The sequence below is a fragment of the Homo sapiens genome, chromosome 2, assembly GCF_000001405.40.
Source record: "Homo sapiens chromosome 2, GRCh38.p14 Primary Assembly".
In the NCBI taxonomy this organism is placed as follows: Eukaryota; Metazoa; Chordata; class Mammalia; order Primates; family Hominidae; genus Homo; species Homo sapiens.
In genome coordinates, this window is record NC_000002.12 from 221,635,354 (window position 1) to 221,779,532 (window position 144,179).

The 144,179-nt window shown below is 37.8% G+C and overlaps 2 long non-coding RNA genes across 4 annotated transcripts, besides 1 other annotated feature; one reads left to right on the forward strand and one right to left on the reverse strand.

Annotated features, from left to right (window-relative positions):
- Nucleotides 1-2,175: 2,175 nt before the first annotated feature.
- On the forward strand, nt 2,176-103,333 carry LOC105373899 (uncharacterized). Of its 3 annotated transcripts, XR_001739234.1 has the most exons (9): nt 2,182-2,244; nt 2,922-2,964; nt 6,255-6,359; nt 48,082-48,227; nt 64,735-64,917; nt 65,021-65,199; nt 97,266-97,400; nt 101,321-101,502; nt 103,168-103,333. It is a non-coding gene; the product is annotated as an uncharacterized LOC105373899 (long non-coding RNA). The 3 variants fall into 3 exon arrangements; XR_923942.1 differs by lacking the exon at nt 2,922-2,964 and having other exon boundaries at nt 2,176-2,244; XR_001739235.1 differs by lacking the exons at nt 2,922-2,964; nt 97,266-97,400 and having other exon boundaries at nt 2,176-2,244.
- Nucleotides 20,442-35,134, reverse strand: LOC105373898 (uncharacterized). The gene is made up of 3 exons (XR_923940.1): nt 35,053-35,134; nt 21,599-21,735; nt 20,442-20,536 (listed from the first exon to the last, which is right to left on the reverse strand). It is a non-coding gene; the product is annotated as an uncharacterized LOC105373898 (long non-coding RNA).
- Nucleotides 42,020-42,832: an enhancer, noted in NCBI's record as "NANOG-H3K4me1 hESC enhancer chr2:222542093-222542905 (GRCh37/hg19 assembly coordinates)". NCBI's record gives its function as "activates a minimal SCP1, AML or CMV promoter by ChIP-STARR-seq in primed H9 embryonic stem cells {active_cell/tissue: H9 hESC(primed)}" and the evidence as "EXISTENCE:reporter gene assay evidence [ECO:0000049][PMID:30033119]".
- Nucleotides 103,334-144,179: the final 40,846 nt, after the last annotated feature.

A 144,179-nucleotide genomic window follows, 5' to 3' on the forward strand; every position in this document is an offset into this window, starting at 1 on the left:
GTCAGAGTGCAATGGTGCGATCTCAGCTCACTGCAACCTCCGCTTCCTGGGCTCAAGCAATTCTCCTGCCTCAGCCTCTCGAGTAGCTGGGATTACAGGCACCTGCCACCACGCCCGGCTAATTGTGTTTTTGTTTGTTTGGTTCTTTTTTTTTTTTTTTTTGTATTTTTAGTAGAGACGGGGTTTCACCATATTGGCCAGGCTGGTCTCGAACTCCTGACCTCGTGATCCGCCTACCTCGGCCTCCCAAAGTGCTGGTACAACAGGCACGAGCCACCACACCCAGCCACATTATTCGTATTATTTGACCTGGTCGTTGTACTTCTGGGAATCTACCCTAAAAATTATCTTTGATACAGAAAAAGCTTTATGTACAGAGATATTAATCAAAGCATCACTTATGATAATTCAGAATTGGAGGCAATAGTCACTAAAGAAAGTTTGGAAATGCCATTTAATGGAACATTAAGGAGTAAAAGATAATGTATACCCAGGATTTGTAATAACATGGAAAATTGCTGATGAGTGAGTAAAAAAATCATAACTAGGGAAAAGTTGCTTTTTATAATGAAAAATTATATAAGTTATATAAACTACATATTTAAGAAGGTAAAAATACAAGCAAGTGGAAACAAAGCTTTTCCTCCCCCCTCTTGATGAGATTTGATTATAAATGTTCTTTTCTGTGGGGAAATCAGATCAACCTTGGGTTACTTAATAACAGACCCAGACCTAGTTCAAGTGTTTGTACAGGGACTCAGAGCCTCTTGGCAAACACCAATCCTGCAATGCCAAGTTCAGCCACTTTTGACTGGTGGGAGCTATTATACCTGTTTGTGCCCAGTACTCTCTGGGAATGGAAAAGAGAGGATGATGGGTAGAAAGAAAGTAAAGCCTCCTAGAGACAAAAAGCACACTGTCATCCCTTTGTCTCACTTAGTGTAAGAGCAGGTTGTACCAAGCCATAGTGGGGTTGGAAAGACAAAGCTTTGACACCTCTCCTTGGCTCTGAGTTTGTCCCAATGCACCACCTTGCTCCAAGGGCCAAGAATGCCACCTGAAGAGAAGGTACGGCTCATGTGGGGTGAAGAAAGGAGTGGCAGCTTATTTAACTGGTTTTCTCTGCAATGTTTTCCCCAGGTATACTTGTATTCCTGTGTCCAGTTCAGCTCATATTTATTAAACAACTGTTCATTTAGTCAGTCACTTATTCAGCTATATTTATTATCAACTATGTGGCATGCACTGTGTCAGGCTGATTGTCCCTGTTCTCAGTGTGGTGGGAAGTCGGACTTAAAATCTCACACAGTATTTGAACACTGACAAGACATTCAATAATTTTAAAATACTCATTAGTTTTTGGAAGTGTGATCATGTGAAAATATTTTGGGAATTTTTTTTTAAAGAAATAGTCCTTATTGTTTAGAGATACAGACTAAAGTATTTAAGGGTAAAATATAATATTGGGAGGAAGTGAGGTAGTATAAAGATACAAAGATAAAATACCCATATGTTGTGGATTATTAAAACAAGAAGAAATGGGACTTTGTTATAGTCTCTGTACTTTGTGCATGTTTGGAAATTTCTGTAATAAATTATTTTGTGAACACCCAACAACTAGATACTGTTGAATAAAAATAATTGCCCAGAAACGTGAAACACTATGAACTGAGGAACTGAGATGAGTATTTTGAAGGAAGACACTCATAGGAATGTAGAACTAGGAAAACGAATAGCAGGAGACTTGACCTGGATTGAGATATCATGGAGGCTGCACCTAGCAGCTTTTGGACTGACATGAAGAGCAAGAGATGTTAATCCAGTGAAATGATGGAGGGCCTGAAGCATTCTAAGCAGTGGGACCTACCTGTGTCCAGACCCTTAGGTGGGGAACTTGCATGGGGTCTTCTAGAATGAAATGAAAGGATGGCTAGAATATAAACAATGGCTCACATCTAGTGAGATTAGCTCTAGAGGTCCGACACAGTCAGACCTTTAAGAGGGGCTTTAGACCATCTTTAAAGTTTGATTTCTTGTCCCAAGTACAATAAGAAGTGGTTATGGGTTGGTGGTGACATAATAATAGTTACACTTTGCGAAGATTACCATGGCTACAATGAAGTAGACAAATGGAGATGGTGGGTTGGGTGGGGGAATAGAATTTGGAAGGCCTGGTAAGAGGCTATTGTAATATTGCAGGTAGGAGATCATGAGCCTCGGTGGCTTGAGTGGACATGGAAAGAGGTGGGTGGCTTTGACAAGCATTTAGAGGGTAACAGCCACATGAGTGAAGAGTTAGATATGGGAGACTAGAGAGAGAGGGCTTAAAGGATGCCTGGCCTAGCTTTTTATACTACAAAGATGAAAAACAAAAGACCACATTTTAATAAATGTTATGGTCAAGGAGATAAGCAGTTTCCACCTAATATGATGAATACTAAGGTAGAAATAAGCCCAGAGCTCCTACTGAAGCACGAAACATGTGAGTGAACTTATATCAGCCTGGGGGTCAGGAATTGCTTCCTAGGAAATACACAGTTAAGCCAAATCTACACTATGTGAATTAGAATTAGCAGGAAAAGGGAGTAAAAAAGCAAGGGCAACAGTATGAGCAAACTAGTGGAAGACATAAAAGAGCATGAAGCATGAAAACCAGAGTGAGAGAAGCCGGGTGCATAAGGAATGCAATTTAAGGAGGCACACATTCTCAGGTGTGCTCTGTATAAACTAAAGAGTGAATACCGCTTTAAATTTTGCACCCTGCACACCTTGCTTGCTTTGCTCTAATCCCTGCCCTGATGAAGTGACTACTTACTGGTGCATGGGTTTGAAGCAGAGTTTAGTAGGAGATGAGGTAGCAAGGGTGAGATAATGGAAGGTCTTGCTTTGTGTACTAAGAAGATTGGACTTTTATTTTACAGAAATAGGAAGACATCAAAGGGCATCATGCACGAAGAATTAAGGGTCAGTTTTATATTTTGGATAAATCTTTGTGATGTAGAATGAACAGAGAGAGAAAGAGAAGACCTAGAGAAGACCCAGAGATCTGTTAAGATCCTATTGCCTCATATTGCAGGGAGGAAATGGTGATGACTTGGGTAGGATGACAGTATGACAGAGAAGGAGATATATATAGATATAGATATAGATATTCAAGATATATATAGGAAAATTTCATAAAAGATGAGTCAAAGATAACTCATATTTTTCTCAGTTGGGTAACTGAGTCCATGATGCCGTTTAGTGATATTTCCTATATGCATACGTGTGTACCCAGAAAAAGACACACACACGCACGTGTTCATTTGCTTAAAAAGCCACTGTGCTATTTGCAATACTCGGCCACCATATTTTCTATTTATACTGTTCTGCCTTGAAATAAACACACACAACAAACAAAAAGCAAAAACTCAACTCATTGTCTAGTTGCTACACCATAGCTTTGTTCTTGAAATATTGCACAGAATTAAACATTCATGTGACCAGGAATATTTTTTAAGAATTTAAAATTTAAAATCAGTAGATGTTGGGGGGTGGTGTAATGACTGGCTGTATAAAAGAATCCTTTCTCTTTTTAACATGAATGACAGACTCGTGACTGTAAGCTCTGTTAGATCACATGGCATGTCCATTTTATTTATGATCATACCTCCAGCAGATAACACAGTTCCAGGTATGGAGTAGGTACTCAAGTTTTTATGAAATAAAATAATAATATTTTAGGTTGGGAAGATCTTTCTATGAAACAAGCTGGCCCCAAATTCAATAGCTTAACAATCATTTATTCTTGCTCATGTTTCTGTAGTCAGCAGAGTCAGCTGATTAAGGCTCCAAAGCTGGGGTTGGCTCCAGGCCATGGCCAGCATTCAGGTGATTGTTGTAAACATATTTCAGGCCTCTGTATTATATTTGCTAATATCCCATTGGCCAAAGTAAGCCCTATGGTAGAGGCTAAAGACAAGGGGCAAGAGGAAACATTTGACAGTAGCGGAAAGAGCTACTAGGTCACATGGCAAAGGATGTGATTGCAGAGAATAGTGAAGAGCTAGGGACAATTATTTAATATACTACTGTCCACACTCTTAGGAACAATTATTCAACTCCCTTCTACATGAAAAATAAACTTACCCCCATCCTAAGATCTCCAAAGTCTTATCTAATCATGGTATCAAATTCGAAGCCCAGGATCTCAATATCTAAAGCAGTCTAGATTTGGTTTATCTTTTTAAAAAAATGTTTTTAATTTAATTAATTAATTTTTATTGATGCAGACTATAATAAATGTACATAGTTTTGGAGGTGCATGAGATAATTTAATACATTCATATAATTTGTAAAGATCAGATAATTTCTTGGGATATTGCAGTTCTTAGGATATCTATCACCTTAAATATTTGTCTTTTCTTTCTGCAATAACCATCAAAATTTTTCTATTCTAGCTATTTTGAAATATACATTATTATCAACAATAGTCACCCTGCTAATCTGTCTAGCACTAGGTCTTATTTTTTTCTACCAAACCATATCTTTGTGCCCATTAATCAACTTCTCTTCATCCCCTTCTACTGCCTATCCTTCCCAGCCTCTTGTAACCACCAGTCTACTCATTCTTCATTAGATCCATTTTTTAGTTCCCACTTGTGAGTGAGAACGTGCGATATTGTCTTTCTGTGCTGGGCTTATTGCACTTAACATAATGATCTCCAGGTCCATCCATGTTCCTACAAATGACAGGATTTCATTCATTTTTATGGTTGAATAATATTCCATTGTGTATATATACCACATTTTATTTATCCATTTGTCCATTGATGGGCACTCAGGTGGATTCCATGTCTTGGCTTTTGTGAACAGTGCTGCAATAAAAATGGAAGTGGAGGTGTCTTTTCAATCTATTGATTTGCTTTCTTTCGTGTATATACCCAGTAGTGGAACTGGTGGATCATACGGTAGTTCTAGTTTTTGTTTCTTGAAGAACCTCCATACTGTTCTCCATAGTGGTTCTACTAACTTAGATTTCCAGGAGCAGTGTACCAGGGTTCCCCTTTCTCCATATCCTCATCAGCATTTGTTATTGCCTGCTTTTTCTGTAAAAGCCATTTTAACTGGGGTGAGAAAAAATATGCTACAATAGTAACCAAATCAGCATGATACTGACATAAAAACAGACACATAGACCAATGAAACAATAGAAAACCCAGATGTAAACCTAGATTTGGGTTCTCTCAATCTAGAGATGTATTTTTTTCACTTTCAAAAAAACTAAACCTTTTTCTGAGATATTTTGATGTATTTCATTACTTATGTATTTATTTACTTAATTTTGAGGTTATGATGGTTAATCTTATTTGTCAGTCTCACTGGGCTACAGAATGCCCACATCTTTTTTCAAACCTTATTTTGGGTGTTTCTTTGAGGGTACTTCATTCTATTTCTCTGGAGAACTCTGACTAATACAGAGATATTTTGTGATACAGTTCTAAGTATTAGTACAGGTAGATCCCATGCACCTTGTCTTAGTCTATTTGTGCTGATGTCACAAAATTCCACAGACTAAGTAAGTCATAAACAGTAAAAATTTATTTCTCATGGTCATGGAGACTGGGAAGTCCTAGATCAAGGCACTGTCTGATAATGGTCCTGGTCTTTGCTTCCAAGATGGTGCCAGTTGCTGCATCCTCCAGGGGGGATGAAAGCTGTGTCCTCACGTGGTGGGAGGAATGGAAGGGCATGGAAGACTCTCTTCAACCTCAAGCTCTGTTAGAGGAGCACTAATCATATTCACAAGAAGGAGCCCTCATGACTTACTCACCCCCCAAAGACCACGTGTCTTAATACTGTTGCATCAGGGATTAAGTTTCAAAATAACTTTTGGAGGAGATACCACCATAGCATATCTCTATTCCGTTTCCTGTAGTGGTAAGGTCTTAAAAGCCTTACCCAACCCATACATCATCCCAACCAGGATATTGACGTTAACACAATCCACTGATCTCATTCAGATTTTCCCCATTTGTCTTGCACTCACTTATGTGTGTGTTTGCACATGTTTAGTTCTACGCAACGTACAAGTTTGAGTCTCTGCCACCACAGTCAAGATACAGAAGAGTTTCATTATCAGAAAGATCAGAGATGTACTTTTGAATGGATGAATAGTGCTTAAAAGAGAAATGAGTTTTGTGGTTAGCTACTTAAGTCTCACCCTTTAACATTGTGGAATTTATCACTGAGAACTTCCTTTCTTCTCAAATCAGGAAATGTGTAATGTGAAGTTAACCTCAATGTGATGTGCCAAGGGCATGTGAAATCACAAGGAGAAAGTGCAGTATTTACTGAGTGAGCAGCTATTCCAGTCAATGGTAAGTGATTTTTTTTTTTTTTTTTTTTGACGGAATCCGGCTCTGTCGCCCAGGCTGGAATGCAGTGGCGCAATCTCGGCTCACTACAACCTCCGCCTCCCGAGTTCAAGTGATTAGTAGCTGGGACTACAGGCATCCGCCACCATGCCCGGGTAATTTTTTTGTACTTTTAATAGAGATGGGGTTTCACCATGTTGGCCAGGATGGTCTCTATCTCTTGACCTCGTGATCCACCCGCCTTGGCCTCCCAAAGTGCTGGCATTACAGGCGTGAGCCACCGCGCCCTGCCGGTAGGTGATTTTAAAATTTACTTTTACATGAGAACGGCATGGGTAGGTCAGGCGCAGTGACTCATGCCTGTAATCCCAGCACTTTGAAAGACCAAGGCAGGAGGATGGATTGAGCCCAGGAGTTTGAGACAAGCATGGCAACATAATGAGACGCCATCTCTACCAAAAATTAAAATAAAAATTAGCCAGGCACAGTGGCTCTCACCTGTAGTCCCAGTTACTCTGGAGACTGAGGTGGAAGGATCACTTGAGCCCAGGAAGTTGGTGGCTGCAGTGAGCCAAGACGGCACCACTGCACCCCAGCCTGGGTGACAGAGTGAGACCCTGTCTCAAGAATAACAAACAGATAAACAAAAAATCCAGCATGAGTGTATTATGGAGTAGAATGCAACATTTCTTTTTATCGAAAACAAGACTTCAAAGATAGGCCCTGCACATTGCAGTCATTTGCGGCCACACTTGTAGATCCTTCAAATTACGGAATCATCTTTACTGTCCTAAGAGGTACTTTGATAAAAACTTTGAGAAACACTTCTAGTTAGCTTTTCATCTGCTATTTTCCACCTCCTTATTCAGGGTATGCCTTAAGGCCAGGGACTTGGCAGTTGCCACTTTGTTATTCCTGGCAGCAGCCAGCACAAGGCACACCACGGGAGAAGCATTCAACTGATGTTGCTTGAATGGCTTTGTGCCTTGCCTATTAGGGATATAGATGATCCTCTATCTAGATCCCTGATAAGAGGGTAGAGAAACCTCAGATTCAGTCTAGACTTTGATCTACATTGCCATGTGGCCTTGTGCAAACTACTGAATGTCTCTGAGTTTCCTTGTCTGAAAAATCCAGAATACCCATTACATGAGGTTATTTTAAGACTTAAAGGAAATACTGTGCCAAGTATTCATCACAATGATACAAAGTAGGTACTCAAGAAATGAGAGCTGTTACGACAGTGATATGGTTTGGGTCTGTGTCCCTACCCAAATCTCATGTCAAATTGTAATCCCAATGTTGGATGTGGGGCCTGGCGGGAGGTGATTAGATCATGGGGGTGGATTTCCCCTTTGATGATGTTCTCACAATACTGTGAGAGTGAGTGAGTTATTGTGAGATCTGATTGCTAACAAGTGTGTGGCGCCTCCCCACTCTCTCTTCCTTCTGCTCTAGCCATGTGAAGGCTCCTGCTCCCACTTTGCCTTCTGCTATGAGTAAAAGTTTCCTGAGGCATCCTTAGAAGCTAAGCAGATGCCAGCATTGTGATTCCTGTACAGCCTGCAGAATCATGAGCCAATTAAGCATATTTTCTTTATAAATTTCCTATTCTCAGGTATTTCTTTATAGCAGTGTAAGAATGGACTAATACATACACTGATGATGATGCTGGGATGTTGATGATATTAGCTTAATCTTAATAACTAACATAAATCATGAAAGAATTGTAAAATTAATTAACAAATAAATGAGGAAAGACATTTTCAAAAATAAATTTTTTCTTGCTCAACATCAAATATCAATTTTACTCCAGCTAGTAAAGAAGATAAAACTGAAGTCTATTCTAAGTCTACTAAGACATCGTAACATAAACAAACAAAATTATCAGTATTCTCTTCCCTGGATCTAAGCACTACATGAAAATCCCAAGTCTTACTCATATTTTCTAAGTTAATGAGGAATCAGATATAATCGATGATGTTATAGAGAAAACACTAAAAATAAAACAAATATATCTTGGAGAAAGCGTTTAAACATAGCTTTGAGAAATAAAAGCCTCTAGCATCATTTTTCTCTGTCAATTTTGGTAAAAGCATTTTAGGAAGATGCTTTTTACAAGACTTATCATTATGGAAGAGTGATAATATGAAAAGATCTTCTCTCAGACCTAGAGCATCTAATGAAAATGTATAATCTTCCATTCTCAGTTCGGCAAGGAGGTCTGGGTGCCACAACCTAAAAAGGGATTTTTTTTTTTTTTTGCCACTTTCTGTATTTATTCAGCCTGACAACATCACATTTTCCATAGCCTGTGATTGGGTGCCACACTGTCCATATTATCACACCTAGGTCAGTCTTTAATCAGAAGTCTTCATTTTCAAAGTGTCTCATGTCTATGAATCCACTGTCACATTAGTGGTGGCTGGATGGTGACTTCAAGGATATCTTTAGGTCCCATAAGTCCTAATAATTTAGAGGCATTTTCCTGAAATCATGAGTACATGCTTGCATATCCATCCAGGCAGGACCTGCTCCTAGAAGTGACTATCTGCTCCGAAGAAATCCAGAACTCTCTGGGGTGAGAGCACGGGGTGTTCCTAATGAAATAAATTCACAGGTCTCAATGAATGTCAGGCATGGCCTATAAGGGGGCCTGGGTGTCCGTTAATGGCACTTATTTTCTCCACCTGAATTCTGAACCATGCAAGAGGTTTATCGTATGCCTTAGCTGTGGAGAAACAATGGCCTTCCTAATGCTGAGCTACCAAATTATAGACTTATCTGGTCACTCTCAGGAAAGATGAGGTCTCTTTGTGTCTCCCTGGAGCCTGAACTGTAAGGCATGTGGTATGGAGTAATAGAGCAGAAGCCTGTGGGATGCTCAAGACTACAAAGAAAGGGATGAGGCTGGTCTTCATGTTCCCAGGTTCTCATCCAGGTCTCACCAATCTGAGGAATCACCTCTCTCCTGTGTGAAGCTACAGAAAGAGGCCCTGGGTGTTAAGATGATGGGGCTATCTCCAGTGGAAAGAAAACCTAGGAAATGAGGGACATGTGTTCCCTCTAATAGCTTATGGCAGGGTTCATCAAGCTCAGCACTATTGACAATTTGGACCAGATAGTTCTTTGCTGTGGGGGCCATCCTGAGCATTATACCACATGTAGTAGCCTCCTTAGCCTCTCCCCACTAGACATTAATAGCACACGCCCCCGAGTCATGACAACTGAAAATGTTTCCAGACATTGCCAAATGTCCCTCTGTGGGTGGGGGTAAAATTTTCGTAGGTTGAAAACCACTGGCCTAGACTCCAGTCTTCTTTGCTGTAAACTGGTTCATTCAGAACACTTCCATTGAGCGCTTACTATGTGCCAGGCTGGCGGGGAAATGTATTAGTTTATTCTCATGCTGCTAGTAAAGACATACCAGAGACTGGGTAATTGATAAAGGAAAGAGCTTTAATGGACTCACAGTTCCACATGGCTGAGGAGGCCTCACAATCATGATGGAAGATGAAGAAAGAGAAAAAGAATATCTTATATGGCGGCAGGCAAGTGAACTTGTGTAGGGGAACTCCCCTTTATAAAATCGTCAGATCTTGTGAGACTTATTCACTATCATGAGAACAGCATGGGAATGACCCGTCCCCATGATTCAATTACCTACTGCTGGGTCCCTCCCATGACACATGGGAATTATGGGAGCTACAATTCAAGATGAGATTTGGGTGGGGACACAGCCAAATCATATCAGGAAATGTAAAAAAGATCTAGTTTTGGCCTTAAATAGCTTGCATCTAGTGGACTCACAGAGATGCGTCAAAGGAGATACTTGGTGCTACACGTGAACCCTAATGGTTCCCCAGCAGTGGCCTTGAATCACAAAAATCCTGTTTGACCATATGGAGATAGATCTGTTGTTCCTTCCGTGACAAACTGCCTCTTAGGGAAACAGATATTTTTCTACAGATCTTTCAATTTCTGTTTGGAGAATGACTACTGTATCCAGGCTTGACGTTCAGAATGTATGCCTGCAGCCCATGAAATTTGTTTTCTCTCTGAGTAATGGGGCTTTTCCACCCGGTGTCTCCATGGCATCTGTGAGATCAAAGTCATTTATTTCACAACAAATATTAAGGCCCAAACAGCTTAAACTTGACAGAAGTCAGAATCTCTAGGGAAAATGCAGAGTTTAAACAAAAATAACTCACTAAGGCCCTTATCCAGTACTTCTGAATTTTATATACCAAATATATTGAGCCATTCACGGATACGATTATTATACTTTGGATATATGTCAAATAGTCATTTTTAAAGAAGTAGCCTTCTGTTTTCACTATCTAAATTTTACGGCAGATTGTGGTGGCCTAAATGTAACGCCCTCACAGGGAAACGTTTTCTATGGAACCTTTTCCACAAAGGTGTCAGATATCTGGGGTACAAATGATAGTGAAATTTGGGATTGACTTTTTAAAAAATTATTTTAGCAGAATAGAAAGGAAAATAATGTATTTTTATAATAGTAGATCTCACATTTTCTAGGGCATAGGCCATTTTCATGAAGGATGTACTTTGAGCTTTCCTACTTTTCAAAACATAGAAACAGCACCAAGACAAATGGGAATACAGCTCTTCTTTTTAATAGGATGGTGAATTAGAGAGGGGAGAAGAATCAGAAACTTAACAGGGGTCAGTATACCTGAGTTCTAGACCCAGGTCTACTTTGTCTGTGAGATGATCTTTTATGTCATTTTCCTTTTATTACATTAAGGTTAAGAAATGAGATTCATTCTCTGAGTTTTCTGATATTAAAATAAAGGGTAAGGTAAATGATATTATTACTAATATTGAACAACTTTATTTATTTAACATTTGTTGATAGCATACTCTGCACTAAGCTCCATTCCAGGCACTGGGGCTGTGATATGATTTGGCTCACCTTAAATTGTAAAAATCCCCATGTGTCAAGGGTGGAGCCAGGTGGAGATAATTGAATCAAGAGGTCGGTTTTCCTCATACTGTTCTTGAGGTAGTGAATAGGTCTTATGAGATCTGATGGTTTTATAAAGGGGAGTTCCCCTACACAAGCTCTCTTGCTTGCCACCATAGAAGATGTGCCTTTGCAGCCAGGCGCGGTGGCTCATGCCTGTAATCCCAGCACTTTGGGAGGCCGAGATGGGCAGATCACGAGGTCAGGAGATCAAGAGCATCCTGGCTAACACGGTGAAACCCCGTCTCTACTAAAAATACAAAAAATTAGCCAGGCGTGGTGGCGGGCGCCTATAGTCCCAGCTACTGGGAAGGCTGAGGCAGGAGAATGGCGTGAACCTGGGAGGCGGAGCTTGCAGTAAGCTGAGATCACGCCACTGCACTCCAGCCTGGGGGACAGAGTGAGACTCCGTCTCAAAAAAAAAAAAAAAAAAAAAAAAAGATGTGCCTTTGCTCCCTCTTCACCTTCCCCACCATGATTATGAGGCCTCCCCAGCCATGTGAAACTGTGAGTCCATTAAACCTCTTTTTCTTTATAAATCACCCAGTCTCAGGTATGTCTTTATTAGCAGGGTGAGAACAGACTAATACAGGCCACCACTAAAGGGGTTGCTAATTTAGACAAGAAAAATACATATTCTCATGACAAATATCAAAGTTTAAAAGACTTCATAATTGTGTCAGCATTATGTGTTAAGAATCTCATATTTAAAGGAAAGTTTAGAAACCTATCCACAACCTTTAGGCATCTTGAAAAATGGAAATAGATCTCCTCCCCACCCTTAAAAGCAGAGCCACTAGAATGAGGGAGAATGAAGTCTGGACAGGTAAAGGGATGGAGCATGTACTGGTCTAGGATGCCCCAGCATTCACTTCCTCATCTTCACGCCCTCTTCTCCCAATGCTTATTCTGTGCCTCTGGGGAATACTGACATTTACTCCACCAAAGGTACAGAAGCGTGCACACACACATACCCACACACACACACAAAAGCACATACACGCTCAACATACATATACACACATGGGCCTGAGCTCCTCAAAATGGCTAGCTAAATTCATGCAGCACACTAAAGAGAGCTAAATCCATGCAACACTAAAGAGAGAGCATCACTTTTCTGAATTCAAAAGACTGGATTGCACTGAATATAATGGGTAAACAACTGAAATTTCAAACTCCAACAGCCTTAATAGACAGAGAAAGCATGGTGCACTTACTATAAAAAATAGTAACAATTATTCCCAGTCAATGATAGTGAATCTTTCCAGGATATTTTGGTTGATATTTTGGCTGATTGGACAATCCTGGAATTTAAAATGTTATTCAGTATTGAGCACAACATTTTCGGGTAATGACGGAAGCTGATCTTCCGTCTTCACTGTTTAAAGACAGGAGATTGGTGGTTAAGACTGCAGAAAAGTTATTAGGGCTGTAGTTTCACTTGTGATATAAATGAATCTCCTTTGAATGTTGAGATCCTTGAAAGTCCTCCTAAGTGGCATTTATTAATGTGCTTTATCATGTCCAGGAAATAGTAGTAGTCAGTGTGGGTGTTTCTTTTCAGGGGAATGAGAGTGTAAGAGGGGGAAAAAAGAGTTGCTCTTTCATGAATGTCTAAGAAGGGATTCTGAGAAATGCCACAATACTGGACTAACCCATTTATTTTGTAATAAAGACTAGGTATAACTCATCTTTTGGGGTTTTGTTTAATTTCGAACCCCTAACTCTATTGTTAATCCCTGTCAGTTTCCCCTGTAATTACAATCTGTTAACATTTCAAACAGACAGGAGGTTGTAAACTTTGAAATTCCGTCGGTAGGTAGAGTTGATATTATTCAGACAGGATGAATTCCACCAAGGGGGAGAAATGTGGAGGAGAGGAAACAGATGAGATACTGGGAGTGAGAATGTAATGGGAATAAATCCACAGGCCCCGAATGGCACACCTGGAACATCCCTGCTACTGCTCCAGCTTGTTCCCAGGTGATCCTCAGCACAGCCTTAGAACCTTTGGAAACCCAGGCAGCCATGACCACTCAATTATCCTGGGCACTAGAGATGAAACCTATTTCTTATTTTTGGATAGGATTTGTGAGATAAAAAGACAAGGAATCATGGTCAACTGAATCAAAAAAAAAATCTCTGGATACTCACCAGGGTAGAAGAGCCTAAAGAGCCTGACCTGAAAAACACCTTAGACATAAATTTTACAAATGAGGAAGCTGAGTTTCAAAAGGCTGTTCCTTGACAAACACCAAAATAATTGATGACAACCACAAATAGCATGTTTCAATGGCATCACCATGTATGCTGTCCCACCCATCAATCAGAAGCATGCATCTGCATTTTAATATATGCCTATAATTGCTTATTATTCAAGTTTTCTATTCAAAAAGCATTCTTGGTCATATATACTGTGAGTAATTGAGTCTCTACTATATATTGGTAAATGATTTGCATGATCTGGACCCCACAGTCCTAGCATGACATTTCCCTCTTTTCCTATTACTAGCCATTCACAGCATCCAAAGACAACAGAGTTGCTGGATCACTGCCAGGCCCCAGGCATTGAAGCCTTGCTTGCTGCAATTCTCTTTGGCTAAGTTAGGCACATACTAAAATGGATACAAGGATCCCATAGCAATTGCCTTGTAAGACACTTAAAGGCAACTGATCACAAGGTGGACAAGGGAAAGCTTTCAAGAACCCTGAAATTGAATTTGGAGTCACTAATACAGCTAGGGAATGATAGCGTGGAATGTCTCAAGGTCGCTTGCAACAGAGAAAGGGGGCCTTATTTCAAAGAAATTGCCCTGTCTGCCAGGATAAAAATGAGACACACACAGCAAAGAGAAAAGAGCAGCTGCTACAGAGCATTACCAAGGGAGAGACTGCAAAACAAATCATCAGTGGGAAGGAGAATGAGGAACACCACGAATTTCTTCCATCACTGGACAAGAAGCGCTCTCTCCTCTAATTCATAGGATAAAAAGAAAGCTGGCTCCAAATGGCCATTTAAGCCCAGTAGGGCCCTTTGCAAGAATGCGAAAGAGAGAAGATAACATGATTTTCTCCACTGTGTCAAGATGCAATGGCTACATATACCTCCTGCAGCTGAATTATAAAGGCTGGAGCGTGCTTGCGACCATTTGGACCACATGGTTCCCGCTGTCAAAAGGTACCCCCCAGAGACATCATTTTCCACTGCCTATGGATCAGACGTCCAACAGATTCCAGGAGGCACAATGTTAATAGACTGAAATTGTCTTTGCTTCTGGAGGCAAAAGTGAAGATAGGCAGGGCAAAGATTTTCTCTTGTGCTTTCTTCTAGAACTTTTATAGTTTCAGGTTTCACATTGTGTATGATCCCCTTTGAGTTAATTTTTTTATGTGATGCAAGATATGGATCAAGATTTGGATTTGAATATGGATAACCAATTGTTCCAGCACCATTTGCTGAAAAGACTATCTTTTCTTCACTAAATTGCTTTTTTAACTTTGAAAAGAATCAATTAACCCATATATGTGTGTATCTATTTCTGGACTTTCTATTCTGCTTCATTGATTTATATTGTCTATTCTTTTGCCATTACCACACGGGCTTGATTACTGTAGCTTCATAGGAACTCTTGAAATTAGGTAGTGTGATTCCTCCAACTTTGTTCTTTTTCAAAATTATGCTGGCTATTACAGTTCCTTTGTCTTACCATATATATTTTAGAATCAGCTTGCTGATTTTTACACACACACACACACACACACACACACAAACCTGCTAGATTTTTCACTAGAACTGTACTGAATTCATACATCTATATTATTTTTTTTTTAAGATAAATTGCTTCATAAATTTATTCTGATGCTTCTGGTTCAAACTCAGGGATACAGAGGTTTCTACTTTAACCTCTTCTCTGTTAAACTTGTGTCTCTTTCCTTCCACACCAAATATCCTAGTTCTCTAGGACACTGAAAGTGATAGAATTGGAACATTTCATAATTGTTCATCTAGTTTATCCCATATTACAAACATAGTCTCTGAATAATACTCATATTATAACAATATAATTACTAATATTAATTAAAAACTTTTTTGCATATGCCTTTTTTCTCCCATTTTTATAATTGTACTATATCTACATTTTCTGAACATATAGTCATCCCATTACTATAAAAAATCTGCCTTGATATTTTTTCTAAAAGACACACTCATCTATTTATTTAACTGAGTTATTCTCTGCCTCCTTCAAAAATGATTTTAAACTCCCTTAAAAAGAGGAAAATACAGTTGGGTAAAAAGGAGGAAGCAAATATGTTAACCATAATTTAAATATGCGTTATGATTAAGTGCAATATTTGGCTCAATGCATCCTAACAGCCAAATTAAAGGTAAAAATGTGACAAGTTACATAAAGTGGTATTTTTCAAATACAATTGTTATTTTTTTTAAGATTAAAGGCAGACTTTTTTTTTACATTACATTACTAGGAGACAAAAATTGAGATGTGTAATAACATCCTCAATTAGAGTTTCACAGAAATGTAAAAAAAAATTGACGTGAAAAAAGTTCAACATAATATTAAAGTGCAAATCAGTAAAACCGAGAGATCTTTCAGAGAAAGACCTTTATCTTAAACTGTTTTTTAATACTTTTAATGTACATCATGTAGCTGTTTGTCTCTTTTTATTATAGTATATATTATTACAGAAATATTTTAAATATTTATATTTAAATATATTTATACATATATATGGTACATATGTATATATTTTTGCTTTTCTAATTAGAAAGAATTTCCCACTATCAACATTATCACTAAGAACTTTAGCTGACTCTTTGAGTCAAGAAAACACTTTGAAAGTTCTACTCAGCCACAGCTTAGAAACTGCCCAACGTGCTTCACCACCAAGCTTAGGCTATGTTAAAGCAAACGTGGCATCAGCTTCAAGGGCAAGGCAGGGGAAGAAGACATTAGTTGCAGATATAATAATATGGGAAAAGGGGGTCAAAGAATGGACATTTGACTAATGGGGTGAACAGCAGGAGAAGAGTGTTAGTGACTATGAGACAGTGGATGTGGAAGGAAAGATCACAGTACCATTGACTGTCCATTGTAAAAGTCCAGCAAGACCTAAAGGAAATGAGCATGTCCTAGAGAAGTCTGAATTTGTTAACAGGAGACTAGCTTAATGGACAGTGAATAATAGTATTACTGGAAAAGGTAATCTGGATAGGAATAAGATATAGATAAATCAAAGATTGAAGTTTCCTGAATTCTCCCACACAGAGTTATATACAAATTCTAACACCACAGTATTTTCCACCTTGAATCATGCTTCATGAGTTTGCTTTATGAAAGAGCATTTCATTTACTTGATGGTGACAGCTTGCCCATTTTCAGGTGACTACATCCTTATCACCACTTGAGAGCCAGTGGGCTCCTCTCAGAAAATCGGGCTTACACAGACAAGATAGTCCACGGTTTTATGCCAAATTTCTCTATCTATCTCTTGCTACTCTCTGAGGGCATTCTGACCTCTTAATTCCTTGAGGGCCATAATTGACCAGAAACACTCTTGACTGCATCAGGAATTGAGTGGGAACTCTTGATAGGTCTTTGGTCAATCACTTAAGAAAATCCATTTCATTTAAGTCATTCCTGGAAATTTTTTCTTTTACTTAATTATGTTGTGCACCCTTTTGCTTCCCTCTCATGATATCAGGACACACAGGTTAATGTGAAAGAAGCATATGCAGTTACTAAAGAAATGAAGTTTTTCCACTGATAGGTATATGGGTTAGATTGAATATTAACACTGATTCCTCGTGCTCTTTCCTTATGACGCCTAAGTAATAAGTTATTTGCTTTCATAAATTTTTGAAATTGTATGTGATTAGTAATAAAAGGTCTGCATCAGAAAATAATATCCTTACCAACAGGAAACAGGGGTTTCAGTTGAAAAGCATGAAACATATATTTTCTTGATAAAGCTGATATGGTTTGGCTGTCCCCACCCAAATCTCATCTTGAACTATAGCTCCAACAATTCCCACGTGTGGTGAGAGGTAATTGAATCATGGGGGCGGGTCTTTCTCATGCTGTTCTCATGATAGTGAATAAGTCTCATGAAATCTGATGGTTTTATAAGGGGGAGTTTCCCTGCACAAATTTTCTCTTGTCTGTCACCATGTAAGACCTGCCTTTCACCTTCCACTATTATTATGAGCCTCCCCAGACATGTGAAACTGTGAGTCCATTAAACTTCTTTTTCTTTATAAATTACCTAGTTTTAGGTATGTCTTTATCAGCAGTGTGAAATAAAGTATAGAAAGTCTATTATATTGGAAAGAACACTGGGGCTCAGGCATTAGCTCAACCCTTAGGTCCATACCTTATGGTCACATAATATTGGATAAGTCACTCAATATCTTTGAGCCTTGTTTAACATAGAAATAATAATAATGACCTCACTGGATTAGTCGCGGTCAGATTAAATAACATGTGAAAAAGTTCTTGGTAAATGCTAATGTATTCTGTAACTGTAGTCTATCAGTATGTGTGGCTTTTTATAAAAGTCTAGGTCTGCTTTGTGATCCCAGAAATCCCCTTCATCCTATTCTGGTGTGGGGCCTGCATTCATGCTGCCTTATCTCCACAAACAGCTGGAATGAATCATTAGGAGCTGTCATTCTTCCCACCTGGGAAGAGTAACTGGCTTGTGTCTGATCCCCCAATAAGCTGTCAAGGGAGGAGGAGTCAGGAAGCCGGATGGAGAGTGAGTGACATTGGACCCACAGTCAGCACATCACATACCCCATCCCAGGCCATGATAGCTTCTAACTATGAAGAATGACAGCAAGCCAATGAGTCCTTTCATCTTCAGGGCAAGACGTTGGTTGCTTTAAGATGACGAATGTTATTTATTTGGTTGAGAGCAGAAATGATCATACACATTAATATAATTTCATCAGTTTCTGAAAGAGACCCCTGCATCCACACCCTTCCCTCCCACCACTTAAACCCGCTGGTTATGTACCAAACGTGACATTAAATAATACGTTTTTCTTTTTGCTGACAAACAAAATCAGATGCTAATCAATAGGAATTCAGTTGGCAGAGATGTCTTGCTCATCAGTGAAATTACATCTGGGTCTTGTTGGCTTGATGGTAGGAAATCCTTTTGATGAGAAAATGAAATGAAAAAAAAATGCTCTCTCTTATCATAAGAAACTATAAACAACCACAACACTCAACAATCAATCAAGCAAACAAACAGAAAACCCCTCAGTTGTTGGGGTGTTGGAAACTAATTTTATCACACTGTTGCCCCTCTCCCACAATTTAATACAAGCTATTGAGAAATAATTATACGATTTGCTTATTCAAAATTTAAATATGCTTTCTAGACGATTACTCTAAAAAAACAGCGGGAGCTCAAAGAAGGATGTCCTATTGTTTTGGGGCCACCTTGACAAGGCTGTGTCCATCAAAACTGACCCTTTCACTCATATTCAATGAGGCTACTAACCTAGCTCCATAGCTATTGTTTACCCTTTCAAGGAAACACACGAAACATCAGCATTTCCTAATAATAAGTCTCCCCAGGTGTTCTTGTTTAGGTAGAACCCCTTCATCCATCAGTGAAGGTCCATTGCCAACCTGTAGATCTAGGATAGTGTTGATGCTTTTGTTATTAATCAAGCTCTTAGTACATCAAAAGAAAGTGGCTCATCCCCTTTTTTTCTCCCCACCAAATATTGTGAAGACAATAGAATAAGGGGGAAAACACTCACTGAAAACATAAGCACAGTGTATAATTTGGAATGGCCATTAACCAGAATATAATAATTCTGTCAGAGATATTTCTCACAACGCTGAAGAGTGTTTTGAATTGGTGAAACCTTTAAAATAGAATATTGAATATCATAGTCTCTCCTTCCTTCCTTCCTTCGTTCCTTCCTTCCTTCCTTCATTCCTCCCTCCCTCCCTACCTCTCTTTCCTCCCTCTTCTTTCTTTTCTTTCCTCTTCTTTCTTTCTTTTTTCTTTCTTTTCTTTCTTTTTTCTTTCTTTCCTTCTTTCTTTCTTTTTTCTTTGTTTCTTCTTTCTCTTTCTTCTTTCTTTCTTTCTTTCTTTCTTTCTTTCTTTCTTTCTTTCTTTCTTTCTTTCTTTCTTTTCTTTCTTCCTTTCTTTCCCTCTTCCCACCACCCTGCTCCTCTTCTTTTTAGCTATAGGGCCTCCAAATGCTTTCACATATATTAGTTTACTTACACATACATTAGTTTACTTTATCTTCATAGAAATCCTAAAAACTAGTTAGGACCACTAGAATGATGTTTGGGTATTAAAAATAAGATTAGCAACTTTTTTAAGGTCAATCAAATGAGAGATTATACATCGGAGATTCAAATCCAGGTTTCCAAACACCTGAGGTAGGGCTTTTTTCAATATTTCTAACTACTCTATTCCTATTCAATTTAGGTACTGAATGCCTGGTGGTCAATCCACATTTTAAGGTTGCATTCACTAGAATCAGATGTAAGTATAAAGTCCAAGTAAGCAAAAAAGCATATTGAAAACAATTTCAAAATTTCTGGGAGAACTGCTAAAAATATCAATAAGAATAAGCATTTTCTAGCTTAATCCTTTACATAAATAGATGCTACTGCTGACAGTGTTTTTTCCAGAGCTGGACTTCCCACTGTCAGCAAGAGGCATGCTGAGATATTTACGGTGATCATGTTTTACATCACTCCATCTCTATCCTCCCTGGCTTTCTCAGCATTCTCTGAGCAGGGTGGGATAAAAGGCTGGTATCATGTAGCGATGACCTCAAAAGCCCCACACTGGGCACTGTCAATATGGCATGTTCTCCCCAGCTTCCCGTTCTTTGAATCCCTTCCCTGACAACCAGATGGATTGTTATGTATTTGCTTGCATAATGTGGCCCCCAATACTAACCTGGCTGTCTCATTTCTGATAGACAAGGATGTGGGACTCACATTAAAGCTGAGTTTCCAGCTGCACTCACTCTGTGCATACTCAGTGTTGATTATCTACTTGCCTGGAATAAAACAGGAGGGGCCACCACCATGGCTCATCCAAATGCTCCAGTAATTTAGATTCGCTATGATACCACGTGGTTGGGTCCATGCAGATTGGGGTGGAGTAACAATACTTCCAAGAACCTCAACTGTAAACATACAAAAACCAAATCTTAGGAAGAAGTAGTGAAAAGTAAAGGAAAGCAAATGGGTCTATCAGAATGAGCAGAGATAATGGTTTAGCACAGGGTTAGGAAATCAGAGAAAGTAGAGTCCTATAATATCTGACATTCCCTCTTGGATCCTTTCCTTCCCTTTTGTTCTTCCCTGCACTTGCTTTGTTCAGTTCCTCTGCAGAAACACTTACCTCTTCAGTCTTGCAGAAGCCTTCCCTTAGTAATAATGGTACTGAAATTCATCTTCCATGGTAAGTCAAACCAGGAGCCAGAGGCTCCCTTTCTGAACTCCAGACTGATGCAGAGACAAATTTATCTTTTTGCTTTGTATTGAGCACAAGCTCTGCTCACCAAATCTTGATGGCTCCTTCTGTGCCTCCAGAGCCCGAGTTCATGCTTCTTTTGGAGCATTCATTTACTTTGAACATATCTTACAGGAACTTGCTTTCATAACTGTTTGCATCCTTAGTTCAAAAATGTCTGTGAGGCAGGGACAGTGTCCTCTTAGAAAATTGTTACCAGTACATCAGGACAGTGACGTGGACATAATATATCTCTGAAACATCTAATAGAGAGATTTTGCCCCCATGGCTTAGGGCAAGGGTGGGCATTTGACCATCTCTAGAAATATTTTTGATTGTCAAAACTTGGCAGGAGGCTGTTACTAGATAGAGGCCAGGGATGGGGCTAAACGTCCTACAGCACCCAGGATATCACTCTACTACAAAGAAGTTTCCAACCCAAAATATCAATAGCGCTGAGGGCAAAAAACCCTGTTAATGGAACAAACTACCATCCCCAGGTAAATCTATACATATCTCCCCAAATAGGCAATTTTTCTGAGATGAACCTGACTAACGTGTCTGTCCAGGACAGTGTCTCAGCTTAAACAATGTTTCCAGCATAGAATACCTTCTCTTCTCAACATTAGCTCATTTATAACCCTTTGTGAAGCTTATTAAATAGACTTTATTATCCCCATTATACAATTAAGGAAATTGAGACTGAGGAAAGTGATCTGTGAAGGTTTCATACCTATGAAGGTGGCAGCAGACCTTGAATTTGAGACTTCTGGCTCCATGATCAAGAAAAAAAAAAATCAGTCAAGACATGAAGGCATACAAATCCAGGGCATGTTGAGAGAAGAGCCAAGAGTGACATGCCACTGAATCCTAGGGTGCAAAACAGAAAGAGAAAGTGGCTTGGGGTCAGATGGTTAGGCCTCCAAACGCCCTTTTAGGCAATTTGAACTTAGGAGAAGTGGAGGGCTGAGGGTAGATCACAGAATAGATGATTAGACATTTTCTTTGGAAGGAAGGGTGATTTGGCAGTGGATAGGCTGCTTGGAGAAGGAAAGATCATCCAGGAGGTGGCTGCAGTTCTTCAAGTCCGACTTCTAACCACTAAAGTAGGGTGACAGATAGAGGAACACATCAATCCCTAGAGCAGCCAAACTTACTAGAAGCTGCATAGTTTGCTCCAGATAATGTCAAAGTTTTGGGAAAAGTAAGTAACTACTCTGTGGAGGTCGCTGTATACACTCTGTGTCTGTGCTGCCATACACTGAACTAAAGACACAAATCCTTAAATTTTACATTTCAGATCGATAACCTAGATGTATATAATCTGTAGGCCTATAGTTTAGATCTATGCTTTCCTGACACATGGTGAATAAACAACTAGTTTCCAGGACTCCAAAGCAACATTCCAAGACTTCTTTCTCCCCTTAAAATACTTGTACTTTAATGGCCTTTATTAACCAAGTAACCCACCTCTATCTTTTAGGGTATGAGGATTTAGTAAACATATAGATGAGGAATGTGGTGAAGTTTCTTCTAAAAAATATGAGCCTGATTTGAGCTTTGAGATTTAAAAAAATCTCTAAGCAGCTAGAGGGAATGTAGAATTTCAGGGAGTGTATACATGTTCTCAAAAGAATAATATGCAAACAGCCTAGAAGCCTCCCACCAGTTATACCTGGAGTGAAGCTTATTCTTCTGTGAATGCGATTTCTTCTTAACCTCCCACAGATGAAACAGAATCCAGCATCACTTGTGATCTATTTCTAATGTAACTAGTGGTGGCAGCTTGTTTTGCATTTTTTTAACCTTCTTTTTAAACATCAGACTAATCCATCATGAACAGTGACTGCTTTCATTGTATAGGCCTTTGAATTTCAGAATGCCTAATTTGTTTATTTAAATGAAAAAGAGTTTCTAAAAGAAAGTGGAAAAGCTAAGGAGAGGTTTGGGTTCTTGCTTGCAGGCAAATATTAATTTTGCCTCTAGGGTCACCATTTTTTGGGAGCTATCAGACACAAATATTCTGTAAAAGCCTCATTACAGGGAGTTTCTACTTTGAGATGGTCAAGAGAGTTGCCTCCAGGCCACAGCCACTCTGACCTTCTAGGCTTTTGGCCATCTTCAGAGCACAGCCGATTTAATGATTTTATGAGGAGTCTTCCCCACCCAATCCTCTTAATAATTGGGCAAGTATTTACCCCATGCATTGGTGTTTTGGTTCAGTGATATCTAGGGGAGAATTGGAAACAACCTTGGATAAAAGAGATGATATTTCTCAAGGCGTATGATTTTCCCTTTGGATTTGAGTTATAGAAGATCTCAACCCTATTGTTCTTACCCTTCAATGTTGGCCTAGAAGGGAGAAAATTTCCCTAAGCAAGATATACCTTTTTGGATGTGTCAGAATATACTAGAACACTGGGCAGCAGAATTTCTGTCCACAAAGTCTTCTTTCCAGGACAGTTTTCTTTCTGTTTCAATGCAAACCTTCAGAAAGTTTTCTATCAGGGTATATCTAACATTGAGGATCATCAATTGCATTAGTTCAAATCATGGACATGAGGATTGTGTGTTAAGCAAAAAGAATTTACTGAGTTTCTACTATATGTTGTTTCCTAGGAAGGTTAAAATTGAAGAGTGACATACAATTATACTTCTTTGAGGAAGTTAAAATCTATTTGGATGGCAATCCTAATTTACCCAAAGAAACGGCAGAGAGAGAAACAATAGCTTCTGATCACAGGAGAAGGGTCATTTGAAATAGACCTTCAGTGTGCCCTTAGAATTTATAGAAGAAGATAAATGAGAGTTGGTATGCTCAGAGGATACTTCCTTGAAGAGGTAACCCTTGAACTGGATTTTAAATCTTAGACAGCATTTAAATACATCAAGATGAAGGAAACAAAATTTCAAATCTGGAGAGCAACATAAATAAAAATTTGGGGCCCGGTGCAGTGGCTCACACCTGTAACCCCAGCACTTTGGGAGGCCGAGGCAGGTGGATCATAAAGTCAGGAGTTTGAGACCAGCCTGGTCAATATGGTGAAACCCAGTCTCTACTAAAAATACAAAAATTAGCCAGGTGCAGTGGAGCGTGCCTGTAATCCCAGCTACTCGGGAGGTTGAGGCAGAAGAATCACTTGAACCCAGGAGGCAGAGGTTGTAGTGAGCCAAGATTTGCCAGCACACTCCAGCCTGCATGACAGAGTGAGACTCCATCTCAAAATACAAATAAATACATAAACAAATAAAATAAAATAACAATAAAAATTTGGCAGGACACAGTAGGACTGGGGACAGAAAATTGGTTATGTGGATAGGCAGACTTTCAGACAAAAACTAGGTGTTATATGCAGAGGAGTAGACAATAAAATATGAGAAGTATCATGGTAGCAGATTGAAGGTCTTTGAAAACGTAACAGAAGAATTTGAACTTGATGGCACATGCAATAGTCATTGTAGGTTCTAGAAACAGAGGCCCATGTTGAAATCAGCATTGCAGTGCAAAAGGTTTGATGACCAATGAGGGATGGAGGAGAGGCCATCACTGAAGGTGACTCCAAGGCTGAAGGCAGGACTGTTATCACCTACAGAAAGAAGCCTTCCACAGGTTTCGGAAGGAGCACCTGTTTTTTTCCCCAGGAGAAGAGATTCCATTAGGCTTTCCCTAAAGAGAATCTGTAATGAGAAAAGAAACAAAACAAAAGCAAAAACTAGCTATCATTTTCTCGAAGTGAGTGGAAAATTAAATGGTATTTCTGAGAATAAGTCCTTTCAAATATGAAAAGTTATTCCTATGATGAAGTACTTGATTTAGTCAACTTTTTATTCATTATGATGGTGTCAGTATATATAGAGAGAGAATAAAATCAATAGAGAGGAAAAACCTAGAGCTTCTTCTTTGTTGCTTTGTGTTCTCATAATACAAGCTCCTATCTCTCCACCTTGGCCTATGCTAATGTAGCCTTCTTTTATCCAGGTTTACCTCTTATACTGTCATCATTCCTGACCACTAATATGAAACCTTCTTCCACATAGTGTACTGAGAATCAAACAGATTTTCTCTTCTTTTTCAGTCATAACTCTCAGCTCTCCACTTTTCTACCAAGAAATCTTCCCCTCTATACTCAATCCCATCAGGACAAACCAGTTAAGTAGAAATGAAGCTGACATATAATCAGAGTCTTGCTGTGCTTTATCCCAATTCTTTTAGCTCTAAACCAAGGAAGCCATCTTGGTGAGACAAAAGGAGTGAGAACACAGTGCTTAGAACCCATGCTACTGTGGCTTCTCACGCAATGTAAAGCAGTGGGGAAATACTTTGGAAATAAACATAGCTTTATACCTACAACAGGTCATATTTAAGTATTTACATGCTTCTACTTATTATTTTAATGTTATGCCGAAATTGCATGTCTATCATGTTGTTTAAACGATCTCATAGAAAGCCTTTTAAAGGAATATCTTGACTGCAGTGAGCTCTAATTTTTGTCTTTCAAATCAAATGAATGACTTTTCCAAATAGGAGAAGAAGAAGAGCAGGAGTGAATAGTATAAAGCAAGAGACTTGGGTTTGGCACAGAAATTAATCGTAAGAGAAGCTGGAAAGTACTTAAGAGAATTCTGAGTTGCACTGATGATGCTCTCACCAGCATCTCTGGCCTGAACAATGGTCTCTGCTCTGATTTAGTCAAAGAGAAAACTGTCCCTCGATTTGTTGACAAAATCTAGCCTATAGACATGGTTTGTTTCTTTCCTGTGCAAGTGTCATTAAGCTCAAATGGACCTAATCTTCAACTGCTGAATGCCAAGGTGCCAGCCATAGCAGAGAAGTTCAGAACATGAACTTTGGAGCGAGTTGGGAAGACAACTGATGTTTAAATTCTACCTCTGCCATTTACCAGGTTTGAGACCTTAATAAAGTCATTTAATATTCTGAATCTTGATTTTTCTGTAAAGTCAAAATAATAATTATTAATTGGTTATTGTGATAATTAAATAAGAATGTATTGACAGGGCTTAGCAAGCACCTGATAAAATATTTAGCACCTAATAAATATTTAGCACTGAATAAAATATTATTTGCTATGACCTCTCTATGAGCCTGAGGGACACCTTTATAATGATGAAGTACAAGCATCTTAAGTTTGTTCTGTAGAAAAAAGAACTTGTAATAGTTTCAAACAAAGCTTTTCTTATCAGTGTCCTTCTCTTGATTAAAAATGTCATTACCCTCTGAACAACTCAGGCTGGAAACTACTGGACTTTTTATTATTATGATGATTATTTTTCAAATCCCTTAACTCCCTCATCCCCTAACCTAGCGAATCTTCCATCACTGCTAGTTTTTTTTCTTGAAAACAATGGTTTTCCAACTTTTTGTGGTTTATAGACTAATTTTAGAATATTGTGAAGCCAGGAAATAGTCTCCATAGAATAATGCACTCAGGTGTACAAAATTTTATAGACTATTTTTAGGCTAAACAGACCCTCCAAAGCCCACATAAGTACCTCCTAGGTGTCTAGGGAGGAAATTTTGAGAACCCCAGCTCTAAAATAGTTCTTCAAACTAGATGAGCCTTTTCATGTCTTTGACATCTACTCTAGTTCCAAATCCTTTTCATCTCTTGCCTAAATTCAACTTGGTCTCTTTGATTCCAGCAAGCTCTTTCTCCTACCGAGAATCCACCCTTTTCCCAATGTCTTTTTCACCTAAAGTAACATTTTCTTCCTCAAATTCTTCGGAAATTTGTTGTTGATTAACACTGGTCCTCAAATGCTACCTTATATCATGAGATAGAGAGATTTTGAATGTAGACAAGAGATGGGTTCCAGAGACCTAGATACTTTTTAAAAACTTTGGAGATGATTCTGACCCTAGTAGGCCCAGACCACACTTTGAGAAACATTATCCCAAGATGATCTCTTCAAGCTAACTTTCTCGGTCATCATTTTGTTCAACTTAGCCTCTGTCCTTTCATAAACTGGGTATGTTTTGAACTTTGTTTTTATTTGCCCTTCAATTTAGAAAACTCTCTTCACTCTCACAATTTGGTTGAAAAACTTTCTTTTCTTACATTGAAAAAGAAATTTAGAGACAGGGTCTCACTGTATCACCGAGGCTGGAGTACAGTGGCACCATCATAGCTCACTGCAGCCTCAAACTCCTGGGCTCAAGCCATCCTCTTGCTTCAGCCTCCTGGGTCCCTGAGATTACAGGTGTGAGCCATTGTGCCTGACCTCAAAACTACTTATTCTTTATCACTCAGTACAACCACTGACTCTTCTATGGATTCTTCCTTCACCAGCTGCCCTAATAAGAAGGCAATATACCTTCTTCTAATGTCCTACCATTGCCCTCTGCAAGCACTGCCATTATAGCACATGGGAGACTTTCCCTTGAATTACTTTTGCTTGTGTGCATGTCTGGCACCTCCACTAGATTGTACAGTCTTTGAAGGTAGATCAGATTCTACTTACTCCATATGTTGTAGATATTCCTAAAATGTTTGCTGAATTATAAAATTTGCTATCATTCACATATGTGCCACATTTTAAAATTATTTTGTCTGTCCTCAGAACAGCAGAACTCAAAGTTATGGTACAGAGGAGGCTCGTTTGTTACAATGCAGGGCCATGCTATTGTACTGGGGCCAGCTTGTACTGGCTCGGAAGAACTGTCTGTGTGCATTTCTTCCCAATTCTGAATTCAATGATGTCCTTTTGGTAAGCTTGAAATCAGTCATAGTGATAATATTTACCCCACAGAAATCAGCAAATGCTATAAATCAGGGTTTTTTCTTTTAAATAATTTTTTCTTTTTTTGAGAATGATTTACCAGCACAGCACTGCCAGTAACCAAAATAGTCATATAATTTCTGTGTGCCTTCATAGAATCCAATCTAATAAGAAAAACTCATTTAGCAATCTTGAAAGCCACCGTTTGCAAGTAAAAGAGCTACATATAAATCAAAGCCCTGGAACTTCACTGCTCAGAATGACATGGAGTAGAATATACCAAGGCACCAAGATGTAGGATTTTCCTTGATCTTCCATTTGTAAACTATGAGACATTAAGCAAATTGCTTGAATCTCTTGTAGGCTTTAATGTTATCACCTTCACACTGAAAACATTAATGCCTTCCCCTGTTTCAAAAACCTAATTTAAGAGTAAATGAGGGAAGCCATGTGTGCAGAAGCATTTTAAAAATTGCTATCAAAATGTGTTCTTTCTGCCTCTGAGCTTCTAGATTCAGTTTTACAAAGGAGATTCCAGTCAATAAGAGAGTGACAGTTCTTTATCCTCACTAATCAATCTAAATCTACGAACAGTTAGTGCATGCTTTAAATGCTGTATGTATCATCCATTTCCTTCCTCAAAAGGCAAACCTGCAGAAACATCAACCAGACTAGGCATTTTGCCTCTTCTCCTAGAAATTTTCCCTTTATTTGCACGGAATTCCCCTTCCCTTAAAATGGTAAACACTAGAACTATCTGATCTTTATCACAGATTTTAGTGAAATACAGACATACCATTTAACTATCCTCCCTGCTCTCCATAATATAAAAATAAATGGCATTGATTAGTGATTGACTTCAAAGTGAATAATTGAGCTTTAATGAGTTTATAAAAGGGATTGAAATCAAGGCAATAAATTAAAAGCAAAATAAAAGAGTAAACAAGAAAGGATGTTTTACAACTTGGTTCCATTACAGTCTATGCTAACCAGATTAAAAAGTAATTGCCATGTCAAGAAAAATTATAGTGGCCTCTGCAAAATGGAAGAGCAGTAGGCTCTCTTTGTGTGTGGGTGTAAAATGAAGAAATTAGAAAGTAAATAATTACAGAGAAGGAGGGAGAGGGCAAAATTTTTTCCTGGCAGTCATTACGCTTTTAATATCAGAGATTTCTTCATAGAAATAGACATTATCATCAACACATGCTAATGAGCTGCCTGATTTAAACTAAAATCTTTAATGTCCTCCATTATCTTTGTATAAGTGAAGTTTCATGCTTTGTAAAGATATAAAGATATCTAATATCTTTTGTATAACATATCAGGAGTATATTTATGACTGCATGGTTTAATAATTTTAAATGTCCCTAAATTAATGACATTAAAAAGACATAATAGTCTCAATATTTTAGGGGACCTTTTAAAAATAGGCTTTAAAAAAATAAAAAATTGATGACATTTAGACAAATGATCTAAAATAAGAAGCAATTGTGATTGGAGAACCAAAAGCCACCATAAAATAGGGAGATTACGTAAAATAAATTGGATGTAGCTATCATCTCTATGAGCCCTGATAATATGTCACAGGGCACTTATGGAATTGAATGCAGCCCTCAGAGACCCACAGCTCATTATCACTGAGAATTCATGGGCAGCTGGTGAGAAGCCTAAATAGTGGTAAAGGGCAGATGTAGCAGCAATTTTTAAAATAACTATCTCTAGAATCTTCACAGCCTGAGAATCCGCTCTAAGAAAACAACCAAAAAGATGCAAGCATCAAAATTCAAGATGGTATCTGTTGATAAATCTAATAAGCAAGATAATTGTGACTTAACATGTATACAGGGAACTGTGGTGGGTACAGTGTTGATGGCAGTGAATTGAAATTAACCAAATGTCCCCACAGACACATCTATCTATTGGGACTTCCAAGTTAGACTGGGAGCACTTGTACAGAATGCCTGGGAGAGTCGAGGTAGCCAAATGAGGAACCTGTTTTGAGATAATAGGAATGTTTTCCAGGAGTGTTAAGACCAGCCCTTCAGTAGTTGGAGTATCTTGACCTCTGTGTTAGTCCATTTTCATGCTGCTGATAAAGACATACCCGAGACTGGGCAATTTACAAAAGAAAGAGGTTTAACGGACTTATAGTTCTACGTGTCTGGAGAGGCCTCACAATCATGGCAGAAGGCAAGGAGGAGCAAGTCATGTCTTACGTGGATGGCAGCAGGCAAAGAGAGAGCTTGTGCAGGGAAACTCCCCTTTATCAAACCATTAGATCTTGTGAGGCTTATTCACTATCAAAAGAAAAGCACAGGAAACACCTGCCCCCATGATTCAATTACCTCCCACTGGGTCCCTCCCACAACATGTGGGAATTCAAGATGAGATTTGGGCAGGGACACAGCCAAACCATATCAACCTGTAACAAAGGCTTAGGTATCACAAATAAAGAGAACAGACCTGTTTATACTTTCATCACACCCTAAGTGAGGACTAACACTGACTTTTATTGTGCATTTACTTTAAGAATCTGTAGTCCTGGCTAGATTGAGGTCAAAAACATAAATAAGTAGATGTTCAGATAAATACACAATTGTATGTGAAAGATTATTTGAAAGATAATCACCCCCTTAAAGATTCATCATTCACTTAATACTATTGACAGTTAATATCCTTTGTACAAATTCTTTTTTGAGTTGGTCTGAGATGGAGATCATATGTTGATTAAATTCAGAAATTCAACTGTTACTCTAAGCTATGTGATAGAGATTGAGTAAAAAAAGTTTCTCTCCTTTATTTTCTAGTTTTCCCATTAAAAGAAAATTCTTAAATGCATTTAAGATGTTCCTCTCTTTACAGGACATAAACTCGTTCATAGCAGTGCTTTTAAAAAAAATCCATGACCACAAAAGAAGAAGCACGATTCAAATTGATTTAAAAACTTGGAAAGAATTTTATCTCAAATGGAAGAATTGTTTTTTCATTTCCATAATGTTCTTGGTTTTAGTTGAATTATTTCAAGGAAGTTTGCTCAGGCAAGTTAGGTAATTTGCGTGGAGCTATCACAGGCTACAAAAATACAAAAACATACAGACTTCTTAATTTCACAAATATTACAAAACAAAACATTGATCAGAAAAACCTGAAAATTTAATTTAAAATGGGATGTGATACCACCAGGCAGAAAAAAAATTGCAAATGGTCTTTAGACATACTAAGATGCCCAAATTAATTAACGATAAAATAAAAGCAAAATAAAAATGCACTAGATATCATTTTTTCACATATCATGAAAATGAAAATCCAAACAGTTAATAGCATACTTAGTTGGAAAGTTGTGGGGAAACAGGAATACAGAGATATTTGACAATATCTTTTTTTTTTTTTTTTTTTTGAGACGGAGTCTCGCTCAAAGTGCATATACCTTATAGAGTGGATACTATAGCTAATGCTTAGACATGAGCAATAGAGATTTTCAAAGTAATTCATTGCATCATGGTTGTAAGGGCCAAAAAACTGAAACAATGTTAATGTCTACAAAGAGAGTACTGATAAAATAAATTATGGCAGGCTAGGCACAGTAGCTCACACCTTCAATCCCAGCACTCTGGGAGGCCAACGCAAGAGGATCACTTGAGCATAGGAGTTCAAGATCAGCCTGGGTAACATAGTTAGACCCCGTCTCTACAAAAAATAAAAAATAAAAATCATCTGGGCATGAGGGCACACGCCTGTGGTCCCAACTACTTAGGATGCTGAGGCGGGAGGATAGCTTGAGACTAGGAGGTCAAGGCTACAGTGAGCTGTGATTGCACCACTGTACTCCACTTTGGGTGATAGAGTTAAACCTTGTCTCAAAAAAAAATATGGCAGATCCGTATGATGACTACTATATAGCTGTGGAAAAGAGTGAAAAGAGTCAAAGATTATAATTGCTCTCCAAGATAAAGCAAAAAAACAAGGTGCAGAACAGTTTGTATAGTAAGATATATTTTGTGTACCAAAAAAACCAAGAATAAAACTATGTATTTATATTTGCTTGAATATACCCAGAAACTCTGAAAAACTGCACATACATTAATAGCAGTAATTGGCTGGGTGCAGTAGCTCACTCCTATAGTCCCAGCACTTTGGGAGGCCAAGGCGTGTGGATGGCATGAGATAAGGAATTCAAGACCAGCCTGGCCAACATGATGAAACCCAGTCTTTACTAAAAATACAGAAATTAGCTGGGCATGGTGGTGTGTGCCTGTATTCCCAATTACTCGGGAGGTTGAGGCAAGAGAATAACTTGAACCCAGGAGGGCGAGGTTGCAGTGAACTGAGATGGCCCCACTGTACTCCAGCTTGGGTGACAAAGTGAGACTCTGTCTCAAAATAATAATAATAATAATAATAGTAATTATCAGGACAGGCAGAAGATACAGGGTAGGTGAGCATACTTGACAGTTCTAGAAGCATATTTTAAATGACAGCCATAAATCACTTTGCTATTTTTCTATGATAATTGAAAGACAGTGACTCTAGGGAGTTTTGAATGAATATTGACTTCTTCTTAATTCTAAAGCTCTTGGGATTTGGTACATAGCTAAATTCAAACTTAATTTGTTTCAAAGTATTTTTACATCGACTTTCTATTACAGATTCTAAGATGCTCTAAAGAGCTAAATTTCAGTCCTTTATTAGTCTTTCATGAAGTAAATGGGATGTTCTTTATAGACCCATTTACTATAGTATTATATATGATAGATATGCACCATTTTTGTAAGGGTGTGAAGAAGAGGCCATATTGAATTCCTGCAAATATAGAGTGTCTGCATCAGTTTGGGACTTTCTCCTGAGTCACATTTCCATTAGATGTCGCCTATATGTTACACATATCCTTACACTACAAAATAATCACCTTTTCAACTTCTGATAAAGCTTGATCTATCTCATGATGATCGTGTCTCAGTTTAAATTAGTTCCTACAATATATCTCCTCATAGCGCTATCTACTTTCCTAACACTTGCACTTTTAAAGTTATTTCTATAATGATTTGCTTAATGCAAATCTCTGACACCCAAATGTAAATACAATGGGGGCAGAGAATGTGTCTGTTTTTGTCTGTGCTGTGCTCTCTAGGCCTAACACAGTGTAAGTCAATCAATATGTGTAAAATTAGTGAAATTCTGTTCTAAATAAGCCCTATTTTAATTTTATTATTAATTTTAAATAAATCTATTATTTTAATCATTAGCTAGTATATAGTGCAGAGAGGACAGTAAAACACAGAATAAGCTTCTGTTTCAGACATACCTGAGTTAGTCTTATTAGCATTGACACTATCTAGTGTGTGCCCTTAGACAATGTCTTGGTTCATTCAAGCAGCCATAACAATAACAACAACAACAACAACAAACAAACAACAACAACAACAAAAACCCATAAACTAAGTGGTATATTAACAACAGAAATCTATTTCTCACAGTTCTGGAGGCTGGGAAGTCCAAAATCAAGGCACCAGATGATTTGATTTCTGGCAAGGACCTGTTTTCTGATTCACAAACAGCACCTTCTCACTATGTTGTCACAGAATGAAAGGGTTTAGCTAACTCTCTAGGGGCTCACTATGTCATCACTGTGTGGGAGGGTCTAGCTAACTCTCTGGGGACTCTTTTATAAGGGTGCTAATACAAATCATGGAGGCCTCACCCTCATGACTTATTCATCTCCCAGAGGTCCCACCTTTTAACACCATCATCTTGGAGTTAGGATTTCGACATATGAATTTTGAGGAGATACAAACATTCAAGCCATAGCAAACACTTTATTTGACTTTTCTAATCCTTGGCTGTTTTATCTATAAAATAGAAGAAAATATATTGTTTCTAATCCATAGGGTTATATTTTGTGGATTAAGTGAAATCAAGAATGCAAAGGACTTAACACAATATCTGGCTCAGGACGAGAACTCAGTAACAGCCAATTAGGCTTATTGTCATTGCCCCTGGGCTGCAGAGTTAGGCAGTTAGCTATGCCAACTTAGTAGCTATATCCTCTCTCCCAAACGTTGTCACTAAGTTCATGCTATTTATGACACAGCAAAATGACAAATTCCTTTTGCCTTTAACCCCTCACCCAAATTATTAAAACCAAGAGTATTGAGTCTGTATGTACAAAGGGTTGACTGCCACTCTCCTAGCTTCACAGGGTTACCTAGTACTTGATTGGTGATTGTATGTTAAGATCTGTGATTCCAAATAAATATTTTGAACATCTGGATGAGAATTTTTTGTTGGGGACAGGGGGAATCATTTCTCTACAAGGGATAGATTGCATGTATTTCCTTTAATAAAGTTTAATTCTAGTATTTCAGAAATAAATATTTGATATAATTTTCCATTAAAGTAAATAAAATTGACTTATTTTACTATTAATATTTGCATTGGCTTTTTACAGAAAATCATAAGAAATGTCTCAATAGAACCCAGTCTTATGTTTTTGTGAGTCTGTGACTTTTGCACACATCTTCTTTTTATGATTTTTCAGAAAATCATAAAAAAGTGTCAATAAACACAGTCCTATGTTTTTGTGCATCTGTGAGTTTTCTTTTGCACACATTCTTGCTTACAAAGCAAGACTTAACCATAGCTGCTAATGCATTAAAGTTTAAAGTAGTGGTTAAAATCAGAGACTGTGGATTCAGACTATTTAATCCCAGCTCTGCTACTCCCCACTTTCTAGCTGCATGGCCTTGAGCAAGTGTTTTTTAAAACCTCTCTGTGCCTCAGTTCCTTTATCTGTAAAGTTGAGCTAATAGGGAGCTCATCAGATTGTTGATGAAATGATGCAAAGCATTTAGAAGATGCTTGATGTAGAAATGCTATATGCAGGCTCCTACTATTTCATATGAGGAAAGTATTATTATCCTTCTTTCTCTAGACCAGATAATGAAGCTAGGTTTACACATACCACAGTTGCAATCAAGACCTAAACCCAGTTCTTTCAACTTCAAAGCTCACATTTATTTTTTTTTTTTTTTTGGTTATCAATTGTTCCTCAGTTTAAGGCCTGCATTCTCAATAGGGCAAAAATTGAGGTTTTGGTAGAACCAAAAATTCTTATTTATTATTACAATGGCTTGTGGTCTTCCAGTGTGTCATTGTACCTAAACAAATACACAGCATATATGTGGTATTAAAATTTCATGGACAGGAGGTGATTAGGGGAAAAACATCTAAAAAGTCTGTTGAAGGGGACAGTCATGAACACAGGTTGAGAAACACTGCTCTAAGTATAGAATGAGGTCATCTATATCAGAGTCTTCTCCCATGCCAACTGAAAACACAAATTTAAGTCCCACTCCTTGCAGGTCTACCACTCTTCCCCTCACCTCTGTTAGAATTTCTAGGGCTGGTGCCTGGGAGCCTGCATGAACACCAAACTCCTCAGATGACACTTACTCAGGTTTAACTTTGAGATCCCCTGGTCTGTCGGTGAGCTTCTGAACTCCATCAGCTCCCAACGACACACAGAACTGGGCTGTCCTTCTCACTGCCCCTGTTAGTTGCTCTTGCTCTTCCTCCAGCTGATGTCAGAATGAGGGCCACACACATGGGAACATGATGAAACGACAATGGACTTTAACATTACCATTCAGTAAATGTGGAGGATTTCATCATCTTCAAAAGGGTAAAAGATGAGATACTGAGGAATGTGTAGCACCCCTGGAATAGCAGAGGAGAGAGGTAAACAATAAAAATTGCTACTCTCATCTCCCCATTTGTTCTGCACCCAGCTTGAGCTAATTTTTTTTTTTTTTTTTGTGACAGAGTCTCACTCTGTTGCCCAGGCTGGAGTGTGGTGAGCGATCTCACTCTGTTGCTCGGCTCACTGCAACCTCCACCTCCCAAGTAGTATCTGGGATTACAGTCGTGTGCCACTGTGCCCGGCAAATTTTTGTATTTTTTTCATAGAGATAGGGTTCTGCCATGTTGCTCGTGGATCTCGAACTTCTGACCTCAACTGATCTGCTTGTCTCGGCCTCCCAACGTGCTGGGATTACAGGCGTGAGCCACTGCGCTCAGCCCTAAAACTGTTTTTATATCCACATTTCAAACTGTTTATTTGAAACTGTTTACGAAAGTTAAGTTCCGTGAGAAAGAATATGGCCTATTTAAAAGAGGAGCATGCATGTTGCAGTGCCAGGGAGTAAAACCTGGAGGAAACCAGCAAGCAGTGACAAGGAACTGGCTGTTTTCTCCCAGGGACAAGGTGGTTTGGTGCAACTAGCCCAAGCTTGGGACCTGGGAGACTGGGTCTAAGTCATGGCTGTGCCATAACTAGCTGGGGCTAGTTATGCTGGACCTCAGCTTCCTTATCTGTGAAGGGAAGGAATTGCACTAGAGAGTTTCTAAAGTCCCAAATCGATCTAAATTCTGTGTCCTTTCAAATTAATCATTAAAGGCTATGAGGCAAGTAAATTTCTGATGGAGAAAGGAAGATCAGAGCAATTAATCAAAGAGAGAGAAGTTATTCCTTTTAGCAAGCTACCAAATTATTTTGACTATTTTTCTTCTTTTGAGTTTTCCCAGATTCAGAGAACAGACGAATAGAGGATTGCAGAGGCCACTGGGGCAACAGAAAGAAAAAGCTATCCCTCTTAATCACTGAAAGCCAGGCGGGGCCCCAAGTGGGTAGCAAGGAGGTGGGACACAGTGTTGGCCAGAGGGCTGGAAGGGGTCCAGGTCCAATCATATTTCATGGCTGTGCATGTGCTGTAAACGTTTGGGTTTAGTTTTTCTCCATCCACTCTTGCTGAAGGGTTCAGAATGTTTATCTAGTGACTAAACCCGTTCTCAGCATCCCTGAGGCAATTGCCTATGCTTAAAATTTATACATATATATGCATTTTCAGTCCTATGTGTTAGGAAAATCTTTGCTTCCCCTAGAGACCAGAAGTATTTTTCCCCTTATATACAATGCAAAATTATATAACTGATTATTTTTTCTTCTAGGCCTTATCCACCAGGAAGATAGGAGCCATTATTACATCTGATATGGTTTGGCTGTGTCCCCACCCAAATCTCATCTTGAACTGTAGCTCCCATAATGCCCATATGTCATGGGAGGGACCTGATGAAAGATAATTGAATCATGACAGCAGTTACCTCCAAGCTGTTCTCGTGATAGTGAGTGAGTTCTTATAAGATCTAATGGCTGTATAAGGAGCTTTCCCCTACCCCTTCACTTTACACTTCTCCTTGCTGCTGCCATGTGCAGAAGGATGTGTTTGCTTTCCCTTCCATCATGATTGTAAGTTTCCTGAGGTCTCCCCAGCCATGGTGAACTGTGAATCAATTAAATCTCTTTCCTTTATAAATTACCCAGTCTCAGGTATGTCTTTATTAACAGCATGAGGATAGACTAATACAATTCCTAACTTCAATAATGTAGGACACTAGGCCCTGCACATCTGCATTCTGATTCTACCCTCACAGTCCTCCCACCCTCCCCCGCCCCACCCTTCCTCTGTGGCTCTGTCCTGAGTCACACAGCACAGCCATCCTTCTATTTGCCAGCTGTAAAGAGCACATACAAGCTATTCACCTGTAACCACTTTCAGGTATTTGTTTGTCCTCTTGATTTTTCACATAACCCATTTTCCATAGCTGCATCTTCCTGCCACTTATAGCCACAATTGTCTACCCAATTCCGTTTCTTGACCTTCTCTTTGGTTTTAGTGATCCTTAGTTTTCTCAGTGAAGGTTCACCACCCTCACTGGCCAGGTGGCAGTCAGCCCATGACCCCTTCCCAGAAGAGGTAGATGTGAAAATGTTTTAACTATATTGTCCCCAATAATGATTTTTATCTGCCTGAGCTTTCCCATTTTATAATAACTATTCTTATGTGCCACCAAAAATGTTTGGTGAAATAAGATGAAAATTAAATAAACAGGATTTTAAAATATATGTTAATTTTTTCATGAAGGAAAATTTTAAACATATATAAAAGTAAAATCCTCATGTACCTAAATCCAGATTCAACAATTAGGAACTCACAGCCAATTTGTTTTACCTATACCCTGACCACTAAATGGCATTTCCCTACTCCATGTTATTTTTAAGTAAATCCCATTTATCATACAACTTAATTTGTAAATATTTCAGTACATAACTCTTTAGAAAAACTCTCTAGAAACAATTTCATACACAGGCAGTTGTAGAAAAACTCTCTAAAAACAATTTCTTACACAGGCAGCTGAAAATTACTGGTTTGAAGGAAAATTATAAGTGAAGTTTTGGTTCAAGACTAACTAGTAATCCCAGAAGCATGAACAAGAACACTGATCTCTTCCAGAGAAAAAGAAAGTTTCAGGGTGAATTCCTTGCTCACAAAACTGGAGAATAATGGGATTATACTAAGCAGTGATTAATAACATTTGATTTTGTAACAAAGTAGAGAAAATGTATCTTACTCATCAGCATTGAAATTTTTCCTCAAGGCACAATGAGACACCATGACGCACCCACTAGAATGATTAACATTAAAGAAATTGACAATGCCAAGTGCTGACAAGGATATGTAACAATTAGACATCTCTTAGATTTCTGATATGGATGTAAAATGGTACAAACTACTTTGCAAATCTATTTGGCAGTTTCTTATAAAGTTAAACATGGATCTACACTTCCAGATCAGCTTTTCCTCTCTAACCCAAACTTACAAACAACTTAAATGCCCATCAACTAGAAACTATCCATTCCTGGAATGTTACTCAGTAATTAAAGATCAGGAGCAAACCTCTGAGACATGTTGAGTAACCATGTGATTCTTACACCTAAATTTGCAAAATCATCAACTATATGCTGAAGATATATGCAATCTACAGATGGTAAAATATCCCTCAATAAAAAATTATCTTCAAGAGAAAACTGGCTTTTCTGGAGAGACGCCCTGATGAAGTCTTAATGTAGAAAGTGAAGCCTTGCCCTTCGCTCTCAGTCCACTCCCTGCCCCATGTGAGACATTGGTGCCAGTGTGCCAAGGCTTAAGAAAGGAGAGCAAAATTGCTCCACTTAAAAAGTGAGCATCCTTGGGGGAGGCAGGGAGAGAGGGAAACAGAAGAGAAAAGAAGAGATGGAGCAAGAAGAGGGGGAGGTTTCATGGGCTGAAAATATCCCTTCCCAGTACCTCTTAGAATGTTTAGTAAAATTAGATAAACAGAAAAAATATTGCTGTGGTTCTGTTACTGTTGGTGTAGAAACCATAGATGAGGCTAGGTTTCACTTAGAGGAAAATATAATGAGGAAGAAAAACAGCTCAAGAGGAAAGCGGAATCCTAGGGGCAGAGAAGAGCATGTGCAGAATTAATGCACGATTTTTTTTGTTTGTTTTTTGAAACAAGGTCTTGCTCTGTCGCCCAGGCTGGAGTGCAGTGGCATGATCATGGCTCACTACAGCCTCGACCTCTCAGCTTCAAGCAACTCTCCTGCCTCAGCCTCCTACGTAGTTGGGACAACAGGTGCACATCACCATGTTTGGCTAATTTTTGTATTTTTTGTGAAGATGGGGTTTTGCCATGGTGCCCAGGCTATTCTCAAACTTCTGACCTAAAGTGATTTGCCCGCCTCAGCCTCCCAAAGTGCTGGGACCACAGGTATGAGTCACCATGCTCAGCCTAGTTTGGGGTTTTGGACTTTTATGGGCAGTGCAATTGCTGGGTCTAAGCAATTTGAGGTGGAACTCGAATAGCATGGAGGTTTCCCAGAAGGGACGTGGGTTAATGTAGAATGCTTAATTGCACCTCATGTTTCTCATTCCTTTGAATCACACTTTTCTGTGGTCTTAAACTAAGATCTTCAAGGGTTTTGCTCAATTATTTTAATAAAGAGGTTTTTTTTTGTGGGAGCGAAGAATCATGATTGCTGAGGATTGTGCATACATTGTATTCTCTAAATTAATTCTCTGTTATAGCATCAAATATCTTAACCAAAGCTGAACTTCTCATAAGCAGGAAGCTTACACTAATTAAAAACTAAGTGCCTAGAAAAACCGGACATTTTCTATTAGCAACATAAATCAAAATCAATAAAGTAATACTATATAAACTGTGAAACACCCCATCTTTAGACTCTATGACCCGAATAAGCTTGAATGAAGAGGTAGATATTCAATAGAGTAAGTACCTAAGCAATAGTGAGGGAAGGGGCCTCCATAATTCATGGGGCCAAACCAACGTGGCTTTAACATGTGTCTTAACTTCATGTGAAGAGGATAGAATTTGAATTCCTTGTGATGTCTTTAAAATCACCTCCCTTTTATTTCTCCTGATCTCCTTTTATTTCTGGTTTCTTATAGTCTGATCTCATGAGACTGCCTGGCTTGGTTCTGAATCTCCCACTTGAAGGCATTTGCACTCGTTTAATTAATTGACCCAGTGAGTGCTGCTCAAAAAACAGAGCGACTCTCTCTTTCCTATTAGATAATTGCATGGTGCCACAATGACACTGCGGAGTTCATCATTTGCAAGATTATATATTAAGGGATGGAAACTCACAGTGAATGGTAACATATACTCTTATAACCCACTTATCTTTATATCACTCAATCACTGGAAAACACAAAGAACTGCAAAAAAGAAAAAAAAAAGTCTTTTCATGACCGTTGTTGCCATTCTCTGACCCGTTGGTTAGTTCCTCCTATAAAGGAGTCATTTATGGCAGTGAGTCCAGGAACTGACTGGAGTTTTATGTCTGAGAGAGCCTCCTAAGCCTTTCATACTTGGATTTAGCATTACTAAAGGGCATATTAACATCAGTAAATCTTGGCCCCAGTGACTTCATGGCATCTCAATAAAACAGTGTAAAGGACTTTTTCAGAATGCAAGTAAAAACTTATCAGAAGCCATTAAAAGGAAATTCCACAGCCACCACTTTTTTTTATTATGTCTTAAGCTTTTTTCTTGGCATGTTAACCATGAACTCATTGAATGCATTTCAAATATTAGACAATTCTGTTCACACCAAAGAGTCTATTTTTACATAAAACTTAAATTGAAATCATCTTATGTTTAATAGAAACAGACGTGTATTTAAAACGAGAAGTGGTGGGAGCAGAAAACCTATAAAAATGGATTTTATTTTTATAGGACGTAGAAGTAGTAGAAAGTCATTTTTGAAGAAATTGCCTAATTGATGGGATTCTGGGTGATTTTATTCACTTCTTTACACTTATCTGAATTGTCCAATTTTCCTTCAATGAATATTTTACTTTCATAATAAGAAACATGTCTAATAGTGGACAAATCATTAAAGTTTGTTTAATGAGCACAGAGTTGAAGCAATGGAGGTTTACTGTATCAGTCAGATCTCTTGTCCTCTGGTTAGGGGGAAGCCTAATACAAAACTTTTTTTTTTTTTTTTTTTTTTTTTTTTTTTTGAGACAGAGTCTCACTCTGTCGCCCAGGCTGGAGTGGAGTGGCGCGATCTCAGCTCACTGCAACCTCTGCCTCCCAGGTTCAAGGTTCAAGTGATTCTCCTTCTTCAGCATCCCGAGTAATACAAAACATTTCTAAAATACTCAGATACCGGTCAGCTATGCAATCTCTTTAAGCCTCAGTTGTCTCATATGTAAAATGAGGAAAGTGAGAGTACCCACCTGATAGGTTTGTAAGGATTAAGTGATGCTGTATGAAAAGTATTTAGTACATGGCCTGGCACGTAATCAACATCCACTATAGCTCAGTTACTATTAGTCATTCCACCAAATAGGCTAAGCTAAAGTCTGTTTACTCTTCCCGCTTTTGGCTGAGAAAACTTTCTATCTTAGAGTCAGTTGAGAAATAGCTAATCTCCTTGCTACTTAGGTCACAATATCCTTTGCTTAGAGTTGTATAAATCTGCTCTATATAAATACACACACACACACACATACACATATGCACACATACCAGATACTTCTGAGTAGAAGCTCAGTGATTTCACGGTGGAAGTCCGAGCCTGGAAGGGGACTGTTGGAGAGATGAAACACAAGTGACTAACCAACAACCACCAAAGGAGGCTGGCTAAGCCATGTATGAACGGCAGCTGCCTCTGCACTGGGGATGGTCCTGAGGCCACTGCAAGTCAGCAGGGCAGGCAATAAGGAGGAAAAGCCGATTTGAGGTGGATGAGAATTAGGACAAACTAGGACCCTCATCTTTAACCTCAGTGATGTGCATGACCTACAGAAGAGGCTGGAGCCCTTCGCCGGGGAGCTGCACACACATCTGGCCCCATACTCGAAGAAGCTGCATAACTAGGAAGACAGGGCAGCTGTAAGCTCAGCTGCTGGCCTCAGCCAGCAAGCAGGACCACAAAGCAGCCACGTAGGCAAGCTCTCCAACAGCACCTGACACCTACATCCACCTTCAGAGAGTGACAGCTGCCGCCTTATTTCCATCTTCCGAATTTTAGGCACATTTCTCTAATGGCCTGCCCTAACCCAGAACCATCCCGGAAAGGGAGATCTTGGATACGTGCCTCTCTTCTTGGATATGTGGTTCTAGATTTTAGCTAAGCTGACACTGTACAAAACCACTTGAGGTGGCCTTCTATTTAGGTCCAGGTCCTTGTGGGTACTGTGCTAATTCTGATCCAAGCTCAGCTGATTTCCAAACCTTTTGGCTCTGAATTTAATGGGAAGATAGAAGAGCGGCTTTTCTTCTTTTCAGGAGAATAACTTCAGACATACTGCAATCTACTTGAAATTTATCATGTCTATCTGAAGTCTCTTAAAGTCTCAGCAGAGAAGTTAAATGTATAGAGGGCCTACTGAAGGGCAGCCAATTTTACTCATTCTCCTATATCAGTGCTTCTCAAACAGAATCACTTGGAAATGATTGCTGTCCTCCCCTGCCCCCTCAGCAGAGTTTCCGAGCTCTAGATCTGGAGCAAGGACCAATAATTTGCATTCCTAACAAGTCTTATGTGATGCAGATGCTGCTAGAAGAGCTACTGCTCTGAATAATAGTTAAGAACCATGTCAGAATCACCTGGGGAACTTTCTAAAATTCAGGGAATGGTGCCCATGGCACATCATGGACTCAGTATCTTCATTTGGGGTGGAAGATGAATATTTTCTTTTTGAAAAAGTGTTACAAGTGATCGTGATTTGCACATCAATCTAAAACCTACAGTTTTATAAATTTCACGTACCTTATTTCCAGCATGTTAATAGATGTTATTGAAAAAAAGTGGTAGGGGCTGGAGTTGGGGGGCTTCTGTGATCAAATATGGTGTGAAAAACAGAATTCAATAATGTTAAGCTGGTTTCTATGCAGGACATATCTGTAAGTGATAGCAGATGCTGGTGTCAGGTATTGTACATGATGAATTAACCTAAACAGCAACCCTATAAAGAAAATACTATTCTTCTTCTTCTTCTCGTTTTGCAGATGAGGACACTGAGGTATGGAGAGGTTAGTAACATGTCCCAGATGTAAGTGCAACTAAGGCCTAACAACAAGAGCCAAGTGATATGGTTTGGCTGTGTCTCCACCTGAATTTCATCTTGAATTGCAGCTCCCATAATGCCCACGTGTTGGGGGAAGGACCCGGTGGGAGGTAATTGAATCATAGGGCAGTTACCGCCATGCTGTTCTTGTGATAGTGAGTTCTCACGAGATCTGATGGTTTTATAAGGGGTTTCCCCTGCTTTTGCTAATTCTTCTCCTTCCTGCTGCCGTTTGAAGAAGCACATGTTTGCTTCCCTTTCTGCCCTGATTGTATGTTTTCTGAGGTCTGGCCATGCTGAACTGTAAGTCAATTAAACCTCTTTCCTTTATAAATTACCCAGTCTTGGGTATGTCTTTATTAGCAGCATGAGTACTAACTAATACACCAAGATAAAGCCCAGACACTTGGGCTCCAGAGTCTGAGCTCTTGACCACAATGCTGTAGTGATTTACCCAAGTTCTTAGCAACATAATGGGTACACAGGACATCTCCAAGAATAATATGCAGCCTTTCCCAAACTTATTTGCTTATAGACAGCCATTAGGTTATAGTATGAACTGCAATGAAAACGTAACCCCATGGAAATAATCATTGTGCTTTTTGTAAGAACATGTGATGTTTTACATCTCACAGTGTCTTGATTGTATGGCTCCCATTTGGTATCAGAAATAAATGTGATTTTTTAATACTGAGCAACTAACTTTTTTTTTTTAATCTCAGGGACACCATGAATCATGTAATTAATCCTGTTTTACTCCTGGAGTTTGCTACTGGCAAACAAGCATGTTATTATTGGCATCATTTAGTACTAAAAAACCTTGTCATATTAAAGACCAAAATTTTCTAGTAAATGATCACAGTGACTGGGTAGGAGGTGAGGGTGGGGATAGAGAAGGTTGATAGAAATTTTATCGCAAAAGCAAAGTTTAAAAGAAGTTTATTTTCTTTTATAACATACGTAGAAGCTATGCACTGACTTATCAAACAAAACTCAAATTATGTTGATTATTTGAGTTTTTTTCCCCGATAAAATTATATGATAGCTTAGTAAGACATCTTTCACATTTGACTTTCATAGTAAGATATAGAAGGTCATTTCTGCAGAAATACTCAAGAGCTTCATTGATTTTCCCAAGGGCCTTTCTGATCCTTTGATATTCAAATCCTTTGCTTTTGAAGCACACACCAGTGATGTTCTCCTCATCCATTTTCCCTTATTTAGTTGTTAACCACCCTAACTCTGCCAGATCCTCATTTGCCACTGGCTTGTAATTCAAGCAGTTATCCAATCTGACTTTCATCTCCTTCATGAAGCCTTGCATCTTTTTCAGGGTTAGCAATTTCACCATGCAATGTACTATGTTTGCATTGTACAATTGCAATGACCAGGAAGAGATTGATAGAGGACTCAACTGGTGAAGACAGATGTTAGAGTTAAGCAAGGAGACCATTTTCAAAGTTGACATTCATTAGCAAAAATTTCGTGATGACTTTGCTTTCTTACAACCCTTGCAACTTCTCAGGCTCTGTTAATAAATTCAGATTATAACAACACTCTCTATGTAAAATTTCATGCTATGCATGTTTGTGAATGGACTTCATCCATGTCTTTATGACCCTACTCATATTCCCTTTGTTTTGTCTTTTCAATTCATTCTAATTTGTCATTTTTCTTTTCTTTCTTTCTTTCTTTTCTTTCTTTCTTTCTTTCCTTTTTGCATTTCTGTAAGCAAAAGCTTGGCACTGTTTGGAATGCATAAAAGTAGAATAAAAGGACTAAATACATAAATATTAATTATATTCTATAATCTTTCTTGACACTGCTGTTTAGTGCCACAGTGTCCGAGGACTTTGACTGACAGCCTTCACATTGCACTGCTTTTGAACCATGACGTATGAATCAGGCACTATTCAAGTTTTATGTCTCCAGTTAAGCCTCATGACACTTGGTTTAAAAGCATTTCTGAACTCCTATTTTTCAACTTCTGTTTTCCAAATATTTACATGGATCTTTATATTATTTAAATGCAAGATAGGTCCAGCTGTCAGCAATTGGGACATCCATATCGAGAGGAAATGAAGTATAAAATGATTTTCTCTAGCTCTTTGTCCAAAAGGCAAGTGAGAAACATTTTCACAAATATATGTAATCCTCACAGCTAATTATGATTTTTCTCATTTCAATTTTAATTATTTTTTTTAAATCCACACTTTCTTTTATCCCTCATGGCAGTTTCATTGTCATTAAAAGTACTGCTCTATTGTGTACATCCTCTATTCATATTCATGAGGTCAAGACCATTCAACCATGGTAATTGAGTGGTCTGATTGGCTGAATGTCCCACAGTGGTTTAAAGTGATACTGATGAACAAAAGGCACCAAAGCCTCTGCCATGATAGGAAGGATAATTATGTAGGATCTTAAATGGGGGCTCTAATCATTTGACAATGCCCATTGGACTTGCATAATATTAATACATTATCTATCATCTCACTATGATTAAGTAGTATTTAATTATTCTTTTTTATGGGGATTATCCCCACTAAGTATGTCTCATATCTACCAGCTTAGCACACCTGCTTTTCTGGATTTTCTAGGAAGGAATTTATTTTTGTGTAGTATGAAAGTCAGACATGAACATATGTAAAATTATTATCACCAAATTGGTAAGACATTTTCAAGAATATCCTGGAATATCATGATAGTGCTAAATTGGATATAGATTGTTTTGCTCCAGGATGGGTAAAGTAGGGCTACATTTTGTCTTGTGATTCCTTTCTTTGAGTTCCAAGGAAGTTTCTTGCTTGCACTTCTTCCACTGCTCTGGAGCCATGTAACCTCTGGCATGACATTTACACTCTCTGGGTTTCTGATTCCTAATCTATAAAATGAGGGATGTTAAGGAAAATGGCTTGGAAGCCATCATTCAGCTTGAGAATTCTGTAATCTCACATAAATGTCTATTTTGCTTCATTAGTGGGATTTTTGTCCTGCATGACAGTTTATACAGTGGTCTTTAAAGTCAAGTCTAAACACCATAGAAGGTGTACAAAGCCATTTCCTATAGTGTAGAAAGAACTCACTGGAACTTTGTTTATATTTATTTTAAAGTATCTTTAAAGACTTCCTATTATATATTTGTGTTTCATATTCACTATGATTTATGAGTATTTAATATGTGCTAGGCACTATTCTAAGTGCTTTAAAGTTAGTAATATTATTTAATCTTTACTGCAACTCTATGAAGTAGATACGCTTACCATACTCGTTTTTACTGCTGAGAAAACTTGAGATGTCAAAGTTATGGAAATTGCCCAAAATAACACAAAGTTAAAATGTTTTAATGGTGACAACCCAGGTATGAGTTCCACCTCTTAACTACTCACTATGCAATGCTTGTACAGTTATAGAATCTAAAATAAATAAGCACAAAGTAAATAGATAATGACAATATAGGATGTGTATTAGACATACTCGAAAGTGACCCCCCCATTCCCATGATCCCTGCCTCCTGATATTCATAGTTTTGTGCCATCATCTCTGCTTGAGTATGAACAGGACTTGTGAATTCTTTTTAATGAATAGAATATGGTCAAGGTGATAGATTATCACTCTCATGATTACCTTTGCTAACAGATTTTCTCTGACACAGTCTTACCTCTGATGGCTTTGAAGAAGCAATCTGTGAACTGCCTATGGAGAAGTCCACATGGCAAAGAGCTGTGGGCAGCACCTGGGAGCTGAGAGTGACTGCCAGCCAACAGCCAGTGAGAAACTGACACTGTCAGTCATTCCTACAACCACAGAAACCTAAATCCTGCCAATAGTTATGTGAGTGAGGAAGTGCATTCTTTCCCAGTCCAGCCTCTAACGAGACACCAGTCCCAGTCTACACCTCAATTACTGCCTTGCAGTGAACCCACCTAAACTGCACCCCAACTTCTGACCCACAGACACTGTGAGATAGGAAATAAGTGCTCTTTTCAGCCTTAAAGTTTGTGATAATTTGTTACACAGCAATAAAAATACAGGAGACAGCTACCTATTGTTTTAGCCCCAAAAGGTGAGCCATTTAAAAATATACCCCTTTAGTTTCTCTCTGTAACCAATCAAATGGAAATGAAGATTTCAGTTTTGATCTATTATGTTTTCGCCAATGACAGTGAAACTTTTTCATTAAAAAAAACTTTTACATAGGCATCAATTTATGCAATTAGGAAAATAACATAACATTTAAATCTGGGATTTTTCTTTTCCCCATACTTCACACATTTTTAAAGCATGTTATCCTATAAGAAAAAGTGGCGTAAGTGTCCTATTAGTTATTATATAATTTTTAACATTTACAAAGCTTTGTTACCTGAATTTCAGAAAGAACAGTCACAGATCATGAGAATCTCTTTTCTTCTCCTTCTCCCTTCCCTGCCACTGAAATCAAACATACAAACCAACAAACAAACAGTTGCCTTGGTAAATTTTCTCTAAAACACAGTGTATTAGTCCATTTTCATGCTGCTGATGAAAACATACCCAAGACTGGGTAATTTATAAAGAAAAAAAGTTTAATGGACTCACGTGTTTGGGGAGGCCTCACAATCATGGCAGAAGGTGAAAGGCACGTCTTACATGGTGACAGACAAGAGAGAATGAGAGCCAAGTGAAACTGGTTTATAAAACCACTGGATCTCGTAAGACTTATTCACTATCATGAGAACAGGATGGGGGAACCGCTCCCATGATTCAAGTATCCCCCACTGGGTCCCTCACACAAGACATGGGAATTATGGGAGCTATAATTGAGAATGAGATTTGGGTGGGGACACAGCCATATTGTATCACAGAGGTTCAATCGACTTTCAATCATATTTTATTTGCTTCCTCTGTGTTCATAATGCTGATAATACTTTTAATTATCACCACCATTGTACAAGATAACTGTCCCCAGACCAACATTTTTTATGTGAATATTAATTGATTGAATTACTGATTCCAGAGAAGGGAAATTACTTATCATCAAACTTAATGCATGAAGAGGCAGGGGATTCTAGGAAGATGGACGTTTCTGCATTCTTGCTACTCTCAACTCCATTCCAACTCATCTGTCTCTCCTCAGCCAGTGACTCCTGAGGGCAGTGTCAGGTAAGCTTGGAGAACATTAGTGAAGGAGCTATAGTTGTCCTTTGTGCTCTGGTCCTGAGGACCAGCCGGAGAGCACTTCAGAAGCAGATGACTGTAGAGATTTCCAGTCCTCAGCGAAGCTTACCTTCTGTACATGGGAATGTGGTGGGCCATCCTAGCCCACAAGGGCTTAGAAGTGAACAGGTGGGGAAGAGTCCTCTTCACCCATGAGGCTTAGAGATACAAGAAACAGAGATCACATCAGGGATTCTGAACACCTGTCTGCTGCTGCACCAATAGCCTGCAGGGACCACTGCCACTTAAAGTCCCCTTGCAACTGGAGTGCTGACACCTTAGGGACACAATGGAGAGGAAAGAAAAAAAAGCTATATATCTAGGCAGGGATCAAGGGACAGAAAAGGGTAAATAGAAGTCTCCTAAGAAAAGTAGTTGTTTAAGGAGACAGGTGTCAACTTGCACAATTAGATTGGATTTAAGATCAACACACAAAAAAGACTCTGGAATAGAAAACATTATTTTGAACTGAAAAATACATAATAAATGAGTTTAAAAACATGATGGTCGCAATTGACCTAAAAAATCACTAGAAGAAATCTTCTAAATCCTAAATCCTAGAACTAAAGTACAAAGAGATCCAAATTGTGAAAGAAAAGATGAAACTTTAGAGATGGACAGATGAGACCTCATGTATATATAATGATTACTATTGAAGGATAGAAACAAGAAACAGATGGGGGAGACGCCAAACATAAACTAGCAATAGAACATTTCCAGCCAGATTCAGTGGCTCATGCCTGCAATCCCAGTGCTTTGGGAGGCCAAGGTGGGAGGATTGCTTGAGCCCAGGTATTTGAGGCTGCAGTGAGCTATGATCACACCACTGCACTCCAGCCTGGGCAACAGAGTGTGACCCTGTCTCTTTTTTAAAAAGTAAAGAAAGAAAATTTCCTTGAACTAAAGAACCAAGTCTGTATTTTTAAAGGGTTTACTGCACAGGCTTCATAAGACATTTTCATAGGTATATGTTTATAAAATTACTGAACCTCAAAGATAAAGTGATAATCTTACCCTTATTTTGGAGAAAGGACAAGCTATTTAAAAAGATAAAAACTTAGACTGGCATCACAGTTTGTGAAGACCACGTTGGAGTCTGTAAGACTGACCAAAATTGCCACACCCAAGTACATGAGAGTCAGGCAATAAATGAGTATTGAGTGCCAACAATATCCACATATAAAATAAGTAACTAGGGCTGGGCATGGTGGCTCATGCCTGTAATTCCAGCACTTTGGGAGGCCAAGGCAGGCGGATCAAGGTCAGGAGTTCGAGACCAGCCTGGCCAACATGGCGAAACCCCGTCTCTACTAAAAGTGCAAAAATTAGCCGGGTGTGTGGTGGGTGCCTGTAATCCCAGCTACTCAGGAGGCTGAAGCAGAAGAATTGCTTGAACCTGGGAGGCGGAGGTTGCAGTGAGCCAAGATCACGCCACTACACTCCAGCCTGGGTGACAAGATCGAGACTCTGTCTCAAAAAACTAAAAAAAATAAATAAATAAATAATAAATAAAATAAGCAACTAGTACAATATCTTCAGAGAGACATGTTAAAGATTTCCTACCCTATGGCTGGGCTGGTCATTAGGGAAAAGGTTCAGGCATTGATTTATTTAAAAGTGTATTTATTTATTTATTGAGACAAGGTCTGACTCTATTGTCCAGGCTGGAATACAGTGGCACGATCTTGGCTCACTGCAACCTCTGCCTCCCAGATTCAAGCCATTGTCCCACCTCAGCCTCCTGAGTGTCTGAGACTTCAGGTGTGTACCACCATGCCTAGCTAATTTTTGTATTTTTTGTAGAGATGGGGTTTCAGCATGTTGCCCAGGCTGGTCTCGAACTCCTGGGCTCAAGGGATCTGCCTGCCTCGGCCTCACAAAGTGCTGGAATTACACGTGTGAGCCACTGCAACTGGCTTAAAAATATAATTAGAGAAGAATTAATTAATAAATGGTGCTAACCCAATTTATCATTTATATAGAAAAAAATGAATCGAAACCCTATCAAACACTGTAAAACAAGAAATTCCAGATATTTGTAAGACAGGAAAAATATATTGGGTTACACACCGTGCTTTTATAATTTGTAACTCCAAGGAGGCAGAAGTAAAGGAGGTGAGGTAAAGGAGATTGCCTCTGTATGTCTTTGTATAGCATGAAATAACTCATGAAAATAACTCATGGTGGATATAAGTCTATTGCAAATTTTAGTTTGAAATACATTTAATAAAAAATTAAAACTAAAAAATAGAACAAGGTTTATTTTACTTTCTGCGTGTAAATAATTGCTGAAAAGATATATACATGTTTCTATTCTTATTCTGTGTGAACAGTCTTTTATAAAAACATTTATATTAGGCTTAGAGGTACATGAGCAGGTTTGTTATATAGGTAAATTGCAAGTCAGGAGGTTTGGTGTAACAGATTATTTCATCACCTAGGTAATATGCGTAGTATCTGATAATATTTACTTCATTCAAATTTTCAAATTACGAAAACAGTGGTTGGTCATTGTAACAAGTGAATCTACGTAAAGGTGTTCTCTCCCTTTTTTCTTTTTAGTCTGCTTGCTGTCCAACTTTTCCATTCCATTATCATTGCAAACTCTTTGGTGGATAATTTTCCAACTTTCTCTATATCTGTGCAAACACAGACTATAGTGGGAGAAAAGGCATTTTGAAAACAAAGTCTAGGCATTCAATGTGCTCACAACTGAGGGGTGTCATTACTTCTCTGGCCCTTTTAGTGGACAGAGCTAGGACCTATCAGTTATAAATCATGGATTCATACTATGCCTTCACATCCTGCATTATAGGGCTCTTAACTTCTTGATTTTACATTTTATCTCCTCCCACAGTTAGGATGCCAATTTCTAACATTAATATATTTACTCATTTGTTGTGCAAAACATGCAAAATTATTTTATAGTGACTGCGCTACACCAATACCACTATAAAAAACAAATCTTCTAACTAAAGTTCAAGGTTTCTTTACAGTACCTTTTGACCATGGACTCTAACCCATTAATGATATACAGTTAGATTACTGTGTACAAAAAGTATTCAAATTAATTACTTTATTTGTTTAATTATGTTATCAATTTGATATACAGTTAGGTTCATTTGTTTCTGTATGTAAATATTAGAGTTGACTCGTCTTTTTCTATGTACTATGGTTTTTGAACATGTAAAACATTTGCATATTTCAAAGGTCAAAACTACATAAAATCATATACTCAAGATGTCTCCCTCTAATCTCTATACTCTACCTTCCTCTGATGACTCACCTCCTTAATTAAACAATTTTTAATTAGAATCTAAATTATCCTCCCCATGTTCTTCCTTGCAAAAATAAGTGCCTACATGCACACATACACATTTATTTACATATTTTAGTTTTTATTTTCTCTTCTTTCTGTCATAAAACATAGCATATACTTGTTTTTGCACTCTATTCTTTTATTTAACAACCTATTCTGAAAATCATTCCATATGAATTCATAATGACTTTGTCTGTGTTCTTTTCAGGGCTCAGACTACCATGTGGATACACCATAGATAATAAACATTCTTTTGTATGAATAGTTCAATTCACAATAAGTAAAGAGAAATATTAAAGTACCAGAAAGGAGGAGAAAAAGGAACACCAGGATGGTTAGCAAGTGTGGATCCACTACAGCTACATTGGGAACAGGCATGCTAGTGGGAATCACGGGATTGTGGCCTGGGCCATAAATTTTTATTTCCACAGTTCTCAGGTCTGTTTGAGGCAGAGAGTTAGAACTGAAATACCCCCATGTAAAGCCAAGATCCTAAAAGAACTGTATCATTCCTGAAAGGATAAACGAAAAGAAAAAAAGCTTCCCATTGGCTTAGGTAGACAACAAGCAAATTTGTTTATGTTTGCCTAGATATTATACACCCTCATGGTCTGGGAAGCCTTAAATTAAAGATTTAATTTAAATATTGTTTCTAAAACAATGATCCAGAATGAAGCAATATAAAACTCATTTCAAGATATAATCCCACAACCAGGTCACAAAGACTGTCTCTGGGGGATGAGGAAGGGCTCTGCTATACTAAAAATAATTACAAAACCAATTCAACAAATAGCAGAACTAGAATTTCATAAACCCAAGCTAATAGAACAATAATCAGAAAGGAGTATCAATAAGTATGTTCAAAATAATTAAAGCCATTAAAGAATAATTACACACCTAAAAATGGATGGAACACCATTAACAAAGAAACAGTAGAAAGGGAAGCAAATGGTATTTCTTGAAATTAAAAAAATGTTTTTAAAATTAGAAACTTAGTAAATAGCTTAAACACAAGGTTAAATACAACCAGTGAAAGTCTGGTAAATGAGAAAATAAGTTTGACAATTACACATAATGAAGTTTATAGAGATAAAGGAATGAAAATTATAAAGACATTAAGATATATGTGGGACCTAATAAAAAAAAGTTCAGTATCCATTAATAGAATTTCTCAAAGAAGAGAGTAGAGAGAATAAAAAAAGTAATTTTCAAACATAAGAATAAAATATTTCCAGAATTGACCAAAGAAATGAATTCTCAGATTACGAAAGCATGACAATTTACTTGACAAATAAATAGTAACCCATACCCAGACTTCACAGCAAAATTCCAAAATAACAAAGGTAACGTTAATCTTTAAAGTAATCTCAAAGAAGATAACTTGCCTTCAAATGAACAAGCTCATCGAAGCCAAGTTCAAATGAAAATGGCTTTAAAGAAAAAGTTGTATCATTTTAAAAAGCATTATCGAAAAATATAGAGGAGCAAAACACAATGCTAAAAAAAATTATCATAAGAAGATTTCCAACTTATAGATACTAACAACACAGATGGAAAAGCTATGGCAAAAACTAGGAAAACTACAAGGAGAAATTGATAGATCCACACTTACAGTGGGAGATTTTAACATACTTCTTTTAGTAATTGATCAACCTAACCCATACATTGGTATCATTTAATAACATAATTAATAAGCCTGTTAATAGACCTTTATAAATACTGCACCTAACAGAGAATACATATTTTTAAGCATACTTAAAACATATCTAAAAATGTAATACATATTACACCACAAAGGAAATCTCAAAAATATTGAGGAATTACTGCCTACACACCGTGTTCTCAATAAAATAAAGTCAAAGCAAATAACTAAGAAACAGAACCCAATAGGAGTTCTGTTTAAATAGTAGTTAACCAGAACAAAGAAGATGAGGTGAGGTTAGGGGGGTCAAGGAGACACTATCCTAGACCTAGAGAAGAGCATTAGTGGGTCTCCTTAAAGTGGGTGGGGGGCTTGTACATTTTACTGAAAGGGCAACGTGGCTGGAGTTCCCTAGTGAAGGAAGTTATGAAGTGGAGGAAGACAGAGTGATACAAAGCCGAAAACATAAGCAGAAGGTAGACGAGGTAGCTGTTTCTGAATTATGATTTTTTGTTTGTTATATTTTATTTTTTTTTTGTTTTTTTTATCGACCAAGATTTTGTTTTTTGTCTGAAAACAATGAGAAATCATTGAAAGGTTTAAGAAAAGAAGCAGACATGTCTAGACGTGGAAGAGGAAAACTTGCCCCTGAGTGCTGCCTATAGACTGGATCTAATCAGACAAGGGTGGAAGTCAGAGACGAGTTAGGGAGCAAATTTGTAATTCAGGGGTGACGTGATGGGACTTTGGACAGGACGGGAGCAGGAAGTGGGTGGAGATGATCATGAATGGACTAATGTGAGAAATGTTTAGCACGTAAAATTTACAGGATTCAGTAATGACTTAGCTGTGGGAGTAGAGAAAGAGGGGGAGAATGGGCTAATTTGCTGAAATTAATAGATGATAACACCAGTAGGAAGAGAATCGGGCATCATGTTTCACAAACAGGGCTGAATTCTTTCTTTCCTCTGGGTTCTGTTGTTTGGAAGGCTGAACTTCTTGCTTAAACAACAACAACAACAACAGACTGCATATATCCTGCAAGACCCAGAGGATGTCTATTTTTTTCTATTCTTGGTAGTTTATATTCATACAGCACTCTCTGCCCTTTACAATTTCACTTAATTATTACAAGAATAGACCCAGGTGGGCCTGAAGGCCTACTAGTGGGGCAGGATGCCCAGCAATGTGAACCTGGGAAATTGAATTTTGATTCACCTTCAACACTCAGGAATATACCAAAAGTACCAGGGATGTTTCCAGTTAGAGTCTAGCGAGAAGACATACATATACCCAGAGATTCTAGGAACACTGAGAAAGGACTGAAGACTACAAAAATCCCATTAAAATGGCAAAGAGCTGCTCAAAAAACCTCTAAGTTTCTTTTCCCAAGAGGCAGTAACAGCAGCTTCTGGCTGCCTTCAATTGGAAGCTGCCCTATCTCCAACTCCATGTAGCAGCCATCTGTGCATACTGAATTAACTTGTTTGCCCATATTAAAGGGGCTCATATCTTTTCCGTGTCTTTTGACATTTTAGAGCTTCAGCTGGTGTTACACACACACACACACACACACTCACACACACCCCTGAGGGATTTATTCATATGAAATCAAAACTTTGGAACTGCCTGCATCTTGAAACTATTTGGATCACTTTCTATTTACCTGATTAATAATTCTTTTTGTCCTTACATATCTATTCACTTTGATAGCCTATCATTTTTGTTTATCATAGCTACATTTATGTTGTTGTATTTTTGTGATAACAGGAGTGATTCACAAATTGTAACATCATCCCCAGTCTCAAGTCTCTGCCAGTGATTTCCCATCATACTTAGAATAATAATGATGGGCTATGAGATCCCACATAATCTGATCCTTGGCTTCTTCTACACCCCCTTCCCTTCTCCTCTTTCTATACTCTAGCCACATTGCCTTTCTTCATAGAATACAACAAGCTCATACACACCTCAGGGCCTTTGCAAATTCTGTCCCCTTTATTTGAAAACTCCCTCCAGATATTGATATGACTTATCCTTTATAGTAGACATCACAATGTTCACTAATATCTGCTTCTCTTTTACTTGCGGGTACACAGAGGATTACATTGATGATAGGCTGATGCCATGTGAAGAGAAGGGCATGTCACTTCCAAGTGAAAGGTTTAGCTGTGCTTAGTTGTGCTGTCTGACTCTCCAGCCTTCTCCTCCCTTGTTGTATCAGAAAGATCACAAGTTCCAGATGGCTGCCGCAAGATGGCAGAGCCAAAGTAGGCAGGGGTTACTGCATGAAGGCTGCAGAGCCCTCATCAACCTAAGCTGGACATTGATGTGGACAAGAAACAAATTATCTTTGTTGTTTTAAGCCACTGAGGTTTTGTGGTTGTTGATTACCCCAGCATAGCCAAGACTCTCCTGATGGAACACCTCATTTAGTCTCGGCTCAAACATCACCTCACCAAAAAAAGTCTTCCCTGACCACCCTATCCAAAATAGCAGCCCTCTCCCTGTCACTCTTCGTGCCCCAATTTGGCTTTATTTTGTTTCATTTGATCTATTTTCCTCATAGAACTTAGAATGGAAGCTCTGTGAAAGTATAATCTTTGATTTGTCCATTAACATACTAGTTAGCATCAAGAATAGTCCTTGGATATAGTAAATAATCAATAGCTATTAGTTGAAAAAATGAATATTCATCAAAAACTGAAATATAGATATATCAGTATAATTAAGAAGGTAAAGTTCCATGTAATTTCTTCTTCCAGAAATAATTACTAATGTTTACGTTAAAAAAATTGTATTCTATTGATATACTAGCTCATGTGTAAATACATTACTTTTTTTCTAAAATGGAATGTACTCTCCTAAATGAATTATTCTGCAACTTGTTATTTTATGTAACAATTACTCATGGATGGTTTTCATGTCAGTGTTTAAAGAATTCTCCCTCTTTTTAAACTGATTAGTATTTGCCTTCTTAATAATTGAAAGTATAAGTTTCCCAAGGTTTCTGAAATTTAGTATACATTGATTGCATCTAGTACTTATTGCATGCTTGCCATTCTAGGGTCTGGAGACTTGCCAATAAGCAAGAAGACAAGGTTCCTACACTTAATGAGTTTATGTTCAAGTTCTGACATATTATAAACCAAAATATTTTATATGGTGATAAGTATAGCAAAGAAAATAAAAATAAACATGGTAATGTGATGGAGAGTGGCTGGGGCTGGAAGTGATCAGAGCAGACTTCTCTTGGAGGGACTTTTGACATCATCTCAAAGATGAACAGGAAACAGATCTACATATATTTGGGAAAGCAGAGTTCTAGAGAGAAAGTGCTCATGGGCAACTTCGCCATAGCTGATGAGTAGAAAGGCCAGTGCAGCCAAAGTGTGATTTTGAAGAGAAGTGTGATATAGAATGCTATAAACAAGGAAGACTCTGATAATGTGGAATGGTAGGTGCTCAAAAAATGTAACTAATTAATTCCTTGTTTTACAGCAACAAGCAGAATTTCAGTGGTAAAATCTCAATAAATACAATGTGAAAAATTTATCATCTTAGTCTCTGCTTATAGCATTTCATAGGACATACTAAATCCGTAGGCTGGGAAGAATCCTGGTATGTTTCAGCTCTATTATAAGGCACCATTAGGATGGCCATAAAATGTTTAGCCCTTAAAAATACTTTCTCAGCAATATATCTGAGATAACCTTAAATGTTATTTCAATGAAATGTTTCCTAAGTCCACTGTTTTTAAGGGTGTTTATAGTTCAAGAAACTTCTCAAATGCCATCTCATAAAAAAGATCTAACTTTAAGATTAACTTAGACAGAAAAAAACATGTCACAGAAGACCTGGTATATTACTTAAATTCTATCATTATTGTCTTCTGAGAAGGAAGCAGGATTGATTCTGTAGTGGCCTCAAGTAAGTTCTTAAAGGACCTGTTTCTTTACAAATGAATATATATCATTGGAAATAAAATTCTTTATGGCCTATAATTCAGAAGTGAACTTTTATGAAACACTTTGGCATTATGGATATGTGTCCAATGGAATGACATATAACTTAAAGACCTAGATTGTTTAGTTCCTGGGGACTCATTAAGATAAATTTTGGGGCAGTAGAAACCATATTTCTTGACACATCCTGTTTACTTAATTTGAGACAGGTGAAGGGAATTAGAGCACTGTGTTCTTACAGGCACAATTTCTGTTTCTGTTAATTATTTTTTTAATGCGCTCTTTAATTCCCAGTGGTGACAACCTTCTGAAATCTAAAGAAACAGCTAGGGAAGAAGTTGCAGAAGTTGAGCCCAGGACATTAAAGCAAAGGGGCGTAGTAGCTATGGGGCGGTAAAATACACATACCTTAAATTTCTAAGAATCTTTCATTCATCGATGAGAAGTTCATGTAGATTTGAGGAGTTTCATGTGGATTTGCCCTGTTTAATTAACTTTCTTTGGTACGCTTTACATGTTTCACACTGGGAGATATGTGTGAGTTGAATCAGAGCAGCATGACAGTATTTTTGTCAGTGCTGGAAAAGCAAATTGCTCCTTTCAATTACCCAATTCCTTTCTCACTGAAGCAATACACAATCGAGTTATAAATGTCATTCCTCTTTCCCCAAAGGATATTCTGGCCAAGAACTTCTATGTCCTCTTTTGGTTTGGTTTGGTTTGGTTTTGCTACTACCACTGAAGTAATGAAGGCAACATTCATTGTCCCTTGCCATTTAATGGACATAATAATTTCCAGCCAGCACAGGTTGTGATGCTGAAACCAAGAAAAAGCCTTTTCAGTCATAGCCCCTGCATTTCAATCCAAGCCCCTGCTGTAGAACACTGGAGAACAAGGTGTGAATCAGTTTAAGAACACAGTTCTGCATTCACGGCATTGTGGTTTACAGCTCCCAAATGACCTCTATCTATCTTCCTTAGCTGTAGAGGTGTATAATTGAACCTAAAGAGAGTCTTGAGTAATGAGGTTGAGAGTGGCAGCTCCATTGCTGTGGCTTAATAGTGTAACTGCCGCATGCTTTTTTATCCCCTAAGATGTAACAAAATAGTCTAGTAGGCTCAATTCTTCAGGGTGACACTTGCTGAGAGTCTATATTTCAAAATAGAAATAGGATTTTATAAGCAAAAAACTATAAATCTCTCTCTACAAGACAGTTCCCAAAGTATAATTACGTAAGCCATTCTCTGCTGGAGCAGAAACTAATATGAATACATGCAATAACCCGTACTTCTTTTTGTTGGGAAATTATTTTTAAACTTTATTTTTCTTATGCAAGGAGCAGCTGCTTTTTCGGGCTGTCAAGGGGCTAGGGAGTCACAATATTCTCACGTTGTGCTCTGCTGGGAGCTATAGTCAGAGGACTCACATTATTGCCAGTTTTTTTATTTTTTATTTTTTTTTGGTTTGGTTTGGTTAGTGAAACTTGTGAAAATGTTGTTTTTAGAAAATTTATTTTTCCAAGGAGCAGTTCACTTACAAATAATTTTTTTTCTTTTAAGAATATATAGTTTATGTGCATTTATCAGCCCTTGACCACATGCCTATTGCTATGTGAGGACATTAGTAGAATATAAAAACTGAACAAAGATATAACCACCTGCTCATGGAACTCTCCGTCATTATAGTATTAGCTGACCATTAAGAATAAGCCTATTAAAGACAGTCACTTAATATGAGTAGTTTGATCCCATGGAGGGTTTCGGGGGCTCTGAATCTCCATTTTCCCCACAAACTAGACCCTAAAAATCAAAAACAAATATCCTGACTGCTGACTGTGCTTGAAATTCCATCGCTGAACATTCAATCCTATTGTACAAGATACTCCTTGTTAAAAGCTAAATCTCGCTACACGAAGAAACGTATTAAATAATAGTAATAACAAGAGCTAATGCTTAATGGGAGCTTACAACACTCAGAAGAGTTCTAAGCACTCTATATTATTTAACTCATTTCATTCTCGAAACAACATATTAGTTGTCCTCAGTTTACAGATGCAAAAACTGAAGCAAGGACAGAGGCTCCGATTCACGTACGTGGGAGCCAAGACGGTCTGATTTTGAGGCCCTTAGTCTCAACCGTTCTTTTAGTATGGATGAGTTGATCAAATCCATTAGGGGGAACAGAGGAGGAGGGCTGGAAAGGTTGAGAGAGAGGAAGTTTGCAGGATCAGGATCTTCTTTTCAGAACTCACATCTCAGCCTGGGACCAGCAGTGGGGGTTGTCTGTTTCGCAGATCTGGTGATATCACTGAATTCTCTTGAAAACCAATGTATCACTTACACTATGAGTGAGTCACAGAGGGTCATCGAGGTCAAACCTATCTTCATAATAATATATGCTATCTGCCATTTTCACTTTTTTGACATTTGCAACGATGATACAAAAGCAAACTCTGGGTAAAATGGCTGGCGACTCAGGATGAATTAAAGCAATGGCACCAAATGTTAAATTCTTCTCTGCCATACACTTGCAGTAAAAATGTGCCAGTTTTACTTAGGAATAACCTTGATGAAGTGGTAAAAATTTAAAATTATTAATTTTATTAAATTTTAACCCTGTGCACATGTGCTTTTTAATGTTCTGTGTAATGAAATAGGAAGAGTGCATAAAATACTTCTTCTGAGCACAAAAGAGTGATGGTTGCCTCAAGGAAAAGCACTCTTGAGATTGAGTTACTAGTTGAACTAGCCGCGCTTTTTGTGGAATACCATTTTTTTTATAGACAAACTTGGGTTTTGGGTAAATATGTTATCTAAAATGAGCCTTCCATTCCAAGGAAAACAACTGACAAGATTTGGTGCTAATGATAAAACTTGAGCTTCTAACCAAAAATTAGAATATTGGAAAACTTGGCCACCGTGAGCTTCAAAGCTTCCTAAAACTTTAAGACTTTCCTGATGGGGTTAGTGATGCTATTGAAAAATGTGACTTTAAAAATATTATATAATCAAACATGTCAACAATTAAAAGATCTGCACAACTCAGTGAACCAATATTTTCCAAGTGTAACATCAATGTATGATGTTACAAAATCATGCATGAGTAAAAGATCCATTGAATGTGCTAGGTAGGTAAATCAATGGATTTCAGTGTAAAAAGAGTATGAAAAGTTAATTGATATAATTTCAGATTCTACATTGCAACTAACCTTTAGAAAACTACCACCTGTTTAGTTTGACTAATGTATCAAAAAAGAAACGCAAAATTATATGAAAAAGACATTAAAATATTTCTCTCATTTCCAACTACACAGTAGCATGAAGCTAAATTTTCTTCATATACTTCTACCAAAATTACATATTACAACATATCACAGAAGCAGATATAAGAATTTAGCTATCTTCTATTGAGCCAGTATTAAATAATTTTTTTAAATGCAAAAAGTGTTCCTTTTTAGTTTGGGGAGAAAAACACAGTCTTTTTAATCTATATATAAATGCTTATGCTAACATGGAATGTGTTTATTATTGTTATTTTAAATGGATTAATAAGCAATTTTTGAAGGTTTTCTATTTAAATTTTGAACACAGTGACTATCAATAGATGTGACCTACATAAAAGTTCCTTGAAGTCTTTAATGTTTTTCAAAAATGTAAAGGATTCTGGTCTATGGACTGCACTTTGAGAACCACTGTATATCCTTTAGGGTAGACAAGGCATCTGACAATACAATGTCCTATGGAGGGCGGTTTAATGAATAGAATAAGTTACGCTGTGAGGAGTTTTCACCAACTGTGAGCATTAGAGGAAATAGTCCTCCACATAAGACTAACTTCACTTCTGCAATCAGTTGCAAGCTTAGGGGTCCCCAGAACCACTCTTAGATAATTCACTAGAAACATCCAAAGAACTTACTGTAAACAGTTACAGTTTATTACAGGGAAAAAATACAGATTAAAATCAAGGACAGAGTCCAGGTGGAATCTAACTGTTCAGTTTACAGTCATCCTCTCCCCATGGAGTCATGGACAGTGTTAACTCTTTAACTCCTTCTGGCCACAATGTGTGACACACACAGAGTATTGCAAGTGAAGCTGACCAAAGCCTCAGTGTCCAGAGATTTTATACAGCCTACATGGCTGACCTGTAGTCTCCAGACTTTTCAGAGGTCAGGCTGATACTTCTAGACTCCAGTTCATTCAAAGGCAAAACTGAAATGACTACTTCCACCAAAAGCCCCCATTGTAAATCACACTGTTAGACTATGTGGTGACTGAGGTCATCAAAGACATGCCTATCAGGTGTAATGTTTCAAGGATTCAGACATTACCTTCCAGTAGTTGAAGGCAAAGACCAGACCTCACTTTGGGTAAGGCTAGTTCTTTATTACACATTCTCTTAATGAGAACACTTGATGTGGGCACTATCGGGGCTGGATCAGCACCTCAACAATATCCTCAAAGACTCAGGCCCTAACCTTATACTCTGCCATCTCCATAGTGTTGGCGTTTTCTTCACTGTGTTGGCCTTTCCTCATTGTTGTTATGTGAATGCTAAATAGCAACCCAATTCCAGGGATTTTATGCTCTCTCAGGATTCAAGGGGAAGAAGCAAGGTGTATGGGAGGGCAGAGGGAGAGAAAAATGTTTCTGGAAGCCTCCCAAGTAACTTACCCTACATCCTTGGTCAGAATGATGTCACAGGACCACACTCCAGCTTCAGAATGTAGCTAGGAAAGTGAACTTCTGATGTCTACTTTCCCAGGGAAGCAGAAGGATAATGATTGGCTTAGCACAATTATGATTCACTGCGGCTCACAGGAATACCAGTAGTTAAAAGGGGAGGAGGATGACTATTGGGTAAAAGAACCCTTCTCAAACATTAATGTGCACACAAATCCCTTAGGGCCTGTGCTAAAAATGCAGCTTCTGATTAGGTAGTTTGGGGATAGGGCCTGTGTCTGCATTTCTTAAAAACTCTTCTGTGATTCTGATGCTGGTCTATGGATTGCATTTTGAGTGACAGGGAGTTAGGAAACAGTGTCGCGGTGAACTGGGTACAGATACAAATAGTGTGTATCCCATAAGACCAAATTTGCTCTCAGTACAACTGCTATGTGAAGTAAGCATGCCACAGGATTACAGATGGTAGAATTTCAGATCAGACAATATTAATTGTTACAGATGGAATTTATTGAGAGGTTATTATATACCAAGAACTTTACTTCATTTAACTTTCACGACAACTTTATAAAGTAGGTATTGTTTTCATCTCTATATGAGGAAACAAAGACTGGAAAAGGATAAGTAAATAGTCCTTATTCAGTAGTATTTGTTGGCAAAGCTTGAAAGCAAACCTGTTGGCCCCTAGAGCCTAAACTCTAAGACACTAGAATATTGACAAACGCCCTTATTACACAGAATGAACTTACTTGAGATTTCACAGTTGATGCCAAATCAGGAAGTTCCTTGGCCGGTCCCCAATCCCCACTGTACTTCCCTGTTCCTCCCTGTAACGAATGAGGTGTATAATGGGCAGTTGTCTCTCCCTCCTTCCCTCTCTGATACGCTGCCTCCAATTCATTAGCCTAATTCCTGCTACTACACACAAAAGGGTTCTAGTGGATTTTTCTTCTCTTTGAAATGAAACATTTATTTTCTAAATTGAGTGTCCTGTTATTTTCTAAATATGATATGACTTCTTTCTAAACCTTCCCATTATGTTTCTGATCCTGGTGGAAACGGTGCATTCTAGAAAACTGAACATGAATAAATACACATGTAATAGACTTTGGAGTTTTAAGTTGATTTGTTTGTATTTGTTCCCTTTTGTTTCTTCATTTATTTGTTCATTTTTGAAACAAAGATAAATTGAGCAACCTCTGAGTGTCAAGCATTGTTCTAGTTGTTGACAATATGGACACAGACTTAAAATTTTTTTTTTAAATAAAAATATTTTGTTGGAAAATGTGCTACTGTTCCTGGGATGCTTCCCAGGCCATTTAGACACAACCACATCTTTCACAGCCTTCCACTAAGGAATAACCTATATGTTTATACCAATTATAGGTCAACAATCTTTTCCCAGATGCCAATCCCAACAAATATGAGACTAAATGAGCAATAAAGAAGAAGAGGTAGTGATCTTACTCAAGGACACAACTATGTTGAAGCTGTTCATTGCAGAGTTTTTCTCTCAGAGCAAGATATGTCAAAAACGACTAGTAGCTTGTATATCTAACAATAGAGAAATGCTTAGGTAAATTATGGTACATCACTTTGATCAACTTGTATATCACAGAGCTATTACAAATAATAATTGTACATTTTGACAACATGAAAATTATTTAAAACATGATATGAATATGACAAGTAGTTAAGATGTATTAATCCTGAGTAGTAAGTGTTATATTATTTCCAATACTGCTAAATGTTTAATGTAGTTCAGAATTTTAAAAAGAAAAAGAGAAAAGGATAGCTAATGAGTTGAAAGGCAAATGCAGTCTTCTCCAGTTCTACTGTCTAGAGAATTCATCTGACAACTCCCATGCCCACTGTGACTGCCTTAATTCAGACCTTCCTATTTCTTGCCTAAATTTCTGCAGCAGTCCTTTTATTCAGTCATGTGTTCAACAAAAATTGGTTAGGCTCTGGAAACACAGAAATGAAAGATTTGTACCTGTCCTCAAATTGCTTAGTTTACATTTGAGACATTGCTTCTTAATTAGTCTCCCAGCCTCTGGACTCTGCACCGCCTCCAGGAGTGTTTTCTCTAAAATATGACTTTGATGATGTTTAAAATCATTCAGACGTTATCTGTTGCCTCTGATGATGTCCAAAGTCAGTGTAGTGTATAACATCCTTTTCTTGGGATGCTATTGGCTTTTCTAGTTGCTTCTGTTGCCATTGTTTTTTATCCCAACTGCCTTTTCTAAACCTTGTGCCATTCAATAAATGTACACCATCACCTTCTTGTCACTCATGGTGTTTGCCCTGTTGTTTTTTCCACTTGGCAGCCTTTGCAGCCCTTACAAACCTGGCCAACTATAGCTCAGTTTCAGGATTCACCTTGGGTTGGATTCTCTGGGAAGACTCCCTTCCATGCTGGGTCAGGTGCCTCCCCTAGAAATTCTCCTCATTAGTAAGCCAGTACTTACCAATGTTACAGTGCTTATCACTCCGTACTGCCCCATCTACTAGTCAATGATCTTTGGGACAAAGACAGTATCCTTTATTTCAGACAGTGTAGTGACTAATGCACAAGATTTTGGAGTCAGCCCAGGTTTGTATCCCAGCCACACCCTTTTGTTATTTAATTTATTATTAGCTCATTGAGCTACTGTGTGCAATTAAATGAGATAATTCAGGCTTTGCATATGGTGATCTTGCAACACATTTAAGCTGTTCTTATTTCTATTGATTTTCAATCTCTTCATCCCCACAGTGTTCAGTGAGCATTTGACAAATGAAAATAGAGATGAAAGAAATAGTGGCTTCTAAATTTAGGAATGATTGCTTTTGATCTAGACATTTCAGCTAGTGCCTCTGTACTCTGAAAAATACCTGGAAAGGACACACCAGAAAGAAGAAGCCACTGAACAGGAAAAGGCCATGAGAGATGAGAAGATGATCAACGGAAGAGGATATAGGATGAAGATACACAAGTTCGGGTGGGGAGGAGATGAAGAAAAAGAAGAGGATAATTGGAAGGTAAATTAGACTCTTGTAACTTGCTAATTATAGTGTGGCCATTTCCTATTTGCAGTAGAAATCTGTAGAACTACCTCTCAGGAGGTTCCCTTTCTTCTTCTAGGAAATATCTTTCTCTACCCCTGACCAAATTGACTGGTTTGAGTTTGTTGCCTGACGTAAGCAGCATCAATGGGCCCAAGGCTGTGGTACATAAAGCCCACAAACTATGTGGATCACGGTATTCATCCAGATTGGAGAAGAATAAGGCTGCCATTTTAGGCCAAAAGGGAGGAGAATAAGGTGACTATGATGTTCAAGAAACTATTTCTTATTGTTTCTGAGGCTCAGATGACTCCATGATCTCTGTTATTTGGGCAGTCCATGAAATAATCTAGTGTCCTTTCATTGATTTCCTTCTGCTTATACTAATTTAAGTTGGGTTTCTATTATGTGCATTCAAAAGTGTAACTAAACTTTATCTACGTGGCTCCATTTCCTACTGTATGCCTCTATGCACCTTCTGTTCTACTCACTCTGAACTATTTAACTGATATGGTTTGGCTGTGTCCCCACCCAAATCTCATCTTGAATTGTAGCTTCCATAATCCCCAGTTGTTGTAGGGGGGGAATGTTCATAATCATTATGTCCAAAGACAGAAACCACAACAAAACATGATGATATATTTGACTACATAAAATGTTAAATTTAAATATCAAAAACCCATCAATGAATAAATAAGGAATATTTAAAGTTTTGCACATAATAACACATTTAGAGAAATAACATATTTTATTTTCAATTGCATATATATAATATGTTATTTTATTATTATTATTATTATTGAGATGGAATCTCACTCTGTCGCCCAGGCTGGAATGCAGTGGAGCGATCTCGGCTCACTGCAACCTCTGCCTCCCAGGTTCAAGTGATTCTCCTTCCTCAGCCTCCTGAGTAGCCAGGATTACAGGTGCCCGCCACCATGCCTGGCTAAGTTTTTGGTGTTTTTTAAGTAGAGATGGGGTTTCACCATATTGGCCAGGCTGGTTTCAAACTTCTGACCTCAAGTGATCTGCCCGCCTTGGCCTCCCAAAGTGCTAGGATTAAAGGTGTGAGTCACCCACGTGGCTAATATGTTATTTTAGTTGCATAAATGTAATATATTTTAGTAGTCTTTTTAGTATTAAAATGACTAATTATGCAAGTTGATAATAGAAAGATGAATATCTGAATAGAGAAATAGGCAAATAACACAAGTAAAAAATTTTTTAAATTAAATATAAAAATAACAAACATTTGTACATTTTTAAATTGTACTAGAAATGGAGGAACAACTACTTAACTGTTTAGTCCCTGGTTTGCCCACCCACTCACACATCTCATAGCATATCCACAACATGTTGTGTATTTCTCTATTGCTTTTCTCATTCATCTCTGTATTGTGGTTATTTTACCACCTGTCTCTCTCACTAGACTTTAATTCCTTTTGGAAAACCCAATGTTCTGTTTCTCTTTCATGCATTAACTCGCAGCATTTAGTTGGGCTCCATGAAGGTTTATGGAATGAATGATTTGGGTGAGAGAGTGTCTTAAAATGGGCATGCTCCACTAAATAATTTGTCATTGTCTCTCTAAAGCTGCAAGGTAAATGTCTTTACTTCCTGTGATATTTGTTCCTGTAATTGAAAAATCTCTATTCTTTGTATTAATGCCTTATTTTTCTGATTTGTCTTCACTCTTATACAGTTATGGGCAAATTTTCTTCATTATAAAAATATTTTATCTCAGAACCAAATGCTCCGTTTACTAAAATGACACTTTATCTGGTTATTGTGATTTTTCCCCATCTCCTCTTTCTTTTGTTATTATTGGAACTTCCATTTACACCATGCAAGGTGAATTTTTTTAAAGAAGTGATCCATCCTGCAGAGTGTATTAATTTCAGCATAAATGTATGTAAAGTCAACATGTCAGCTATTTTGATTTGCATTAAACTCTATTCTTACTTTGTATTTTATGCCGCAAAAGCTGAGGATGGGGGCGGGGGTGTTGAGTGAAAAGGATAGACCAGCACAGTATTCATATCTTAGCTTGATAGAGCAGTTTACAATAAATAAATATATAATAATCTCACTATAATAAAGTTTCACTAAAGTGCAATCATAAATCTTAGGTCAAGGGAATCAAAAACATAATTCAGAAAGGCTTTTGGGGACTTTGAGAGTGGAAGGCACTTAGATATCAGTCAGAACTGAGTTCCAATCTCAGTTACCTCACTTACTAGTTGCATAGCCTCCTACAACTCAAAATAAATTTTTATAAATAAATTCAGTCCTGAAGCAAGATCGTAAAGGATATTCTAGGTAGCACCTGCATAAAAATGCAAATCAGTCTCAATCAGTCAAATAACCAGAAAGCTTTCATTGAAGCTTTGCTTTATGCTGAGCAAGGTGTAGTGCATCCAAAAACACACGCACAAAAAACAACAACAAAAGCAACAATGCAATAGCTTTAAAAAAACAATCCAGGTCCCCTTGTTTGCTCTGAGTTCTCTGTGTCAAGACTTGCTCTGTCATCCCTCATTTACCTCATGGCATATATGACTGTTGTTGATCCTTTTTAGAAACCTTCCAAAAACAAAAGCAGAAATATAAAAACAGTGGCAATCAAGTATATTTTATATGATATAATGTTAGCATTTTAAGTTAGTGGGAAAAGCTATATTTTTAATGTTAACTTTTTCTTTTTTTCCTTTTTCCTTTATTTTTTTAGATAGAGTATTTTTCGGTAGCCAGGCTGGAGTACAGTGGCGCGATCTCGGCTCACTGCAACCTCCGCCTCCTGGGTTTAAGCGATTCCCCTGCCTCAGCCTCCCAAGTACCTGGGACTACAGGTGCGTGCCACCACACCCAGCTAGTTTTTTGTATTTTAGTAGAGATGGGATTTCCCCATGTTAGCCAGGATGGTCTCGATCTCCTGAACTCGTGATCCACCCACCTTGGCCTTCAAAAGTGCTGGGATTACAGGCATGAGCCACTGTGCCTGGCCCTTTAATGTTAAATTTTTTAGGTAAATCATCAGCTATTTGGAGAAAAATAATAAAGTTTAATCTTGACCTTATGCCATATTGTAACATAAATTCCAGGTGTAGAACAAATATAGAAAATTAAACCACAAAGGACTATTAAAGTGTAGGTGAATTTTTATACTTTTGGGGAGAGGAAAATCTTCATAAGCATTATCTCCAAAGACAGAAATCACAAAACATAGTGATATCTTTGACTACATAAAATGTTAAATTTAAATATCAAAAAGCCCATTAATGAATAAATAAGGAAAATTTAAGGTTTGCATATGATAAAGTATTTAGAGATATATTTTATCTTCAATTGCATATGTATTATAAATTATTATAATTGCATAATTATAATATATTTTAGAAGTCTTTTTTAATATTAAAATGACTAATTACAAGTTAATACTAGAAACATGAAGACCTAAACAGAAAAATAGGCAAATAACACAAATAAAAAATTTATAAAATTAAATATACAAATTGTCAATAAACTTTTGAAAATTTTAAAAAGTTCACTAGAAATGGAGGAAGAAAAGTGAAAAATTAAGACAATACAAAAATTAATAATTATAAAATATAACTACATATTAAATTGCTAGAAGTTAGAAACAATAGTATCAAATGGAGACAGCATAATCATAATAATATCAAATAAAGACAGTTTTACACAATGATGGGAGATAGTTATAACTTTTCTGGAGGGCAATTAGGCACTAAAAGCCTTAGAAATGTGCATAACTTTGACATAGGAATCTCACTTCTAGGAGTTAATGTTAAAGGAATAATTGAACAAGTATACAACAAGTTAGTCTTCATTATTTTTAAATGATAGAAAATTAGGAACAATCTAAATGACCAACCACAAGAGATGAGAGATACTAGCACCTCTGTATAATGAAATACTGTTCAATCATTTAAAAGTTTCACAGAGGTGTATTTATTAACATGGAAATATATTGAAGATACAAAAATGGTTAATTATAAAAAAAGCTGTGAAATATGAAATTAAAAAATAAAATGCCTAGATAGAATGATGTTAGAACATTGGCCGGTAGTTCTCTGGATGGTATGATAATGGGCAATTTCTACTTAAAGCCAAACCTTTTTTTTTTTTTTTTTTTATTTTCCAAGTTTTTCTACGTTAGGTATTCATTCAGCCACCTCTTGCAACTCATCTCAAATTCTTTAACTTAAGCCCGTCCTGTGGCACTCGGCTTCCGGCACGGAGACCCCACCACACCTTGCTCCCTCTCCATAGATTTTCTGCTCTTTGACTGCAGGCGATTTACAGCATTCACACCCCACAAGGCAATCTTTAACCCACAGGGATAGAGTCATCAGATAAATACTCTATTGTAATGTAAAATGCATTTTTAGGCCCCTCAACAGGTCCCAGCAATTTATCCTTGGTTGTCCACAGCAGTGACCAGATCATTGTTGTGCCCAGAATACCAGCGCCATAACAAAGTTTTGCAATGGTCTTTCTCCCGTTTCACTCTTCCCAGTCTCTCCCTCCTCCTCCCAAATACACTTTCTACATGCACATAAACCTTATCTCAGGCTTTTCTTTGAGGGCACCCAGACTAAGACATGCATATATTAATTTCATCATAATGAAATTCAAGAATACTCAAAGCATTTGATATAATTTTAATGCAAATAAAGGCTCAGAGTTCTAAAGCACGTGAATAACAAAACAGATTTTTTTTTAATGTAGTAGTACTTCTGGAACCACAGGAGAACTCTGCTGCCCATTAGGCAAGCTTAATACTACAATACTACACAGTACATTGCCCTTAACTGTTTTCAGGCTATTACTTAGATTTTATAGGAAATAGATCTGCACCGCAGCTAGAAATGGTAAGAAATGGTTGAGCAAAGGACAGCTGTTTCCGGTTCCACTGGAGGAATCCCACTGCATGGATGATGGCAAAGATCCTAACATTGTTTACTACTAGAAGCAGCAGTCCCAAGATGTCAACGCTCTGCATGGTTTGCAGTTGCCAGGGTCACCAAGAAAGACACCATCCACACAGGCACTGAATGGACCAACACTTTATGCATATAGAGCAGAGACAAAGCAAGATCAGCGTCAACAATGAATGTTGGTGCCCACAGCCAGCAGGACTTGCCCTGCATCAGGGAGATGGTCTGCTCACACTCATAAGCCACTCTCTCCCCTCAAGGACCAGATACAGCGGTGGGATTGGCCAGGTGCCATGTGATACACACGCTGAAGCAAAGAAGTACACTTCAAGTCTGAAATAGGGAAAAAGACTCTCAAGAGTTCCGGTAAAGAACCTTTATAGCACAGGCTATAAAGTTTCTTTATTTCTCTGTAATGAAATGTTCTAGGACCATGGCACATTGCCACTAAGCAGGAGTCAAAAGACTACACACAGGAGACTGCCTTTCCCAACAGGGATTCAGTGGTTTAAGACATGACATTCATAGGAAGCAATCCCACAGCAGCTATAAGAATAAAAGTGGATTCTAGGCTCTATATTCTGTCTAGGTGAAACTTTTAGTATGGGTCAGAGGAGTTATTATTATTATTATTATTGTTGTTATTTTTACAGGACCACCTACCTTTATGGAATTAGAAAGGTCTTTTCTTTTTCTAATTACTTCCCACTTCCTGGCAAGCCTTGATAACCTAATTCAATGGTGCTCAGAAGAGCCACAGAAATCTACCATTAAAATTGATGGATGGCAGTCATTTCTCACATTGCAGGGAAAATTAAGTTTATAGATATCATCTTTTTCATTTTAAGTATTTCTTCTATAACTTTGGCCTAAACCTTTGGCATCCGGTCTCCATGGTCTCTGTTAGAAAGCAGTCTACAATGATATCTAATTTAGTACAGTGACATATTTATTTTGCAATATAAATTTGATTACCTCATAGTGTTTTTCAAAAATACCATTCCTTTGGGTGGCTGTGCCACCTGAATTGTTTGAAACATTATCCTAGTGGAGCATAGTTTAGCTGTTGTACTTTATTAGCTGCCTAAATAGTTGTGTGAGTACTTCACAGGAATTGCCCCAATGTTAAATGAGAATCAAAGAGGTGGAAAACTAGAATCTGGCCAAGATTTCCTTGAACATCGTCTGATTTTGAATCTATTCTGTTTCCTCTGATTGCCTCTCGCAGGAGCCCTTGAGGAAGCTTTAGAGAGCAACTGGCATTCTTCTCCTTCCAATGCAGCCCTTTGAACCTCCCACAACTGATACAGTTGCAATGGTCTTATTCATTACCAAGTAATCATTAGAAGTGATAATGTCACAATACAGTGCTAATTGAAAGGTTAATTCAGCCACAGAAATTTGCCTTAATTGATGAACTGATACCTCATGGGTGAGAAGCTGGGTGTCTTGTAAAGCATCAAACCATGCAGGCACAATGCATTACAGGACCCAAGAAATCCAAAGGAATTTTCAAGACAGAAACACCCCAGCTGAATGGGCTGCATGGAGTAGGGATTCTACAAGACAGCAAGATCAACATTGGTGTGTCTAGGGGGTTATTGAAACAAGCAAGGGCAAAAAATACTGTATGCCCTCTCCATGACTTGAGTTCTTGAAGTGTCCTGCAAACTTTTCAGTATAGCTGGAGCCCTTTCTTCAAGTCAAATCCCAGAGGAAGATCCAACCACAGCTGTCCTATTTGAAATGAGACGGTGAAGGTCTGTAGCCCCCCTAATCTCCCTACCAATTTCCTCCCCACCCAGCCCTTCCAGGAGCTGATATGGGAGTATTTAAGCAGATTTCAGAGTGGAGTCTTCAGCTGAAGAAATGTGATAAATTCCTAGAATATACACCAGTCCTTCATGTCAGAGCAGCCTCTGGCATGAAGATTACACTGAGATTTACTGAACTTGGCTCATCTATCTTCTTGGTTTTCACTGCCTGTCAACCCTGGAAATTATTTACCTTCCCAGAGTTTAGACTAATCCCTAGTTTTCTTCTTTTCATTGCCACCCTGCTTATTCACCTGTCAGATGGCAACTATATTTCTTTTCGCTCTGGAGAGTCTACTTGCTTTGAACTTACTTGGTAGATTATAGGGTCTGAGTACCTTAACTTTTGGGAATTCCACAGACTGCTTTGAACCATTAGAGAATCTGATTATAGCTTTTCAATTGTGTCTCTTTCTCCTATATTTTTTATTTATTTATTTTTGAAACGGAGTTTTGCTATTGTCGCCCAGGTTAGAATGCAATGGCACCATCTCAGCTCAGTGTAACCTCTGCCTCTGAGGTTCAAGTGATTGTCCTGCCTCAGTCTCCTGAGTAGCTGGGATTACAGGTGCCCACTACCATGCCTGGTTAATTTTTGTATTTTTAGTAGAGATGGGGTTTCACCATGTTGGCCAGTCTGGTCTCAAACTCCTGACCTCAGGTGATCCACCCGCCTTGGCCTCCCAAAGTACCGGGGTTACAGATGTGAGCCACCACGACTGGCCATGTTTTTCCCATTTCTTTAAATTGGAACCTATCACTGTATGAAGAGAAGGGGAGGAACATGAGTTTGCAGCATGACTTTCCCAACATCTCTCTCCAAGGATGAGCCCAGGTTGTCCCTATAAAATCCAGAACCCAAGGTGTAAAGGAGTAATCTCCCCCACTTTTTTGATGATGTTGGGGGAACTGGAAGGTAAAGCCTGGAAAATTCTGTCAAGTTAGAATCCTAGTTATCAATCTTGATGCCTCCTTACCTCTTACATCCCACATGCAAGCCCTCACCAGGTGATGTCAATTCTGCCTATTCAATCTCTCCAATCCCCTCCACTTTCCTATTCCCAGTGTCACTGCAGGAAAGTCATACCTTACTTCAAGATCAGGCTGTAAACCGTTGAGGCTAGGTGAAAGTCATGTATTGTTACAATTATCCGGAATGCCTCGGGAAGGTGCCCCAGTGCAGGCAGACTTACTCCTTCTCAGTAAATCCAACAGTTTTCTCTCTAGGGTTGGAACAAATTGCTGTTTCTTCAACTGAGCACTAGTTGAAGACATTAATATGTATTTAGGGACCATATTGGATGAAAATATATACATATTTAAACCCTGTTTTGACATTTAGCATGGTGAGATATCTATACGGTGGGATGCACAGAAATTGAAGAAACAAGAGTTTCGTATCTCACATTTTGGGCTTTCTCTGGAGCATACACTCCTTTCACCCAGTGAGGAAGTGTTGGCATTATCTAAAGTGTTATTTCTCTATGTCTGTTTTCTTTCTCCAATTCTCTCCCCTCTCTTTGTTGTTTAGAATGTATAATTGAATGCCAGTAATATGATGGGACTCTATTCTGTTTATTTTTAGGTACCAACATCTCTTGTCTGAATTACAATGAAAGTTCTCTAAAAAGACTCTTATCCCCCAATACTAATCTTCTTCAGTCCATTTACCATCTGAACGCAGGATGATAGCTCAAAAACAAATTTGATCATGCCTCTCCCTCCCTTTTCTTTTTAAAATCTTTCAACCGCTTCTCATTGTGACAAGTCCAAAGCCTTTGGCATGACATAGGAGCCCTTCGTAATCATCTCCCTGTTCTTTGCAAGTCTCTGCTCTCACCACACTTACACCCATCCCACTGCCATTTCCAGTGAAATCAAACTGCTTGCACTCTCTAAAAGGGCAATACTTCCCATATCTCAAGGCCTTTGCACACATCCTCCGTCATCATCCTTGTGTGACTAACTTCTCCTTGTCCTTAAGATTTCAATTTAAACATTAAGTCCTCTGGGACCTTCTTTGCATATCTGTAGCACTACCACTTCTCCTGCTGGCTAAACCTTTGCATTTCTATAACTGTAGAGTATTCAAGTCCCCAGTGAAGTCTTGAGCAATCACTCCATATTCTTAACACTCTAAGGAAAGTGAGAGACTTAGACACAATTTTGTTTCATAAGCCATGTTATTGATTTCTTTTCCTGTAACACCAGCTCATTTACAACTCAACAGCAATAATAATTATTATAATTACAACAATTTAAGAAGAAGAACTAACACATTTGCAGTGTATATGCCAGGTATTCTTCCAAGATATATAATCTATATATGATAAATATATTCATGTTTACTTACTTATACACACATATATTTGCTCTTTTTATCTACAGAATTGCTATTACACTCATATCACAGGTGAAGAACCTGAGTCATAGAGAGACACTAACTAACTTGCAAGGTGGACACAGAGAATACACACATACAGCTTTTCAGTAAGTTCAATCCAGCCAGTCTTTCCTTCAGTATAGGAACAAACTGGAAAAATCAGGATCCAAGCCCAGGAAGTCTGATCTAAGAACCTGCCTAGCCAGTGTGTCCTCAGCTTCTCTCATGTGTCTGGACTAACTTCTAGTATAGACTTTAGTTTGCCATTCTTTCCAGTTGACAGTTACCTACTTTTCATGCTAGCTGCTCAATGGGTGTTCATGCTGCATTGAACAGAAAAAAGTATTCTTCAAGAAGAGCCCACCCTTAGAAGGCTTACTATGCATGCATGAATAAATTTTTCCATATGCCCTCCCCATCACTGTTGTTTGCCATAACCAGAAGTCCTCTTACCTCAACAATATCTTTTTTTAGACAAATGGTTGAATTCCACTCACAGAACCACACTAAACATTTCCCTGGACTGCCCTGATCCAAGCATTATGCTATTTGTATTCATTAAAACTGATTAAGGTTTTCTTTATATTTATCACCAGTTTGACTTTCATAGCTGAGGCTTACTCTGCTATCAGCAGGATTCCTGGTCTCCCTTGGATGTTTTCAAAGTGAAAGTCCAAGAACACAAATGAATTCTGGCAGCCACAAGTCCCAATTTAGTGTATGAGTTCCAGTGAGATGAGAGGAGCTGTATTTTAGGATAAAACAATTAAATAACTCTGAATTAAACCTATGGTGTACTCATCACATTCTTTTCTTAGATTCATGTGCAATGATAATGTACTTGACATGATTCAATTATATCTTAAATTCCTGATAGCTAAAGCTAATCAAACAATAAAAGTAAAATATACCAGTCATATTTACAAGAGTTGTACAGAGCCATTGACCCTGCAAAGGGCATCTTACCTCTAATTGTGCATTATGGACAGTGTGGCCCCTATAAGCCATAAAAAATAATCATTAAAATGCTAAAATAAGATTATGAGTTCAACCAAAGGTAGGAGCTCTACATTAAGTTTTATTAATATTGAAAGAGGACGAGAAGCTCAAATGAGGACAAACTATAGCATCTTTTTCTAGTCTGCTATGTGGCTCCAAACCCAGGTCCCTTACTGTGACCACCAAATGCTTATAATCCCTTGCACACCTAGACAATCTCATTAGAGAAATAGATACTATAGATCCCTCTGGGGATTTTTCTGTTGAAGTAAGTAGAAGAGTTTAGCTTAAGGAGAATACTATATTCAATTTCACACCTCTGCAACCTGCTCACATTGATTGGCAACAATGCGGGTCATCTGGAGTTTGAGATGTGTCTCCTATTTGCAAGGACACACAGCTTCTGCAAGGATGTGTTGCTGGCTATTGCTTTTCAGCACTGCACCACCAAACATGCCGCAAGGAAAAGTGAAATCTGGCAGCAAACTCTCACCTTCTGGAGTCTGTCTAATGTTCTGCTTGGATTTGTGTATAAAGACACAGGCACTGTATTGCTTTTCTCAGATGTGCTGTCTGCCTTTGACTTGTACTTCTTCGATAGAAGGAACTTTCCTTTTCTCCCTGTTATTCTTCCTATGACCTTAGATTCAAGGAGAATAAAGGAATATAATTTGGAACAATAAATCCTTCTCATCTTTCAGGTTTGGTTGAAAAGCTTACCTCGCTATTCCCTAAACACCTAGCTATTATAAACTCTTATTGACCTGCTATTGTCTGTACCCTGTTAGATCCTTATTCACTTTTATGTGTTTGTATCTCATCTTTCCAACTAGACCATGAGCTCCTTGAAGGCAAAGACTGCCTCACACTGTTATGCACCTCCACCGTCCCTAATCTCAGCACCTTACACATAGTAGGCAGCTGGTATTTACCCTTTGATGGATTAATTTATCAGGAGGAGACACTGCTGATTACAAATATAATCTCCAAATGAGAGCCACTGTGTCTTAGATTGTGCTTGTCACACTTGAATGTGCATATCACTTATCTGGGGATTCTGGCAAAATGCGGCTTCTGCTTGCTAAAACTGCGGTGGTGCCTGGATTCTGCATGCCCAAATCCCAGGCGATGCCAATGATTCTGGTTTAGGGACCCCATTTTAAGAATCAAGACCTTAGACATGAAGAAAATTAGATGTGAATAAATCATTTAGAAGTCATTTCTTTGCTTTTTACATTTTACAGAGCCATACCTAGATCACACTTCTGGTTGATGTGAATCTAACCAGTTTAGAGACTTTCAGAAATATTCAATAACCAATTAAGGGTCTTCTACACAATAATAATAGCTAGTGTGGCAGGGTAATTCACTGAGGTGCTAATTTGCATGTATTCCCTCTTATTTCTCATGCATTTGTTCTGAGCAAGTAGTCAAGCCCATTCAAATGCTTTGCATCAGAAACTTCGAGACACGGGGTGGGAGGGCAAGAGCTGCTGGAAGACTCCCTTCTTGTCTCTTTTGAAATTTGAGTGATTGAAAAGATAAGATTAGGCATTCTTTAGTAAAGGGAGGAGAGAAAAAAAAGATACATAGGAAAAAAAATTGTCCCCAGGGCTGAGAAAAAGAGGAAAATCAGTGTATCTCCTAAATTTAAGCACCAGGCAGTCTGGGCACCAGGTATTAAGCTCTCATTCTGTTAATGTGCCTGTGCCATGGATGGCATGGAAGCCACAGATTTCTGGGAACATTTGAGCTCAGCAAATGGGTATAGTAATAGGAAGCAAGGTGGACTGATATATGGAAGTTTTTCCAATGCTTTAGCACTGCATGGCTACCCTCCTCCCACTACAACCATGCAAACACCCAATTAATTAATTTAAAATTTAGAAATGGAAAAAAGAAGGAAGAGGAATCATGATAATGTTTAGGAAGAAATGTCAACCTAGCAAGCAAGGTTTGGAACTGGGTTTAATCTGATTTTAAAGAAGTAAATCAAGGTGCTATTTCTTGTTTAACCACGCGTGTGAAGTATGATTCATACTTGATGAAACATCTATTGAGTGACGATTTAAAGATGAAATCAAATCATGTCATCCTCATCCTCCCCCCACCCACACACATACACCTTTCCCAACTCAAAACTTTCTAATGGCTTCCAAATCCTCTTAGAATAAAATGCAAATTCCTTTCCACGAGCTACAACACTCTGTACTCTACATTTGCACCATCCAGGATGGAAGCCGCTGACCACATGTGGCAACTAAGCACATGAAATGTGGCTGGTCTGAATTGAGATGTGCTGTAAGTGGAAAATGTACACCAAGTTTCAAAGATTTAGTGTCCCCCACCTCAATGCCCCCCAAAAAAAGAATATACATGTCAGGTAACATTTTTATAGTGATTGTGTGCTGAAATGATCTTTTGAATATATTGAGTTAAATTAAGCTCACTGCTTATTTCTTTTTTCTTTTAATGTAGCCACTAGAAAATTTAACATCACATGTATAGCTTGCATTTTACTGCATATAACTTTGCATTTTACATTTTCCAGCAGTACTGTTCCCCAGAACTGCCCTAACCAGACCTCACCTCACACCTCTCCCTTCTCACTCAGTGTCCCAACCTCACAGCACTCTGAGGTCCTCCAGGCAACAGAGTTCATGTTGACTTGAGAAGGCATGGTGCATCCGTAGTTGTCTCTCTCTGGAAGCTCTTCCCATTAGATAACTGCTTGGCTTCCTTCCTCATTTCATTCAGCTAAAACTACACTCAAATATCACCTTGCCAGAGAGGCATTCCCTTACCACCCTATCTAAGTCCACTTCCCTTCTTCTTTCTTCCCTTGACCTGCTTTACGTTGTTCACGTGGCATCAGATTACCCATTTGTTCATTGCCTGTCCAGCCCCACTTGGTCTCAAGTGGCACATCTGTTTCCTTCACTGACACGCCCTCAATAACTAGGAAAGTATCTGGCATATAGCAGGTACATGATAAATATTTATTGAGTGATTGGATTCGTTATTTAAAGTGACACTGGCATTAAACCAGTGATTTTGCGGAGAGCTTTGAATTTTTTTATATTTAATTCTGTTTGTCCTTAAGTAAATTTTTATAGTCTGTCCATAAGTAAAACCTAATTCTATACAAGAGAAAATAAAAATTTAGAAAAGTTAATAAAAATAACATAGTATGTCCCAAACCCTTTATATAGATGTGTTTACTTGATCCTAAGTGGTGAGCACTGTTATTGTCCTTTATTTTTTACAGGAGAGGAAACTGAGGCACGGGTAGTCAAGTAACTTGCCTAAGGTCATACAGTCAGTTAGTGGTAGAGCTGGAAGGTAGAGCTAGGAGAGTCTGACCCCAAAAATCAAGTTTTCTTGTTTCTGGGCCAGGTCCACACATTAGTGAGTGCAAAGAAGGTTTGGACCAGGTTTGACTTTTGTGACTCTTCTCAACTCCCCCAATAATGCCTTTACCAAGTCATCTATTCTCAATCAGAAAGGATCACCTCCTGGCACTTCTGATAATACTTACCTCCCTCCTGTACTCTATTTCCACCATACAAATTCACTTTCTAAAGAAACTGAAGACCCTGTTAGGATCTTCAAAATATGCTTGGTTTCCAGTACTTCCTCTTCCTCTTCAAAGAACACCACTAATGTGCTCAGTTCTCCAGAACTAAAGTCTCACTGGCATTTCTGTCTTGTTCCTCTCACTTGTTGCTCCTACCCAGACAATTCTCCCTCCCCAGTGTTTTGCTTTTCTTCTTTTCTTTCAAGTCCTATTGCTGGCGACCTGGTTCAAGACTTTATCAATGCAGGCCTGGACAGTGGGAATAAACTGTTAATAGTTTTGCTTGTTGTCATTGTCTATTCTTCCAACTCATGCTGATGAATGATGGCAATTTATTTTTAATATAAAATTTCAATCCATTACTGTCTTTCTTGAAAGTTTGGAACCTGCTCCCCATTGCCTGAAGGATATAGTTCTTTGAAGTTCTTTCAGTGTCATTCAATGCCATCCCTAATTAGGGCTAACCTATTTTTCAAGCCTTATCTCCCACCACCACATCTGACCTTCTGCTGCAATCAGGTTGTTTTACTGGTTGTCAGAAAAACATCCTTTGTATGTTCCCACCTTTGCACTATTACACTTTGCATCCTCAGCTGGATGTCCCTTTTACATCTCTTACTACATCCTAACTCATATCAAATTCTTCTGTAAAGCCTTTTCTGGGCATCATAGTCTGAAATGTTATTGTTCCCCAAGACTCCTATATCAAGTAATGTTTGTGTAATTAACTCATGAAATAGCTCCTTATATTACACTGAGATTCCTTGCAATATAGTATTAATTCCTGCTCAATTGCCAAATATCTTCTCTGGTGCTACACATCTACTAAAGGCTCCAATAAAAAATAATTTAGAAATTATGTATGTTAATAGAGATAATCTAATACTAGAAGAATTTTGGAATCAAAGACTGCATTTTAAGTCAGAGAAATGAGCTACAAAATTTGGTAGACTTCCCATAGACTATTCTTCAACCAGCAGTCTTTTATGCAAATGAAATGACTGAAAGCTGAATCTTACAACATTTTATTTACTTGCAGAAGCAGAGGAGAATTTAGAAATCAACGTAGCCAACTGCCTAATTTCACAGGAGAAAATAAGTAAAGCTCAGACTACTAAAAGCCATTGGCAAATTCTGAATTTGTATGAAGATCTGAATTTAAGAGTATCCCATATTCTACCTTAAGCCTCTAATCTGGAGGGAAGAAATACTACCGCATCTAACTGATATTTGATGAGTAATCTTAATTTAACTTTAATATTTTTATATACATATTCTGTTTTAAACTTTTGAATGTAATCCTACAGCATTAATCATTTGCAGTCAGTTTGCAGTTTACAATGAATTTACACGTATATTATCTAACGTGATGCTCACAACTACCCTGGGATGTTGGTGTCAACAAGTCTCAAGGCAAAAGTGAGACAGGCTGGGGGAACGTAGACACATCAGATGTAGCTGTCTAGGAATTCCTTGTCTTGACAAATTTGTCTCCTTACAATCCCTTGGTCAATAAATAAATCAAGTGTCTATTTTTCTGGAGATATATAAATATCTTCCCTCAGGGGTTGGAAAGAAAATAGCCATGCCTCGTGACAATTTATGCATGTGAAATGTCAAATCATGGTACTAAGGGCAGGAGAAGAGAGATTGGAGAGTGAGTGCTGGGACTCACTGTAAGCTTCTTAGCAGAGAGGAGAGTTGAACGGGACTGTGGAGTCCCAGCAGGATTTACATAACAATGATGCCAAAATCACACAAGTGCGTTCATTCTTATTTTTATATACAACCTACAGTTTTATGAAGTACAACTATGCATCATCCCACTTAATCTTTTCGAGTTCCTTAACCTTTTAAATGGACAGTTGTCTTGTGGTTTAGAGAACCAGTGTAATCTTTGAGTAAGTATTACCCATTCCCTGGAAATTTTTCTTGGATGCTAGCTCCCTCTATTAAGGTGAAAATTAAATTCTTGAGAAGTAGGGCGTGGGTTGGGGGAGGGAAAAAAAGGGATTCCATTGTGCAATGTAGTTCAGAGTCCCTTGTCTCTACTTTGTCATTCTAATGAGGCAACTGGCTTCTACAGGCAGTAGGTTTAAGCGATGTGGAGTTGAACTGTGCTAATTGTATATTAAACCAGTGTTAAATTACCAAAGTGCTGAGTCAACAATCAGAAATAGGTTCCTCCATTTTTTATCAGCATGAAACTTCTCTTGTCACTGGATAGAAATATCAGTATAAGGTGGCATTCCATGGGTCAATTCCATGACTTGGGTGTTTGTAAAAACTTCAAAAAGTTTATTGCAGAAGTAAGTATCCCTTCTCAAGCTGGAGGAGCTTCAGACTAGTCTGAAAATAGTTATATCCCATTTTTCACATTTGCTAGCTACAGGTTTTAGAACCTCACAATGTCAATGGAGTGTTAAAGAAAAAAAGTAGCAGGCTCTTTTTATTATATCTTAATTTTCCATGCTGAGCTTTTCGTAGAAATTCTATATTATCTTCGACCTTTATACTTCAATCTGACCCACAGGCTCTATGCACTTTCCTCCCCCACATTTCTGGAGCTGCTCCTGTTGACACAGCTATTAAATGACTAACTGGAACCAGTTAGTCATAAAAACTAGGGCTGGTTTCTATGGTTGCAGAATGAAAGATACGTTTTCTATTGTATTTTCAAGCACAATGTGGACAGCCAAGACTATTGGGGAAATGCTAAATCTAGATATAGAGCCAGAAATTGAGAATCAGTTAGGAATCAGAACCAGAAACCTAGACCTGAACAGATATGAGAATGGATTAGGTATCTGGTGGGCAGGCAGCCTGAGCTGGCGTGGATGTTTTGGAACTAACGGTTAGCACAGGGTCCAGCATGGAGAATAAGCTCAGGTACTTGCACTGGTGATGGACACATTAGCCAGGTTTGCAAGTGAGGCCTTGAATGCAAAATGAACACATCTCTGTCAGTTGATCCTTGGAAAATTCTCATGAAAAAGTTGGTTCGTGGTCACAGGAGGAATGAGTGGAAAAGAGAGGACAGACAATGAGCGAGATTACATCACTCACTCAATTTGTGCACGAGAAAAGCATTCTTTACCCTCACTGTAAAGTGGTTTCACTTCCAGCCTAAATTCCACCACATAGGTGTAGATTAATAGTGGTGACCCATCATGTTCAGAGAAACATCAGCTGTCTGGCCAGTCTTCGGTCACTCCATGTCAGGATGTCCCAACCAGTTAGTGGTATTTCCAGAATGCGGTGCCAATGGGAACTTTAAGGATCATACCACTTAGCATGTAGGAACAGTCATTTACCAAACAGGATATCAGTGCTTTGTAAGAGCTAGTGGAACTTCCCAAGTGCCTCACCTAGTTACACTGAAGTGATAGAGTGTCCTGTCCTTCCTTATAATTGATATGTTTAGATTATGATGTGCCCAGGACACCAAAACCCTACCGCCATCACTCCAATCATAGTTCGACTTCATTATTAGCATGGCTTTAAGACAAATGGAAGGAGATGGAATAATTAAGAAACGTTGTTGGACATGTTTAGGATTACTGTAAAATAACTAACAGATTTATATAATCTCAACAGTGTTAGGATTTTTATTACAAAAAAAGAGCAAATCATTTGGAAACAATACTATATAAATATAGAGAATTTTTTTATTATTCCATTTCTCATGCCTCAAATGCACGAAAAATACCCTTTAAGGTCAAACTATTGATTTAAGTTATAATTTAGTTCTAAAACCTCAGGGAGTTGTTTTTCGAGCAAGAAAAATCACAATGTTTCTCATTGCCCTTCTTGGTACACGAGCCAAATGAACTGAACACACACTGTGCACAAAGACTTGTGCTCAGAAGGCCCTTTCCCTCGTCTGGAAGCAAAGAAATAACCATAAATGAGAAAAGTATGACATTCATGGTAAGAAGCAGTACACAGGGCATGACTAAACCATGGTAGTTTCAGGGGATGGAGGCATAGGAAGATAGTTATGGAATGTCTATGCCATGTTGCTGCCATCTATGTGGCACCTAAAACTGATATATACACACTCTGCTTTGGACCACAGAAATGTCAGAGATAAAAAGGTCACAAGCTGTCCTTAACTATGAACAGCTGACCACAGATATGTCTGTTTCTCAGAATGTTGGTGTCCTCCACCAAAGCCTCTTTGTGTTTGTATTTTATGTCTGTCCTCCTGAAGGACCCAAGCACTTATTCTGTTCTCAAAGTGCCGCTGATTCTGTTCTTCACCCCTGCTATTGCAGTATATATGCAGCTATATGCAGTAGCCTGGGTGGCTACTGTCATACTTGGACTTTGTAAGAAAAGGAACTGTTATTTGCTGAGGGCCATCTAGGGAGACTATAGTGCACAGATTAGAGTAAATGGGTTAAAATCAAATGTTTATAGTCAAACTGATTTACTCAAAATCCCTGTTCCTCCATTTCTAACCTAGGGGACTTTGGGCAAGTTGCTTAATGCCTGTGTGTCTCTGCATTCTCATATGTAAAATGAAAACACGAATAGCATCTACCTCACAGGATCACTGTGAATATTGAATGAGGGGCTGCATTTATCAGGCTTAGTCTGGAATACATTGGATGATCATTCAAAAATAGCTATTATTCATTTTCTCTTTGTGAAAAAATGTGCTTGGAAGCCCCAGTCTTCAACCTAGAAATGAACTCACAGAAAATAGACTGTTTGCTGCTCCCATTAACTCATCATTTACATTAGGTATTTCTCCTAATGCTATCCCTCCCCCATCCCCCCACTCCATGATAGGCCCCAGTGTGTGATGTTCCCCACCCTGTGTTCAAGTGTTCTTGTTCAATTCCCATGGCACTGCACACGTATGCATATGTAACAAATCTGCATGTTTTGCACATGTACTGTAGAACTTAAAGTATAATTTAAAAAAGAAAATAGACCATTTTTGGTTGAAGAACAGAAAACCCTGAAAGCTGTATCTGAGAACCTGCATATACAAGCAGACAATGGCCAGATAACATATAAAAATAAAACTCTGACCTACAACCAGCAGCGATACAGCCCAGGAAGGCAACCTATCTACAGAAATGAATCTAAAAAAACAAACTACTATCTGCATCAACCAGCCCGGGAAACTGAACAATAACCCCTGTAGCAATCAGCTCCAAACAGCCAAAACTTAAATAATAATTGACAGCTTCTTTAATTTTTGCCCCAGCTTCCAATTTAGGACCAACTGGAAAAAATTGAATCCATATTCCCACCCAATCACATAAGATGCCCCACTTCTAGTTAGACCATCTACCGCTTCCCCATGCCAACAACCTCCAATCAGGGCACACCTGAAGCCCTCCCTTTTCTCCACTGCAATGCTTTCTCATTCTTCTGCCTGCCTGTGAGTCTCTACCAAATGCAAGTCTTGATGGTTTTCTCTTTGTGACAGCAAGCTCTGAATGATAGTCTTTGCTTGTTCTCATTTGGACAGGCTTCATTTATTTCCACACACCTCTCAAACCACAAAGCTAGGCTGTTACAGCAATGGGAGCAAGGACTCAATCTGCTCTTGGCTAACCATTATAACACCAGCACCTAACACAATGTCTGGTTCATAGAGACAGAATGAATAAATAAAAATTTCCCTTTTCTGTCAGACCAGCTTTAGCACACTAGTGAAGGAAATGGAAACTGTGACAAAAGAGAGATTTTTCTTGAGAGAAGAGGTCAGGTAGGTAAGAGATCTTGGGTAAGGTTCAGCTCTTCCACTGTTTGTGCAATCTTGCTTGGATCACCATTCTGGAAGCCATGCAGGCCTCTTCTCCACAATATTCACAATATTAGGACAACCGTAATGCTCACTTACAAGGTGTTTTTGAGGATTTAATAGGATCCTGTGAGTGAAAATAGGGAATGAAGGCGAACTATTTTCTTTGTATGTCCTACTGCTCTGTTTATATTCTTTACTACTATACACAACTTTTAAAATATGGAACATTAAAAAAAAAACAAGAAAAAACTTTGTTACAGTTTTATACACACATTGAGTATTACATTTTAAAAGAAATATGAAATAATTATACTTTTTCACATTTTTAAAATATTCTGTTGGACATATTTTATTGTTTCAACAATAAACAACAGTAAAATTACTGAAATGGACTTTTGACACATAAAGGGTAGAATCCTCTAAGTTGGATTTTAACATGATTTTTAACTTAGTACACACATATGTTGAACTTTTATTTGCAAGGTGTTATGTTAGGTATGCGGAAGTTTATAAAGATGTGCAAGAGATTGTCCCCTGCTTTCAGAGACTGGTCCATAGAGGGAAATTTTAAAAATCCTTCTCAACTAAAATTTAATGTTGAATAAGGAAAATGACAACTGATGTGTCCATGGATGCAAAGTGAAGAAAGGGTGCTTCTTATTGAACTAAGTAAGAAAGACAACATGCAGGAGGGACATCTGCCTTCGTGTGAGAAGCTGCTTGAGGATTTTAATAAAAATAAGAGAAAGATATTCTAGGCAGAGGGCAGGAGCAAGGGGTCAGAAAGAAATGTGCCACAAATTTTTCTGCTATATACCCAAATACCACTGTAAATTTCTCCTTCACAGTACTCATTACAACTGTAATTAATTAATCAGTTAAACAACTTTTTAAAAATATCTCCCATGTGAACTCTTGAGTGAGTTGTGACTTTTTTTTAGTTTTATTTTAATTGACACATACTAATTGGTTAATCATAAAATAAGGATATTTAGCATATCCATCACCTCAAATATTTATCATTTCTTTCTGGTGAGAACATTCCAAATCCTCTCTTCTAGCTATTTTGAAATATGCAATATAATACCGTTAACTATAGTCACCCAACTGTGTAATAGAAGATCAAAAGTTTTTCCTCCCTTTCACCTAACTGTAACTTTGTACCTGTTGACCAGTCTTGTCCCATCCCCTCTCCCTGCTCTCTTCTGATAATCACTATCTTACTCTCTACTTCTAAGAGATAAACTTTTTCTTTTTTAGAGCTGATGTCTCACCCTGTTGCCCAGGTTGGAGTGCAGTGGAGAGATCATAACTCACTGCAGCCTCAAACTCCTGGGCTCAAGCAATCCTCCCACCTCAGCCTCCCAAGTAGCTGAGACTATAGGCATATGCCAGTATACCCAGCTAATTTTAAAAGTTTTTTTGTAGAGACAGGGTCTTGCTATGTTGCTAGTCCGGTCACAAACTCTTGGCCTCAAATAACTCTTCCTCCTTGGCCTGCTAAAGTAATAGAATTACAGATATGAGCCACAGCACCCAGCCAGGATCTCACTCACATGGAGAATAATTTTAGATTCTATGTATGAGTGTGATCATGTGGTATTTGTTTTTCTGTGTGTCACTTATTTCATACTAATGTCCTACAGGTCCATCCATGTTGCAAATAACAATATATCATCCCCTTTTATGGCAGAATGATATGCCATTGTGTATACAACCACATATTTTAACCACATATTGATGGGCACAAGTTGATTCCATATCTTGGCTATTGTGAATAGCCCTGCAATAAACATGGGAGTGAAGATATCCCTTTAATACACTCATTATTTCCCTTGGGTAAATACCCAGTAGAGACATTTTTCATAATGGTTGTACTACTTTACATTCCCGCCAGTAGTATATGAGCATTCCAGTTTCTCTGCATTCTTACGAGCAATTGTTATTTTTGTGTCTTTTTTACAATAGCCATCTACTGGGATAAGATGATATTTCATTGTGGTTTTGATTTGCGTTTCCCTGATGATTAGTGATGTTGACTATTTTTTCATATACCTATTGGCCATTTGTATGCTTTCCTTTGAGAAATGTCTATTCAGATCCTTTGACCAATTATAATTGGATTATTATTATTATTATTTTGCTGTTGAGATGTTTGAGTTTTTGTATAGACAGAATATTCATCCTTTGTCAGATTAATATTTTGCAATTATTTTCCTCATTCTACAGGTTGTTTTTCACTCTGTTGATTGTTTCCTTTGCTGTCCAGAAGCTTTTTAGTTTGATATAGCCCTATTTGCCTGTTTTTGTTTATGTTACCTGTGCTTTTGAAGTCCTAGCCGTAAAATCTTTTCCTAGACCAATGTCATAAAGCATTTCCCCTGTTTTCTTTTAGTAGTTTTGTAGTTTTAGTTCTTACATTTAAGTATTTAATCCATATTAAGTTGGTTTCTGTAAATGGTGAGAGTTAGAGACATAGTTCCATTCTTCTGCAAATAGATATCTAGTCTTCCTAGAACCACTTGTTGAAGGGACTATCCTTCTCCCAATGAAAAGGGGCTTTTGTCAAAAATCTGACAGCCATAAATATGTGGTTTTATTTCTTGATTTTCTATTTGGTTTTATTGGTCTATGTGTCTGTTTTTATGCCAGTAGCATGTTGTTTTGATTACTATAGCTTTGTAGTATATTTTGAAATCTGGTAATGTAATGCCTGCAGGTTTGTTGTTTTTACTCAGGATTGCTTTTAGGTCTTTATGGTTTCATACGAATTTTAGGAAATTCACATGAACAATAATAGAAGATTTAGAAATTTTCTATTTCTGTGAAGAATGTCATTGGTGTTTTGACAGGGACTGCATTGACTCTGTAGATTGCTTTGGGTAGTATGATCATATTGAAAATATTATTTTTTTCCAATTCAAGAGCATGAGATGTCTTTTCATTTGTTTGTGTAATCTTCAGTTTCTTTTATTAATGTTTTGTAGTTTTCATTATCAAGGTCTTTCATCTTTTTTATTAAATTCATTCCTAGGTATTTCTTTGTAGCTATTATAAATGGAATTGCTATCTTGATTTCTTTTTCAGCTAGTTCATTATTGATATATAAAATTGTTACTGATTTTTGTTGTTGATGTTGTATCCTGCAACTTTATTGGATTCAGTTATCAATTATAAGGTTTTTTTGGTGGAATATTTAACTTTTTCTATATATAAGATTACATGATCTTAAATAAAGAAAAGACTATAGATGTAGTCTGCAAAGAGGCATAATTTGACTTTCTCTTTTCCAATTTGGATGTTTTTTATTTCTTTTTCTTGCCTAACTTTTTCTGGCTAAAACTGCCTGTACTGTGTTGAATAAAAGTAGTGAAAGTGGGCATGTCTATCTTGTTCCAATTCTTAAAGGAAAGGGCTCCCCCTCCCTGCAATTCAATATAATACTATCTCTGGGTTTGTTATGCATGGCCTTTTTTGTTGCTGTATATTCATTTGATGCATAATGATATGGTTTGGCTGCTTTCCCACCCAAATTTCATTGAGAATTGTAGTTTCCATAATTTCCACGTGTTGTGGGAGGGAACTGGTGGGAGATAATTCAATCATGGGGGTGGTTTTCCCCATACTGTTCTCATAGTAGTAAATAAGTCCCACAAGATCTGATGGTTTTATAAGGGGAGACCCATTTCACTTGGTTCTCATTTTCTTTTTGCCTGCCTCCATGTAAGATGTTCCTTTGCTCTTCCTTCATCTTCTGCCATGATTGTGAATACTCTCCAACCATGTGGAACTGGTAGTCAATTAAAACTCTTTTCTTTATAAATTACCCAGTCTTGGGTACATCTTTGTTAGTAACATAAGAACAGACTAATACAGTAAATTGGTACCTGTAGAGTGTGGCACTGCTGTAAAGATATCCAAAATTGGAAGTGACTTTGAAACTGGGTATCAGGCAGAGGTTGAAACAGTTTGGAAAGCTCAGAAGAAGACTGAAAAATGTGAGAAAGGTTGGAACTTCCTAGAGACTTGTTGAATGGCTTTGACCAAAATGCTGATAAAGATATGGACAATAAAATCCCGGCTGAGGTGGTCTCAGATGGAGATGAAGAACTTGTTTGGAACTGGTGTAAGGTGACTCTTGCTATGTTTTAGCAAAAAGATTGGTGGCATTTTGCCTCTGCCTTAGAGATTTGTGGAAATTTGAAATTGAGGGAGATGATTTAGGATATCTGGCAGAAGAAATTTCTAAGCAGCACAGCATTCAAGAGGTGACTTAGGTGCTGTTAAAAACATTCAGTTTTAAAAGAGAAGAAGAGCATAAAAGTTCAGAAAATTTCCAGCCTGATGATGTGATAGAAAAGAAAAACCCATTTTCCGAGAAGAAATTCAAGCTGGCTGCAGAAATTTGCATAAGTAATGAGGATCCACATGTTAATTGCCAAGACAATGGGGAAAATGACTTCAGGGCATGTCAGAGAACTTTGCAGCAGCTCCTCCCACCACAAGACTGGAGGCCTAGGAGGAAAAAATGGTTTCATGGGCCAGGCCCAGGGCCCCCCTGGTATGTGCAGCCTAGGAACTTGGTGTCCTGCATCCCAGCTGCTCTAGCCATGGCTAAAAATGGCCAAGGTGTACCTCAGGCTGTGGCTTCAGAGGGTGCAAGCCCCAAGCCTTGGCAGCTTCCATGTGGTTTTGAGCCTGCAGGTGCACAGAAGTCAAGAATTGAAGTTTGAGAAGCTTCTCCTAGATTTCAGAGAATGTATGGAAGTGCCTGCATGTCCAGACAGCAGTTTGCTGCAGGGGCGAGGCTCTTATCCTCTGCTAGGGCAGTGTGGAAGGGAAATGTGGGGTTGAAGCCCCCACATATAGTCCCCACTGGGGCACTGCCTAGTGGAGCTGTGAGAAGATGGCCACTATCCTCCAGACCCCAGCATGGCAGATCCACCAACAGCTTGCACTGTGTGCCTGGAAAAGCCACAGACACTCAACACCAGTCAGTGAAAGCAGTTGGGAGGGAGGCTGTACCTTACAAAGCGACAGAGGTGGAGCTCCCCAAGACCATGGGAACCCACCTCTTGCATCAGCAAACCTTGGATATGAGACATGGAGTCATTTCCTCCAGAAATAAAGAAGAAATAGTCTTTCCCAGACAAGCAAAAATTCATCACCAGTAGACAGACCTTATAAAAAATGCTAAAGAGAGTGTTTCACCTGTAAGTGAAAGGATGACAAATACTACCATGAAAACATATGAAAGTATAATTCTCACTGGTAGAGGTAAATTACTATCAAATTTCAAATACTCCATTACTGCAATGGTGGCATATAACCTTTCAAATCTCTAGTATGAAGACTGTAAGTCAAAATGGTCAAAGATAACTATAACAAGTTTCTAAGGGACACACAATATAAAAAGATGTACATTAAGGTAATAAAATTATAAACTGAGGGGGAGGGCAAAAATTTTTGATCACATATATGTGATCAAAGTTAGATTGTTATTAGCTTAAAACAGCTTAAGTTTTCTTTTTAATGTAAGCTCCATAATAATCACATGGAAAAAAATTGTAGCAGATACACACATGAGAAAGAGAAAGGAATAAAAACTTATCACTGCAGAAAACTGACAATACACAAAGGTAAACAATAAGAGAGGAAGAAAGGTAAAGGGTTTTATATATATATATAAAATATATATAAAATATATATTAATATATTATAAAATAATATATAAAAATAAAATAATATATAATTATATATCATTTTTATATAATAAAATTATATATTATTTTTATATAATAAAATTATGTAATAATAATTTATTTATTTATAATTTATTTATATATTTATTATTTAATAATAAATATAATTATTTATTTTAATAATAATTTTATAAAAATATAATTTATTTATATATAAATAAATATATAAATAAATTAATATAATTAATATAATTAATTTATTAATATAATATAATTAATTTTTAATTATAATTAAATATTTAATTAATTAAATAATTAAATTAATTTAATTGTTTTAAATAAATTTAAAAGAATGCATTATTTTAATATTATATATTATATATTAATATATATTTATTAATAATTAATAATTAAATTAATCTAATTATTTAAATTATTGATTAATTTAATTTATTAAATTAATTAATATAATTAATTTATTAATAAATTATTATATAAAATAGTAATAAATATATTTATATATACTTATATATAAATATATAAATTTATAATTTATATATTTGTAATAAATAAATATAATTTATTTTACAATAATTTTATAATAATAAATATAATTTATACATTTATTAATTATAATAAATATAATTTATACATTTATTAATTATAATAAATATTTATTTATTATATAATAAATTTTATAATAAAATAATATTATATAATAATAATATATATAAAAATAAAATAATATATATAAAAATAAAATTATATATTATATATATATAAATAAAACCCAGAAAACAACGAAATGGGAGGAGTAAGTCCTTACCTACCAAAAATAACCTTAAATATAACTTGCTTACATTTTCCAATTAAAAGATAGAGAGGGGCTGAAAAGATTATAAAAAAAAAGACCTAAGTATATGCTTCCTACAAGAAACTCAATTCACCTGTAAAGACACACATAGACTGAAAATGAAGGAAGGGAAAATGATATTCCATGCAAATGGAAACCAAAAGAGAACAAGAGTAGTTATACTTATGTCAGATAAAATAGAGTTTAAGTCAAAAATGTAAGAAGAGACAAAGAAAATCACTATATGATGATTAGAGGTAAATTCAGAAAGAAGATTAGCAATTGTAAACATATATGCATCCAACACCAAACAACAAGGTACTAATATATAAAGTAAATATAATTAGAACTAATGAGAGTGATAGACTGCAATAAAATAATAGGAGGGATTATCAGTTGAGGACAGATCATCAAGGGTGCTTTCAAGGTTATTTGATGGAGTACGACCCAAGGTCACTCCAGCTTCTGAATGAAGGAATATGATGTGCTTATACTTAGAATTATTCTTCCCTATGATGACTGCAGATGACTAAGTGCTGACTTTCTTAATCTTCAGGATGAGTTCTTTTTCACATTCTTAGGATGAGTTCATATATATATATATGTATGTATAAACAAACTTCAATAAGGATGAGTTCCCCATGTGTCTCCCAGGAATTCTCGGACACATCAGAATCCCAACAAGGATTACAACTTAGACCCAAACTGGCTTGCACAATACAGAGGTCCTCCATGTCCCATGGATAAGGCTAATTAGAGAAAGTGAAGACCTAGACTGGTTGGGAATACAAGAAGAGACAAGGCTAGATAACAGCGACAGAATAAGTAGGATATTGAGAGGTTAGTTGAAAGCATATGTTAATGGTCAGAAGCATAAAAATGCTGAATGGCCAGAGTTTAGTATCTGGAAAGGGATCAAGCATTGAGATGAAAGCCCCAATGTTCTTGCTGGAATGTTAGAGTGGTAGATGGTTCACATGGTGGATGCTGGCAGATAGTACAGACCACTGAATTTTACTTTCCTGGAGTAAAATTCTTATGGCTTGGCTGAGTTACATCACCTCCATTTCCAATTCAGTAAGTGGTAGCTTTTATTACTGAAAGTGCTCTATCTTGCAATGTTTAAGAGGTAAAACAGTATACATAATGCAAATAGATGGGTATAATTAATCTCATATGGTGTATGAAGAGAAAAAGATGCCAACACAAATCACTGCCCAGAAGTCTTGATGTTTCACTGCCCTTGGAATCAGTGACACAGATTTAGTTATAGGTGAAGCTGCATTATAATGAGATCCTTCTGGTGGATTTGTAACTAAGTCCTCTTGGATGAGGTCCATTCAGACCACATGATACTGAATTCTGCCATTTCACATGATAAGTAATCATCTGTGAATATAGTATATTTTAATGGTGTCTGTCAGTTTTTAAAAAGTCAATTTAAATGGATAAATATATAGTTATGCATTTGACTCTATTTTTCCAGTATATGCCAAAAATTTGACATATTAAAACTTTAAACAACATTGGTGTTCTTCCAATTTTTAGAGTAAAGTTTATGTAGTTGAGACAAGCTATTGACTATAGGTTAGTGCTAAAATGTGTTTAGTTATTCAGGTTGTAGTAATAATAAAAAGCATAATAATAGCTTACATTGTCGAGTGCTTACAATATGCAAGAAATGTAAGACAGCTTTCTAAATGCTCTATGTGCAGTACCTTTACTCCATCCTTTTAAAAACATGAGGTAGGTACTGTTTCTTCTTTCATTTTAAGAAAAGAAACTACATCTTCATTCTCCCAAGAATGTACAATTATAGAGTGTTGGAATAGGAATTGGAGTCCAAACCTATTAAATTCTAAATCCATGTTCTTGACCGCTACTCAATACTGCTACTTTTTCTTAACAACAAAATCAGAATAAATATATCTAATATATTTATTAGCATTGTGTCCTGACACTGAGAAAAGGAAACAGAGAAATTAAAAATCTGCTAGGTTTATGTATGACAAACCCACAATCAGCATAATACTGAATGGGGAAAAGTTGAAAGCATTCCCCCTGAGAACTGGAACAAGACAAGGATGCCCACTTTCTCCATTTCTATTCAACGTAGTGTCAGAAGTCCTAGCCAAAACAATCAGGCAAGAGAGAAGGAAATAAATGACATTTAAAGTGGAAAAGAGGAAGTTTTCCAATGATATGATCATATACCTAGAAAACCCTAAAGACGCCTCCAAAACACTCCTAGAATTGATAAACAAAATCCACAAAGTCTCAGGTTTTAAAATCAATATACACAAATTAGTAGCAATGCTATACACCAACAATGATCAAGCTGAGAATCAAACTGAGGACTTAATCTCATTTACAATAACTGCAAAAAATTAAAATACCTAGGAATATACTTAACCAAGGAGGGGAAAGATCTCTGTAAGTAGAACTACAAAACACTGCTGAAGGAAATCACAAATGACACAAACAAATGGAAATACATCCCATGCTCACGAATTCAAAGAATCAATATTGTGAAAATGACTATAATGCTCAAAGCAATCTATAGAGACAGTGTAATTCCCATCAAAATGCCAGCATCGTTTTTCACAGAATTACGAAAACAAATTTTAAGATTCATATGGAACCAAAAAAGATCCTGTATAGCAAAGCAATCCTAAGCAAACAAAACAAAACTGTAGGCATCACATTACTGGACTTCAAATTATACTACAAGGCTACAGTTACCAAAACAGCATGGTACTGATATAAAAGTAGACATATAGACTAATGGAACAGAATAGAGACCCTATAAATAAAGCCAAATACTTACAACCAACTAATCTTTGACAAAGCATACAAAATATAAATTGGGGAAAGTATACCTTATTTAATAAATGGTGCTGGGAAAAGTAGATAACCACATGCAGAAGAATGATATTGGATGCCTATCTCTCACCTTATACAAAAATCATCTCAAAATGGATCAAAGACTTAAATCTAAAACCTGAAACCATAACAATTCTAGAAGATAACCTAGGAAAACTGCTTCTTGACATTGTCTTAGGCAAAGAATTTATGACTAAAATCCCAAAAGCAAATGCAACTATAATAAAAATAAATAAATAGGGTCTAATTATTTAAAAAGCACAAGAATTAATCATCAGAGTAAACAGACAACCCACAGAATGAGAAAAAATATTTGCAAACTATGAATCTGACAAAAGACTAATAGCCAGAATCTACAAGAAACTCAAACAAATCAATAAGAGAAAACAAATGATCCTATAAAAAAATGGGCAAATGACAGGAATAGACATTTTTCAAAAGAAAATATACAAATGAACAACAAATATATTTTAAAAAACACTCAACATCACTAATCATCAGGGAAATGCAAATTAAAACCACAATGAGATACCAACTTACTCTTGCAAAAATAGCTGCTATTAAAAAGAAACAATAGATGCTGGCATAGATGTGGTGAGAAGGGAATGTTTATACACTGCTGGTGGGAATGTAAATTAGTGCAACCTCTATGGAAAACAGTATGGAGATTTGTTAAAGAACTAGTTCTGCCATTCAATCTAACAATTCCACTACTGGATATCTACCCAAAGGAAAAAAAGGTATTATATCAAAAAGACACCTACACACCTATGCTTACTACAGCACAATTCACAATTGCAAAGATATGGAATCAACCTAAGTGCCCATCAACCAATGAGTGGATAAAGAAAATTTGGTGTATATACACTAAAGAATACCACACAGCCACAACAAAGAATGAAATAATGTATTTTGGCAGGGCGTGGTGGCTCATGCCTGTAATCCCAGGACTTAGGCAGGCAGAGGCGGGTGGATCACCTGAGGTCAGGGGTTCGAGACCAGCCTGCTCAACATGGTGAGACCTCATCTCTACTAAAAATATAAAAAGTTAGCCAGGCGTGGTGGCAGGCACCTATAATCCCAGCTACTTGGGAGGCTGTGGCAGGAGAATCACTTGAACCCAGAAGGTGGAGTTTGCAGTGAGCCGAGATAGCACCATTGCACTCCAACCTGGGTAACAATAGCGAAACCCTGTCTCAAAATAATAACAACAATAATAATAATAATAATAATAATAATAATGTGTTTTTAGCAACTTGGATAGAGCTGGAGGCCATTATTCTAAGTGAAGTAACTCAGGAATGGAAAACCAAATACTGTATGTTCTTACTTATAAGTGGGAGCTAAGCTATGGGTACACAAAGGCATACAGAATGATATAATGAACTTTGGAGACCCAACTGTGGGGGATGGGAAGGGAGTGAGGGGTACAAACCTACCTACTGGGTACAATGTACACCACTCGGGTAACAGGTGCACTGAAATATCAGACTTCACTATACCACTATTCAATTCATCCATGTAACCAAACACCACGTATACCTCTAAAGATATTGAAACAAAAAAAAATTAAAAAAAATTAAAAATCTGCTAGGTTTAATCAAGAAGTATTTCTTGAATATCTAGAATGTGTTCAGCAAAGATGAAAAGCAGAAGGGATATGATCTCTGCTTTATAATTTATAATCTGTAATTGGGAAAAAAAAGAACCCTCAGAAAATAATAGCAAGCAGAAGAAGAATAAATAGAATTAATGGGGAAAGAAAAAGTAATAGAATTAACGGGGAAAGAAAAAGTATGTGGACAGACCTTTAATACCTGAGATGATGGGATCATTGGGGAATGAAGTGACCAGCAGATTTAGAACAAATGAGACTTGATAAGTCAGAAGGAAAAGGTAACATCTTTGTTACATCCTCTTTGTCTTAAAAGAAAGGTATTATACATTTACACACATACGTGAACCACACTTTTTTAAAACATGGAATAAACATATACACCTGAAGTATATAAAACATATATGTAGGTTCCAATGATTAATTATAAAGCAAATACAATATAACTCCCTCTCAGGTTAAGAAATTGAAAATAACTGATTTCCAAAATCTCCCCATGTGTCCTTCCCAATCCAAACTCCCTTGAAGCACATTTGATGAACTTGTATGACACAAAGAAAGAACTGTAAATAGAGCCCAACAATTGTATTCCTGGCAGCTTGTTGTTCTGAGTTAAAAATGGCATAGACAGAGTGAAATTTTAGTCATGTCCTGAAAAGCAGAAACCCTCACCAATAATTAAGCCAGTCTCTGCTTAACCAAACCTGTGTGTGTCTCACAATGAGTAACTGATCAACAAGAAGTTTCTCAAGTAACTTTCCAGATGTTGCTGATTGAGACATCCTTCAGCTACCATGACAAATAGGGCAGAATTAAGTGAATGGCAGGCATGCGACACGAAGGTAGCCAGGCCTATCTTGACGGGACTCTACCATTCAGCAGCAGGCCCTTGATGCTGAGTAATCTGGATAAACACAACTGAACAAAGGTTAAACCTACTCTTGTTTGAATTAACTCTAATCCTGCTCATCAGCCTTAAGGAATGGAGCAGTCATATTTTTTGGAACACACAGTAACAAGAAAAGCCTAATTAGAGAGCAAAGGGTAGATGTTTAGCAGCTCTAATAAATGTAATGTGCTGAATGCATTATCTATTTGGCAGAAAACAAATTATGGTGTAATCTGCAGCATTCAGGCAGTCTAATTTATGGCATCTCATTTAAGGAAATTCTTTAACCCAGCATTTTGAGATCATAAAGCACATTTTAACAAATGCAAGCATGATTTTCTGGAATTCAGAGAGACCTTTAAGAGATGGGAATTTTCTGGAATATACCAGGACCATTTGAATGTGTTTTTTTTAAAATAAATTAGTTCATAAATACTATCCTAGCAGCTTGATATTACCAAATGATGGGAAAAATTTTTTTAAATATTTTTTTCTGAAATAAATGGAAAATTTTTCACTGCACAATTGTTTTGTAGGACTCACTCAATATTTGATCATTGTTGCTTGTAACCTTTCAATTGCCTTTGGTTGTGCTTAGAAACCCAGTTTCCAGCCTTCCTACTCCACACCTCCCCCAGCTCTCCTAGCCAACTAAGCTTCAGCCATGGTGGCCTACTTTCTGCTACTCTATAAGGCTACTTCTGGCCTCAGGATCTTAGCACTGGCTCCTTGCCTCTGCCTGAAAAGCTCTTCTGCAGATTCTTGTGTGGCTGGTATCTTCTTATGATTTTTTTACAGTGCCTCTTCTACAGAGATATCTTCTCAGATCACTTTCTATTCAAGGTTCTCCAAACACTCTCCTGTTACTCTGATTTTCTTCACAGTACCTACAACTACCTGAAGTTAACTCAGTTGTTTATTTACTGCCTGTCTCACCTATTAGAATATACATTCCACTGAGCAGTGACTTCATCCTGTTCAATCACCTTTGATCTTCACTGCCAAGAATAAAACTGAAGGTATGGTAGGTGCCCACCATATTAATGCCAATATGAATAAATGAGTGAATATAATGGAGAGAAACTTAGGTAAATCTCAGTGCCAGAATTCCTACCAGTCTGGAAAATTTAATATCACAAGTTGTATTTTAAATGTTCTTCATTAACCTAGAAAAAAAATACCTAATAGCACCAATATCAGAAGTACTTTGTGTTTGTGTGTATAACTGTAACAACCTTCCTATGATTGGCTAAAAAATATATTGCGTATACAAAATGTCTTTTTCTTGCCAGTGGGAAAACTAATGTTCAGAATGGCTCATCTACTTATTCAAGTTAGAAAGTATCAGAGACAAAATCAAAGTTAATATTCAATGATTTCATTTATAAACTGTGAATTGATCTTCCCACAATTTTCTTCTGGCTGGAAATATACAAAATAGGTGATAAATGAAGAACTAGTCATACAATATGTCAATGGCTTTGTAATAAGAATAATTGGTAAATTTGCCTTGAATTATTCATTTTTTTCTTACTTTTCTCTTTCTTATAGGCAAAGTGAACACTCTTTTTCCTTTTATTATAATATATGCAAATTTTAAAAATGAGTTCTATTTTAACATTTTTTTGTCAATCTACATTATCAAAATGACGTTCCATGCCTGAAAGGTAGTCACCTGTCTACATTGAACTATAGTTACTGTGCAGTTCATTATTTACACAAATGCTATAAATCGAGGTATTGCACTAATAGTGGGCTTGATATGCAGATATCACTTGTCTAAGTCATATGAAATATAGTATTTCTCATTATTATATTATGCCATCCTAGTGGTCTTGAGGAGAGTCAAATGAAGACCTATTTCTCAAACGACTAAAACCAACTCAAGGTGCCTATTCCAAATGGTAGGTTGTTACTTTCCCTCAGATTTCTCACAATGTTACAGTTATGTAGGTGCTGAGAAGGAAGCACTCTACCAATAAACCCAAGAAGGCTCTGGAATATTTATCCCAAATTATGGCCAACCCAATAAACTAAAATAAGAATGGACATTTTCATTGCTTTCACAAGAGTCAAATAAAAATCATTGCTTAAAAGTTTTAATACCTTTGGAAGACCAATAATACACTCTGGATCCATTTTTGTGTGTGTGTGTGTGTGTATGTTTTGTTTTGTTTTGTTCGGTTTGGTTTGGTTTGAGACAGGGTCTTGCTCTATCACCCAAGCTGAAGTGCAGTGGCACGATCACGACTCACTGCAGACTTGACTTCCCGGGCTCAATAAATACAGCCACCTCAGCATCCTGAGTAGCTGGGATTACAGGCATTTACCACCTCACCTGACTAATTTTCATAATTTTTTTAAGAGATGGTCTCACTCTGTTGCCCAGTCTGGTCTCAAACTCATGGGTTTCAGTGAATCTGCCTGCCTTGCCTCCCAAAGTGCTGGAATTACAGGCATGAGCCACAGCTCCTGGCCTGGATCCATTTTTAAAGTCTGCCCTTTTTGCCTCCCTGGTTGAACTTAATGCTAGAAAATGCTTTTCCACCATGGATACTCCTTTGCCTATATGCTTCTAGTTCTAGTCAAAGTCCATATCCCATCTTGCCTTAAGGGGAACATGTTTTTGGAGGAAGTCAAGGTTTTAATCATTTTAACATAACTCATTGTGTGATGCTACGGCTACAGGCAAGTGATTTGACTATTTTAGCTGCGTGGAGCTTCTAACAAGTTAGCACAAGCATTTATCAACTGAGCAATTTGTTATCATTTTTAGGAATAATAATTTAAGCAAATCAATTATGCACTTGTAGATATAGCTATTGGCTTTGTCTACATCAGTGATTCTTAGATTCTATCGCCTATCTCCTGAAACAGTGTATCAGACACTTAGGTTTCATGAAGCTACTCTTGGTTCAAAAATGTATTGTAAACAAAGTAGAAAGAATAATCCAAGGCAAAACTATAGAGACAGTAAAAACATCAGTGGTTGCCAGGTGCTAGTGTGGAGGGACGGATAAATAGACAAAGCAGAGAGCATTTGTAGGGCAATGAAACTATGCTATTCGATACTATAATGATAGATACATGTCATTATGCATTTGCCCAAATTCATATAATTTAAAACACCAAGAGTGCACCTTAATGTAAACTATGCACTTTGGGTGGTAATAATGCATGAAGGTAGGTTCAGCAATTGTAACACAGGTACTACTGTTTTGTTTTTTTTTTTTTTTTGAGACGGAGTCTCGCTCTGTTGCCCAGCCTGGAGTGCAGTGGCGCATCTCTGCTCACTGCAAGCTCCGCCTCCTGGGTTCACACCATTCTCCTGCCTCAGCCTCCCAAGTAGCTGGGACTACAGGCGCCCGTCACCAAGCCCAGCTAATTTTTTGTAATTTTTTTTGTTTTTTTAGTTAAGACGGGGTTTCACCATGTTAGCCAGGATGGTCTCGATCTCCTGACCTCGTGATCCGCCCACCTCGGCCTCCCAAAGTGCTGAGATTACAGGCGTGAGCCACCGCACCTGGCCACAAATGTACTACTCTTATATGTGATGTTGATAATGCATGTATGGGGCACAGAGTATATAGGAAAGCTCTGTACCTTCTGCTCAATATTGCTGTGAACCTAAAACTGCTCTAAAAATAAATTCTATGAAAAAGGATAATCTTGTCACTAAAGGAAAATTATTGTTAACATTTATGTGTATCTCCATGAATCCAAGCATTCATACAAAATAAAGTTATATTACAAAGTAAAGTTGTAGTATACAACATCAAATATTCTTCCCTAACTTTATTATCCATAAATGCATGGCATTCTTGTCAGTATATACCAAAACTTATTTAAGCATTCTGTTGTTTTTGGAAATATAGATTATACCCAAGTTTTCTGTTTATTCATTTGTATTTTGCTTCTGTAAACAAAGCTACAAAAATATTCTGACAGCTATATCTTTCAGTATGTTCACAATTAGTTTACTTGCATTGTTTGGAAATAAGATTTGGCATATATAATCAAATAATTCATTTAATCTAAAGGTAAAGTTAGAGGTGTTATCATATTGTGACTATGATCTCTTCAGAGCACAGAACTTTGGCTAATAGTAACAGTAAGAGTAGCAGCAATTATTATTGTTGTTGTTTTTATTTTTATTTATTGGGTATTTAGGTATCAAGCACTATGCAAAGCACTTTACAAACAAAGCCTCGTTTAATATTTATAAAGCTTTCTTGAAGAAGGTATTATTATCCCATCAATTATTTATGAAAAAAATAGCAAAAATTGAATGCATCACAGTCTTTAGGTAAACTGTTTTAGTATCAAAATATTGTTATATCTATTCAGTTGTTGGTATTGCCTACATTGTACATAGCTATTTATGTAAACTTTTATTTTATTCTTTTTTTAGGTTTTTTAAATTTTTTTATTTTTTATTTTATTATTATTATACTTTAAGTTTTAGGGTACATGTGCACAATGTGCAGGTTAGTTACATATGTATACATGTGCCATGCAGGTGTGCTGCACCCATTAACTCGTCATTTGGCATTAGGTATATCTCCTAATGCTATCCCTCCCCCCTCCCCCAACCCCACAACAGTCCCCAGAGTGTGATGTTCCCCTTCCTGTGTCCATGTGGTTCTCATTGTTCAATTCCCACCTATGAGTGAGAACATGCGGTGTTTGGTTTTTTGTCCCTGTGATAGTTTACTGAGAATGATGATTTCCAATTTCATCCATGAGTTTTAATCATGAAAAATTTCAAACATATATTGGCCTAAATTTCTCACCTGCATCCATACCTTTGGCCACAGAACTTTGTTGCACTCTAACCTTCTGCCATGTGACTTGTTGAGGTCAATAGAATGAAGCTACTTTGAAGCCAAGGCCTGCAGAGGCTTTCTGTATTTCACTTGTCTTCTTGCACCTGTCACAGAAGTAAACATGTGCCTGTCTGGGCCGTTGAAGAATGAGAGGTTTGTGAAGCAAAGCTGAGATGCTTCAGTCTTCCAACCATGGACATCGTCAGTCAGCTGACAGCCAGCTAACCCCAGACATGAGAATGAGCCCAGCCAAGATCAGTAGCACCACCGAAGCCACTAACAGTCAACCACAGAGGTGTGAGTAATAAATATTCATTGTGGCATGCCACTGAAGCTTTGTGAGTGTTTGTTATGAAGCACTACCCTAATAGCTAGTTGATACACATAAAAGAATAGAGATAATATTGTACCACACCCTCATGCATCTATTATCCACTTTCAACATCATTCAACACATGGCTCATCTTGTTTCCTATATACTCACTACTTCCATCCGTATTATGTTGAATCAAATCCCACACTCTGGATTTTGTTTTTCACAGACTTGTGGTGTCATTTGCCATGTTCTTCTGCCCTTTAATTTCCCATAAACTTGTGGTTTGATCTAAAGACTCAGATAAGCTCAGGTTTCATTTTTAGGCAGCGATACTTCAGAGCTAGTTATAAATTCATTTTGTATCACCTGGGGAGCTTGCCATGTCTAGTTAGTATCTTTCTCTCTTTGTGATGTTAATATTAAACAGGCATTCAGGCATTGCAAATTTGATTCATCTATTAGAGGCTTCTCACAGTGTTTCATCTAACCGTTTTTGCAGATTATAAGGGTTTTCACCTAGATCGGTTATTTTATTCTGGGCTGCCAAATAGTGATATTTTAATTCTATAATTCCTTATGCATTTATTCCTTGGAATTTATCTGTAAAGAGGGACTTTCTCTTCATGATTATTTGGCTATCTTAATGTACAGATGGCTCAGAAGTAATTCTCCCCCTTTATTGATTAGTTTTCAGAAGAGTAAATTGGCTTCTAAAAATCCTCCAAATATGACTAATGAGTTTGAGTATTTTTGAGAGTCATTAATGAACTCAATGATGTCAGCTTAGTTTGTGTATTTAAGCCCATTGTAGTAATTACACAAGCATTTTTCAAAAGAAAAAGTTATAAAAATCATGTTTTGCTTCTTTTATATCACTACTATATATAGTACATTTTTATTTCAACTGAGCCTATCTTTAATATTGTAATCAGGTGTACTTATTCTATTCTCCTGACTGTTTTTAGCTATAAAATATATTTATTCCGTTTATAATGAAAATTATTTTGCTATCAGTCAGTCTTCTGGATATTCATTGTGAGTAAAAATGTCTTCTCTTGGGGATATTTTTAAAAAATGGTCTATTCATGGAATTTGTTAAGTTAATTGACTTAATATATTTATTAAGCTCTATGTAATTCAGACATCAATGCCATGGCATTATCTGACACCCACACACACACAGACACACACACACACAAATTTCTCCTATTTAGAAACCTATTTGGACGTTATTATTTCAAAGAAAGTTCTAGGAGAGGATTAGAAAATATCGTGTGCGTGTGTGCAAGATTCCAGCGACTAGAGATGCTTGACTTGCAAAAGAGCTTTAGACACTTATGAAATATACGAGCTCAAGGTCAAAGAACTCTGAAATTTCCTGGGTGTGGTTCTTGCCAATGTGACGAAAGTTGATGTACTGCTACTAGGAAAGTCCTGGCAAAATGGAGTGTATAAGGAACTTTCTGTACCGTTTATTTACTTATCAGGAAAAACATATGGTAAACAGAAATTGGCTCTTCAAAATGCAACTGACCACCCTCCTCTACCCCAATTCTACCCCGTTAATACTTTCTGCCCCTATACAGGATACTCTTCTCATGCATCTAGCTTCATTTCTAATTATTTACATTTCTTATTTCATAGGAACATTTGGCTAATAAGATTATACCAGATCATCCACCAATGTGCCATCCTAACTATGTAAATGACAGAGATCTGAAGATCATTTTGTTTTCTATATGACAAAGTGAAAGTTATTTACCTCTATACTAAACATGTACTGGAATTGATATCATTAAATTTTGCCTTATAGTATGATAGGGAGACATTTCCATAAGCAATGTGTATCTATTGTAGAAAGATTGGAAAATTCTGAAGAGCACACAGAATAAAATAGAAATTGTGTAATCACACAATTCCAATATTGCTACTCTTATCATGTTGGGTTTTTGTTCTGCATCTTTTTGTAATATGATACCAGTTTTTGATGATCCACTGTGTTAGCTTGTTCTCGCACTGCTATAAAGAAAGACCCAAGACTGCGTAATGGATAAAGAAAAAAGGTTTAATTGGGTCATGATTCTGTAGGCTGTACAGGAAGCATAGTGGCTTCTGCTTCTGGGGTGGCTTCAGGAAACCTACGATCACGGCGGAAGATGAAGGGGGAGTGAACACCTCATATTGTTGGAACAGGAGCAAGAGAGAGAGGGGAGACTTGCTGAACGCTTTTAAACAACCAGATCTTGTGAAAACTCTTATCAGGAGAACAGCACCGAGGGGATGGTGCTAAACCATTCATGAGAAACTGCACCCATCATCCAAGCATCTACCACCAGGCTCTGGAGATTACAACAATGGAGATTACAGTTTAACATGAGATTTGGGCAGGGACACAGATCCAAACTCTATCATCCGCCTTAATTAATTTCTGAAACTAGGTGAGAAAAAGACACATTTTGAAACTTTGATAGTACTCTCTGGTACTTTCTCCTTTAAAAGCAAAAAAAAAAAAAAAAGGTCCAACATGAAACTAAAATGTTTCTGCGCATGAAAGGAAACAACAGAATGAAAAGACAACCTACAGATTGGGGAAAAAAGGTGTAAAGCATCTATTGAATAAGAGGTGGATATTCAAAATTTATAAAGAACTCATACAACTCAATAGCAAGAAAACATATAACATAATTTTAAAAATGGACAAAGGACCTGAATAGACATTTCTCTAAGAAAGATGTAAAGATGGCCAACAGGTATATAAAAGGATGCTCAACACCATTATAAGGGAAATGCAAATCAAAACCAGTATAAGAGGCTGGGCCTGGTGGCTCACGCCTGTAATCCCAGCACTTTGGGAGGCTGAGGCGGGCTGATCACTTGAGGTTAGGAGTTCAAGACCAGCCTGGCCAACATGGTGAAACCCTGTCTCTACTAAATACACAAAAATTAGCCAGGCATTGTGGTAGGTGCCTGTAATCCCAGCTACTGGGGAGGTTGAGGCAGGAGAATCGCTTGAACCCAGGAAGCGGAGGTTGCAGTGATCCGAAATCGTGCCATTGCACTCCAGCCTGGGCAACAAGAGTGAAACTCCATCTCAACAAAATAAAAAAAAGAAAACCACTATAAGATATCACTTCGTACCCATTAGGATAGCCATTATCAAAAAGACAAGAGGTAAGTGTTAGTAAGTGTGTGGAGAAAAGAGAACTCTTGTACACTGTTAGTGGGAGTATATATTGGTGCAGTCATTATGGAAAACTATATGTGGGTTCCTAAACAAATTAAAAATAGAATTACCATACGATCCAGCTACTCTGCTTAAGGGTATATACCCAAAGGGAATAAAATCACCACCTTGAAAAAAAAATCTGCACTCCCAAGTTCATTGTAGCATTATTCACAATAGCCAAGATATAGAAACAACTAAAGTGTCTGTCGACAGATGAATGAATAAAGAAGCTGTGGTGTGTATATATACAATGGAGTATCATTCAGCCTTAATAAAGCAGACCCTGCAGTTACCACAAAATGGATGAAGCTGGAGGACATTATGCTAAGTGAAATAAGCTGGACACAGTAAGAAAAATATTACAGAATCTCACTTTTATGTGGAATCTAAAAAAAAAAAGAGTCAAAGATACAAAGATAAAAAATAAAACAGTGGTTACCAAGGGCTGAGTGGTGGGGAGAAATTGGGAGATGCAGGTCAAAAGCTACAAAGTAGCAGATATGCAGGTGAACAAATTTGAAGACCAAATGTTCAACATGAGGACTATAGCTAATAATAGTGTATTGTATTCAGGATTTTTGTTAAATGAATAGATTATAGCTGTTCTTGCCACAGGTAAGAAAAATGGCAAAAATTACGTGAGATAATGGATATGTTTGTTTCACTATAGTAACAATTTTACTATATATGTGTCTCATAACATTATGTTGTATACCTTACATACCCACAACAAAAATTATTTTATTAATAATTGCAAGGCTATGAAACAAACCCAAAGAGTTTTCTGAATTGATAAAGAGGGTTGATCTAGGAATATATGTGAGAAGTACAGGAAGTGAAGTTTTGGTTCAACTTAAATGAAATTGATTTTCTAATATTTTAAGATCACAAATAATAATAGTATGCTGAAACCAGCTTGTACTTCTTCATGAGAGAGGACTGTTAAATTTTAAGAAATCTAGCAAACTGACTGACATCAGGTTGGTAGACTGAAATTGACCATAGTGGGAGAATTTACATCATGGAAATTAGCAAATGCTACAAACCAAGGCTTCCCACCTCACTCACATGCAGCACACTACAGCCACAGGGTATAGAAAGGTAATGTACATGACTGAACAGACCAGGTATCTAAAGTTAGGGAGTGGTCTAGACTATGACAAACTCAAGAGCCCTGTGTAAGGAAATCTCCTCAGTTCTAGACAGTTTGATATGGGAAAGGTGATTCAGCGTTTTCATTCTCTGTTTTATGAAATAAACCGAGAAATCTAGATATTTAAATGTGAAATTCTTTGAATTTTAAAACACCATTAAAGAAGTGGGGAAAAGGTGCTCTTCGGCTGAATACAAGCTATGGGCCAACCATTTTCAACTTTTGTTTAAAAAATGTGAGTTCCTTTTTCTCACTATGTCAAGCAGAGGGTAAGTGTTGTGGAGAATGGCAAAAGAGAATTCTTGCTTTGATAATTCTTAATGGAGGAAGTGTAAGGCCCTTCCAATGCAAAAACCTTCATGACTTTAGGAGGCTTTTCTTCTCCAAATGCCTTTTATTATTTGGGGGCATCACTCATGTACAGTCACGTGATATCTCTGTGGTCATGTTGAACTCCGCTTTATCTCTTGCACCAAGGGATACTGAAATCTGTGTTCTGGAAAGTTTGGAGACTAATGATTTCATAGCATCTTAGAATATTAGGGCTGGTAGATGATTGGTAAATCAACCAGCCTAAGGGTTTTTAACCCAGAATCCATAACTGAGCCTGGATGGTGGTTACAAATCCACTGAAAGTGTTCCATAGATTTCATCCATTATTCAAGTGTTCATGATCCAAAACTGGGTAAGAACCACCAATACATTAAGTTTCTTCAGTTACTCAACAGAGGTGGATAGAGTACTGGCTCCGTGCCAAATTACATGGGTAAACACTGGAGAACAAGCAAAATAGACACCTGAGTCTCTCTCCTCAAGGTGCATAAAATCTTGAAGAGGAGGCATACAATTAAACAAGCAACTATAATAAAGCACAGTTATCCTGTGACAAAAGAAGCACAAAGGATTGGGAAACTCATAAACGAGTATCTATCTTAGCCTAAGATGGATGGGTCAAGTGTTTTTAGGAAGAAGTATTGAAAGAAGTGACATTTAAATTAAAATCTGGAGGAAGAGTAGTAACTGGCCATTTGAAAAGATGGTTATCCCTCCAAATAGTTCAGAACCAGACTATAAACAGCAATTTCATTTAACATAGAAAGAAACTGAGACCTAAAAACCTGGAAAATCTTCCTCAAGTGACTTGAATACAGCATATACTGAAGAAAAGTTTGACATATGAATATGAATGAGTAAACAAACAATAAAAACAAAGACTCCTCTGTTGCAGAACACTGAGAAAGCTCGTTTACCTCTCCTCTGGGATTTATCCACCCATGTTGGAAACTGAGAATGCAATAACCCAACATCATGAGGAGAATCAATTAATCAACCCAATGAGGCTAGTTTTTCCATAGATTGTGGCTTTGGCTGACTTGGCCTTATTCTTTGCCTGTTGGAATTGTTCCTGCCTCTACATGCAGCCCTGCTTCTTAACCCATCATAAGTTTGAGCAGGAAGAATAAAAGAATGAAACTTAGTGGACCCCACTTTTAAGATGCCAAATACACTTTCCTTTCTTTGTAGGATTGGATATAGGAAAACATTATTTGTATACCCCTAAATTTTAAAGAACTTCTTGGGTGAGAAGCCTTGCTCATGCCTTATATTTTCAGATCAGATCTTTTCAGACTTTCTTTTAAAAAATGCAGTCATTAAAATGTTCACTTTTGGTCCCTGTTTTCTTCCTTATGACACCTGCTACATGATTATAAAACCCCACACCTCTGAGGAATTCACTTTTAAGGAAATAAGTATTAATAAAAATTGTAACTGTATGTCAGAGAAAACATTTTCTGTCATCTCTGAGACATTTGGGTACCAAGGATCCCAAGATTCTAAAGAAAAGTTATAAATATCTACCTGTAAGACTTGCTAAAAGTTGGCCAAAACCTTAATTGGGACTCTTATGTTACTTATCCTAACTACAACACTTTGAGAGCAAAAGAGGGCACTATTAGTAATTACACAGGGTCAAGAGGTATAAACCAGAATACATGATAACTTTAAGGCAATATTTCTCTCCAGCCCAAACAAAAGACAAAGAATGATTTTTAGCCCCTGTCAAGGTTAATGAAGGGGGATCCAAGAGTAATTAGGTTATTTTTTCCTTACCACCTGGGTGACTGTTGAAATAAAGTAACTCACAGGTTATAGTTGAATGGTGGCCTCCAAAAATAATATCTACGTCCTAACTCCCAAAACTGTTGAATGTGACCTTATTTGGAAAAAGGATCTTCACAGATGTAATTAGGAATCTTAAGGAGTGATCATCCTGGATTACTCAAATTGGCCCTAAATCCAATGACAATTGTCCTCATAAGAGACAAAAGAAGAGAAGGTAAAGACACAGAAGAAAAGTCCACATGAAGATAGAGGCAAAGATTGAGGACCAAGGAGTGTCTGGAGCTACCAGAAGCTGGAAGAAAAAGGAAGGATTCTCCCCTCAAGACATTGGAGGGGACATTGTCTCACTGACACTTGATTTTAAACTTCTGCCTCCAGAACTGTAAAAGAATAACATTCTGCCATTTTAAGCTACCAAGTTTGGCATAACTTGTTACAGCAGCCCTGGAAAATTAATATAAAAACCCATAAAAAAATGGAGCACAAGAGAATTTTGGGGAAGATTATTATTTTGAGTTTAAAGTTATAGAGCCTCATGTCTGACCCCTGCAATGTCAAGGAGAGGAGAGAAGGCCACAGGCAGAGCAAGTTGCACTTCCACAGAGAGCAGAGCAAAGATTCATGTTTTCTTTGGACTAAGTAAACACCTCTGTGATTTGTAATGGAAAGACCATTAGATTTGTAATGGAAAGACCATTCCCAAGAGGTCTGCTTTCAGAGATAAAGCGACCCCAGCAATGGACTGCTAGGGCCAGAGCTGAGGAAGTGTATTAGTTATCTACTGCTATATGACAAATAATCCCCAAATTTATCAGCATTAAACAACACATATTTAATGTATCACACCATTTCTAAGGATCAGCAATCTGGGAGCAGCTCAGCTGGTGATTCTAGCTCAGAGTCTCTTATGAGATTGCACACAAGCTGTCATGTGGGCTACCATCATCTGAAGGCTTGACTGGGGCTGTAGGATCCATATTCAAGTTCACTCACATGGCTGTTAGAAGGTGGCTTCAGTAGTCTTCATAGGGTTACTTGCAACATAGTTGCTGGGTTTTTCAGGAGCAAGCAATGTGGTAGAGAGGGGTGGGGAGAGGCCAAGAGGGAAGCTACAGTATGTTTTTTTTTATTATTTATGTATTTATTTTATAGAGATTGAGTCTCACTGTGTTGTTCAGGCTGGTCTTGAACTGCTGGCCTCAAGCAATTCTCCTGCCTCAGCCTCCCAAAGTGTTGGGATTAGAGGTGTGAGTCACCATGCCCAGCTGCTACAGAATGTTTTATAACCTAACCTTGGAAGGATATACCATAATTTCTCCTGTATTAAATATCAAGGGTGGTATAATGTGGGACTACACAAGGGTGAATACCACGAGAGAGGTAATTATTGGGATCCATCTGGTGGCTTCCACAGGCAGAGTTGTAAAGAGAAAGTGTATAGTAGCCATCAGGGATTTGTGTCATCAGGAGGTAACCTGTGATTATAGTAGTCATGGAGTGGCCTTCCAAAACACCATGAAGCCATCACAAAGAGAAAGAGCCATTGGATGCCTAATATGACAAAGGGCTTCAATAACCAAGAGAGAACTACAAGAACTATAGATGACACCTTCTAAGTTCAAAGAACTTTACCCCCTTCTCCTTTATTTTCTTTCCCCACAATTCTACCTTCATAACAGAGTCAGAAACAGCAGGGGTGGTTGGAGAGAAAGCAAATCAAAGAAAAGAGAAAAAAGATGGATAATGATACTTGCTTCACAGCCTGTCAAAGGAAATTCAGAGGAAGTATGAGTTGGTAAAAAAGTAGAGACTCTGAATTTGATGAAAATTTGAAGTTTTTATTTTGCTTACTTTTTATTATGAAAAATTTCATTCATTTGCAAGAGTAGAGAGAATAGCATAATGACCCCAGCTTCAGCAATTGTTAACATTTTGTCACCTGCTCGTTTATTCATGGCTGTGTTCCTCTTCCTCTGTTTTCATTTTTTTCTCATCTTCTATGATTTCTTAGACTTCTCTGACCAACATTGCCCAGAGAGCTTCTGTTTTTCTGAAGTTCTGGTTAAGTTTCAGTAGAGCCTAGAGCCCAGAGCCCAGATTTTAGAGTATCAACATCCTTCACTCTGTTCTCATCTCGAGGGCTCCAACAGATGCCAGTATTAACTAACAAAGATTTAAGAAAGAGAAAGAAAGCAGGGAACAGAAGGGACAGGACAAAAGATGGACATCAACAACTAGATTCAGAAACAGACTTCCTGGACTAGAGCAGGAGGGTTATGGATAGCTTGTGCTCAGGACTGGCCAATGTGCAGAAGCTGCTGAAAGGCCTGGGAGTGATTTCATATTATAGGTGCCAGGAGAGATCAGGATAGGCAGTACAGTGAAAAGAATCTAAAACTAAAAGTCAAGAGTGGGTGTTCATCCCAGATCTGCTTCTAATTTTCAATGCAACCTAGGTCAAATCACATCTCTCTGGTCTCCAGGGTCTTCTTTTGCAAAAATCAGTGGTAGGAATTGACAAGCTAACTTTAAAATTCATCTAAAACAATCTCTTTCAACTTATTATTATTATTAATATTATCACCACCCAAAAGAGCCCTTTTAATTTTTTTCTAATCATCCCCCTATAAAATATTAATACCACCAATATGTATCTGTTTATCTACTGCATTTATATCTTATGCATAAAACAGTAAGATTTTTTTTGCTCACTAAAAACTAATTTTCACCCTCTTGGGGGTGATATCACACAAGTCATTGAGAATGTATGGTCTAGAATTTAAAAGGTAGAAAATAATTTCAAAAAAATACAGAACAAGAAGAAATATGAAAGACCACTTTCCTAACCTAACATCAAAACATGCTAAAAATTAAATTAATAAAAAAAGTGTTGGTATAGCAATAAAAAATGAAGCAGAATAGCATCTTGAAATATATTCACATATATATAAAATATTTAGGAATTCATTTTGATTAGCTTGGCATTTCAAAATCAGTGAACAAAAAATATTTAAAAAGTGATTTTGGGGAAATAGACAACCACTTGGAAAAACTAACTAGATTCCTGCACCATCTACACAAATAAATTGTAGGTAGATTAAAGAGTTAAATCTAGGCCAGGCATGGTGGCTCACACCTGTAATCCCAGCACTTTGGGAGGCCGAGGCGGATGGAGCTCCTGAGGTCAGGAGTTTGAGACCAGCCTGGCCAACATGGTGAAACCCCATCTCTACTAAAAATACAAAAATTAGCCTGGTGTGGTGATGGGTACCTGTAGTCCCAGCTACTTGGGAGGCTGAGGCAGGAGAATCACTTGAATCTGGGAGGTGGAGGTTGTGGTGAGCTGAGATCACGCCATTGCACTCCAGCCTAGGTGACACTGTGAGACTATGTCTCAAGAAAAAAAAAAAAAAAGATTAAATCTATAAAAATTTTATAAAAGATTTGGAAAGTACAGAAAATATGTTTTATATTTTAATTTTTTCTATTATTTCATAGGGGCTTTTTTCATTTAAACTTTATCTTATCGTCTCTTTATATTGTTCTAGTATTTTTAGTTCTCTGGGGACTTTTTCTCGTGTGTTGTACGTACAGACATCCTCTTTCTCTCTCATGGTGATTTCTCTCTTCTTGTGGTTTGTAATTTTTTAGTGTGAGCTCATCTTTGGTAGAATTGGGCCCCAGTTTATGAAAGCAGACCCATAGAGTGCTTTTGCATCCGTCTCATCTGAACTTCCTGGGATTCTGCATTCATATGTATATTAATTAATTCTTGTTTGGGAATCTCATACCACATGGGGAGTGTAAATTAATATCTCATAAAGTAGCATAGCAGAGGGGTTTCAGTTTCTCCTGGTAGATCTTTTCCTCTCCACTGAAAGTCTGTAGAAGACAGTGAAGTTCTTCCACTTTCATACTGGAAGGTCTTTTAAGGATTCTAGCTCTATGTAAAGCTCTGCCTGTCTCTCATGGAAGTCCCAGGGGCACAGAACTCACATGTCTCATAAATGATCCAGCATTTGGACACCTGTCACACAGGAGGTTTCAACCACCACTTTTGTGCAGGCCATGGAGACAGCCTGATAGCCACCCTTCCAGGCAAGGGAAGTGACGTTTGCCCCTTTGACTCATCACTGCCACCACCACACCCACACCCCAAGTTTGAGTTCTGTAATGAGGCCTGCAATGAGGAACAAAGAGGAGGGGAGAAAATAGGAGTTTTAAGTTGGACTATGGTGAGTTTGCTGTTGTTCAAATTACTGAGAGACCAGGCCTAGATGTCCTGAAGTGGTTTGAAATGAGGATTAGATGGAGTAATGTGGTTTGAATGTTTGTGTCTTCTCTAAATTCATATATTGAAATCTTAACTTTCACAGTGATATTAGGAGGTGAGGCCTTTGGGAGATGATTACGTCATGAGGGTAGAGCCCTTATGATTGTATTTAGTGCCCTCGTAAAAGAGATCCCAGAGAGCTAGCTAGCCCCTTCTGCCATGTGAGGACACAGCAAAAAGATCCCATCTATAAGCCAGAAAACAAGTCCTCACCAGACACCAGATCTGCCTTGATCTTGGACTTCCCAGCTCCAGAACTGTGAGAGATAATTTTATATTGCTTATAAGCTACCCCATTTATGGTATTCTGTTTAGTCTCTCAAATGGACTGAGACCTGGGATATGGTTGGAGAAAAATAAAACACTGTCGTATTTGTATCACAGGAGTCCAGAATGTTTATTAAACTAATAATACGCCTATGTAAAAAGATTGTGGAGTTCTTAAATCAAATAAAGTAAGAGTCCATTTCACTGATAAGTGAAAAAAGCAAGTCATACAGCAACATGTATCATACAATCCCATTCACATAATTTTTAAAAAATATTCTTTCTAAATACCTTTCTATCTATGTTTCTGTCGACCTGCTTATTTATCTACATAAAGCGTAGCATGTCATTTACTAGCTCTGTTAGCTTGGGTAATTTGCTTAGCCTCTCTGTGACCTAGTACACCTCTCTCCCTCAGTGGTAGAAAAGGAACAATACTCTTTTACCATTGTAAAAGAGTAAATTCCATAATGGTAAATACATTATGGAATTTTGTAAAGATTATATGAGTTGATCTAGGTCAATATTTTAGAATAGGGTCTGGTATTTGGTAAGTGCTATAAATTTTGTTACTATTACTCTATTTGATGCATATCAAAAGGCCTGAAAAGATATTTACCAACCTCTTCATGACAATTACTTCAGGATCGAGGAGCACGATTGGATAGAGAGCCAAAAGTCCAATTTTCACTTTTTTTCCATCCCCAACCACCCTTAGGATTGCTAGAATATTTATGCAGAAAATGTTTAATTTTAAAACATAAAAATAAAACAAAATGATTGTTCTAAAAAATAACCACATATCCCTTCAATAATAATTTTTAAAATAAATCTTACAAGACTTAGTGGCTTTATTTGCCACTTCTCATCCACCTGCTAAAGCTAGCACTTGTTTTGTAATCCTATATCATCAGTTATCTTTCTACATGAAAGTTTTGGCTTTCCAAGTAGACTATCAGCTATGTCAATGCCAGCACCATCTCACACACTACTTGTAATCCCATCATGATAAATGCATTGCAAACACAATGCAATACAATGTGACTAATGTCTAGGCCAACTTATTAATCCCCTCTTAAAGCCAGAGATGCAGAGTGTATCAGCCCTTTTAAAAGTCAGTTTAGACATTAAGTCCTCCAAGTTTCCATTAACCACACTTGCTCCCCTGAGTCATCAGCAGTTTCCACTACAAACAATCTAGATTTTAGGTCTCATAATAGCAATAATAGTAACAGCTAACATTTAGATATTTCCTATATGTATCAACAATGTTCTCTTTAGCTGTTCTCAAATGTTCTGGTCTTTAGTCCCTTCTATATCCTTCCATGAGGACACTGAAGAGCTTTGGTTTATGTTGGTTATGTCTATCTGTATTTACAATATAATTAAGACTGAGAAAATTTCAAAATATTTATTAATTTATTTAAAAATAATGGTTCAGACAAATCAGATTTAAAATTTTAAATAAAATAATTATAAATGTGCTAAAATAAATGTTTTTAATGAAATTAATGTATTTTTCAAAACTAATTGTGAGAAGAGTGATTTTTTTTACATTTTTGTAAATCTCTTTAATGCCTGGCTTAATGAAAGACATCTGGATTCTCCCATGCATTCATTCTGTTTAGATATCACATGTCAGGTGATCTCTGGAAAACTCCACTCTACACTCATGAGATAATAAGAGGGAAAGGCATATAACATGTTAGCATTAGTATGAAGATAAAAAGGGAGGGAGAAAGGTAAGCCATTTCTTCACATTATTAGGGAAATAGTTTTGATCTTCCATAGCCCCTTTAAGGACCTTAGAATCCCAAAAGTCCCCAAACCACACTTTGAGAAGATCACAATTTGAGGATAGCTGTTTTACTTATCCTTACAAAACACTATAAATACTATTATTCTCCTTTCAAAGATAAGGAAATTAATGTCCAGAGGGGTTAGGGAAACTTCCTAAAGTTACACAGCTAGTAAGTGGAAGAGCCAGGATTTGAACCAAAATACAGATCCTTAATCTTTATGCTATACTGCCTTTATAGCAGCCTGTACATAGCTACATAGCTCCTTGTCCTGCTATACCGACCATTTAGAGGTTAATGATTGTCTTTTTCTATCTCATCTACTTGATTATTTAATTGATGTATCATCTATCTATTTGTCCATCTACTTATCTGCCCATCGTCTATCTACTGGAGATAATAGATCTATCATCTATCGCTGGAGTGATCATTTGTAATTTATCTTTGTATCACTTTTCCTGACAGTGTCTGGTGATGTAATTTGAATAAATGAACGAATAAAAGCATGGGTAGTTTTTTTTTCCTGATGTTGATACAAGTAACATTATGAATGAAAAAATAATTTCTTCAATGATTGCTTCAATCCCTACTATAGCCCTCACTGTATGATGTATAATTTCTTGTCTTAAGGCTAGGAACAGGTAGAGATAGGGCAGCCTTTGCAATAGATTCTGTAGTAAGTGGTGCTGGAAATGCGCTGAGAGAAAGCAGAGATCTAAAGCTATTTCAACACTGTGCTTATGAGTCAGAAGTACACCAGTAAATCTGAAGTTCACATCCTTAGCAAAACTTCACTTGCCTTTCCAGTATTAAGTTAACATTGGATGGCTCCAAATTATACATTGTCATAAGCTTGGAAGGTCTGTTCCCAGCCTTTCAGTTCAACCACATAAACATCCATGGGTCCTTTGTGCCTTCAGTTGTGAACATCAATAATTTAATAGACCTGGAATATGAGAAGTAGGAAAGAAAACCCTTGAGCTCATATATCCAACAATATTTCATTATGGTCAATCTCATTCGAATGCTGGTGTTAGGCAACAAACACTTGGTTTATAGTTTTATGTTGAGTTGATTGTTGAAAGTAGTACTTTGTACATCACCACAAATATGGGGGTCTGTTGTGACCCACAGAATGATACGTGGGGCTTTACAGGCTGCCATTTTAATCAGAAGAACAATGGCATAACTAGACTATTGTTTCACTTTGCCTTTCTAATGTAAAGTTCTGAAAAAGAAACATGTAACTGGCTGTGAGTAGGTAAAACAGAAAACTAGGAGGAGGAAGTGAAGAAGGAGAAAAGGGAACATTTCTGTGCTTACCTTAAGTTAAATAAACCTTACTAAATACTTTTCCTGATTATTCTCAAAGCATACCCTGCTTTCTCTGCAATCAGGGTCTTACCCTCATTGCCAGCAACCTGAGTCATTGTCTCATTTTCAATTTTGACCTGCAGGTACTCGAGAGTTGTGAAAGTTTTGTTGTTCTTAAACTCTTTCTGACCAGGAAAGAGCCAAAAGGGACCAGGGCTCAAGGTAAATAAACCTTAGGTAGACAGAGCAGTGTCAGGAAGCCTCAGAGAAAATCACACATCCAAAAAATGCCGTATCTCACTCATGACAATCTTTCCAGCCCATATACTCTTGTTCAATCCCACGACAGAATAGAAGTCATTAAGGCAAATTGCCACTCTTTCTCCAAAAGAAAATGCCTCTGTGGGTGACAATTATTAAAAAGTCAGAAAACAATAAATGCTGGTGAGGCTGTGGAGAAATAGAAACACTTTTACACTGTTAGTGGGAATGTGAATTAGTTCAACCATTGTGGAAGACAGTGTGCCAATTCCTCAAAGATCTAGAACCAGAGATACTATTTGACTCAGCAACCCCATTACTGGGTATATACCCAAAGGAATATAAATAATTCTGCTATAAAGTCACATGCACACATATGTTTGTTGCAGTACTATTTACAATAGCAAAGACATGGAACCAACCCAAATGCCCATGAATAATAGACTGGGTAAAGACAATGTGGTACATGTACACCATGGAATACTATGCAGCCATGAAAAGAAATGAGATCATGTTCTTTGCAGGGACATGATGAAGCTGGAAGCCCTCATCCTCAGCAAACTAACACAGGAACAGAAAACCAAACACCACATGTTCTCACTCATATGTGGGAGTCGTGGGAGTTGAACATTGAGAACACATGTACACAGAAAGGGGAACAGCACACACTGGGGCCTATTGAGGGGTGCATGGTGAGGGGAGGGAACTTAGAGGACAGGTCAATAGGTGCAGCAAAGCACAATGGCACACATATACCTATGTAACAAACCTGCACGTTCTGCACATGTATCCTGTTTTCTGTGGGGTTTTTTTTTTGTTTGCTTCTTTTGTTTTGTTTTAGAAGAAATAAAGAAAAAAAAGGAATCTAAAAAAAGAGAAAATGCCTCTGTTGGAGCATGTTGCCTCCCGTGGCACCTGAGGCTGGGTGACTCAGTTCCATTCACATCACCTCATCACCTCCTGCTTTACGAAACACAAAAAGATTACCGTAATCCATTAACAGTAATAGAAAATCTTCTAACCAGGGATGAAAAGAGTGACATCTCTGGATGATCAATTAGGAAAAATACAATTCATAGTGACAAAGATGGAAAATAACCTGTTACAAGTGTATGGTAAGCTGAAACAATTAATTAAAATTAAATGGCTGGAAAGCATTATTTGATAAATGCTAAATGTTAAAAAGAAAAATAAGCTAAATGATTTCTAACTATTTTATGATGGTAATTCACTCAAAGGTAGATAATCCAAAGAGAGATGATAATGAGTAGATGTTTTCCAAGGAAATGTTTATTTAACAAGAATACACATTATTTATGTTTTTACCTTCTTCTAAGATAGGAGCCATACAGTAATATCTTCTAGAACAGTTTTGCTCCAAGCAGTGACTTCTGGAACAGTGATTGTATATGATGAATAATGTGACCTTTTATACGCTATTATCTGCCTCATTTGAAGTTCAACAGATGTATTACCACAATTAAATATTTCCAGCTAAAATACCAATTCTGGGAACAATTACCATATTCATTGTGAAACCTTCCCACTCACTAATCTCTATTGTCTGTGAAGGTCTGGGCCTCCTGTGCTTCTAGTATGGTTCAAAGTATTGAGTCACTGGACTAACTTCCTGAAGCAGGTATGATTTTAGAGACTGCTCATGGCCTCGGCTTGTGCTACGTACCTAGACACAGTCTACACACACACATCCCACCATGAATTCTGATTATTTACCTGCACTTTCATTTTGAACCTCCTCTCTTATTTGGGACTTGATGCTTACCACTGCTTTTCTAATCATGATCTTGGTGTTGTGTTGCCTTTGCGAGTTGATCAAGATGCTGAAGTATACGCAGCAGAAATTACCCTGGCTAATTTCAGCAGAAAAAATTATTAAAGGCATATTGACTAGTTCACAGAATCTCTGGGAAGCCTGAAGCTTTTGAGGTCATATAGTAAACAGAGATTGTGTATGATGAATATATGTATAATGTATATGTAGTAAAGTCTAACATCTAAAATGATCGTGCAGAAGTAGTCTTGTGAAGACCCTCCTACCGCTCCCACTAAGCTGTAGGTGCCACTGCTTGCACTAGCAACCCCTCTGGGATTGGGCACAGGATGCCCTGTTAGAGGTCTATGAGGTTGAGCCTGTGCATATTTTTCATCATTGCCACCAAAGCCATGCCACATCACTTATTCAGGAAGCGTGAGGGTGGCAGGGGAAAGAGGCTTCTGACAAGCATGAGATGAGTCATCTTGACCACTTAATTATTGGATTTCACCAAGCCTAACCTAACTACTTTCACTACTAAGTGCCCAATATACCAACAGAAGAAGCCACCACTGTTTCCCAGTATGGCACTATTCCTTGAAGAGGGATAGTTGGCCTTACATGGGTAGTTTGATTATATTGAACCCCTTCTATCATTGAAGGTGGCAGCTAATATATATTCCAGGTGTCATGTCTTTTCTACTTATTGAACTTCTAGTATTGTAACCATTCATGAACTTTCAGAATGCCTTTTCTATCACCAGAGTATTCCATAGAAGTACTGGAGGACATATGTTATCATGAAATAAGCATAAAAAATAAGCGAATGCCTAGAAATTCACTAGTCTTGCCATTTTCCCCAACACTTGGAAATGGCTGGCTTGATAGAACAAATGAATGTCTATTGTTTAAGGCTCATTTACGGCCCATACCAGGATGCCCCACTCTGTGAGACTGGTTGTTATCTTACAGGATCTAATCATGCCTTAAATCATCAGCCAGTATATTAAACAGACTTTCACATAGGAAACACAAGTCCAAGAACGAAGAGGGTGCTGGTAGAAGTGACCTTTCATTATTACTCCTACTGCTCCATTTGAAAGAATTTTGTCTTCCATTTCCAAGCCTTTCCATTTTATGGGTTTAGAGATCTTACTGCTCAGAAAAAGAGTGATTCCATTAGGAAGTACATTTCTTGTACTGGAGGCCTGGAACTTGAGATTCTCCCTGGCCATTTTTTATTTCTTGTGCTGCTAAACCAATGGGTAAGAAAGAGATCATTATTTTGGGCTAAGGTGACTGATCCCATTTCCAAAGAGGAAAATAGCCTGCTGAAATATAATGGGGAAAAAGGAGGGCTATGTCTGAAATCCAGAGGATTCTCTACAGCAACTCCAAATACTCCCTCACTTAGTAGTCCTGGTCAATAAAAACCTACAACCAACCAATAAAGACATGAGTATCAAGAACTCAAATATTATAGGAATGAAAGTTTTCATCACCCCAATGAGTAAAGAACTTTGTTCACTCCATGTCCTGGGAGAGGGTAAGGGGATCACAGAATGGAAAGTGAAAGAAAGAGATGGTGATTTCTAACCTTGGTGACCAGCCATAGCACGAGAACTTTAGGAGCTATGTTTTGTGACTTATGTCTTTATATGAAGAACACCAGTGGTAGATGACATCCTAGCTTAGGGTGAGACTATGGCCAATTTGAAATCAACCTGTGATGATATGGTAGCTTACTGAATATTTTCTGTTCTCTGTATTGAGAATATGATTGTTTTATTCAGATGAAGGGCAAGAATGGATGTTGAGGAATCAACTGTTCACTGCATTCATCTACTCTTCACCCTTTCCATTCTGCTCTGTGCCCTGGCAGAGGCTGACCTGCATGGGCTACATTAGCAGACTCCTATTCTGACTTCAGGTTGACTTTGGCCAGTAGGTAGCTCTAGCAGTAGAACAAAGGAAAATAAAATCAGAGTATTTATTCTCCCATCTCCTTACCTACAAGTTTGCCTCAAGTTGGCTCTGAATCCTCATTTAAAGCCATGGCTACTGTCAGGCAACCATCTCATCATAATTTTCTCCTTCTAGGTTCTGGTAGCTGCTCCTAGTTCGGTTCCAGGAATTCAAACTCCTTCCCACTCTTTTGTTAGCTTCAGAATGCTTCATTATCCATTGAGGATTTCCCTACTCTTAAATAGTTCTTTTATTAAGCTCTCTTGTATTAAACTACTTGAGAGTGCCATTTGCTTCCCTCCAGAACACTGACAGAAAAAGGAGCTAAAACTTATATGGTTCCAAATATAAGCTAGGATCTGTTTAAGTGCTTTATAAATGTTAACCTTTATAATAACTCTACAGGATACTATTATAACCCCCATTATATAGGTGAGAAAACTGAGGCACAGGGAGTTAAAAAACTAGTTTCTGATCTTTTTTGAATTTTTCTTTTCTCTCAGTTTCTTTTTTAATTTGATTTCTGTTATTCTTATAACAATCACAGTTCTGCTGATAAGTGATTTAGTAGACTTCAGTTTCTATAACTTAATCAAGATAGCAAGTCAACTGATACTTTCATTAGGATTTAATTTTGAGAGGTATTCCCATCATTATACTACTCTTCTGCTGGAGTGACACTAATCAGTCATAGCGTTGGAATCCTGTTTCTTCCTGGCAGAGTTTAGGTTTTAAAATGATAAACCTCTACATTTTATGACCCTCAATTCCCATGGTGGCAGCAAAACCATGGAAGTCCTGGTTAAGAGAGATTAATGGACTTCCTAAATGTCTGCATCTGGTTTTCCAGAATGACTTTTTTCTCTAGATCAATTTTAAGGTCACAGCATGAAAATCACACATGTATACATGTAATCCATGAACCAAGAAAACAAGGGACAAGAGAGAAGATATGGGTCATCCCAAATCAACTGTATTAGTTAGGAATCTTCATTGCAAGTGACAGAAACTCAACTCCAAACAGCTTAAGTTAGAGTTTATTGACTTATACAGCTGAAAAAGAATGGATGAACAAGCATGTCTGCACCCAGGGACCCAAATGATAGTACCAGGTTGTCCTCTGTTTCGTGTCTTTGCTACTTGCTATGGCAGCCTCAGGTTCTCTAATGGGGACTGGCTTCTTATGTGCAATGTGGATATTGGGGGAAGAGTGGCCACAGCCACAGTCTTGCATCATCTCAGCTTAGCAATCCCAGAGGGAAAAGAGAAGCTTTAATTAGGCTGGGTGCAGTGGCTCACACCTGTAATCCCAGCACTTTGGAAGGCCGAGGCAGGCGGATCACGAGGTCAGGAGATCGAGACCATCCTGGCTAACACGGTGAAACCCCATCTCTACTAAAAATACAAAAAATTAGCCGGGCGTGGTGGCGGATGCCTGTAGTCCCAGCTACTCGAGAGTCTGAGGCAGGAGAATGGCGTGAACCCCAGAGGCGGAGCTTGCAGTGAACTGAGATTGCGCCACTGCATTCCAGCCTGGGCAACAGAGCAAGGCTCCGTCTGAAAAAAAAAAAGAAAAAAAGAAGCTTTAACTTTCTCAACATTGATCTAGAAAACATCAGGAAAGGACTCTGGTTTGGCCTAAGTCACATGCTCCTCCCTGGGTTACCCTTCCAACTGTGGTCAGAAGGAAGGGTAATTTTGATTGGCCAAACCTAGATTATGTTCCTGTATCTGTGACCAAGGAATGGAGTAGAATAGTTGAAAGCCTCGCAAAAACTACCTAAAGGAGGGGAGGAGTGATTATTTAAAAGATGCAGGACATAGTTCCAGAAGATAGAGAGTAATAGATACTGATGCAGTGAAAAACATGATGTTTACTTTGTGAGGTGCTGGAAAATGTTTAGCCACCATCCCCTTCCCCTCAACCCCCGAAAAAGCCCGGATTTGTAGCATTTGTCAATTTCTGTAAAGTGAATACTCTTACTATGGCCAATTTCAGGCAACCAATGTGCTATCACTGAATGCGGAGTTCAGAAGATAGGTACATTAGTGTACCATTTTATAGTTTTCCCCACATTCGAATACAAAAGGAATAAATAATCTCAAGGGCATAGATCATAGTAAAATGCAGTAAAGTCACTGGAGGTAATGCATTTGAATATTTATTACCTTAGAGTTTAATACAATTATTTAACTCTAAGTTTAAATCATTTAATATTTAGGAACAGCTGTGTTTAACAACTGGCTCACAAATAAATTTTCTAAAAATAGTAAGTGGCCATACAAGAGGGCTTTAGCATACCACATAGGATTAAAACAAAACTAGTCAACATATGATGTAAAATTAATCACTATTAGCACACTAGGGCAGCCACAATAGGAAGAAATCATCGGCACCTCTTTTCTAACAAGTTCAGGTGACTGAAATCTTACAGTGCATGACAGCTCCTGATTCCTGCCCATGCCCAACCTGGAAAGATCTGGATCTTCGATCTAATCTCTGCCATGGTACTGACAGTGCAGGTAAATATCGTATAGTCATTCAAAAGAGGGAAGACGGAGAGGGCCTGACTACAAAAAAAAAAACAAAAACAAAAAAACAAAAACCGCCTACCTTTTTTCCTCCTACAATTGCACTTAGTCTCAATGTTGCTAAATTACATGGTCCATTATAACTAATTTCAGTTAATACACACAGCAGATACTTCAAGATAACCGTAAAGCCCTTCTTCCCTTCTCTGTTTCTAGACTTACTGAAAGCCTACTATGTGTCCAACACTGTGGCAGAGATGGAGTCTGACTGTGGTGTATCAATATAAAGTACTACCCTAACAGACCCCATGGTCACACATACATATATTTCTTATACAATACATCTACAAGTGATACTATTATTAACAGTATTATGGATCCTATAATTCTCACCATCTGTAGGATGTGTATTTCTTATTGCACAGATGGTTTATCTTGAATTTTCCATAAATTTCCTTTTAAAGCAAGAAGAGTTGGTTTCCTATTTTGGGTGGTATGACCTGAATTTTTAAATCCCTTTTCCAGAAATTACCATACATTGGCAAAGACATCTGGTCACTTACCTGGTAAATATAGGACTCCCCACGAAGTCTACCCTGACGCATGATTACATATGCCAGATATGCTGAAATAGGCCCTACAAAGCCACGAAACAGCTGCTGGGCTGCTCTAATCCTCCCACTTCCTTTATGTTCTAACTTCCTCAACTTCTTCCTATTTATACAAAAGTTACTTTTTTCTCTGGCTTCACAAAAGCTTAAACGTGTGTATGCTTGCCTGCTTGCTTTATTTATTTATAAATAAGCATAGTGATTCTTTTTTTTTTGCTTTTTTACGTGATGTTCTCAAATGGTTTTACAACTTCTAGTTTATTTTCTTATTTGTATAAATGTATGGAGTACACGTGTAATTTTGTTACATGTATATATTACATAATGGTGAAGAAAGGGCTTTTATTACTATATCCATCCCAACCCCGAGCCTTTTGAGTCTCCATTGTCTGTCATTCTGCACTCTATGTACATGTGCACACATTGTCTAGCTCCCACATATAAGTGAGAACAAGCAATATTTGTCTTTCTGTGTCTGAGTTGTTTCACCTAAGATAATGGCCCCTAGTTTCATACACATTGCTGCAAAAGATATGATTTCATCCTTTTTTATGGCTGAATAGTATTCCACAGTGCATATATACCATAATTTCATTGTCCAGTCATCCATTGATGGGAACTGATATGGTTTGGATGTTTGTCCCCTCCAACTCTCATGTGGAAATATAATCTCCACTGTTGGAGGTGTGGCCTGGTAGCAGGTGTTTGGATCATGGGAATGGAATCCTCATGAATGGCTAAGTGCCATTTCCTTGGGGATAAGTGAGTTCATGTGAGATCTGGTTGTTTAAAAGTGCATGGCATCTCCTCCCTCTCTCTGTCTTGCTCCCCCTCTCACTGTGTAATACACAGGCTTCCCCCTTCCCCTTCTGCCATGATTGCAAGTTTCTTGAGGCCTTCAACAGAAACTGAGCAAATGACTTGCTTTCTTTACAGCCATGTTTCCTATACAGCATATAGAATCATGAGTCAATGAAACCTCTTTGCTTTATAAATTATCCAGCCCTATGCATTTATAGCAATGCAAAAACAGACTAATACAGACACTTAGGTTGATTCCATATCTGTGCTATTGTGAACAGTGCTATAATAAACATATGAGTGCAGGTATCTTTTTACATAATTATTTTTTTCCTTTGGGTAGATACCCAGCAGTGGGATTGCTGAATCAAATGGCAGTTCTGTTTTTAGTTCTTTGAGAAATATCCATATTGTTTTCCACAGACGTTGTACTAATTTACATTCCCATCAACAGTGTATAAGCATTCCCTTATCTGCACATCATCACCAACATGTTATTTTTTCACTTTTTTCAGTAGCCATTTTGACTGGTGTAAGATGATGTTTCATTGTAGTTTTGATTTGCATTTCTTTGTTGATTGGTGATGATGAGCTTTTTTAAAAATATGCTTGTTGGCCCTTGGTATGTCTTCTTTTAAAAATGTTCATTTATGTCATTTGCTCACTTTTTAATGGAATTATTTGTTTTTGCTGTTGTTGCTGCTGAGTTGTGTTGTAGTTTCTTATAAATTCTGGATATTAGTCACCTGTCAGATGAATAGTTTGCAAATTTTTTTTTCCATTTTGCAAGCTGTCTGATCATTCTGTTGATCATTTCTTTTGCTGTGCAGAAGCTTTTTAGTTTAATATAGTCCCACTTGTTTATTTTTTGTTTTGTTGCCTACTTCTGATGTCTTGGTTATGAATTCTTTGCCTAGACCAATATCCAGAAGAGTTTTCTCTAGGGTTTCTTCCGGTATTTTTATTGTTTCCAGTCTTACATGTAAGTCTTTAATCCATCTTGAGTTGATTTTGTATATGGTGAGAATTGGGGTCCAATTCCATCCTTTTGCATATGGCAATCCAGTTTTACTGGCAACATTTATTGGAAAGGGTGTCCTTTCCCCACAGTACGTTCTTGTCCACTTTGTCAAAGATCAGTTGGCTGTATGTGGTTTTATTTCTGGCCAACCTCAAGTTTATTCCGATTTTGGTAGTCATTTTCCTGCCATGTATTCTCATTCCTGATTTCTGAATGGGACACTAGAGAAGCAGTTTATTCTCAGTTCTGGATTAAGTTGTTGAGCCCAACACACACTAATAATAATTTTAGCCTAAAAGAAAATCTATTAAAAGCAGGTTTTGATTTTCTGTGTGTTTGTTTTAGCTTTAGATTCTTGGAAAAGAAAGGAATTGCAAAGCTATCTCAAAAATTTGTCCCTAAAGAGAAGCATTTCTAGATCTAGAATAGCTAAACAATTTGTTATCTCAAAATCTAGTTGAGAATTCCCAACTTTTGTAGGTGTCTTAGCCAGTTTATCCTGCTATAACAAAATACCATAAACTAGGTGGCTTATCAACAATAGAAATTTATTTATCAGAGTTCTGGAGGCTGGGAAGTCCAAGATCAAGGCACCAGCAGATTCAATGTCTGGTGAGGGCCCGTCTGGCAGAGCCCTCATGGCATAATCACTTCCCAAAGGCCCTACTTCCCAATGCCATTGACTTGGGGGTTAGGATTTCAACATATAAATATAGGAGGAACACAAATATTCAGACCACAGCAGTAGGGAAATCAGGACAGCAAAATATCGGAACCTCTCAAGATCCAGATTCCAAACTCTCAATGTTCCAGTCTCCATGATGAGAGAGGTCTGGGGCCTAACGACTGTGCCAAAGCAAAACATCATATCTTTCTAAGTGGATACGATTTTTTTCCATGAAATCTTTTATTTTATGCCAATTTTCACAAAAGTTTGGAAATAATGGAAAACAAATTTAGTTGGGTAAAACCAAAAGGCATATTCGTTATCAAGGAATAAATCCCATGGATATCAAACTGAACCTCCAAGGCCCATCATGTGATCACTATATCTCCACTTTTTCTGTCTTTTATATTTTCAGTTTATAGTAGCTATAAATATAGTAGTGCATGAAATTTACTGGAGTATAATAACGAGCTGGCATTTCTGACCAGAAGCTGAACCATGCAACCTCATCTCTTCTCCACTGTCATCAACTCAGATAACATTGTAAGCCTTGGTTATTAGTCCCCAAATGACTTTTAATTATAGTTCTAATTGGAGGTCTTATGGTTATTCTTCTAAATTGAAGTATGCTCAGTGAAGTCTTTGTAGAATGATTCAGGGTAAGGCATAATTCACCAAGCAATTGAAGAATAGCATATCTATGCTTTTGGTATATCTCTGTTGGTAACAAAAATTGCTTAGCTTGTATTTCTTTTCCTAATCCTTTTTCTCAAAATTAGGAAATAACAGAATTTGGTTTAGCAACTGTAGAACCTAAATTGTGTCAGAAAAACATCACCTGCAAAAAGGTGTTTTCTACAGAGAAAGTCAAATGTATACCCTGCATATGTACAAGATGCTGCTGTTCATTCCAAGCACTGTTTCGGATTCTATCGAGCAGCAAGAGTGAAGGGGATAACAAATTCTTGTGAAGAATGTCAAAAGAATTGTTCGATGTCACTTATTTATTATTGCATATCATATTATGCTTACTTTCTTTTCTATTTTTATTTTCTCATTAATTCTTTTTAATTAAATAATTTAACGTCTTTTCAAGATTCATGGTAAACACTCATTTTATTCCCAAATGAAATTGTTCCTATGCAATTATTTTGTGTAATTCACATTTTGATTTTTTAAATAAAGTTTGTAATACAAAAACTGAGCATTAGGGTTTTGTGCTTCATTTCATATTTGAACTTCAGAAACACCACATTATTTATAAATAGTGATATATTTTCTTATCATCTTTTCTCCATAAGCGCTATGAAAAAAAGAGAAACAATAGGACATCTTTTTACCAAAAAAATTTCTACCATCTAACATGGGTCTGGCACTCAAATATTTGCTCAATAACATTCAAATATATACATACAGATTTCATATTTTACAACTATGTAAACTTACATTTATTTTTTTATGGTTTCATACCAGTCAAGATAATCAATGCCATTTTTAAAATCTTTTTTCATTTATACATTATATTTGTTACGTCGAATATGTAGCAAATGTAGGAAGCCTAATGTAGGCAATAAAATGATTCTACCTAATATTGTGAAGGGGAAAAATGTAGTTTTCTTGATGGGGAGTTGCCAGTTAAAAAAAAAAAAAAATGAGCCTTCACCTTAAACAAGAAAATTGTATGCCTGTATCTTACCTTTTACCTTACTCTTTATAAAACATTCCGCTGATTTTCTCAACACTTACTCTGATAACAAGCAAGTCTCAATTCCCACAATCTGTGAAATGGGGATAATAATTTGACCTATTCCCTGGCGTTGTTGTAAAGATAAAGTGAAACCAGGTACCCAGTGCTTCCTGCCTGTGTTGGACACACTGAGGGCTCCCCACAAAGCAATTATTTCACTTTTCTCTCTCTTACTGCCTGTTCTGCAAGCTCTCACTTTCCTGACACAGAGTAATCAACAATTGTGGCAGATAATCCTGTCCCAGGGGCTGATGAAAGGGCTTCCCTTGGATCTCTGGTTGGAGATAAGAACAGTAGATGGTCTCTTGTAAAACAGGAAGCTAATGATCTCAAATCAAGAGAGAAAAGTTTCATTTTACTGGCAGCAATACCTGGGCTAGTTCATGTCCCTTGAAAGTGGGCAGTTTCTAATGGAATCTCCAAGTAGCTATTTTTTTTTTCACTGTTATAAAAGAATGTGAAGGCCTAATTAGCCCGAGGGATTCAGGAATATTGCAACGACATGGTTTGCTCTGCCCTCCTGTGCCTGCCATCTCTCAGACATCATTTGGGCAGCATCCGCCCATGGAGATTGCAATATCTAGCTTCCCACTCTGACGGCTTTGCTGACAGTTTACAAAGCCAAGCAGCCCAGAGGAGCAAAATGGAAAAAATTATTTCAAAAGTGCTTCTGTGATCAGTGGAGACTTCACAAGAGGAAGGGCATCTTGTCCTTTTCCGATCCCACATAAACATTCAGGCAGGTACATAGGAGAGAGACATGTAATTGCCCTGTGGCCTTGTCAGATCCCTGTTATCTCTTCTTCTGACCGCTTTGGTCTTTTAGCTTAAGAAAAAATGAGGCTTAACACTTTCCCTGTAAATAAGGAAAATGAACCAGTGTTCCTGAGGAACTGAGAAGAGGTGGGATTGAATTGTAGCCAAGGGATTTTATGGAATAAACCAAGTGAGTGATGTCTAATAGCAATATTGTTAGATCCTGGGAGAGCTAGTCTTTCTACACACCCTGTAAGACTGTTCATCATGTTGCCCAAATTAATATATTTTTGATTAAATCAACACAAGCCTCTAAATAGTTGATTTCATGTTATTAATTTGAATTAAATAATCAACCATTTCTCATATAGTTATTTCTCTTCTCTAGATAAACACAATCTTAGAAACTTGGTTAGACATCAGAGGTCAGAAGATGGACCTTGGTCCTCTAGTCTTAGTTTTCATTTTCCTTGAACAGAGGAGGCAGTGGGGGACAGAGCAAAGTTTGGTATACAAGCTCATATACTTGGGCTTAAGAGACACATCCACTTAAAAACACGTAATTTTAGGTATATTACCTAGGGTCACTGGATCGCTGGTTCTTCATTTGTAAAATGAGAATAATGACACTGACCTCAACACCAATAGCCAAGATTGTTGTGAAGGTAAAAGTAATATCTAAAAACTGGATTTGAAAGTAGAAAGCCATTGGCTATTGTTACTAGAAGTGAAAATTATTTTCTTTAAGTAAAATGTAACCTTTCAAATAAGTATTTATTGAGTAACTTTTAATAATAGACAATCTTTGAACTCAAAGAAATATGAATATGAATCTTAATTCTGTCACTTACTGGCTGAATGATGCTGCGTAGGTAATCTAAACTCTCTAAGCCTCAGCTTCCCCATCTGTGAAGTGGAGCAATACTAGTAACCCCACTGGGCTATGGGCATTCAAGGACACTGCATGTATCAAGCATCTGGCCCAAGGTCGGTTCCCTTTGCCTGTTACCTCAGTGACACTGGTGTTGGCACATAGGACAATGCTAATAATACAAAGAACAGTCATTTTGTAAACATGAGAGGAGCAGCAACAGTTCTTCCCATCCATCCCCTAAAATATTTTCTTTTTCCACTTGCCCCTGCCCCAAAATGATATGATATGCTAACTTATCATTCTGGACAATTGCAACTGAACCAATGGTGCTTTTTTTTTTTTTTTTTTTTTTGAGACGGAGTCTTGCTGTGTCACCCAGGCTGGAGTGCAATGGCATGATTTTGACTCGCTGCAACTTCTGCCTCCCTGGATCAAGCGATTCTCCTGCCTCAGCCTCCCAAGTAGCTGGGGTTACAGGCACCTGCCACCACGCCAAGCTATTTTGTGTATTTTTAGTAGTGGTGGGGTTTCACTATGCTGGGCAGGCTGGTCTCAAACTCCTGACCTCAAGTGATCAGCCTGCCCCAGCCTCCCACACTGCTGGCATTACGGGCATGAACCACTGCACCTGGCTGGGAATTTTTAAAATTCAAATTACTTCATAAATACTAATAAGATCTACTGACCAGGCTGAGAAGCTGAACTTCATCAGTATTTACAGGGCGTAAGTAGACACTTAGCCATTGTAAAGACGGGTTTGTCTATTCCAATAGATGTTTTTGACTCCATTGTAAGATACCATGGGAATAAACTCAGTCTGTTTGTATTTGGGCATCCTTCCCCATTTTATTTCATATATTTTCAGACTTCAGAAACAAAAAGAAATTTTACCTAGCTTTGCTCTCTTACATGTTGATACAGAGACTGCCCCAGCACTGGTGCCCAAATTCAATTTCTGAGTTCATTCACATTTACTCCTAATAAATTTAGCAAATTAGATTACTTGTGCTGTTTTTAAATGGCAAGCTAAAGCAATTTACTTAATTCTAAATTTGATTATTTTTCTTTTTATTTAGAAGCAAATTGTAGAAAACTTATCATGTCATTGCTTTTGAGGGTAACCATTAATGAGATTAAATCAATGGACTTTTAGATACTTTTCTTATTAGTATGCAGCAAATTAGGTCTCATTGGCATGGGAAGACTTGGCCTCATCTAAGTGGACTATCATTATTAGCAACCATGTTCTTAAAACTTATTGCCAATCTTGAGTGCTCTCAGTATGTCTTGTTGGTGTTTATGAAGCATTTTAAACTCTCTCTGTTTCTTTCTTTTTATTTTAATTCCCTACATATCTTCTGCTAGTCTACCTTATGCTCATAAAGCTTAGATCTTGGTGCAGTTGTGATTAACAAAGAGAGCAATTAGTTCTGGGAGAGGGGGCAGAAGGAAAAATGAATTTTTTTATCAGAATTCCAGTAACTTGCAAAGGTTCAAAGGAAAGCACTTAGAAACTCCCAGCCCATTGAGTTGGCTCAAGTGAGATGGGAAGACTGAAGCTGCAGTCCCTCAATGCTGATGGGAGTTTCTTTACTTCCTTTGGAGTGCTTGGGAGTTTTCCACACAGCATTTTTTAAGTTACAAGAAACTGCTAGGATAAGAATTAAAGGACAGTCCCTTCCTACAAGAGTTTTGATTGCTCTTCAGTCTTAACACATTTAAAGTGGTGTAGGGCTCAATTAACATTTTTGAAGGTGTGTAAGTATGGGATTCAATTGAATAACCAAAGACTGTGATCCAAATGGCCTATTTTCCAGTGAATGCCAACTTGGATATACATTTCTTTTTCCCTATACTTCCATCTAGAGAAGAAGCTATTTTGTTTACTGTTCCCGGATCTTTCCTATTTTTTTGAGTGGACAGTAAAATGTCACTCAGGATGTAATTTCTCCTTGCAAAAGGAGCCATGGCCAGGCATTGGTAGCTAGGGTAGAAAGACAGCAATGCCACCAGTAGTAGCAGAAGTAGTTGTGATGGTGACCAAACAGAGCCCTGACTATGTGCCAAGCACCCTGCTGAAGTTCAGCTGGTGACAGAGCTGTCTTTGAAACCTCTTACATCATTTATGTGGGCTCAGCTGGACTATATCTGCCACTCAAGGTTTGGAGGGAAGAAGAGGGGATTGGAAGAAGCCACCAGGACAAATGGTGGCAACAGAGAGACAAGCTGAGTCCTGGGGTCACGGTGGAATCTGCATCCCTGGCAAGGGTGGGAAAAAAAGAGACCAAGAGCCTGTTGTAACTGCTTTATCTACGTGGTGGCATTTCATCCTTATAACACCTTTAAGAGACAAACACTGCAGGTCACAAGCCAACAGAGACCAAGAGTCTGTTCCAACTTCTTTATCTACATGGTGGCATTTCATCCTTACAACACCTTTAAGAGGCAAATACTGCAGGTCACAAGCCCATTCCACAATGCTGAAATCCAAAAGTTTCTGAAACACAGGAGGGTTTTATTAGCAATCTTATCCGACAGCAAAATCTGGCCTGAATTAATATAAGGACTATTTATGTCCTCTATTTATCCCAGTTGGTGTGTATATCTAAATGTTTCACTTCAGACACAATGATAGTAAAGGGTATTACACAAACTTTGGTGATGATTTTACATAAAATACGGTATATAAACCCCACAAAATATCTGAAGTCTTAAAATTCTGAAAACTGAAATATTCCTGCCCAAAGATTTCAGAGAAGGGATTGTGCACCCAATTTACAGATGACAAGGCTGAGGCTTTGAGAAGTTTAGAAACCTGGAAAAGTCAAACAGCTTTTAAGTGTATAGCCATTTCCCCAGCACACTTTACCTAGATCCAGTGGTTATTGTGGAATTTAGGGGTAACTGATGGGCACTACCATTGTATGTAGACAAGATTAAGAAATTATTTTTGCTTCTCAACCTCAACCTTTAAACAGTATTCTGACAGTAACCAAACATTATAAATGAAGAAAAACAAACATAAGTAACTCCAGTGGGATGATCGATTATAGCAAGAGACAGATTCTAGAGCCTGTTTGAACACTTTGAATGACGGTTATGCTAGGTCTGGACAGTTTCAATCATGAAAGGAAATACACTTCCCTGTTACTTGTACCCATTTGTCCTGGTTTTGGCATCTGAAGTTCGGGAAGAAGGGAGGAGGAAACTATGAGTCATTGGGTTTCTTTAGGATTTTTTTTTTTTTTTAATTTCAGGAAATAGAGATCCTGTTCAAAATAGCTTAGGAAGAAGGTGGACATGAGCAGGAGGCATTACAAATATAAAAGAGCATCCCCGATAACCTAGTTCTGGACTTTCCAAATCTGGAATGTCATCAGATATTTTTTCTCCATCACTTCTCTGGGCTTTCACAGTCTCTTATCTCCTCTTCTCCCTGAACATCTGCTTCTTTCTTGTTTTTTTGCAGACTGGATTCATCTGACAGGCTCCAGCAACACTGACTTGCCTTTGGGCAAACTCTGATCTTGTAGCCAGCTCCACCTTCCCCAGCCATCTGATGACATTTTATTTTCTTTGTGTTTTTGAGAAAGGGAATCTGAGACATGTGACCCTTGGTATAATTAGTTGGAGCCAAGAGAACAGGGTCACCTAATGCAGACATCGCCTCCAAAGTGGCATCGTTTAGCAGGCGTGTGTCTCTCAGTCTGTGTGCCTCATGGGGAGCGGAGTTGGCGGAGGGAGGAACATTTATAAAGGAGGGGTTAGGCTGTCTTCCTAAAATTACATTTTCACTCTTTGTGCCAAAAATTTTTCTGAGGACTTTACTTTCTTTATCATATTCATTTTTTTTCCCAGAACACCACAGAATAAACTTGCTCCTTCTTTGCATCAAACAAATCTTCCACTATCATATTCCCCCAGGTCCTGTTAGTTCTAAGAACTTCAACTACCTTTCACACAACAAGCTCACTACTAGTTACTCTCCAATTTGTCAGTACTGCAGAAAGAACCAATACCAACTTTAAAAACCTAGTTTTCACCCTAAATGGAGCATCCGCAGTCATGACGAATTATATCTGACTGCTTTCTGATCATGAAAAGCTTCAGATTCTGCAAATGGTTCCTGAGTAGATATTGACTCCATCTGTGGACATTTATAGATGTTCTTTACAAATATTTGCATCTGTCTTTATTCTTTAAAATGATGAAGTTTTCTGATTCATTATGACAAAAATTTGAATGAACACTTTTATAATTTAAAAAACTCTTCAAAGTCTGTTTTATTCTCTCTTGCTTAGACCATACCTGTATTACCACCTAAAGATCTCAAGAGAATAGTTCATGACATGCAGTTTGGTTTAACTTGTTCAATGGGCCACAGGTAGATGCCTTGTATTTCTGAGGCTTTATGACTCCTGGGCCATGTGAGAAGCTTCTAGGAAATAGAAAAAAAAAATGGTTGTTTTGTTGTTATCATACTCTGGCTCAGTCTAGAGGTGAATGAAGTCTTAAGAACAGAAAAAAAGGCCGGGCGCAGTGGCTCATGCCTGTAATTCCAGCGCTTTGGGAGGCCGAGGTGAGCAGATCACAAGGTCAGGAGATCGAGACCATCCTGGCTAACATGGTGAAACACCATCTCTGTTAAAAATACAAAAAAATTAGCCGGGCATGGTGGTGCATGCCTGTAGTCCCAGCTTACTCAGGAGGCTGAGGCAGGAGAATGGCGTGAACCCAGGAGACAGAGCTTGCAGTGAGCCGAGATCATGCCACTGCATTCCAGCCTGGGCAGCAGAGTGAGACTCCGTCAAAAAAAAAAAGAAAAAGAAAAAAGAAAAAAAAATTAAATTGTTTAAATGGCCCTGAAAACCTGTGAAAGAGTTTGCAAGCATTCTCTTAACCCTGTTGATAAAAAGCTTTTCTTTTCTTTTTTTATTTTTATTTTTATTTTATTTTTTGAGATAGAGTTTTGCTCTGTCCCCCAGGCTGGAGTGCAGTGGCATGATCTCAGTTCACTGCAACCTCCATCTCCCAGGTTTAAGCAATTCTCTGGCCTTAGCCTCTGAAGTAGCTGGAACTACAGGTGTGTGCCACCACACTTGGCTAATTTTTGTGTTTTTAGTAGAAATGGGGTTTTATTATGTTGGCCAGGCTGGTCTTGAACTTCTGACCTCAAGTGATCCGCCTGCCTCCAGCCTCGGCCTCCCAAAGTGCTAGGATTACAGGCGTGAGCCACTGCACCCAGCCGGTAAAAGCTTTTCTTTCATTTACTTGTTTATTCCCTCAAAGCTTATTTTGTCATTTAAATCAAAATGATTTAGATGAAGAACTTGATCGGTGAAAATAAATTTACAGATTTTTCTCCTGTACAAAATATCTTATTTTTTTAAGGTGATAAACTTTAAAATATGTTCGGTTCAATACTTCTACTTCTCATTTCTCTTTCTAAATGATAGCGTGATGTTGTGTCACCAGCAGGTAAATCACTGCAGCATTTCATTCCAGAGGTGACAGGATTTTTAATGGTCCAGAAAATGACACCATATATATCAATCTAAAAACATCTCACCTGCACTCAGGTATAAGGCTATGCAACTCTTGCTGATTTTTCACCTTCTTTTTCCTAAAGAGTTTGGAAGGAAAGCCATTGTTTTGGGCTTGTTTGCATAAGACCCCTGTTGGCTTATGTCAAGCAGCAAAGAGAGATGAAAGGTCAAAATTACAATAAGCATATTTGTTTCTGCTTGTGTGAGATTTGGCAGATTAGCTACACTATAAGTTAACAGTACCTGGCAACAATGGCAATGGTATTACACTAACGTTAATTGAAGAAAACATGCAGCATGTAAGACCACTACAAAGGACTTCTCATAAATTTCACATATTCAATAGGCAGCTTTTAATTTCCAAACAGCTTAAGAGTTAACCCAAGTACATGTCAGGGTATCAGGAATGAGGAAGCTGGTGAATTCGTTTGATTCAGCTACACTCCTGTGTTGAACAAGCAAGGCATCCATCAAGTTGAAACTGTGTGGAAAGTACCATTGTGTTTGCATGTTAAATAGCAAGGATTGATCAATAAGTGTCCTGTATGCAGTGAAAACTCTATAAGGAAAAGGATATAATAGAAAATGTCCATGTTCTAGGTGAAAACATGACTAAGGAGATATGAAAAAATTAAAGAGAAAAGACGTGCAGAGATTTCACTTTGAAACGAGTGAAACAAGTGAACAATAATATTAGCATCTTTCTGCCATCAGCAGGTATAAAAAAATTACGCATGTATGTGTCTTTTGCTTGTTATTTTACATCCACAAATTTTATGAGTCTAGAAAAATGCTTTCTTGCATGGATGTTCACTTTCACTAGAAAAAAAGAGAAAACAACAAACATGCTCAACCATAAGGGATGAAACAATAAGTTTGGATACATCCATATAATGTGATAATATGTAGCCACAAAAATCATGATGATGATATAACAATATTAGTGATATGACTTAACATTAAGTGATCAAACTAGTTTTGTAGAGTGTTATATGTCACATTATAGCATTTTGGTAGAAACAAAATATGTACTCTAGGTTGGGCATGGTGGCTCATGCCTGTAATCCCAGCACTTCGGGAGGCCGAGGCAGGAGGATCACCTGAGGTCAGGAGTTTGAGACCAGCCTGACCAATATGGTGGAACCCCATCTCTACTAAAAATACAAAATTTGCCGGGCATGGTGGCATATGCCTGTAATCCCAGCTGTTTGGGAGGCTGAGACAGGAGAATCGCTTGAATCCAGGAGGCAGAGATTGCAGTGAGCCGAGATGGTGCCACTGCACTCCAGCCTGGGCAACAAAAGGGAAACTCTATATCAAATATATATATATTTTATATATATATATATTATATATATTTTATATATAATATATTATATATATATATACATTATATATATAATATATATGAAAAATATCCATGCATGAGTGTATGTATAGGTACAATTGTGAAGGAGTATTTACTGAAATTAACAGTGGCAGTCTCTGGATGATGAGATTATAAATAATCTCCTCTTTCTTTCTTTTTTTTTTTTTTTTTTTGAGATGGGGTCTCACTCTGTCACCCACACTGGAGTGCAATGGCACAATCTTGGCTCACTGCAGCCTCAACCTCCTGGGCTCAAGTAATCTTCCCTCCTTGGCTTCTCAAAGTGCTGGGATTACAGGCATAAGCCACCACTTCTGGCTTATTCTTTTTCATTCTCTGTATTTATATGTTCTAAAAGGAGAATGATTTATCACTTGCATAAATAAACAATTAAAATTTAAAGTCAGGAACAAAGCAATAAATACATTATGATCAGAAACAAATAGGAAAGACAGACTAAAATGCTGACAATGACTATCTTTAGGTAATGGACCGTGAATGCATTTATTTTCTCCTTTCATTTGTTTATGTTGTCACAACTTTTCACAACAAATATACATCAGTTTTGTAATATAAGGGTGGATAGTCTGCATTCCTCTGCTTTATATGGCCTAAGTTAACAACTTATAATAAATATAAAAATAATGAGGACTTACAATGAGATCTTAGAACTGTGCTTAGAGGGGTATCAGTAACCATATGAAGAAATCTTTGACCACTTGCCTTAGAGCTTAGCCTACACCGAAGTCTCAAATTATAAAAGACAGTTTTCTTTTTATGTGACTTTAACTTCTTGAATAATTGCTCATATACCCGTAACTGATTTGGTATTACACTGGGAAAAGGACTGACATGGGGTTAATCAGTGAGATTGCAAAAGAAAAGCAGATATAGCTCTTGCCCTTGAAGGAATCAATTTGGTAAAGGCAAGATTTGACTGTAATAATGATTTGAGTTGTATGTGCGGTTTATGGAGATGAGTTCTATTAGGAAGGCGTAATTAGTGTTTGAAGGTAACAAACAAGTGTATATGAGTATAATATAGATAAAGGTTGGGGCTGGAGAGGGATTATAAAAGCCATGTGTTACCTCGAAAAAGTTTAATGTGCTACTAAATCAGTTGTAAGAAGGTCAATTGTCAATTGACTTTAGCAGACTTAATGCATCACACAGAAGAATAGGAGATGGAACGTGGTTAGGTCAGAATTATAGACATTATGCCAAGATTCTCTCTAATATGAGTATAATTATTTCCTCTATAAAGCAAAATTTTACTGGACACCTGTTTTCGTTGCTTTCAATATGGATATTTGAGGTAATGTGCCAGTCAATACTAACATTACAGACTCACCTCCCTAAAACTTCCATTTTAATTTAAGAAACATAAAACAAATGCAATATTTAATTGAGTGTCTTCTTCATGCTTTCATGGTCCTAAGCTCCGATGGAGTCATGTGCGTACCATCATGGAGTGAGTATTTTGATGATATGTATATAAAAACAATTATGTGTTTATAATCTGTGTTGGCTGTGTTAAAGTGCAATGAAAGAAACAAAGTTGGATGAAGGTGGGAGTTGGGTATATGATGATCTGGAAAGGTGATTTTAAGCAGAAACCTAAAGAAAATGAGAGAAGAGGTTATCAAATATCTTGAGATTATTCCAGGGAGGGGAACAGAAAAAAAGGTGTTCCTGAGATGGGAGTATGCTTCATGGGTATGCTTCCAGGATCAATAATGAGGTCAGTTAGGCAGAAGTTGGGTGACTGTTGGGAAAATTGTAGGAGATGATGTGGGAGGTGAGAGCTACAGAATTTGCCTTCACTCTGCATGGGCTGGGAAGCCACTAGAGGAGAGGAAGCAGAAGAATAACTTGAGTTGATGACTTAGATTATAAGAGACTCACTCTGGCTGTTGTGCTGTGGTTAGAAAGCGAGGATAAAGGGTGGGGACAAGGGTAGAGTTGGGGAACAAGTTAGGAGGCTTCTGTAAAACTCCAGGCAAGAGATGACGGTCGCTTAGACTATGGCAAGGAGTGGTGAGAAGTGGTTTGTGTTTGGATGTGTTTGTCAGGATTTAGCAGGGGATGTGGGGTATTAAGGGCAGAGTCAAGGATGACTTTCAGGGCTCTGACCTAAGCAATTGAAAGACTGGATCTGCCATGTATTAAGATGGGCTGGGGAGAAACAATTTTGCATGGCTTCTTAAACTGAAACTAAAGACTTCAAAGAGATTTCCAGTCTGTGCTGAGACACGTTACATTGCACTCTCAGGCCCTGGGACGTGTATATTCAGAAGTTCTTTTCCTGGACCCCGGCAAGAACAGTGCTTCTCATCACTTACTACGTGAGGTGCTGCTCTGGTCTTCTTTCAGCTATACCTTTTCCTATGAGGTGAGGGGTCCATGAAGCCAAGGGGATGTTCCCCCTCGGAGCCTACCCTCCTTTCCAGAACATGCACCAGGTAACCAGAGCTCCAGTTCTCAGTCCTCTGTACCATTTGCCAGCAAGCCTCCTTCCCTAGGAAACTCCCCGAGCCCATGAATCCCACCATGTGATGATTGCCTGCCCGTTTCTCTGACTCTCTCACCAGCCTGTGAACTTCTGGGGAACAAGAAGAACAATTCAGCCCTCTTTGACTCTGTAGAATGCAACAAAATGGCAAGCTGTTGGGTATACCCTCAGAAATTTTATGGAGGAAAGGAAGAGAAGGTGGGGTAGAAAAGAAGGAAGAATAAAATGATAGATCTGATGCTCAAAGACCTAGTAGCAGAGATTAGGCAGTTGATTAGGCAGAGATTAGCCAGTTATGTTACCCATAACTGGAAGTACAAAGTAATACATGGGGTAGATTAGGCATGAGGAGTGCCATGAGGTTCAGCAGTGATGTGGGTCTTCACTGCTTTCTACTGGGGTGGTTTGGTGGACAGGTTAATATTGCTGACCTTGGCTAAGTCAAGTCACATAACCTACCTGTTTCTGGTCCTCCATCTGTAAAATGGGGCTATCAATACCTCACAGGGGTGTCGAGAGGATACATGAGGTAACATATGCAAGAAATCTTTTACTTTTTCAGAAGAAAGACACTACATAAACCTAAGGTATTATTATCATTCATTTTAACTTTGGAATAGCATCATCCTGTCATTTTTGATCCCATAATTACAATACATCAGGTAAGCACAGATTTTAAAATCAAGGGAGCACTGTACAATGCACGGAGACGTGAAAACTTTGTCACATGAGAACAGCCCTGACAACTTCAAAAGTGCCTTAGGGCTGCATCTATTTCCATATTAATGCAGGCCGCATACATCATGAAAGAGAAATGCAAACGTGTAATGTTTGCTAGCCTGCACCTCTGATTTGACAAATACACACAAATGACCTGCTTGGTCTTTGTGGTAATGGGTAACTGCTGGCAATGGGCACTCTTTTTATTCAGGCAAAGGAGTTAATGTAATTTTTGTTTGAAGCCAACGGCCACCACTACCCATTTGGGACAATCAGAGGTGCATTATTTTAAAGCACAACTTGAAATGTAGCTATATGCAGTCTTTAGCCTCCATTTGAAAATATACATTCCCGCAGCTTGGTCTCACAGAGTTTTCTGAACTTGCTAGTTTTTAGAATCATAGTGCTAAGTATTTCCATTTCAATACCTTTGCCCTGTGAAAATATTTAAGGCAGTTATAGTCAAAAATGTTTCTTTTTGTTTGTCTTTGCCACTACAAGGGCCCACACATTCCTGGTAAATGGGATAAAAGAAACAACAATTACATGACATTAGTTTTATGATAAGACAGTGTGACCATAGCCAAGTCTTTAGGCTTCAGTTTCCTGATTTATAAAGCACAAGGGTAGGGCAGGGCTCTCTGGCTCAATTAACAAAGGGGGACAGTGCCCAGCTTAAGATCTGCAGGTTGACAGTGCAGGGGTGACAAGAAAATGTCTTTTTAGTCCCTCTCTGCACCGTTCTTACCCAACAGTGCTTTTTGAGTGCCCGAGGTTATTTTAGGAATCGCCATCATTTTATGCTGCAGTTGCTTCTCTCCCTGGTGAAAACCCTGGAGTGTTATGCAGCTTTAATTAACAGTGAGATGTTGTGTTTTGGATGGAGACCAAGGTATAGCCCTTCGGGTACCTTTTTGGCACTCATTACAGAGATTGTAAGGTGATTCCATCTCTCTGGTGTTCCTTAGGCAAGACAGAGATGCCGAGCTGAAGTGTACATGGGCAGCAACGTGGGAGCGCTCCTCAGAAAGCCGTGTTTTCACAAAGACTATTGGCTGTGAGAGCCAGGGTACGTGCCCTGCTCTGTGAATCCAGCCCAAGATGCTGCAGTGGGCTCCTTTCCTCTCTCCCTCTCTGCATTCTCAATCCCGTGGGTCAGAGGCCACCTGCTCTCCAGCACAAACGCTCGGTGGATAATGTGCACCTAGCGCCTCGCTGTCAGAGCTCCAGCGGTTCAGGGCACAAATGTTGCCTTTGGCCCGATTAATGGAAAAAAATAAATTATTCTACAGTGAACCTGCTGAAGGTATGTGTGGAGCCGAAATTACAAGGATTTTATCCTTTAGTTTTTCCCCTAACTTTCCTGTTGGTACAAAGTCAGCAACACTTAACTAGTTTTGTATTTTTTTAAAAGGGAGAATAATGGGTCTGTTGATACTAATTTGGATTTTTTTTTTGATGACCCCAGAGGTAGTTCTTGATTAGAAAATTATATTAGTAATAGAAATGCCTCTTTACTTCTACCCCATATGGGCATATCAGGGTAAAAATAGTCTGATGGTGTAATTTAGGTATTCTCCACTGATCCAGATGCAAGATCCATTAAAATCATTATGTGCCAGACACTGTGGAAGGAGACTTTACAGACATTATATCATTTAATTCTCACAGTTTTGTGCTGAAGCCTCATTTATAGGTAAGAAAGTTGAGGTGAGGAGTTAGTGAATGGCACAGTAGGGATTGGAAGCCAGGCCTTTCAATTCCATGCTTGACACTCTTTCCACTATACACATACTGTCCAGGACACATCACAGTTCACTGGGAAATGCCCACTTTAAAGAAACAATTTTCTCAGCAACTGGAGGCCAGGCAAAAAGGAGAGCTTGTGTGGGAAAGAAGGAGAGGCAAATAGTATGGTGGGATGAGAAAGAGAAAGGGAGAGAGACAGGCACACAGAGAGAAATACACACGGGGAGAAATGGAGATAAATACAAAGAAAGTGAGAATGGACAGGATAGAGTGGGAATCACAGCTGTGGTGGAGTCTTCCGGCCCAGGATGCATCCTTAGGAATGTTTGGATGTTTCACTCTGTAACGTGCTACTTATAGTTGAAATTATGAACCTTATTGTTGAATTGTGAAGAGGCTTAAATTATGAGTGTATCCCAAATACATCTTGGCTGGCTTGAGGCCAGTCCTGCCCATTGGTGTATCTCTCAGAACATACATCTGACTTCAGTGGCTAAGTAAATTGTGTAAATCCTTTTTTTTAAAAAAAAAACTGATTATATTCATTAATTTTTTTTAATTTTTTGAGACATGGTCACTCTGTCACCCAGGCTGGAGTGCAGTGGTGTGATCACAGCCCACTGCAGCCTCAATCTCCCAGGCTCAAGCAATCCTCTCACCTCAGCCTCCAGAGTAGCTGGGACTACAGGTGCATGCCACCATGCACCACTGAGTTTTTTATAATAATTTTTAATAAAGACAAGGTCTTGCCATATTACCCAGGCTGCTCTTGAACTCCTGAGATCAAGGAATCCATCAACCTTGCCGTCCCAAAGTGCTTGGATTACATGTGAGAGCCATCATGCCTAACCTATTCATTTATTTTTAATAAACCTATGTAAGTACCTCTTATCTTAAGAATTAGAACATTACTAGTAACTGTGAAGCCCTCACGTTTTCTTCCTGATATCATCTTGTTTCCTCTTCATTGAAGTTAATCATTTTTATGATTACTGGAATAATTACTCCTCATTTTTCTATTGAAAATATTCAATTTTTTAATTGACACATAAGTATACATATTTATGGGACACATAGTGATACATATATGTAAAATGATCAGATCAAAGTAATTATTAGTCTATTTTTCATTATACTTTGACCAACTATGTATACTATGGGCATAGTACACATTGCATTTTAAATTTCTAAAAAATTTTAACCTTTTTTTATGGTAAGAACACATAAAATCTATTTTCTTAGCAAATTTCAAGTAGCTAAACACAGAAAGAAAAATATTGCGTAATCTTACTTCTATTTGGAACCCCAAAAGGAAAAAAAAAAAAAAGATGAGCACCTAGAAACAGTACAATGTGGTTACCAAGGGTGGGAAGGGGCAAAAGTGGGAAGATGAAAGGGTACAAAGTTAGGGTTATGTGGAATGAATAATTCTTAAGTTCTAATGTACAGCATGAGGACTATAGCTAATAACATTGTATTATATTTTGGAAATATTTATATTTAGTTTTTTTTGAAAGAGTGTTGCTATAGGTTTGGATGTTTGTCCCCCCTCAAGCCTCACATATTATCCCCACAGTGGGAGGTAAGGCCTAACAGGAGGTGTTTGGGTCATGGGGGTGGATCTCTCATGAACAGCTTAGTGCTGTGCTTGCCGTAATAATTTCTTCGTCCATTGTTTCTCACGAGAGCTGGTTATGAAAAGGAGCCTGGCACTCCTCCATTTCCCTCTTGCTTCCTCTCTGGCCATGAGATCTCTGCATGTGATCTCATGCCAGCTACCCTTGGTCTTCCACCATGCCTGGAAGCAGCCCGAGGCCTTCACCAGATGCCTGATCTTCCAGCCAACAGAATAATGAACCAAGTAAATATTTTTTTTTAAGAAAAAAAGAAAGAAATGACCCAGCCTTAGGTATTTCTTTACAGCAATACAAAACAGAGTAAGACAAATGTGCACAATTTTAACTACAGACAGCACATTACAGAGCAAAATATCCTAAAATTCCTTAGAATACCTTCTCTCCAGAGATCCTATAGTAGCTGTGCTTCCTACTCTGTCCCACCCACTCTCTTTTTGTGTGTTTCTCTCTGTGTGTATTTCTCTCTGTGTCTTTCTCCCCTTCTTTTCCTGGTGCCATGATGCCACTTGCCTCTCCTTCTTTCCCATACAATTACTCCACTCAAGTACTCCCCTCTCAACTCGTGCCCCTCCTCTTCACACAGGGCCCCCAGGGAAGTCTGTGACTGCTATTAATCTCATAGGGAACAGGCCTTGGAATTTCAGTGAATAAAATTCTCCATCTCATTATATAGGTTAATAAGCTCCTACAGCATGTTCAGATCCTATGAAATATTAACGACGTGACACAGAAGTTGTAGGCGGAGGGTATCTTATGCTTAGAGCATTTAGGAGCCTTTGCCAATGGAACATCAATCAGAAATCAAAACAAAGCATTGTTAAATGCATAATAAAAACTCAGTGGAAAAATATTTGATTTCTAAATGTCTGATATAGGAAGCAAGTTCTGGGGAGACCATTCATTGCTACTTAAAGGGAGATGTATTTAAAATTGAAGATGTATGTGACCTTCCCACTAGGAAATAAACAACATGTTTGGGTTATACAGAACAAAGCAGAAAAATCATTTTGGAAGTCAAGTAGTAAGTTGTAAAGTTAACATTTCATGGCAGCAGTTTTTTATTCTACAGTGTATGATAGGCAGTGGGGGCTAAGATTAGCACTCAGCTTCCAGTTCACAACTTGGTGGAATCAAATATCTTTCTATGAGCACAACTCTATGGCAAGTCCCCCACTGAACCTCTCAGAGCAATGGAGAGGTTTGAACATAAAACCAAAGCTCTTCTAACTGAGGTTCCAATTTTATGTGCTCCTTAAAGATAAATGTAGATTTAACTTTTACACTTTAGTGTCCTGCGTTGACCTGGTATGGTAAAAATAGCAACCCTGAGCAAAGAAACCATAGAAGAGTTTATTTCTTTTCTTGTGTGTGTGTGTTTTTTTTTCCCTTTATTCTTTTTTGGCCATGATAAGACACTTAATTGCTGCAATACTGTCGTTTTAGGAGGGATATCTCAGTGGTTCAAGTAGGACAAGACAGAGCCTGACGCTTCTGGCAAATTCAAAACTGTGCAGCTAGACAGTATTTGCCAGAATCTTAGTCCAAAGCCAGAGGTTCTCCGCTGTTTACGCAGATTCTCCATCAGATTAAAGTTGTTCCCACCTTTAAATTTTAGAAGGATAGTTTGGAGACTGTTATGACTATCCAGACACTTTGTACATTTGAGAAGATCCAGAATTGTCAGATAGCAACATTTTTTTCCTTTCCTTTCTTTTTTTTTTTTTTTTCCTCTATACTTTTGGATGCTTAAATAATTTTTTTCTTCTGCAGACTTCGGAAAGGGACTGCTTGAGTTCCAGAAGGCCAAGAAAGTTTCAAGGAAGGAAGAAAATAAATCACAGGATCAAACTAAAAGTCATCCATCATGGACCAGGTCTGGACCCTAGGTTCCTGGGTCA